The following is a 144,179-nucleotide window of genomic DNA, read 5'->3' as shown; positions in this document are numbered from 1 at the left end:
ATACTACTCTACTCAGTCATAAAATAGAAGGAAATCCTGTCATTTGCAACAACATGGATGGACCTTGAGGGCACTGTGCTAGCTGAAATAAATCAGACAAATAAAGACAGATATTGTGTGATCTCATTTATGTGTGAAATCAGAAAAAAAAAACAACCCAACAGATTCACGGAAACAGAGATCAGATTTCTGTTTGCCAAAAGTGGAAGATTGGATGGGGAAACTGGGTTAAGGTAACTAAAAGGTGCAAACTTCCAGTTACAATATAAATAAGTTATGGGGCCATAAGGCCCAGCATAGTAACTCTAATGAACAATATTGAACTGTGCATTTGAAATGACTAAGAGAGTAGATCTTAAAAGTTCTCATCACAAGGAAAAAATTTGTAACTATGTGATGAGGTGAGGGATGTTTTTTTGTTTGTTTTTTTGTTTGTTTGTTTTTAATTTTTTTTTTTTTTCTGAAGCTGGAAACGGGGAGAGACAGTCAGACAGACTCCCGCATGCGCCCGACCGGGATCCACCCGGCACGCCCACCTGGGTCGACGCTCTGCCCACCCGGGGGCGATGCTCTGCCCCTCCGGGGCGTCGCTCTGCCGCGACCAGAGCCACTCCAGCGCCTGGGACAGAGGCCAAGGAGCCATCCCCAGCACCCGGGCCATCTTTGCTCCAATGGAGCCTTGGCTGCGGGAGGGGAAGAGAGAGACAGAGAGGAAGGACGGGGTGGGGGGTGGAGAAGCAAATGGGTGCTTCTCCTATGTGCCCTGGCCGGGAATCGAACCCGGGTCCCCCGCACGCCAGGCCGACGCTCTACCGCTGAGCCAACCGGCCAGGGTCGAGGTGAGGGATGTTAACTTAACTTACTGTAGTGATCATTTTCAGAATATAAGCATATAGCAAATCCCTGTGTTGTACATCTAAAATGAATGCAATGTTATATGTAAGTTATATTTCAATAAAATTGGAAAAAATGTGACTTTCACAATGTATATGTATATCAAATCACCACAATGTATACTTTATATATCTTATAATTTTTACTTCTTAATTATACATCAATGCTGGAAAATATATGAATGAATAAAATATGACTTCCAAGATTGGTTACTACATACCTAGTTTGTTTTTCTTATTCTTCTGCTTCAACTCTAGTAGAAAAGATAAAGATGACATAAATGAGAAGGGAAGGTTTATGTAGTAAAATATGCTTTGTGTTCAGAAAATCTTGATGCATTTCATGAAAGCACTGAGGGCATAGTCTCTTTCTTGACAGCACGCAGAATGGGGCAAGAGGTACATGTTGGGAGCTGATGGGAGATATTCCAACAATCTGAGACTAGCCCTGGCGTTAAGAGAAGACAAGGGGAGGAAAGTGAACAGCGGCTGCCTCAGTGGTTTTTATAGGCTTATGCTTCCCCCACCTGTCTTCCATATTTCCCCCTCGTGTTTCCATAGAATCTACATTAAAAGCTAGGGAAGGAGCAATATATGAGATGATTTTGAAAAACAAGGAAAAGAAAGACACAGGGTGAAAAGATCCTAGGCTGAAGTAGATAGAACAGAAAGGGGCAGCCTGAGCCGAGGATTATATCTGTGCGGCCACTCTGATGAATGTTTGGGCCAAAGTCCATTACGGCCAAGGTCAGCCAAGCAAATCTCTCATGATCTCTCACCTATATTCATACTAGACACTCTATAAACATCATAGCTATGATGTGAATTCCAAAAAAAGCATTTCCAAAAAATAAAAAATCCATGGTTAGTCACTATTTTAGCAATGATTTCTTCCTATTTCCTAACTTAATAGCATGGTTTCAGTTTTCATATAATTCTAGACTCAAGCAACTGAGAATAACATTTGAAATATTCACTTGGTTCCAAACACAGGAGTGAATGTGTGTGAATGTGTATGTCTATATGTATGTGTTCTGGCTGTTTTATGTTACTGAAGTCTAGGAGAAACCATTAACTAAAAGGCAAAAACGCTATTAACCAATGAACAAATGGATCCAAAGAAACAAGAAAAAGAGAGCGCAGCAGTTGTTTTGTAGTATCATTTTTGTGAAATGAACCAAAATATATCCAGTGGAACCTGTGACCTTCACTATTTCAACAGGGAAAAAGGAAGTCAACATCTCAGATTGACAATTTTGCTTGGAAGCCTCTCTGAGAAATTTTTAACTTGGTTGGTACAAATGTTTTCTGCCTCTTAAAATTGTGCAATATTCTCACAAATTAAAATATTCTTGGCAACTACATCTATTTGGAAAAAAATAAAATTAAGAGTTGGGTTTTCTCAGTGCTTAATTTATGAACATCTTAAGTAGGTCTGACCACTAATTATTCATTTTTAAATCATTATAAACATTCTAAATTATTATTTGGAGTGTTAGGTATAAATACCCAGAAATATTTTCATTACCAAAACAAAATATACAAAATAGTTCCTAATAGTTTGGTACATAATCATTTTACAAGTCTGAGAATATCTAAAAATTATTAAAGCTATTTCCTGTTGATGTACAAGTTGGTCTTTAGACCAACTGCTACCAAGTTCAAAGCATTGGAAGTACAATCCAGAAGCATCAGTCTGGTTTAGGTAATAAAATTTAACCATCAAGTGGCTATGTAATTAAAACAAAGGACAAAGCATACAAAAAAATAGACTATATACATAAGAAGAAATCCAGTTGGACAATAAACATATGAAATTATGGTAGCATAACTCATTATGAAGAATATGAGGCTCTAGACTCAAACTATCTACATTCAAGTCTTGGCTATCACTTCCTAGCTGTGTGACCTTGGACAAGTCACTGATCTCTTTATGCCTTTTCATCTATAAGTGAAGATGATCAGATATGCTACCTCATAGGAATACTTTCAGGAGTGAGGAAGCAATCAGTTTAAGAAAGAGAGCAAATAAATGCCATGGTATATGCAGTCAATAAATTTATTATATTATTATATTATTACTATTATATTACATTATACTATTACTATAATATAATATTAATATTATATTGTTACTATTATAAAAAAACAGGCACAACCTCATTAGCAATCAGGAAGCTGTAAATTAAAATAAGATTTTATTTTACCATATTAAAATGAAAAAAATTTATAAAAGGATTGATAGCAGCCAGTGTAGTGTTGGCAAGAGAGTAAAGAAAGTAGTACACACATATATAAATATAATTAATGGGAATATATATATATATTGGTTCTGCCCCCTCTGAATGGCAATTAAGGGTGAAGGAGGGGTGTGGTTTGTAGGAGAGAAGCAAGGCAAAATATACATATGCAGTGTTCCCAAACTCATCTTACTAGAGGACACTGTTTTCATCATCATCATCATCATCACTGTTATCAGCTATACTCTATTCCTTGAAAGGCCTTTACAGAAAGTTGTTAATTTAGCTATTGTATTTGACAAAACAAGATTAAAAGAAACTAAGTACACAAAGATATCCCACATTTGTGTGAGTGCTCTTTTCTAACCAAATTATAAACAACACTTTTATTTCATTTAGTCTCTATATATCTTTTAATTGAATTTATACTTACTTAAAGAACTATGTGGTATCTATTGGTTCTTTATTGTAAATAGTCTTTGTTATATACTTAATCTATATTTTTTCTTCCTCTTTATTCTTTTTCCATTGGGAAATGTTCCCAAGAATTTATTATTCTAACCTGAATCAGACTAACTTCATATATTATGGTGGGAAAATTCCCTTGGGTACAACACTTAAAATATAAAACTAGAATAATAAGCTGTTAAGAAGTAGCTGTGGTATAATGGAAAGAAAACTAATCTAGTCAAGAAGGCTGAGTTATAGCATTTTGAGACCTCAGGCAATAATCTTCACCTAGCTAAGACTCAATCTTCTCATCTATAAAGAATAAGAATACTCTGATTTGCTGAAATCATAATATGAGAAAAAAAGTCACCCAAATTTGTTTTGTTAATTTTTTAAACAACTACCTCTTCTCGGTAGCTATGGCAATAGAGCTATGACCTTGTAGAGGCCTCCCTTGATACCACCCAAGGCTAAGAAGGACAAGAATTTCACTGGATCAGGAGAGAAAAGAGATCCTCCAGGAGTCAGTATCATTATCATGTGGAGGAGGGTTAGGAAGGAAGAGAGGGTTGAGAGAGGGGAAAGGGTATGATTTTTATGGAGAATCTAAGTTCTTCCCCCCATGCCCATTGGATCTTATAGGGAGAAACAAAGGGATTATAAATCAAGCCACAGGAACCAGTTCTCTCTTCACAGCCCCCGCAAGAATAAAGTCAAGAACAATCTAAGAGGAACAATAGAATGCAAGAAGCCTAGGAGAGCAAGACGGAAGGAAGCTCGGGTATAAATTTACTTTAGATCTTAATCTAGCATAAATACAAATCCTCAGATCTTGGAAATGGGAAAACAGGAATGAAGCATGAACAGGAGAAGTAGTTGAGAATTTCTTGTGTCTTATTTGTGATGTTGTAAGCATGGTTCTAAGTGACTCTAAGGGCAGTTGAACTTTTGAGATTGAGGATTTGGTTTCAACTTGCCCAATAAAAAGGTTCAAGTTTTGAAGTCACACAAGCTCTGGAATTGCCTTTTACTTGCTTCTTCCTTCCAATACACACTCTCTCTCTCCTCACAATACATTTTCTTGTACAATCTTTACATGCTCAGTCTTAATATTGGTTAGGACTCTGGAGGCAGTGCCCAGAGGCTTGGTCTTTCATTACTTGAGGCCTCTACATGTAGGACAACATGTTCTAGAGTTTGAGGTCTTAGGGACAGAGCTTTGGGTATTATTTTTACCTCTATCATCAATATCACCTCTCTGGTGAGTCTGCGTGTATTAGAGTCCCCAAAAGGACACTCCCTATTAGAATTATTGATTCTTTGGGGGATATTAAATGTGTCTATAAGGATTGCTAACTTTCTAAAGGCTTATTGCTCAAACTAGGAAGTCCTACAAGCAACACAAAGTGAGTGGTCCCAAAGCTCTGCATTCCTAGGACTTTTTCTGGTGACCCTGGGGAACAGGATGGAAAGTGCACATTTGGACATTTATCACTTCTAATGATCCAAAAATGCACTAGGAGTGCACATTTGGATCATTAAAAGTGATAAATGTCCACCATTACTTGCTGTCATGGGTTGATGCAATCTGAGGAAGTGTCACAAAACTATAAATGGTGTTATTTAAAAATTAGTTAGCTAATATGTAACACCATGATTTTTACAGAAGTGGCGATGCCCAGTTTGATGTCAGCAGGGCAGTTAGATGTAGGCAAATTAATGAAAAGTCAAAAGTCTTCTTTGGCGCCCTCCAAATATCATTTACTCTACACTCTGCCTCTTTGACCTCTCAGCACTCAAATTCCTTTTAATACCTCTTGAGCTGGATACTCCTGTGTAGTGTCCTCTGACTGGCCCATCTCAAACAAGGCTCATTACCTAGCTCCTTACTTCACATGAACTTCTCACCAAAGCTTAGCTTGTCATGTATTCCACTTTCAATAGACTCTTTTCTTTTAGCTTAAGAATTGTTTATTATTAAAAAGTTGATGTCTGTTAAGCATTATTACTCATTGGTTCATTATATTATTAAACTCTAACATATTAAATTCATAAGATCCACAATAGTTTTCCATAAGACCCTTTGCCAGAGTCGGTGACAAAGCAATCTTCAGCAGCACCCCTTCATCAAAGGCCTCAAGGAAAGGTTGTGTCAGGTATCAAGGCACAATGCCATGTAGAGGGCACACAGTGAAGCCACAGTGAAATGATGCCTAGAAGTCACTCTTTTCCCCAGTATAAGCAAATAGAATGTTTTCAGGATGGATAAAAGGATCACAGAACTATGCCATCCCTTCCTGCATTTTTTTTCTCTCCCAGTAAACCTTTGTTGATCCAGCCTTTTGTTTCAAGACAGCGGTGGCTACAGTTAGCAAAGGGGACCAGAGAACTACCCCAGAGAAAAAGTAGATTCATCTGGATGACCAGACCTTGGTTTTATGGTAATTTTAAGGGATGGTCATAAAAGAATTATCCATGACTAAGTCATTTGGGAAAGAAAGTGGAAAGTCATTCAGGATAAAAGCACCATTTAGGAATAAAAAGTGCATTCGAACAGGAATGTTTTCATTATCATATCTCTGTGACTAGAAGGTGTGTGGTTTGATGGAAGCAAATAAGGTTTTTGAGTGAACTGCTCAGTATTTTTTTTTTACTAACAATAAATTATATTGTTCTATAATGATCTCTTGTTCCTTTCTTGTTTTGTTGCTTCTGCACACAAAATTAGTCTCTTTTAACCCTCCAGTTCACAAATTGAATTTCTTCTTGTATTTAACATTTAGTAAGTTAAAAAACAAAACAAAACTTTTTTCTTCTTGTAACCAGAATTCTGGGCTCCTATTTGATCACTGGAAATTAGATCACTAGAAATACAGAGATTTCTGTGCAAATAATCTTCACAAAATAAGTTCATATCTATATAAATATTCAGAACTTATTAGTGGAAAATTTTTAGCTTGCGCCATTTTCCCTCTGGGGACCATAAGCACAGTGATCTTAACCTGTAATATTTGAGAGCTTTTAAAACGAGTTATTTACTGAAATATATGAAAATAAAACGACAATTCAATAATAATGTTGGAGACTTCTGTGCACAACTTTGAATAATGGATAGAACTATGCAGAAGATTAACAAGACAATAGAATACTGGGGAAAAAAAAAACACTATAAATCAGCTAGTTTTAACATACATTTATATAATATTCCACCCAAAAATAACAGAATATACATTCCTCTCAAGTGCATAGGGAATAGTCTCCAGGATGAATCATATGCTAGTACATAAAATGAATACCAAAATAAATATTTAATAGGGTAGATATAATACAAATATATTCTCTAATCAAAATGGAATAAAAATAGAAATCAGTAACAGAAAAAAAATAAGAAAAAAACCCATGAAATTAAACACTCAGCTAAATAACCAACGGATTAAAGAAGAAATCAAAAGAGAAAACAGAATATATTTTTAAATGAGTGAAAAATAAAGAAAAAATATACCAAAACTTATTGGATAATAAATGAGCCGAGAAAAAAGAAAAATACTCAAGTGACTAGAATTAGTAATGAGAGAGGGCATGAGTACCAACCTTAGTGAAATAAAAAGCAATACAAAAAAAATACTCAAAGAAAAGCCAAGACCCAGATGGCTTCACTGATGAATTACACCAAACACTTAAAAAATACCTATTCTTCACAAACTCTTCCAAAAATTGAAAGAGGAAGAAACACTTCCAAACTTATCACCGGTATTATCTTGCTACAAAAAGCAAATGAAGACCTCATGAGAAAACAAAAAACAAAAAAACCCTAAAGACCAATATCTGCTACAAATACGAATGCAAACATCCTCAACAAAATACAAGCAAATTGAATCCAATAACATAAAAGTATTATACACTATGACCAAGTGGGAGTTACCCGAAAAATGCCAGGTTGGTTTCACATATGAATATCAATTAATGTAATACATCATACTTATAGAATAAAAAACAAAAATCACAACTTCTTGGATTTTGACGAACTCCAAGCTCTTTTTATGATAAAGACACATGGCAAACAAAGAATACATGGAAACTTCCTCAACCTGAGGAGGAAGGGCATCAATGAAAAACATATAGCTAATATCATACATAAAAACAGAGACTAGATGCCTTCCCCCTAAGATCAGGAAAAAGACAAAAATTCCTCTTTTACTACTTACATTCAATATTGTACTGGAGGATCAGGCCAGGCAAATTCAGCAAAATAAATAAATAAATAACATTCAGATTGGAAAGGAGGAAGTAATACTCTACTTCAGGAGTCGGGAACCTTTTGGGCTGAGAAAGCCATGAACGCCACATATTTTAAAATGTAGTTCTGTGAGAGCCATACAACGACCCGTGTATGTTATGCATTATCCAATAAAAATTTGGTGTTGTCCCGGAGGACAGCTGTGATTGGCTCCAGCCATCTGCAACCATGAACATGAGCAGTAGGAAATGAATGGATTTTAATACATGAGAATGTTTTATATTTTTAACGTTGTTATTTTTTTTATTAAAGATTTGTCTATGATCCAGATACAGCCATCAAAAGAGCCACATCTGGCTCGCGAGCCATAGGTTCCTGACCCCTGCTCTACTTAAAGATAACGTGATATTGTTCTTAGAAAACCCTAAGGAATTTGGACCTGGCCGATAGCTCAGCGAATAAAGCGTCAGTCAGGTATATGGACATTGGGTTTAATATTAAGGTCTACCAGAAAGTTCTGTCCATTTTTGGAATAAAACAAAATACAAATTTTTCTTACCGTCAATAAACTTTATTAAATAATATAATTGCCATTATTATTAATGATTTCTTGCCAGCGTGAGGGCAATTTGTATATCCCATTTTTGAAAATGTTTTATCTTTTGATGCGAAAAATTGAACCAGTGCTTGTTTGATATCTTCTTCATTTTTGAATTTTTTGCCCTTCAAAAAATTTTGTAAGGACAAAAACAAGTGATAGTCAGAGGGTGCTAAGTCTGGGGAATATGGTGGATGCAACAGACATGCTTCTGTAGCATTTCTTCCTTGTTGAAATTCGTAAAAATTACAGTGGCGTAAATGAACTTTATCAGTAGCCATGGGTACACTATTGCTTCACACATAAGACTAATGTGAATCAACTTTGTTTTAGTTAATTTGCTACATCAGTATGTATACATTAAGTGATAAAAATAGAGAGGCACACATGCGCCAAATAAACATGTGCTTACGTGTCAAAACTTGTTGTGATAGAAACGGACAGAACTTTCCGGTAGACCTTTATACGTGGTCAGGTCACACAGGAGAAGTGACAATCTTCTTCTGTCTCCCTCTCTCTCCCCTTTCTCTCCCTCTTCCCCTTTCATAGCCAGTGGTTCGACTAGTCTGAGCATTGCCCTGGGCACTTATGATAGCTTGGTTGGTCTGAGTGTGTCAGCCTCAGGCTCGAAAAATAGCTCGGTTCTCGAGCATCAGCCCAGATGGGATTGCCGGGTACATCTAGGTCAAGGCATATGTGGTAGTCTGCCTTACTATCTCCACTCCTCTCATCTAAAAATAAAAAATCCTAAGGAATTTAGTAAAATGCTATTAGAACAAAAAATGAATTCAGCAAGGTTGCAGAATACAAAGTTAATATACAAAACTCAATTGTATTTTTGTACACTAACAATACACAATCTGAAAATAATAATAAAATAATCCATTCATAAAAGCATCAAACAATAAAATATTTAGTAATAAATTTAACAAAATAAGTACAAAAGTTATACTTGGAAATCTACAAAACTTTGAAAGAAATTTAAAAAGATCTAAAGAAATGGGGAAAAATCCAGGATCATGGATTGGATGACTTAGTATTGATAAGATGACAAGACTTTCCAAAATGATCTACAGCTTCCAGGTAATGCAATGAGAATATCAATAAATTTCTTTGTAGAAAATGACAGACTGATTCTAAAATCAAATGAACTTACATGAGACCCAAGATAGACAAAATAATCTTTAAAAAGAACAAAGTAGGAGAACTTACACTTCCTGACTTCAAAACTTACTACAAAGCAATGGTAATCAAGGCTGTGTGGTACTACTGCCAAAAGGACAGACAGATACATGAATTAGAACAGAATTTAGAGTCAGGAAATAAAATCATGTGTCACAGCCAACTGATTTTCAATAAGGGTGCCAAGGCCATCTAATGGTGCTAAAATTACTAAATAGCCACAAAAGATTGAAGCTGGACCCTTTCCCCATACCACAGAACAAAGATTAACTCAAAATGGGTCAAAGACATAATTGTAAGAGCTAAAACTACGAAACTTGTAGAAGAAACCAAAGAGTAAGCCCCATTACCTCAGATTTGGCAAAAGATTCTTGGATTTGACATCAAAAGAACAAGCCAACAAAAGAAAAAACAGATCAGTTTAACTTCATCAAAATCAGAAATGTTTGTGCTTCAAAGGATACCACTGAGAAGGTGAAAATAAAAATACCTTCAAAATGGGGAACATATTTGCAAATCATATGTCTAATTGGGAACTTGTATACCAGATACAAAAAGAACTTTTATAATTCAATAATAATAAAACAACTCAATTTTTAAAATAGGCAAACATTTTGAATAGACATTTCTCCAAGGAAGATATACAAATGTCTAATAAATGCATAAAAAGATACTTAACACTGTTACTCATCAGGAAAATGCTAAGAGGTTATAATCAAAAGCCAGATAATAACAAGTGTTGATAATAATGTGAAGAAATCAGAATCCTCATATACTGCTGTTAGGAATGTATAATAAAATAGTGTCTAGCAATTCTTCAAACATTTTAACATGGAGTTACCATATGGTCCAGCAATTCTATCCCTTGTATACCCAAAAGAATTGAAAATAGGTATTCAAATAGTTGTCTATAAATGCTTAAGCAATACTGTTCACCACAGGGAAAAGGCAGAAATGAATCACATGTCCATCAACTGGTGAACAGATAAACAAAATGTGAACTATCCATATTATAGAAGTATTATTCAACCATAATAAGTAATGAACTGATAATAAATGCTATAACATGAAAGAACCTGAATCTTTATTATATGCGGCTTAAGTGTCTGTCGCCGATAGCTTATTGGTTGCTTGCGTAACTGTACTAGCCAATGGGGTGAAGTTGCCACGGCATTCAAATAGTCCCGCCTTCTGGCATGCCACTTCACAAATTGAGGTTAAAGATTGGAGCAATTATTATGCTGTTAAGAAATCTTAACACCAGAAGGGGTCTTTGCAATGGTACAAGACTAGAGGTTCTCCAATTGAAAAATAATGTCATAATAGTTAAGTCTTTGACTGGCTCCTCTAAAGGTGAAATACATGTCATTCCAAGAATTGATTTGGCTCCATCTCAAACAGGGTTGCCATTTCAATTGAGACGTAGACAATTTCCTGTAAAACTTGCCTTTGCTATGACCATCAATAAGTCTCAGGGCCAAACGCTTAAGCGTGTTGGCATTTTTTTACCTGAGCCTGCATTTGGACACGGTCAACTTTATGTTGCCTGTTCAAGAGTTCGTGAAAGAATGGATGTAAAGTTAAAAATAATTGATGGTCCTCTGCAAGGCGAGCTTAAAAATGATGGAAAGATCTACACAAGAAATGTTGTGTAGGCCCTGGCCGGTTGGCTCAGCGGTAGAGTGTCGGCCTAGCGTGTGGAGGACCCGGGTTCGATTCCCGGCCAGGGCACACAGGAGAAGCACCCATTTGCTTCTCCACCCCTCCGCCGCGCTTTCCTCTCTGTCTCTCTCTTCCCCTCCCGCAGCCAAGGCTCCATTGGAGCAAAGATGGCCCGGGCGCTGGGGATGGTTCTGTGGCCTCTGCCTCAGGCGCTAGAGTGGCTCTGGTTGCAACATGGCGACGCCCAGGATGGGCAGAGCATCGCCCCCTGGTGGGCAGAGCGTCGCCCCATGGTGGGCGTGCCGGGTGGATCCCAGTCGGGCGCATGCGAGAGTCTGTCTGACTGTCTCTCCCCGTTTCCAGCTTCAGAAAAATGAAGAAAAAATAAATAAATAAAATAAATAAAAAAAGAAATGTGTACAAAGAGATCTTTGACATGTGAATTAACATTTTATTATTTAAATCACCTTTATTTATTGAGCTAGCGGTGGCTCTTAAGAAATGTACCGCCAGTGGTTTCCTTCATTGCACTCTAAGCAATTAAGCAAATAGAAGGGGGAAACCCCGTGGGGTAGTAAGCAAAGGGGCGTCCTCGCTGCCTGCCCTGGGTAATTCAGTTTGAATTAGCAGACACCTTTGCACAAATCATTTTAATTACAATTTATAATATCTAGAACAGCAGTCATTTTGTATGACCGCCGGGCTTTCTAGTATATTATAAGTAAAAGAAGCCAGTCACAAAAGACTACATATTATCCATTCATGTGAAGAACCCAGAACTGAAAAATCTATAAAGGCAAAAAGTAGATTAGTAGTTGTCTAGGGCTGGAGAGAAAGAGAAAGGAATGAGTAGGGAGGGTAATAGCTAAAGTGTATGGTGTGTTGTTTTGTTTTATTTTTGAGATTATGAAATGTTCTAAAATTGATCATTGTGATCATGGCATATATTTGTGTACATTTTAATATGTGAATAACATCTCAATAAAGTATTTTAAAAAGCATTTCTCTAGTTCGAAAAACAAAACAAAAGTCACTGGCTCCAAACACAAAAGAAAATAATATCTATAAAGAAATTTATGTTTATGCCATTGATCATAAAATTTAATGTTAATAACAATTTAATTATCCTGGATAGCAATTTGTAGATTAGATTGTCTCACTGCAAAATAATTTTCTAGTAAGTATGCTCATTCTTTAGAGAGCAGAGCTAAACATAAATTAAATAATTTCAAAAGCAAACCTATAAAAAACATTTATATTCTGCTCACTGCACAGAAATTACATTTAATGTGACATGTGGGTACATTTAAGTGTGTCTGATATGATGTAAGACAGTATTTCCCAAAGTAAGTGTCGGAGGCTAAGTTTTACAATGTCCCTGCGTTTACCATGTCTTTCCCCACAGGCACATACCCAGACGCTGTGTTTGTCAGTAAAAAAGCCTTGCTAATTTCAATTTCCTTCCTCTTGACTCAACACATTTTGGTTTCCAGGGACTGTTAGCTCCAGCTTTCTCCTCCAAGTTTTCAACATTAATTATTTGTCATCTTTCACACACTTGGGTTTATACTTTCGCATAAGGAATAAGGAAAATGTTAACAGACACACTACTAAGAAATTAGCTCATTTTCATTCTCTTTATGAAGAGAAAATGTTTTTGTCAGGAAAGAAGATCTAAAGAGTCAGTGTAAGAATGCCTGAAATGAAATTGGTATAGAATATAAAATAATCTGCCTTGAATAAAATTGTAGCTAGTATTTTAAATTCTGCTAATTGTTAAGATAAGAAGAAGAGGAGAGATATTTTGGAAACAGAATATCCTGGGTCTTTCATTTGGATCTCTTGTCTTTCACTTACTGGTTGTATAATAGTGAACAAGGTGCCCAAGTTCTCTCATCTGTATAAAAGAGGATCATAAATTATACACACATCCTAACATTAAAGGGGAAAAGGACTATGCCTAGAAGCAGTAGGTGCTCAAAAAACTTCTTTACCTTAATAATCTAGAATCTAAATGTAAAATGCCACAATCAGTAATGGCACCAGTGAGTCATTTAAGAAATGTCACTTGATCACTAGTAACTAAGAAAATTTATTCTGTTTGTTCGAAATACCAGCGGTAGATCAGACATTACTGATAAACTAAAATGACACCTTCTCTATTCTTTCCTACTCTTTAATCTTTTATGATATTCAATGAAATAATTTCAATATAGTTCCCTGAGAAAATTGAGAAGAACAAACTTGAGAGCAGGATAATCACTGGAGTACATGCAAATGGCCCTCAAGTTTGCTGACAGAATAACTGGTTATTCCTTCCTCTCTGGTGTAGCATCGTATCTACAAACTGCCTTATGTCACAGGGACGTTGTGAAGAATTAAAGACCTAGTAAACTCGTAAAATCATTGCAGGCACCCAATGTTTACTGAATAAATGAATGAATAAATAAATCCAGAAAAGAACTAAAGGAAGACACAACAACATAGAGATGAAGTTATCGTCAGCCGTAGGTTTAAAAAGCATCTTGAGTAAGGTCGAGAAACGTAAATAGAATGGTTAAGAGAAAGATAAATGTCTCCATATGTCTGATGTAATTTTTTCTCTCAACATACATTTTTTTTCTATTCTCACTTTCCTTCACAAATCAACTCTTGCAAAACTGTACTGTACCTATAATGTAGGGGCACATGCTTAGTGATAAAAATTTTCTAATAGGGTGTGGTGAGGAAGATAGATTCTGACCTTTTCATACACTTTTTCTGGGGCCATTAAATGTTAAGCTTGAGGCCCTGGCCGGTTGGCTTAGCGGTAGAGCGTCGGCCTGGCGTGCAGAAATCCCGGGTTTGATTCCCGGCCAGGGCACACAGGAGAAGTGCCCATCTGCTTCTCCACCTCTCCCCATCTCCTTCCTCTCTGTCTCTCTCTTCCCCTCCTGCAGCTGAGGCTCCATTGGAGCAAAGATGGCCCAGGCACTGAGGATAGCTCTGTGGCCTCTGCCTCAGGTGCTGGAATGGCTCTGGATGCAACAGAGCGACGCCCCAGAGGGGCAGAACATCGCCCCCTGATGGGCATGCCGGGTGTTCTGGTCGGGCACATGTGGGAGTCTGTCTGACTGCCTCTCCGTTTCCAGCTTCGGAAAAATGAAAAAAAAAAAAAAAAAAAAAAAGTTAAGCTTGAAAGAAATGGAGTCAGGAAAAGCTGGGGCTTGATTTAATTTCAATTTCTAAAGCAGTCTGGGATTGAACCACGTGGAAAAGAAAGTGATTTGCCTGTCTGCTTACTTTTGTTTATATTTTCCCACTATAAGGTTTATATACTTCCTACTAGTAGAAGAAGAAATCAGATCAAATTTTGAAGGTGTCTTTAAAAAGAATTTTTTAAATCCTGCCCATACATCCAGAAAACCTCCTAAAAGCTTTTGGTATAATGTTGACACCTTTACATACAAACACCATTAATTTAGAAATTGTGCAGAGATTATAAGGAGGATTTTTTTGTATTTTTCTGAAGTTGGAAACAGGGAGGCAGTCAGACAGACTCCCGCATGCGCCCGACCTAGATCCACCCAGCACACCCACCAGGGGGCAATGCTCTGCCCATCTGGGGCGTCACTCTGTTGCAACTAGGACCATTCTAGTGTCTGAGGCAGAGGCCACAGAGCCATCCTCAGCACCTGGGCCAACTTTGCTCCAATGGAGCCTTGGTTGCAGGAGGGGAAGAGAGAGACAGAGAGGAAGGGGAGGGGGAGGGGTGGAGAAGCAGATGGGTGCTTCTCCTGTGTGGCCTGGCCGGGAACTGAACTCGGGACTCCTGCACGCCAGGCCGATGCTCTACCACTGAGCCAACTGGCCAGGGCTATAAGGAGGTTTTTTTAAATGGAGTTTGGTGTAGAATGATATATGTGCCTATTGTTCTAGGGACAGCATAAAATTTATTATCAGGAAAAAATACATTTTTATGGGCTGTTAGGTTATGTGAAGCAAAGGAGAAAGTGGGAATTGATATACTTGAGAGAATGAGAAATAAATCTGCTCTATTTTTCTTGTTGGTATGTGTTATCTCTGCAGAGATGATAATGATGTTGGCTAGGTTTTGTTTTTCCTTGAGAAAGCTGGAGACAGAACAGGTGGGGTCCCTGGACGCTAAAGGAAAGTAAGAGTAAAGGGACATCCATCTAGGGAAACTGAGTCAAGCCCAGGACCGTGGTGGCAAGGCAGAGGAAAGAGTGGAAATGACCTTTTAAAGAGCCCCTTTGCAAGGGTATGACTAATGGGCTCTAGAATTGGCACCTATGACTTCATCTTAGGCTTTCTTTTTCTGAATTATCATTTTGTGTATGCTTCAGAGAAGTTTTATAAAATACCACAGCTATGCTTTGGGCAATTAAGGGTTAGAAGTCATGTCTGTCTTTGGGGCATAACTAAAATGGGACAAAAACAGCAACTAGATGAAGTGCTTATAAGGCGGCAATGAACAGAAAAGCCTAAACCAGTTATTCTGTGGTGGGGGGAAAGCGAGCAACAACCAGCTGGCAGCAATGCACTTATATTTATTGAACCAGACATGTTTGAACTGAAAAGTTCTAAGTTTTTCACTGATTATCTCATTTCATTTTCACAATAGCCACATGCTCTAATATTATTATTCCTGCTTTATAGGTAGAAAGACTGTGATACAGAGATGTGAAATAACTTGTTCATGATCAAACAGCTACTCAGTGGCAGAGTCAAGGTATAAATTCTGGCGATCACCTTTGCCTCAGACTCAGTCACCGTAGCCATTACTATAGCATGCTTCTTGGGACAGGTTTGTGGAACAAGGACCTCTTCCCTGTGGATCTTCAGAAATCAGGAGGAAAACCTGATGAAAGACACTATATCAAAGCAGGCCTTTCACAGATTTCAACTAACATTGTCAACCCATGGTCGGAGACAGTTCAACGCCAACAGGAATCTCCAGTTTGGAGGGCAATGAACAAGGAAACTTTATTCAGTGCAAAAGGCTCAACTATGATACATACAGCACAGCTGTGAAAATAGCATAGCTGTGAGGCAGTCCTGGGGCCAGATGGCCCTGAGGACAGGCCCCTCTCTGGCTTGAAAGCTCTGTTCTGCTCTGTGCCAGTCTGCTCTGGCTGTGCCAGGTCTCTTCCTCTCCACTCTGGTGAAACGTTTTTGATGTTGCAGATCAATCAGGAAAAAGGCAGTCTTTGGTGGAATGGAAAAGTACACTCCTGGCACCACAAGGAAGCTGGCTTATATGGAGAGACGTTTTCACCCTTGGTCTCTGATTGGTTTGTCCTCATGCAAATAGAAACTCCAAATTCCCACAGTTTGATTGATCCAAAAGGCACTGTTCTGATTGGTAAAAATAGAGCTGCTCTGATTGGCTGGAGCTGCACAGCTCTGATTGGATGGAAAAAACTTCGGTCCTATTGGTTGAAATAGGATTCCAGGAACTCCTTTATATGGGCTGGTTCATATGGCGGAAACACAGTGCAGACAGGCAGTTCAGTGCAGAGGCAGGAATTTCAGTGCATGTGAAGTGCTGTTTGCATAAGCAACCCCTATGTAGAAATGGCTGCTAGACTCTGTGTTTTAAAATTTGAGCCCCAGCCTGTGCAGGGTAGCTCAGTTGGTTAGAGAGTCATCTCAACATGCTGAGGTTGCATGTTTGATCCTGGGTCAGGGCACATAAAAGAATAACAGATGATGGCAGGAGTAAGTGGAACAAAGAATCAATGTTTCTCTCTGTGTGTCTACAGCTCTCTCTTTTGTTCTCTCTCTAAAAAAAAAATCAATATATTAAAGTTAAAAAAATAAAATTAGAGCCCAGTTAGCCACTAGGAGCTCCTCTTAATAAGTATTTCTTTCTCAGGGTCCACAATAGAAAAAAAAAAATTAGCTTTCACAAAACTATCAACTAGATAGAAACTTTGGAAGGAAAAAAGAATTCATGTTCCTCACGGTGACTCTTACTGTGTGACCTATACTTAGTAATAATTTCTAGCTGCTGATCAAACACACAAATATGAGAAATGTCCTTTATTTATTATTTATTCCTAAATGCTCCAATATATTGTACACTAACTTTTAAGCTATCCAAACAGTCACCATTTTTCCTAGAACAGCTTTAAGTGTATGACAAAGTATTTGTTGTATGCTAAGACAGTGTTAACTAATTTTCTGACTACAGATATATAACTTTTAAAAAACTACAAGTGGCATTAAATTTTAACTCAACATAAACCTAAACTTCAGGCAGTGAAATCCCCATTATTGCTTTTTCAGGGTACTTTCATTTGACTTAATCCAAGGATTACAGAACACATGCTCTAGAAATGAATGAGATTATAAAGACCTTCCCTCTTCATTATATACTAGGGCTATTTTCCCTCACTGAATTACATATTCAAATGTCCATAATTTTCACCAAATTGTTTATTCAAAATAATTAGAAAACAGAAATCTTTTAAATCTTTTTCAATCATGCCTGATTTATGCAAAAGATAATTTAGCCCTCAATCCACTCTTCCTTCCTAGGACCTGCTCTTTTCCTTCCTCTTTTTTCTCATATATTTGGTCTCTATTTCAAATGTTCAGTTTCTATAAGAATCTTGGCTTTTGGAAACCAAACCAGGAAGACTAGCAGGCCTTCAGCTTCCTACTCCACCATATCTCTTTCCTGAGGAATGAGCCAAGGAAACCATGGAGGAAAGAGAAAAAAAATCCCTAGGAGCAAAAACTAGTCATTTTCAAAATATTATTCTGTGTAAGGCACTATGTTCATCATTTTACTTAATTCATCCTTAAACAACTCTAATGTTGTGTATTGTATTGTTAAATGTTGTAAAGGGTATTATTTATCTTCATTTTAGAATGAAGGAAACTGAGGCTTGGTAGGTTAGCTTATCATAAAACAGCCTCTAGGATAACCTCCTGATAGTCACTCTCTTGGGCCATTCCCTCCCTGGTCCCCAACTCCCAAAGTGTGGGATGACCCTAGCAATTCAGTTCTAAAAAAAGAAATACAGCAAAAATAATGAGATGTCACTTTTGAAATTAGGCTGTACTTTCTCTTACCTGTTCACTCTGATGAAAGCCAGCCGCCATTTTGTGGGCTGTACCAAGGAGAGGTCTCCCATCAGTGGCAGGGAACAGCTAATAACAACCTGAGGTCTAATAACAACCACTGAGTGTGCCTGGAAGGGACCCTCGCCAGTTGAGCCTCCAAATGACTGAAACCCTGGCAAACACTTTGATTATGGCCTTGTGAGAGACCCCGAGTCACCGGGCTGGGCTAAGCTACACCAGATTCATGACTCAGAAAATGTGAGATAATCAATATTGCTTTAAGCACTAAGCTTTAGAGTAGTTAACCAACATATTTAAACTTAGGTGATTTGGCTCTGGACATGCACTACTGCTCCCTAGCACTTGGGACTGGCTCTCTAAGCTTCCCTCGTAGAGGCCACCACTTGTGGCCAAGCCTACGATGCTCCCTCCTCCGATGCTACCCAACGGCCTGGGTAGTGCTGAGATTCTAGCACACAGCACACACCATAATCAACTCCTTCTGCAGTCCCAAAAAGATTCCTTGTTTTTTTCTACTTGCACTACAAGGTCATTATTGATCATTGCTGTTGGATTATGACTCAGAAATATCCATTTTTATCACCACTTCATTTATTTCTCTTGGTTTCTCTGCTTTCTCTTCTTTCACTGCTTCCAAGCTCTTTTGTTGTTCTTCTTTACTCTTAGACTCCATTTTCCTCTTCATCTCCACTTTCTCCTTAAACTATTTTCTCCTTCTGTTTTCACTTACAAAAAATAAAAAGGCACTATTTGCCTTCTGGAAACTTAATATGTGTCTGAAAAGAACAGATTTCTGGAAACAGCATCAGAAAGAAAAACACAGGTGGGGGTGGTGCAAGATCCCTTCTTCCGTGGGTTTCTTGTTTTTGTTCCACCCACCTCCCGTATCAAAACATCCCCTGTGGCACTTAAAAGCTGTTGGCTACCCCAATTAAAGTGTTTTCACAGAAGCTGTCAGAAATAGTTCCAAGAGCACTTTTAAGTTATTACATGTGGGTTACATAAGCACTGGAGACTCGTTAAAACATTCAAAATATAATACGAATTGAGTCACACAACAGTGGGTCAATGCTTCAGCTTTTTAGTGTGACTAACATGGTCAGCTGAGAGTTAGGCACCCTGGACAAAAACACATCTTAAAGAAAATCAATTAAAGCATATTCTTTGTTCATTCCAGAAATCTATAGTCCTAGCTTTAAATATATATATATATATATATATATATATATATATATATGACTAAAATTACTTTGTATTTGGGTTCACTATGCCTTTAGGTATAGCCAGAACAGAATCAATCACGTTAGAAATTGGATATAGGATCCAAAGGTAGTTCTTTATTTGATGTAAATTAATCTTAACTTCCTCAAGGGACCTACACACTGGGTTGTGTGAAAGGGGAAAAAACAACAAGAATAAAAACTGTCAAGGCACTTTTCTAAACCCAAATGGATGGTATGTCTTAACCTCCTTCTGAATTCCTCATGATAACTAATGTGGCATGCTAGGTGGGACAGTTCTTCCTAGAGCTCTGCAGACACGTAGCATCCTGTGCCCCTTCCTCATCCATACCTTCTCCTTCTAAAAATGCCAGTAGCATGGCATGATGAAAAGACCACCTTAACCACCCTTACACATTTCCAAGCATCCCATTTCAGTTTATTACTGCCTTCCCCCTAAAAAAATACCCTAAGTAGTGCTTAGGTATTCTAGTATGCCAGATCCATCCTCACCCACCTCCTCTGTAAGAAGGCTTTATGGGAAAAGAGATGAGGGAGGATCCTTAGGTCAGTGCAGTGTTCCCAGGCCCTCTGGTCTCCTAGAAAACGGTCATTACTCAGCTCACTGCCCTTCACAGCTCAAGTCAACAGCTAGTGTCATACATGAGCTGATCATCATATATTGATATAAAATCAACCCTTGTTAATACATGATTAAATGAGAAGTTTCTCAAATGCGACACTTTGAAAATAACCTTGTTGCACAACTGATTTACCCAATTATACCCTGGTAAAAGGAAAGGATGTTCTTTTTGATAAAAAGTTATATGGCTATGAGAGTAATAAGAAGATTCAGTAAAATAATGTGTTTCTATACTCTGATGTATCAGTGAGCATTAGATACCAAAGGAAGAGTCTACTAAATTAAAGATTTGGAATAGTTTCAGAAGAAAGAAAAAGGGGGGGACTCTCATATATCTACAAAGAAAAAAACATTAAAATACCAAAAATATTCTGAAAAAATCACCACATTAAATATTCCCTCAATAGTTTATATTAAGTTCACTGTAATTATTTTTATCTCACTGGATCATAGACGAAGAAGTTACCTTTGATGAGGTATGTTTGATTTTGCACAGAAAAGAGTCCTGGAAATTCTGACTTTTCCACTAGTCCAGCCTAAAAGTTTCCTAAGCAATGTTATCCTAGAAGATTATAACCAAGACTGTTCTTTTTTTAAAAGAAATCTAATAAAGTAGATTTGACATGCAATATTATATTAGTTGTGAGTGTACAACATAGTGATTTGACATTTATCTATCTTACCATGTAATCTTAAGTCTAGTAGCCATGACCATGGAAAGTTATTATGATATTATTGACTACATTCCCTGTGCTATACACCAGTGTTTTTCAACCGCTGGTCCACCAAAAATTTCATGCCGGTCCGCAAAAGAGAAAAGAGATTATGGAACCAATAATTATAGGCTCTATAATCTTCACACAACAACATCAGGGTTGTTAACTCTTTCATGGACTAACTCTTTCTGGTGGACCAACATGAAGTTTGTACCCTTTCTTCTTCTTCACCTTTTCACTTACCCCCCACCCCCAACCTCCCCTCTGGCAACCGTCAGTTTGTTTTCTGTCTCTATGCAAACAGGACTGTATTAAACAAATAGCTTTTTTACAGTGAAAGAAACAATAATCAAAATGAAGAGACAACCCTACTGAACAGGAGAAGATATTTGCAAAGGGTATAACCAATAGGGGTTAATATGAAAAATATATAAAGCGCTCTACTGTTCAAAATCAAGAAACAAATACTCTAATTTAAAAAATAGGCAGAGGCCCTGGCCGGTAGGCTCAGTGGTAGAGCGTCGGCCTGGCGTGCAGGAGTCCCAGGTTCGATTCCTGACCAGAGCACACAGGAGAAGCGCCCATCTGCTTCTCCACCCCTCCCCCTTTCCTTCCTCTCTGTCTCTCTCTTCTCCTCCTGCAGCTAAGGCTCCATTGGAGCAAAGTTGGCCCGGACGCTGAGGATGGCTCCATGGCTTCTGCCTCAGACGCTAGAATGGCTCTGGTTGCGACAGAGCAACGCTCCAGATGGGCGGAGTGTCACCCCCTGGTAGGCGTGCCGGGTGGATCCCGGTCAGGCGCATGCAGGAGTCTGTTTGACTGCCTCCCCGTTTCCGACACAAAAAAATAATAAATAAAGGAAAAAAATAAAAAATAAAAAATAGGCAGAGGACCTGAATAGACATTTCTCCATAGAGGACATACAGATATATAAACAGATGATCAACATCACTAATCATCAGAGAAATACACACAAAACTACAATGAGCTGTCACATCACACCTGTCAGAATGGCTACTACCAAAAAAATCAATAAATAACAAGTGTTGGCAAGGATGTGAAAAAGGAAACACTTCTGCACTGTTGGTGAGATGTAAATTAGTACACCACTGTGGGAAACAATATGGAGCTCCTCAAAATATTAAAAATATAACTACAATTTGACCCAGCAATTTCACTTTTGGTATTTCCTGAAAAAAATGAAAATACTAATTAGAAAAGATATATATGCAGCCCTATGTTTATTGCACCATTATTTATAATAACCAAGATATGGAAGCAACCTATGTGTCCATCCATAGATGAATCGATAAATATGTGGTATATATGTACAATGGAATATTATTTCAAAAGAAAAAAAAGACTGTTCTTTGAAATACTCATAGTTCAGAGCCTCTAGTGCAGTCTTTTCCATGGTACTCTGGGACCATTTTTTGTTAAAGATGCAATCACTAGCCTGTTATCTATACTAGTGTCTCAGGCAGGCTTCAGAGGGAAGCAGAAACCTGCTTAATAATGAGACTGGCCTGACCAGATGGTGGCACAGTGGATAGAGCGTCGGACTGGGATGCGGAGGACCCAGGTTCGAGACCCCAAGGTCTCCAGATTGAGCATGGGCTCATCTGTTTTGAGCATAGCTCACCAGCTTGGACCCAAAGTTGCTGGCTTGATCAAGGCATTACTCCATCTGCTGAAGGCCCACGGTCAAGGCACATATGAGAAAGCAATCAATGAACAACTAAGGTATCGCAACGAAAAACTGATGATTGATGCTTTTCATCTCTCTCCATTCTTATCTGTCTGTCTCTATCTATCCCTCTCTCTGACTCTCTCTCTCTGTCCCTGTAAAAAATAATAATAATAATAAGATTGAATTACTGTGGTAAATTTATTACAGTGCCAATAATATCACAATGAAAAAATTCCCTGTTAGATATTTCATAATGATTTAATCAGTGTTTCTCAGGAACTAAGAACCTATTATGGGCAGTGATGGCAATGACAAATTTCCAGGGCCTTCTTTTAAAATCTATAATTTATTAAATGAACTTAATCTAGGGAAGGCTCTGATCTGAATTTTTCTTGTGGAATTCTTACCATAGCGGTGAGGTAATTAAAAAATATTCAGCATACCAAATAAGCCTAACTTTTTCTAGCATCTATCTAGTGCTAATACCTATTGTGGCAGATATAGAAATACACCCTTCAAATATTCACTTTTCTCAAGAAAGGGTGACCTTCAACCAGTGGTAGTCAACCTGGTCCCTACTGCCCACTAGTGGGCATTCCAGTTTTCATGGTGGGCGGTAGCGGAGCAACCAAAGTATTGATATGAATAAAAAGATAGATTTAACTATAGTAAGTTGTTTTATAAAGATTTATTCTGCCAAACTTAGCGAAAATCCGACATAAAATGCTTGGTAAGTCATTATTATTATATGCTTTAATTTGCTGTAACTCTGCTTTATAAATTTTATAAAGTAAAATTACTTCCCTACTTTATAAATCACCATTACTGTGGAACCAGTGGGCGGTTAGAAAATTTTACTACTAACAGAGATACAAAAGTGGGCGGTAGGTATAAAAAGGTTGACTACCCCTGCCTTCAACTATTAATTCCTTCAGATGGATCTCAGTTTTTGAACTCCAGTTATGTTCTTGTTGGGATGGCCTCAGCTAACCAAGCAAGATATGCTACGAGGGCCGAAACTGTCATCTAATGCAAGACTCTTCTAAATATTTTTTTAAAGTTTATTTATTCATTTTAGAGAAGAGAGAGAGAGAGAGAGAGAGAGAAGGAGGAGGAGAGCAGTTAACACCAACTTCTTTATGTGCCTTGACCAGGCAAGCTCAGGGTTTCAAACCAGCGACCTCAGTGTTCCAGGTTGACGCTGGATCCACTGCGCCACCACAGGTCAGGCCGCAAGACTCTTCTTACAGGTAATCCTCACTCGGGGTCTTTCTGTTGGGCTTTCAGAGATTCTGCCCGATCTGCATTGTTGTCTGTTGATTATTCCTGCTCCATCTGGCTTCCTGTCTTTTCCTTCCACAGGTGTTACTCCCCAGTAAACTTTCATACTCTTGTTTCATCTTTTTCACTTCTCAGAGGACCCAAGTGGCACAACGGAACCAGGAATGACACAAAACGGTAAGCTGGGATTTTGAGACTGGATTCCTCACTGCCCGAGGCCCCATTACAGGCAATATATGGGGAACAATTAGTCCTTGGAACAATATGGTAGTGCAACTGCTAAAACCTTTTACTGGCAGATAGCACTGGAACATAATACTACATAGGCAGAGTTTATTGACTTTGGGGAGCTCTCTTTGAATATAGGATTAAACACTCTGGAAAGGACCCAAGAGGGTGGAGAAAATTCTCTGCCAGGGTAACTTCTAGACACCTGGACAAAGCAATGGCTCACTCTGAGGAAAATGGAATGCCTGAATTACCATGGCCAACCCTGGTGAAAGGAAATAAAAAGCCTAGAAAAGAGGATATCCTAGAGTGAACAGATCATTTTAAGGCCAGAAAATGACTTTCCACAGGACAGCCAGAGGACGTATTTCCCAAGACCAACACGAATGTACTAGTAAAAGGGGCACTAGCATCACAGAGGCATCCAGTGCTGGCTCTACTTTACAGGTCAGGCCTGATCTTAGAAGGGCTGCTACAAAACTTGGTTCGCTAGGAGCAGTGAGGATACTGAGGACCTGAAGCAATAGAGGCTTAGGCAACACTTAACCTTTAGAAACTGGGGGGGGGGGGGGGGTCACAATTATAGTGACTAGAATGTTGGAGCATCAGTCAAAAGTTGTGAAAATGATTAACAGAACAGTGTAACTGAGAACAAAATATATGAACAGCCAATGAGAGTTGTTTAATATCCATAAGAAAGAATGAATGGGTAGAAGGCTGATGTTCATAACCCCAATAAAAAGTCACAATCTCCTGCCTAGTTCCTGGACCTGTACCAGTTTTTACACAATTGACTGAACACGCACCATGCAATACCACGTCAAGTATATATTTTAATGATTCCTGTGAACCTCCCCCAAAGGTACCACTTGCACTTATTTCAGTGACTATTCACTGGGGAAAGAGCAATACTTCCACATATTTTGAGGACTATTGGATACAATGTCAGCATTGATATTGGTACCTAAATAACTGAAGCAACATTATAACTCTCCTATTGGAATGGAGGGATACGGAGGTCAGGAAATAAATGGAGTTATGGCCAGAATTTCATTCACAGATCAGATCAGTGGTCCCATATGTTTAACTGAGATTGATACACTTAACACTTGCAATAAGTTCCATGTATTGTCCTTGACTTTAAGAGTAAGAGCTGCCCTGGCCAGTTGGCTCAGTGGTAGAGCGTCGGCCTAGCGTGCAGAGGACCCAGGTTCGATTCCCGGCCAGGGCACACAGGAGAAGCGCCCATTTGCTTCTCCACCCCTCCGCCGCGCTTTCCTCTCTGTCTCTCTCTTCCCCTCCCGCAGCCAAGGCTCCATTGGAGCAAAAGTTGGCCTGGGCACTGGGGATGGCTCTGTGGCCTCTGCCTCAGGTGCTAGAGTGGCTCTGGTCGCAACATGGCGACGCCCAGGATGGGCAGAGCATCGCCCCCTGGTGGGCAGAGCATTGCCCCTGGTGGGCGTGCCGGGTGGATCCCGGTCGGGCGCATGCGGGAGTCTGTCTGACTGTCTCTCCCTGTTTCCAGCTTCAGAAAAATGAAAAAAAAAAAAAAAAGAGTAAGAGCTATTCCGTCCTGGCCAGTTGGCTCAGTGGTAGAGTGTCAACCCGGCGTTTGGAAGTCCCAGGTTCAATTCCCAACCAGGGCACACAGGAGAAGCGCCCATCTGCTTCTCCACCCTTCACTCTCTCCTCTCTCTCTATCTCTCTCTTCTCTCCCGCAGCCAAGGCTCCATTGGAGCAAAGTTGGCTCGGGCACTGAGGATGACTCCATGGCCTCACCTCATGTTCTAGAATGGCTCCAGTTGTAACAGAGCAATGCCTCAGATGGGCAGAGCATCACCCGCTAGTGAGCTTGCCAAGTGGATCCCTGTCAGGCACATGCCAGAGTCTGTCTGTCTGCCTCCGTGCTTCTCATTTCAGAAAAAATACAAAGAAAAAAAAGAGTAAGAGCTATCTCAGTGCAGAAGGCCAAGCAGAAGTCTTTGAAACTGTCTCTTCTGACTAAGAAAGTAAATCTGAAACAATATCATAATGTCATAGGAATGATGAAGCAATGATATCCTGAAATATACAAAGGATGTAGGAATAATAGTTTCCATACCTTCTCCAGAGACGGGATGAATTAACAGAATGACTGTAAACTACCAGAAGCTCAATCAAGTAGCAGCCCTAATTACAGCTGCCATTCCAAGCAACATCACTGCTAACACAGAAGAGTACAGCTCATGTACAAGTTATGTGGTCATTTATTTCAAGAATGTATTCCTTGCTTTCTCAATCAAGAAACACAATCAGAAATGTCCACATGAAATAAACATATAACAACAATCTGTATTGACACTTTTGCCCCAGGGCTATGTTACTTTGTCTCTCTCTCTCACACAATATGATCCAAACATATCTGAATCAAGTGAAAATCCTATGGAGTATCGCAATGATTCTTTATGTCCATGGCATCATAATGATCAAACAGGTTGACAAAAAGGTGGGTAGCATGCTGGAGCTTTGTGCTCTAGAGTGTGGGAAATCTACCTTATGAAGAGTCAGGAACCTGTCTCTTCTTTAAAGGTTTTAAGGGGACAGTAGTCAGGACAATGCTAGAATATCCCCTTCAAAGTAAAATAAATAAACGAACAAACAAACAAACAAACAAAAAAAACCCAAATTGCAGCCTCCTGCATCCCCTGCAAGAAAATAGAAAGCACAAAGCCCAGGAGGCTGCTTTGGGTTCTGTAAGCAACATACTCCACACCGAGGAATAGTTTTCTGGCCCATACACCAGGTGACATAAAAAGCCTCAGTTTTACGTCCCCACAAAAGGGCTCTGCAGAAAGTCTGAGCAGTGGCATAAGAACCCTTTTCTTTTTTTTAATTCAGTGAGAGGAGGGAAGGCAGAAATGGACTCCCACATGTACCCTGACTGAGATCCACCCAGCACGTCCACTAGGGGGCGATGTTCTGCCCATCTGGGGTGATGTTCTGCCCATCTGGAGCTCAGCAACCAAGCTCTTCTTAGTGCCTGAGGTGGAGGCCATGACGCCATCCTCAGCTCCCAGTGCCAACTCACTCCAATTGGGCCATGGCTGCAGGAGTGGCAGAGAGAGAAAAGTCCTGGCCAGTTGGCTCAGCAGTGGACCGTTGGTCCAGCACGTGGAAGTCCCAGGTTCAATTCCTGGTTTGAGAACACAGAAGAGGCAACCATCTGTTTCTCCACCCCTCTCCTTCCTCTTCTCTCTCTCTCTCTTCCTCTCCCGCAGCCATGGTTTAAACAGTTTGCACAAGTTATCCTGGGTGCTGAGGATAGCTCCATGGCCTTGCCTCAGGCACTGAAATAGCTCAGTAGCCAAGCAACAAAGCAGCGGCAAGATGGACAGAGCATCACCCTGTAGGGGGCTTGCCAGATGAATCCTGGTTGGGGCGCATGTGGGAGTTTGTCTCTCTGCCTCCCTGCCTCTCACTTAACAACAACAACAAAAAAGGATCTGACAGATCCTATGATGTTAGAGTTGTTTTGGGAAATCTGCAATATAAAGTTTATGGAAATCTTAGTAGGAAAATCCCAGTTCAGGTCCCTGGGGTTCTTTTAAAAATTAGCTCTTGGCATGCTACTGGTCAAGAGGGAATGTTTGACCATGGGACATTGAGTGACAAAAAAATGAAATGTCTTGTTGTACCCACTTTGTCATAAATTTGGCGATGGGGGCAAGTGCAGTCCATCATAAGATAAAAGTATTACACCGATAAAGCACAAAGACCAGAAGGCACAATCTACATAAGCATATGACAGACCTTGATGTCACCAACACAGTTGCATCAAAACCCCTCTTTCAACTCACACTGTTGGTCACTGAGGTTAGGAGTGGTGTCTTGAACACCAAGCTGAAGAAATAAAAAATGGTTGAGTTCAGTTTACAGAGGAGTTGGCTAAGTATACTGCTCACAAAAATTAGGGGATATATCAAAATGAATATGAAGTGATAAAAAAAAGTATTTGATTTTTTTCTTAAACAAGAATATCAGAAAAGCAAATGACAAGTCAAAGGTGTTTGATTATGCTAATGAATGCAAAACCAACATTTATTTCATTCGTGAAAATTGACTTATACAAAAGGCTGAAAATACTGAAGTATCTGCACGTCCCCTGATCCCCTAATTTCTGTGAGCAGTGTATATGGATGAAAGTTGAAAATGAATAGCAGCTACTTTACAGCCCACTCGGCGATGGCCTTGAGGAATAAAGGAAAGGGACAATCTGCTAACAAGCAGAGCTTCAGGAGGTATACCTGGTCATCCACCTGTACAGAATGAAAAGGGCCTGCTGTTAGAACACAAATAGACTAGTAGGCAGTGGCAAATAGCTTGGCTGGCTAGTCAGCAGTCTAAAAAGAAAGAAGTTTAAAGGATTAGACCAAGAGGTTTTAGAGGAATAGAGGTATATGGATAAACTACATATTGGTGTGCAAAGTGGGTAAGAAGCATGAAGATCTCTTTATCACATATCAATGTCCACCTGAAAGAATACATTATGGAAGAAGCGCTAACAGCTAAGTAGACAAAATTAGTCAGCTAGCTCATATTAACCTGTCTTTGCCAGTGGTCATCTCATTGCTGGCACAAAGGCCATTTAAATGAAATGGCCATGGTGGCAAGTATAGAGTCTAAATATGGGTCTATCATTGTAAGGCCAGTAGTCGCGGCCAGCATCACAGCCTCCTGGCTTGTGCAGGTTCCCATTAGATTCAGATATATGTTAATGAAACAACGGAGGCAAGAACTGGTGGACCATTACCTTTTATTCTAGCTCGTACCCAGCAAGCGAGTAAACACAAACACACTGTGCTCCCATTCATTCAGCACTCACAAAGCTACTGACACATCCAAGTTTTCCTAGAATCAACGGCCCTCAGTAGTTCAGTGGAGCTCACAAAACCCCTCATTTTTGTTCCCCTTCAGCTCCCCGCCATCTTGACTGCTTTCTCTCTAACCACCACATGGCCTCTTCCAAAATGGTCTCCTAGCTCCTCTTTTAACATTTTTCTGTGTGAAAGCCCTCCTCCAGCACACATTAGCATAACTAAGCCCCTTCCCAAGCAGGAAAATAATTAGCTGTATCACCTGAGTGACGGCCATTCACATGGCAGTGCCATTTTTAACAATAAAAGTGAGCAAAATCAGAAAATACAGATTTTACAAGCTTATTTGCCCAACAATCATCATGAAGCCCACTTACCACACGTGACCTGTCTACTGCCTCATCTGAAAGCTCAATTTGACAGCTAAAGAGACCAATATTGAGCTCCTAATATGTCATCATTCCTTTAGAAAATCAAGGAGCTACTTGGAGGCAAGTTAACTATTTTGGGAACCTTCCGATCCAGAAAGGGGCAGCAGTCCCTTTGCATGGAAATAGATTACTTATCTTGGGTATCCATTTGCATTTCCTACCTACATCACTATCTGGGGACTTACAAAATGCCTAATTCACACACATGGAATATAATACAATATAACATCCAGCCAGGTAAAACACTTCACAGCAAAGGTGGTATGGGAGGTTACCTGTGACCATGGGTTCCACTGGTTGTATTATATGCTGCATGTTCCAGAAGCTGCTGGCCTAATAAAGCACTAAAATGGCCTTCTAAGGGTGAAGTTCAATAACTTGGTAAGAAATAATAAACAAGAATGAGGTGCTGTTCCCCAGGATGCAGCAGATCTTGATAAGGGCTCATTACATGGGTTCAAGAAACAAGGAATTAAAACAGGAATAGCCCAATTTATCATCATTTTCAATGACCTATTGGGGGACACAGTGTTTCCAGTTCCCACAACTCTGAGCTTTGTGGAAGTCGAGTTCCTAGACCCCAAAGGTGGTGTAGGCTTGCTAGGGTACACAGCAAGAGTCCCTCTGAAGTAAGCTTCATCTGCTGTCTAGCACTTGAACTTCTTGAATTCAGGGACAAGTATGCAGGAGTTAACACGTTGGCAGGATATGCTAATTCCCATCAACAGGAGAAGGTAGGCTTGATGTTATACAATTGGGCCAAATAAGCATATGTGTGCACCAAGTATATCAACTAATTCAATTCTTAAAACTATTCTGTGGAGTGGGTACTATTACTCCTATCTAACAGATCAGGAAATGGGCACAGCAGTGTGAAATAACGTGCCCGCAGATCAATCGTCCATAAGTATATTAATAGATTCATAACTTAAACATAAGTTGTCCAGTTCCAATGTCTTTTCCCATAATCATCACACTCTCCTGCCTCTAGGAAAGGTTGGTAGCACCAGCACACTAAAACTGTAATAAAGACGTGTTTGGAAAAACCAGATCTGGTTTATAAAGGGTTGGAAAACATAAAAATATAGTTGTTTTAAGGAAAGATGGATGTCAAAACAGTAACAAGTAGATGGACTTTTTAGGTTTTGTTATTTTCGAAAAATAAAGCTTAAGCAAACACTTTGATTACCTCTGATCTCTGCACAGACCTCTATTTCCAAGTCGGTCAGGCGCTCTTCTTAACCTCACCACGTCTCATGAACTGGTACCTTGAGCTAAAATTGAGGCATCATCTTCTCTACAGAATTAGCTTCTCCTCATTACTTCACTTTGTTTACGGTCCAATATTCTCCCATTCACTTGGGCTCGATATCTTTGAATTTAGTATGCATGTAAAAGTAGTATTTTTGCTTAGATTCTTGGTCTAATTACGGTAAACAGTCTGGGAAAAGGTGCCTGCTTTTTTTTTTTTTTTAAGATTTTCGTGGGAAATAACGACTACAGTGTACTTTCTGCAACTGCGAAGTAGCTTTAAAGTACATTTTGCTACCTCCTAGTAGCAATGAGGTTTCCAACCCACTGCCTGAACTACTCTCTGGCGCTTATCCAGAAGAACTACAATTCCCGTTGTACACTGCGGCATTCTCAGCCTGAAAACCGCAATTGCTTAGGTCATTTCCATCCTCAGCAGTGGTGCATGCTGGACTTTGTAGTCTGTGTCTTCTTCTCTTTTGTCCTGTCTTGCGAAGGGAGAAGCGTGGCCGGATCGACTGCTCTGAATCTGGTATTACTGTATGGTTTTTAAAGTAAATTACTAGGATAATGTATTAAAGCCAATGTAGTGTCAGGTTTTTCTGTATTTCATGTCCCGCCTGCCTCCTACTGCCGGGAAGGGGAAGTGACGTATATCCGGTGTAATGGCGGCGCGGTGGAGTTCCAGGTAATTACTTAACTCCGTAGACTCTCCACAGGCAGCGAACCAGAGTGGGGGTGGTGGGTTGCTGGACCGGATGGGAAGTTAAAGGGGCCCAGAAGTGAGTGCAGGTTCGCTGGTTCGGCCGCAAGCGGCGCCGAAGTGCGCGTGGCTCTGCCCGCCGCGCGCCGGCCCTCCAGGCTGCAGTGTGAGGACCGCTCTGGCGGAGGAGTCTGGGCGGGTGGGGAAGGGGCGGCGGTGAGCTCCTGCGGGTTTGTGCGGGGGGCCGAGCTTCCCAGTGCGCTCCTGATGCTGTCTCCCCGCAGCGTCTTTGTTGCTGAAATCCAGCACTCGCGTCGATTCTCTCTCCTTCCGTCTGGTGTGTTCCGGGCTGGGATCATTTAGAGGTTCTCGAGTCGTTTGGCCTCGAGGCCTCTCTGTCGGGCCGCAGGCCGTGGGAGGGGAATCAATGAACTGTAATTAATTAAAAAATAGTGAAAGTTACGCTCCTTTGATTCACTCCATCGTAATCCCCCAATAACTGCTTCCCTAAAATGCCATTAGGCGTTTCTTTTTCATACATTTGCCCCGTAAGTAATGGCTCTCCCTAGTGTTTGGCCTTGGAGACCCTTTGTTCCTTAGTATGTGTTGCTCTTCGTCCGTCATCCTTTACGTTCCGTGAGTTGATCAACCTCCAGTAACACGATAGCTCCCAACGTGGCTCCCCAGTCGCCAACCACCTCTCCATCTACCCAGGATCCTACAATAATCCACTTGCATATAACGGTCATGTAATAGTTCATTTCGCTGAGTCTAACTGCAACTCCACTTTACCTATTTTCATTTAATCCTCACGACAGTTCTTTGAGATAATGGCAAAGAACAAAGGGGAAAAGCTATTCCCGGTGCAAGACTTTGGTGACTGAAAGTGTAGTAAGAGTCCTCCTTGTTTTTAGATATCCAGAGCTGAAGTAGCAGACGGAGGAAGCAAACTTGAGCTGGAGTGGACCAGTTCACCGGCTCCTCTTAACTGTCTTGCTATAGGATTGTCTGTGAACTCAGGAGTTAACCTCAATTACTATCCTACAGTGGAAAAGCAGATTTAGAATTGGCATTAAAAGTGTAATTTTGCCCTGGCTGATTGTCTCAGCAGGTAGAGGTGGAAATCCCCCATTCCATTCCTGGTCAGAGCACACAGGGGAGGTGACCATCTCCATCTGCTTCACCACCCTCCTCCCTCCCTTCTCTCTCTCTCTCTCTCTCTCTCTCTCTCTCTCTTCCCCTCTCCTTCTCTCCCCCTCCCCCTCCCTCCCTTCTCCTCCTCATCCCACAGCCATGGCTCAATTGATTTGAGCACATTGCCCTGGGTACCCTGTCTCTCTATCCCCCTTCCTCTTACTTAAAAAAAAAAAAAAATGATTTTGATCAAAGGAAGCATTCTTACAGACCTGCTTGTGTTGGTGCTGGGAAATGGAGCAGTAAGCCAAAGATTTCTGTCCTGGTTCAGCACTTAGTCTGTCTTTTGCAGCAGGTTACCTAACATCTTTCGTCTTAGCAGCTCATCTGAAAAATGGGGATAATAGAACTGCCTACTGGTCCATGGGCCATTTGGTACCGGTCCACAGAGAAAGAATAACTTACATTATTTCCATTTTATTTATATTTAAGTCTGAACGATGTTTTATTTTTTAAAAATGACCAGATTTCCTCTGTTACATCCGTCTAAGACTCACTTTTGACGCTTGTCTCGTAAGTTCAACAATTATATTTAAAAATACCACAGTTTTTATGTTGGTTGCATAATTTTATTTTGTGCATTTATCCTTCCCACCCTAAAGGCCAGTCCGTGAAAATATTTTCTGACATTAAACTGGTCCTTGGCCCAAAATAGGTTGGGGACCACTGATGTAAATTATTTGGCTTCATCCCAGTCCTGTTGAATCAGAACCTGGGAAGTGGGGGGCCCTTCAATCCATTTTTTACCAAACCATCGGTGTGATTCTCATGCCAGTTAGAGAGCCACTGTCCTAGCCCATCTCCTAAGGATCTGTTATGGTCCAGCCCCACCCTCAGAATCAGGTTTGCTGCCTTCCTCGCCTCAAAATCTTTGCTCTGTGGCCAGCCAGTATGCCCGTGCTATACCGCCTGTACTTCCCCACTTTAGATAGTTTAATTCCTATCACTTTGGAATTCTGACACTTCCTAGACTATTTAACTGTCTTTCCTAAACCAGTCAACTCTGTCAGTTTTTCCAGCTTTTAAATTGTTAGAATTTAGCTCCTTCCTGATGAATGTGCATTGCCAAGTGGTCTAAGTGGCTCTTGAACCTGAGACTACCTAAGAGAGTACACAGTGACCCATTGTGTATTTACAAAGACTATGTCTTAATTCGAACATTATTCTCTGTTTATTGCTCACTTATTTTTAGTCTGAATTTTGTACTACTACCTAGTGTGTCCCTAACTTGGTATATACGTCATGGCTAGTCTAGAGCTAGTTTTTGTCTTGTTTTGTTTTATTTTGTTTTAAGTGATTATTGATAATACAGCTAATCCCCTGATAACTTTGGGGGCTTCTTTGTTGCATTCCTCTACTTTTCTGTTCGAGTCTGAGAATCCTAGCATGGGAGGGTGGTGGAACAAAAAGATCTCTGGCATAGTAGTTTCAGACAATTTCAAGATTTAGCTAACCCTGTAACTTAAATAGGTTATCTCATCATATACAGTTGCTATGTGGACATTGGAAGAGACATTTCAGTGCCTACAACAAAGTGAAAACTTGCAGAGCATTTTCTTCAAAAAGAACAAATCAGGAGGAAGCAGTGGGTTAAAACAAGCACTTTGCCATTTGTAGCCAAATGTAGCCAACCTAATAACTTTTTCCCAGTGAAGAAATACCAGGAAGATGGTGTGAGCAGTTTTGGCCTGGAACGTACCAGCTTCTGGCTTCTGTCTTAGTGAATAGCTTAGCTAATAGGAAGGAGGGATCCTGTGGAGATTTATGTGTAACTTGTCTTGGTGCCTAACTCATAAGTGGATTGGGGCTAGACAGTTCAGCACTTCACCTGAAAAGTTACCTTGAGTATCCTTCCCTAAATTAGTTTATTCGAACAGTTTTTTATCAGAGTAGCCAATGACAGGAGCCTCTGTAGTTGAACATAGTGCTGTGTGTCTAGGGGCTACTTCATAAATCTCTGGAGGCCACCACCTTCTGCTTTCTTGAAAGCTTAGAATGTGGTTTACTAAATGGCTCGAGTTAAATACTTAGAAAGCCCACCTTCAAAGCTGTGTTTTTAGAGTTGGCAGAACATATCCAGCCCATATAATTACACTTAATTGGACAAGCTGTGGAACATAATTTTCGGGAGGTGGAACAAAGTTGTATGAATGTGTGAAGACATATGGCATACTGCATAATTAGACTTGTTTCTGTAAGTTGAAGTAACAGCACCTTGAGCGTTCAGATTCCTCTTGCAGTGCCATCAAAGGAAGTGTGGCATGTGACGGTGCTGAGTTGATGTAGCTGATGACAGCTGGGGTTCCTAGAAGTAGGAGTTGATAGGTGGGACAAGGTTGCTGTGGTATTCCTTGGTAAAGAAGTTGTCAAAATATCATTATAGGGAGTTTGGTATAGGAAGAAATAGTAATAATCACCAAAAGTCCACACACTGCTTTTATAATTAATTTTGGAATTAGAACCTATTAAGTGACAGGCACTGGTCTAGGTTCTGGATATATAGCCGTGACCACAACTTCAACTGGCGGGTATTCTCATACAAGGTCTTCTGTGCTTTAGCTTCATGAATCTCTCATGTTCCATCTCGTTTCTGCTGTCTTCTGTACATACTCAGTACTCTACTCAAACAATGGGGATCCCCTATGTTCTTCTATGTCTGGGTCTTTATGCATGCTCGGCTCATTCCCTTAATGACCTTTCCCCCCTTTTCTACTTGTTTGTTAAGATTCAGGTTCAAGACCCACTTTTTTTCTCTATGCCCCAGGCCCACTTACTTGGTTGCACTTCCTCTTTCCAATGGTATTACGTTCCTAACATTGCTGTAACACATTGACCTCCCAGACCTCACAGTGCCTTGTGTGCAGCTTAAGGTATACATCACATTATATACACAGACACCGCCTTTAACCCTCTATGCTTAATTTGTTTCCAAAGAATAGGGAGTAAAGTAAAAAAAGAAAAAGACCATGACCATACTGCTCTTTCTCTTAAGCTTGTGCTTTCTCATTTTCTCTGTAAGTGCTTTTCTTAAGCAATTCTTAATGGAAAGACCAGTTATGGCTCAAGGCTGATTTTTTTTTTTTTTTTAGTTTCATTTTCCTGTTAGTCCTGAACAAAATTTTTCAATTTTTGTGACCTCCCAAAGGAGGTCTGCACAAATAAAAACCTTAATACACAATGATGAAAAAGAAAGTATTCGGTGGGTGATTAGAAGCACTAAGAGCTATTTCTTTACCACAGGGCAAATATATATATATATATTTTTAATGTTTTATTTATTGACTTTTAGAGAGAGGAGAGAGAGAGAAGGAGAGAGAGGAAGGGGGTAGTGGAGGAGCCAAAAGCATCAACTCATTGTATCAGTTGCTACTCGTATTTGCCTTGACTGAGTAAGCCCGGGGATTTGAACCAGTGATCCCAGCATTCCGAGTCGATGCTTTATCCCCTGTGCCACCACAGGTCAGGCACCACAAGGCAAATATTAAGTAAAGTAGTGTGAGTTATGGCATAGGTTTGAAATTTAAGGTTTTGCCTCTTCCTTGATAGGCAAATGGGTATACATTTGACTGAATCACTAGACCAAGAAAACTCATATAGATAATATTTGTTCACTGAATGAGATGCTAAGGCTAGTGAGGAAAGCTAAGTCTTTTTGCCACATAGTTGAGCTGTGAACCAAGGGATGGATGGGGAAACTAAGGCAAGACAAGGTGAGTTTAGGAGATATAAATACAAGTGAGTGAGGGTCTCATAGAGTGGGGATGACTCATAGGATTTGTCTTTATTCAGTAACTAAAGGGACTGCTACTGACAAACTCTTCTCTAAAAGAATAATATATGGAGATAGATTTTTGATACAGTAGACATTAAGATGAAATTTCTATTTTAAAACCTTAGAAGGAAATTTGGAAAGTATGGAAAAAATAATACTGCATATATCATAGTGGAATGTGCTTTTAATGTAAGCTCTGGGTTTCCCTGGGGGGCAACTTTGCAGATATTTAAAAGATCCTTTTGCTCTGTATGGGTAGAATACAATTGCAAAGGTTCTTGTAGCATAGAGATAAGGAATACCTTGTGATAAATCTTGTTAGAGATCTCAAAAACAATTTGCCTTCTTCTAAAATGAAATGAAGACTGTCTTATGGGATCTTTCCAAACAGGCTTCCCCCTACATCTCTCCTATTAATTGAGAAGGTAAAATCAGTAGGATTTGGAAACTGACTGGAAGTGAGGAAAAGGAAATTGTCACTTGGCTAGCTTTATAGGCAATACAGTAGAGGAAGAACTAGTTGAAAAGAGGAAGAAATGATGAGTTTCAGTTTGGGCCTCACTAGCTCAGAGGGCCTTTGGGACATCCACGTGGAGCTTTCCTGTTGCCATTGGATGAAGATTTGGAACTCTGATGAGAAGATTGGCCTGGAGTGATAGCCATTCTTATTAATGTTAGTTGAAGGTATCAGGGTAGGGATGGTCTTCCAGAGGGAATATGGAGAAAAGATAGGGACTGTTATAACAAATATGTATTGAGAGCTTTCTGTATTGATAATATGGCAATTTATAAAACAAATCCATGAGCAAAGATTAACCTCTACAGAATAGTGATGTCAGGCAGAAAGACAGACAGAAGAGTAGACAGTAGGAATACCAGATGAACCTGGTGCCCTGTAAGTTGAGAAGCGAGACTTCAAGAAGAGGTGCTTGGTACCAAATTCTAGAGCAGTGTCAGATAAAAGAAAGAAATGGTCCTGGATTTAGCAACAAAAAGATTGTGATAAGTAGGAATAGTGGGAGTGGAAAACCAGATTTTGGTGGGAGGTTAAGAATTGGAGGCATCAACTGTACATGTATCAAAAAATACTTGGCCATTTAAGGAAAGAGAAAGAAAGGAGCTGGAGAGGGGACAAGATAAAGGAAATTTGCCTCATAAATGTCATTTTATATTTAAATGTATCAATAAAGAAGTTCATCATATAGAATTTTTTCAAAACTCAATGGGAAATCAACACTAAATTAAAAATAGCTCACCCTGGCAGATTAAATTAGTCGGTTAGAGTGTAGTCTGGAAATGACAAGGTTGCAGGTTTGATCCCCGGGATCTCTGGTCAGGGCGCAAGTGAGGAGCAACCAGTGAATGCACAACTGAGTGGAACAACAAATGAATGCTTCCCTTCCCCTCTCCTCTCTATCCCTTCCTCTCTCTATCTCTCTAAAAGAGTCAATCAATAAATTTAAAAAAAAAAGTTAAGTTCTGGCCAGGTAGCTTAGTTGGTTAGACTAGAGCACTATCCTGAAGCACAGAGGTTGCCGGTTCAATCCCCTGTCTGGGCACCCACAGGAGCAGCTCGCAGCTCCATGTTCCTGTTTCTTTGTCTCTCTTAGAAAAGAGAAGAGAAGAGGGGATGGGAGGGAAGGAGGAAGGAAGGAAGAAAGACTAATAGAAGTTTTGAAACAAAAACCCTGCTCTCATAGAGCCTATATTCTGGTAAAAAGGATCACCGTAGTGGATCTTCCGATGTAACAGCAAAAGAGATTAAATTTAGATAGTATATCCAAATGACCATATCACTAACTCTCTGATTTCTTTGGTTACTTTAATACTAACTGAAAGGCAGAAACCATGGGCCGAACCAAAAACATGAGGCTAGTATCAAACACATGGCTAGCCAAAAACATGAGGCTCCTGTGTTCCAAAAGGAAATTTTATTTTAAAAGCACCTGGGTGCAGGTAGGTTGAGACCAGCAAAGGGTGTCAGTCTTGAGAGAGGGATAGGGCAGGGTTTATATCAGGGGTAGTCAACCTTTTTATACCTACCACCCACTTTTGTATCTCTGTTAGTAAAATTTTCTAACCACCCACCAGTTCCACAGTAGTGGTAATTTATAAAATTGGGAAGTAACTTTACTTTATAAAATTTATAAAGCAGAGTTACAGCAAGTTAAAGCATATAATAATAATTACTTACCAAGTACTTTATGTCGGATTTTCACTAAGTTTGCAGGATAAATCTTTTTTTTTTTTTAATAATTTTATTTTTTTAATGGGGCGACATCAATAAATCAGGATACATATATTCAAAGATAACATGTCCAGGTTATCTTGTCATTCAATTATGTTGCATACCCATCACCCAAAGTCAGATTGTCCTCTGTCACCTTCTATCTAGTTTTCTTTGTGCCCCTCCCCCTCCCCCTTTCCCTCTCCCTCTCCTCCCTCCCCCCGTAACCACCACACTCTTATCAATGTCTCTTAGTCTCACTTTTATGTCCCACCTACGTATGGAATAATGAAGTTCCTGTTTTTTTTTGATTTACTTATTTCACTTCATATCATGTTATCAAGATCCCACCATTTTGCTGTAAATGTTCCGATGTCATCATTTCTTATGGCTGAGTAGTATTCCAGAGTGTATATGTGCCACATCTTCTTTATCCAGTCATCTATTGATGGGCTTTTTGGTTGTTTCCATGTCCTGGCCACTGTGAACAATGCTGCAATGAACATGGGGCTGCATGTGTCTTTACGTATCAATGTTTCTGAGTTTTTGGGGTATATACCCAGTAGAGGCATTGCTGGGTCATAAGGTAGTTCTATTTTCAGTTTTTTGAGGAACCACCATACTTTCTTCCATAATGGTTGTACTACTTTACATTCCCACCAACAGTGGATGAGGGTTCCTTTTTCTCCACAGCCTCTCCAACATTTGCTATTACCTGTCTTGCTAATAATAATAGCTAACAGATGTAAGATGGTATCTCATTGCAGTTTTGATTTGCATTTCTCTAATAGCTAAAGAAGATGAGCATCTTTTCATATATCTGTTGGCCATTTGTACTTCCTCCTGGGAGAAGTGTCTGTTCATGTCCTCTTCCCATTTTTTTATTGGATTGTTTGTTTGTTTGTTGTTGAGTTTATGAGTTCTTTGTATATTTTGGATATTAGGCCCTTATCTGAGCTGTTGTTTGAAAATACCATTTCCCATTTAGTTGGCTGTCTGTTTATTTTGTTATCAGTTTCTCTTGCTGAGCAAAAACTTCTTAGTCTGATGTAGTCCCATTCATTAATTTTTGCCTTCACTTCTCTTGCCTTTGGAGTCAAATTCATAAAATGCTCTTTAAAACCCAGGTCCATGAGTTGAGTACCTATGTCTTCTTCTATGTACTTAATTGTTTCAGGTCTTATGTTTAGATCTTTGATCCATTTTGAGTTAATTTTATTACACGGGGACAAACTGTAGTCCAGTTTCATTCTTTTGCATGTGGCTTTCCAGTTTTCCCAGCACCATTTATTGAAGAGGCTTTCTTTTCTCCATTGTGTGTTGTTGGCCCCTTTATCAAAAATTATTTGAGTATATATATGTGGTTTTATTTCTGGGTTTTCTATTCTGTTCCATTGGTCTGAGTGTCTATTTTTCTGCCAATACCATGCTGTTTTGATTATCGTGGCCCTATAATATAGTTTGAAGTCAGGTATTGTGATGCCCCCAGCTTCATTCTTTTTCTTTAGGATTGCTTTGGCTATTCGGGGTTTTTTATAGTTCCATATAAATCTGATGATTTTTTGCTCCATTTCTTTAAAAAATGTCATTGGAATTTTGATGGGAATTGCATTAAATTTGTATATTTCTTTGGGTAATATGGCCATCTTGATTATATTTATTCTTCCTAACCAAGAACAAGGAATATTCTTCCATCTCATTGTATCTTTTTCGATTTCCCTTAACAATGGTTTATAGCAGAGGTCCCCAAACTACGGCCTGCGGGCTGCATGCGGCCCCCTGAGGCCATTTATCCGGCCCCCGCTGCACTTCCAGAAGGCGCACCTCTTTCATTGGTGGTCAGTGAGAGGAGCACATTGACCATCTCATTAGCCAAAAGCAGGCCCATAGTTCCCATTTGAAATACTGGTCTGTTTGTTGATTTAAATTTACTTGTTCTTTATCTTAAAATTGTATTTGTTCCCATTTTGTGTTTTTACTTTAAAATAAGATATGTGCAGTGTGCATAGGGATTTGTTCATAGTTTTTTTATAGTCCAGCCCTCCAACAGTCTGAGGGACAGTAAACTGGCCCCCTGTGTAAAAAGTTTGGGGACCTCTGGTTTATAGTGTTCATTAAATAAGTCCTTTACATTCTTTGTTATGTTTATTCCTAGGTATTTTTGTTGTTGTTGTTGTTGCAATCATGAAGGGGATTATTTTTTTGAGTTCGTTCTCAAATGTTTCATTGTTGGCGTATAGAAAGGCTATTGACTTCTGTATGTTAATTTTGTATCCTGCGACCTTACTGTATTGGCTTAATGTTTCTAGTAGTCTTTTTGTGGATTCTTTGGGGTTTTCGATGTATAGGATCATATCATCTGCAAAAAGTGATACCTTTACTTCGTCTTTTCCGATATGGATGCCTTTTATTTCTTTGTCTTGTCTGATTGCTCTGGCTAGAACCTCTAGTACCACATTAAATAAGAGTGGAGAGAGTGGACAACCCTGTCTTGTTCCTGATTTAAGGGGGAAAGCCTTCAGTTTTGTGCCATTTAATATGATGTTAACTGATGGTTTATCATATATGGCCTTTATCATGTTGAGATATTTTCCTTCTATACCCATTTTGTTGAGAATCTTAAACATAAAATTGTGTTGTATTTTATCGAAAGCCTTTTATGCGTCTATTGATAAGATCATGTGGTTTTTGTTCTTTGTTTTGTTGATATGGTGTATTACGTTAACTGTTTTACGTATGTTGAACCATCCTTGAGTTTCTAGGATGAATCCCACTTGATCATGATGTATTATTTTTTCAAATATGTTGTTGTATTAGATTTGCTAGTATTTTGTTTAGTATTTTAGCATCTGTATTCATTAGAGATACCGGTCTGTAGTTTTCTTTTTTTGTGCCATCCTTGCCTGGTTTTGGTATGAGGGTTATGTTGACGTCATAAAATGTGTTTGGAAGTATTGCTTCTTCAATTTTTGGAAGACTTTCAGTAGAATAGGAACCAAGTCTTTGAATATTTGATAAAATTCGGTGGTGTAGCCGATTGGCCTGGACTTATTTTTGGAGAGGTTTTTAATGGTTTTTTCTATTTCTTCCCTACTAATCGGTCCGTTTAGGCTTTCTGCTTCTTCTTGACTCAGTCTAGGAAGGTTGTATTGTTCTAGGAATTTATCCATTTCTTCTAGGTTATTGAATTTAGTGGCATAAAGTTTTTCATAGTATTCTAAAATAATTCTTTGTATATCTACGGTGTCTGTGGTGATTTCTCCTCTTTCATTTTGGATTTTGTTTATATGAGTTCTTTCTCTTTTTTTCTTGGTAAGTCTTGCCAAGGGTTTGTCAATTTTGTTAATCTTTTCAAAGAACCAGCTCCTTGTTCTATTAATTTTTTCTATAGTTTTTTTGTTCTCTATTTCATTTAGTTCTGCTCTGATTTTTATTATCTCCTTTCTTTGGCTGGTTTTGGGTTGTCTTTGTTCTTCTTTTTCTAGTTCCTTAAGGTATGAAGTTAAGTGGTTCACTTGGGCTCTCTCTTGTTTGTTCATATATGCCTGAAGTGATATGAACTTCCCTCTTATCATTGCTTTTGCTGCATCCCATAGATTCTGATATATTGTATTGTCATTTTCATTTGTCTGTATATATCTTTTGATCTCTGCACTTATTCTTTGACCCATTCATTTTAAAAAATGAATGGGTCAGTTTGTTTAGTTTCCACATTTTTGTGGGATTTTTTTCCTCTTTTTTGCAGTTGAATTCTAGTTTCAAGGCTTTATGATCAGAAAATATGCTTGGTACAACTTCGAATTTTCTGAATTTGCTGATGTTTTTGTGGCCCAACATATGGTTAATTCTTGAGAATGATCCATGTACACTGGAGAAAAATGTATACTCTGTCACTTTGGGATGAAATGTCCTGTAGATGTCCATCATATCCAGGTTCTCTAGTGTTTTGTTTAAGGCCACTATATCTTTGTTCATTCTCTGTTTGGATGACCGATCTAGAGCCGTCAGCAGTGTATTGAGGTCTCCAAGTATGATTGTATTTTTGTCAGTTTTTGTTTTAAGGTCAATAAGTAGCTGTCTTATATATTTTGGTGCTCCTTGGTTTGGTGCATATATATTAAGAATTGTTATGTCTTCTTGATTCAGTGTCCCCTTAGCCATTATGAAATGGCCATTTTTGTCTCTGAATACTTTTGCTGTCTTGTAGTCAGCATTATCCGATATGAGTATTGCTACGCCCGCTTTTTTTTTTTTGGATTTTATTTGCTTGGAGTATTGTTTTCTAGCCTTTCACTTTGAATTTGTTTTTATCATTGTTACTTAGATGAGTTTCTTGTAGGCAGTATACAGTTGGATTTCCTTTTTTAATCCATTCTGCTACTCAGTGCCTTTTTATTGATGAGTTTAATCCATTTACATTTAGTGTAATTATTGACACTTGTGAGTTCCCTATTGCCATTTTATACATTGCTTTCTGTTAGTTTTGTGTCTTGTTTGATCCTTCTCTTTTGTTTTTCTATCTTTTGTTTTTATTTGGTTGTATTCCATACATCTTTCCTCTGTTGCTATCTTTTTTAAATCATGTGCTTCTGTGGTGGTTTTTTCAATGGTGGTTACCTTTAAGTAATGAAAAGGGTTCCTACCCTGTGCATTGTAGTGCACTATTTTGCAAGTACTTTTGCACTCCATCGTCCTTTGCTACTGTTAATCTCCATCCTCTCCCCCCCTTTCTTTTTGTTGTCACAGTTTAAATTTGGTTTTATTGTGTTCATCTTGGAGCTTTTACTTGTGGCTTTGTTTTTTTTGTGTGTTTTGATCTGATTGGAGAACCCCTTTAGTAATTCCTGGAGTGGGGGTTTTCTGATGATAAATTCCCTCATCTTTTCTGTATCTGTGAATGTTTTTATTTCTCCTTCATATTTGAAGGATAGCTTTGATGGGTATAATATTCATGGCTGAAAGTTCCTCTCTTTCCGGACTTTAAATATTGGGGTCCACTCTCTTCTAGCTTGTATATAGTTTCTGTTGAGAAATCTGATGATAATCTAATGGGCCTTCCTTTATATGTTGTATTCTTCTTTTTTCTGGCTGCCTTGAGAATTTTTTCTTTGCTGTTGGTTTGTGCCAATTTCATTATGATGTGCCTTGGAGTAGGTTTGTTGGGGTTAAGAAAACTCGGAGTTCTGTTTGATTCTTGAATTTGAGGCCTTAGTTCTTTCCACAGTCTTGGGAAGTTCTCATCTATTATTTGTTTGAGTATGTTCTCCATTCCATTTTCTCTCTCTTCTCCCTCTGATATACCTATTATTCTTATGTTATTCTTTTTGATGGAGTCAGATAATTCCTGTAGAGCTATCTCATTTTTTTAAATTTTTGGGTCTCTTTCTTCTTCTCTCTGTTGTGCTTCAAGTTGCTTGTCTTCTGTTTCACTAATCCTACCTTCTATCTGGCCTGTTCTATTAGCTAAGCTTGTTACCTCGTTTTTCAGCTCATGAATTGAGTTTTTCATCTCTGTTGGATTTGTTTTTATAGTTTCAATTTCCTTGGAAATATATTCTTTGTGTTCATTGAGTTGTTTTTTGAGCTCCCTAAATTGCCTTTCTGTGTTTTCTTGTATATCTCTGAGTATTTTTAGGATTTCTATTTTAAATTCTCTGTCGTTTAACTCCAAGATTTCCAATATATTAAATTTTTTCTCCATAGATTTTTCCTCATCTATCTGTGTTACCTCTCTTTCTTTTCTATCCATGATATTCGATTTTCTCTTCCTTAATGGCATCTGTGGGTGGTTTTGTTGATAGTATTAATGAGATTTAATAAAGGATAAAAAGTTAAATAAATAAAAATAAAAAATCGAAAAGTTTTTTTAAAAAAATTGATAATTAAGTAAATAAAAATAAAATAATAAGAAAAGAAAAGGAAATTATTCCCCTTCTTCTTTTTTCCTCTCCTCTCCCCTCTTTCTTGAGAAAATGTTGTGGTGAACTGTGAATTATATTGTACTAAATAGCCCACACAGAGGCCTCTGACTCTGCCCCTCTGTGGGATAACACGGGCGCCCACTCCTGAGGTGCTTGGAGGAATCTCTTGCCCACTCTCCGTGCGCGCAGACCAGGATATCAGGCCGGCAGTCTCACCGTCTGAGTGAAACCCCTGCCCGCACGGAAAAGTTCCAGTGTTGGAATTGGCTCTCGCTCCCTCCCCGTGCGCGGCTTTTTCATGGCGCTGGGGTGGCCTGAGATTCCGCTTTTGGCCCACACAAAGGCCCCTGACTCTGCCTCTCTGTGGGGTAACACGAGCGCCCACTGCTGAGGCACTCGGAGGAATCTCTCGCCCACTATTTGCACGCGCTGACCAGGAGATCGGGGGAAATGGCTGCCCCACTTGTCTTTCTTTGTTTTGGTTTCGTGCGAGTGTTAGCTTGTGTTGACTGGGTTGCCACAGGCACAGTTTTTCCTCAGCTTGGATCTCCGTGCCACAGCCTGGTTCGGCCGTTTGTGCCGCGGCCTGGATCTATTCACCCCCTTTGCCCACCTGAGTTTCTATACTCTCAGTTCCCAGTGAAAGCAGCCCTGTTTAGGTTAGGGAGGAAGGCGGAGCATTTCTTACTCCCTATTTCCTTCAGGGTTTGATTATATATTTAGCCAATTTTTCGCTCGACCATACTTTCGGGTGTTTTGCAAAACATCTGGATGCTCCAAGGATAGGTTTTTCTGTTTCTGGTTGAAGATCTTGTTGAGTTTTGGGGGAGATTTATCGGTATTGCTTCCTACCACGCCATTACTCTAACGTCATCTCTCGATAAATCTTTATAAAACAACTTACTATAGTTAATCTATCTTTTTATTTATACTTTGGTTGCTCCGCTACCGCCCACCATGAAAACTGGAACACCCACTAGTGGGCAGTAGGGACCAGGTTGACTTCCACTGTCTTAGAAAATATGTATATATAAGAACATAAGTAATTCTGAGACTCTAAACCTCACCCTATTCTTATTCTTCCACACAGAAAACCATGATGTGAATATGATAATACCATGTTTTCCCATGAATAAAACACACCCTTTCTCAAAAAATTTGGGGTCTAAAACTGGGTGCATCTTATACAGTGGTTATAGATTTTTTTTACTTGCATTTTCCACGTGAGGAGTTGTATGAATTTTATGATGAATAAAACTTGAGTTTAATAACTCTGTAATACTTTTTTTTCCTCAAATTTCGGGCCCCAAAATTAAGGTGCATCTTATACATGGTAGCGTCATAGACATGGGGAAATACAGTAATTGTTGGTCAGTTTATAATCTTACCGGATTAGAAAGTGTACTCTTCCATTATTATGTCCCCAATGCAGAGTGAAGAACTTCAACCTACCTTCTTTTTAGAAAAAAGGCTGGATAGGGAATATTAATCTATTTTAGTGTTGAATTCAAGTTAACATGAGTTCTTTTTTTTTTTTTTTTTTACAGAGAGGGATAGATAAGGACAGATAGACAGGAACGGAGAGAGATGAGAAGCATCAATCATCAGTTTTTCGTTGCGACACCTTAGTTGTTCATTGATTGCTTTCTCTTATGTGCCTTGACCATGGGGCTACAGCAGAATGAGTAACCCCTTGCTCAAGCCAGCGACCTTGGGTCCAAGCTGGTGAGCCTTGCTCAAACCGGATGAGCCCGCGCTCAAGCTGGCGACCTCGGGGTCTTGAACCTGGGTCCTCTGCATCCCAGTCTGACACTGTATCCACTGCGCTACTGCCTGGTCAGGCATCATGGGCTCTTACTATATAAAAAATTCCATTTTAGTGTAGGGCAAATTGTTCAATTCAGACGAGGTGGTGGCACAGTGGATAGAGCATCGGACTGGGATGCTGAGGACCCAGGTTCGAGACCTCGAGGTCGCCAGCTTGAGCACTGGCTCATCTAGTTCGAGCAAAAAGCTCACCAGCTTGGACCCAAGGTCGCTGGCTCGAGCAAGGGGTTACTTGGTCTGCTGAAGGCCCGCGGTCAAGGCACATATGAGAAAGCAATCAATGAACAACTAAGGTCTTGCAACAAATTGTTCAATTCTGGGTCCACACATTATATTTGTTAAGTTTACTCTCTTTTATTCTATAACAGGGTTTGGGAACCTGTGGCTCGCAAGCCAGATGTGGCTCTTTTGATGGCTGCATCTGGCTCACAGACAAATCTTTAATAAAAAAAAACATTAAAAATATAAAACATTCTCATGTATTACAGTCCATTCATTTCCTATTGCTCATGTTCATGGTTGCGGGTGGCTGGAGCCAATCACAGCTGTCTTCCGGGACACCAAATTTTTATTGGATAATGCATAACATACACGGGTCATTGTATGGCTCTCACAGAATTACATTTTAAAATATGTGGTGTTCATGGCTCTCTCAGCGAAAAAGGTTCCCGACCCCTGTTCTATAACAACTACCGTCTTTGTTTTTTTTGTTTTTTTTTTTGTCTCCCAGGTTGTTGAATTGTTGAAGAAACTGGTTCATTTGTTTTGTGTGTTAAAGCCCACCAATAAAAACTACCAGTAAGATACCCTAATTAGTAGTCAAAGTTAAATGATTAATTTGCTGCAGCAAGGGAGAAAGTATACTATAGGGAATCATGTGGTGCCTCAAAACTGGTTGGTGGTTAAGAAAGGTACTGAAAGAGTTTGTGAGACTGGAGGTAGTCTTTCAGATGGTCTTAATAGGAATTGGGCAAGATACATAAACCAGAGAATTGCTGGAACAGTAAATGGTTCTTTCTTTAGAATACATACACTATAACTTATGGAAACCTATGTATTTTAGATAAAAGAAAAAGTAGTCTTTTATATTTCTTGAGAAAGTTCCCATTTCTAGTGTTCTTCATTTCTTCCTGCAGATCTGAATTGCACCTGGTATTGTTTCTCTCCAGCCTGAGGAACTTCCTTTAGCATTTCTTACAGTGCAGGTCAGATGCTGATTTAGACTCCTATAGTTGATTTTGTTTGTTTAATCAGCAGATGTTTTTTCATCTTCATTTTAAGATTATTTTTGCCAGACCTGTGGTGGCGCAGTAGATAGAGTGTTGAGCTGGAACGCTGAGGTCGCTGGTTCGTAACCCTGCAGTTCGAAACCTTGTCCAGTCAAGACACATATGGGAGTTGATGCTTCCTGCTCCTTCTCTCTGTCTCTCTCTCTCTCTCTCTTCTCTAAAATGAATAAAATTAAAAAAAATAAAGATTATTTTTGCTGTAATTCTAGGTTAATGGTTTTTTAGCTTTCAGTATTTTAAAGATTATTCTACTATCTTTTGGTTTCCTTAGTTCTAATGAGAAGTTAGCAGTAATTTCAGTTGTTTTTTACCTCTATGGAATGTTTGTTTTATTTTCTAACTGCTCTCAAGATTTTCTCTTTATCTTTGTTTTTTTTGGTGGTTTGACTGAGAGTCTCTGAGCTTCATGAATAAATTTATGCCTTTCACCAAACTTGAGGTAATTTTGGTTGTTAATTTAAAAATATTTTTTGTATCTCATTTTTTCTTTTTTCTTGGACTTGAATTACGCCTGTTAGATCTTTTGATATTGTTCTACATGTCCATGATACTGTTCATTAACATTTTTTGTCATTCTGTTATCTAATAATTTCTATTGCTTTTACTTCAAGTTCACTGACTTCCCTTTATCTCCATTGTTTTTTTAAAAAAATATTTTTATTAAGTGAGAGGACGGGAGGCAGACAGACAGACTCCTGTATGCTTCTAGACTGAGATCCACCTAGCAAGCCCCCTTTTGGGGAATGCTTTGCCCACCTGAGATTGTTGCTGCTCGGCAACCAAGCTATTTTTAGCACCTTAGGTGGAGGCCAGAGACCCATCCTCAGTGTCCAGGGCCACCATGCTCCAACCAAGCCATGGCTGCTGGAGGAGAAGGGAGAGGGGGAAAGTGGAGAAACAGGTGGTCGCTTCTTTTGTGTGCCTTGACCAGGAATCAAACCCAGGACACCCACACACCAGGCTGACACAGCCACTGAGCCAACTGGCCAGTGCCCTTTATCTCTATTGTGCTGTTAAGTCAATCCAGGAAATTTTTCACTTAATACATTTTTTAGTTCTAGACTTTCATTTTGGCTCCCTTATATTGTTTGTGTTATTATTTAGGGTGGGGGGCTGCTGAATGTTTTATATTTTTATTGCAAGCATTTTTCCTTGGTATTTTTGAATATATGTTAAAATTTGTTGTGCTAATTCTAACATCTGGGTCATTTCAGTGTTGGTGACTTTGTCTTTTATAGTAAGATTAGGACACAGTTTTCTGATAAGTTGAAGGATATTTCAGTTACTGTTATATGAAGGCTATATTCTATTACATGTTGATGACTAGGTTTATTCTGAACAAAATACTTGTTTCTCATAAATGTGAAGCCTTGTGCCTTTGATAGATAGCTTTAGTACTTCATTATGCTATAGCTCCTTGTATTTCCAGAGAGTGTATTTATCTCTGCTCATTATCATAAGAACATTAGATATTTTCTTCTTACTTATATAGAAACATTGGATATTTTATTTATACAGAATTTCTTTTATAATTATCTCCTTTGTTCACCTGGTTTTTTTTATGTCACAGTACTGTTTTATGATGTAGATATAGGTCTCCCTCACTGAGAACAAGTTAATAAAGTTTTCTTACATCAGTTATTAAGTTAACTTTTGTTCCTCTCAGTCATTAGAATAAAATACTTTATTGTGCTTAACATGCCCTTTTTATTATTTGTTCTCTTGTTTATAATATTTTCTATGAACATTGTTCATAACAATGTTTTTCATACATTGTTATGTGGAACTATTTAATTTTTTTTTAGATTTTTTAAAAAAATTATTATATCTGTGCATACTAAGAAAAATAAGGTGGTCAAAGTTAACAAAGCCTTCTTTGGTATGTTTTATAGGTGACCCTTGCAGACAGAAAAAGTAAACTGTCAAAGAATTCATGCCATTTGGTTCTTATTTGGACCAGCTTAAGGAGTCTGATTTATAGGATCAACTGGCAACAGAAAATGAAAAGTAGTGTGGCCCAGATAAAAGTAAGTGTTTGAAACTTAAAAAAGGAAACTTGTCATTTACCTATCCTTTAAACAAAAATGCATTTATATAATTGGGATCTTAGAACCAGCCAGTAGGGTGACATCATACACACATCTGAATTACACAGCTTCAAATGCAGGTACTAGATCAGATGGGAGTAATAATGTTCAAAAGGACAGTTGAGAGAACATACAGGATGTGTGTGTGTGTGTGTATACACATGTGCCTGCACAAATTAAGAAAGTGCATATGAGTGAGCACATGAAAAAGAAAAATGGTAACGGCAGGCAAATCCACTGTTTTTCTTAAAGAACATGCTTTCTTTAATGAGCATGAAATGAACTGTGACCTCATTTTATCAGGGTTCCTGCATATCTGTCTACAAGTAAGCCTTTTGTTGCAAATTTCATTTGTATAAAGGAGCTCTTTCTCCTGTGCTGTCCTTTAGACACATTCATCAATAAATATTCACTGAATTCTCCCTGTGTCTCAGTGACTGGTCTAAGTACTTTGCTTAAAACGGTGAACAAAACAGAAATCCTTGCTCTCGGGGTGTTTGTATTCTAGTGGAGACAGAAAATAAACCGTAACTTAAAACATAATTACATAGTACGTTAGAATGTTAAGTGCTAGACTTGTGCTATGAAGAAAAGAAATAGGGTAAAGTTGATCAGTAGCATTGGTGGTTGCAGTTTTTAATAGGGAAGACCCATTGAAAAGGTGGCCGTTTGAGTAGAGACTTGAAGAATATGAGGAAGGTAACCATGCAGATGTCTGGGGAAAGCGTGCGCCAGGCAGAGAACAGCAAGTGCAAACACGGAGTCTAGAGTGACTGGAGCAGGTTATGAAAAAGGAAACATAGGAGGAGACAGGTGAGAGCAGTAGCAGGGCTAGTCACCAGCTGCTGCAGAACTGTTCCTCTGCCGCGGGTGGACTTGGTGGGAGAGCTGACCGTGCCACTTCCTCTTCAACTGCACTGATCTGCAAGCAGGCACATCACTTCCTGGGTCTCCGAGTCACTAAAGGGGAAGGGATACTTTTATTTACCTTATTTTTCTCCCCATAAGACACACCTGGCCATAAGATGCCCTAGGGTTTTAAGGAGGAAAATAAGAAAAAAAAATATTCTGAACCAAATGGTGTTTTAAAGTATTTAATAAAATATATCACAATAATATTTCAACAATGTAAACTCAACCGCAGTATTAACAACCATTAGCACTGTTATTAACAAATGACAAGAGACTTTAATGTTCAAATACTCTAGTTGTCCAGGAACCCACAGCAGGTAAAAAAAGATTAAACAACTGCTCCATAAGATGCACAGGCATTTTCCCCTCCACTTTTGGGGGGGGGAAAGTGCGTCTTATGGGGCAAAAAGTACAGTAATTATAAAACTAGGCACTTATTCCTTCCTCTCCTTCACGAGCACTGTACCCCTAAACCTCTTTCTTTACAGAGAACCAGTGGCCTGTGAGCTCCTTATCAGCAGGCAGCGGCTATACGCCCTGGTGCTTAATTAACTGAATTGATAGATTTACAGACTAGGGCAGGCTCCGTTGCCATCATTTCTAAATTCTGTCAATGGTGAGAAAGACACATTCTCCAGCCTCCCTGCTTGGTAGACATCCAGCCTGTGTTTTTACATACCTCCTTTGGCAGAAAGCTCACCATCTCCAAAGCTTGTCCTATCTGCCAATAGATACCTTTGTATATTGTTCTTTGGGACTTGTACTCATTGGTCCAATGGCACTTTAATCAATTATGGGTTGAGTAAGCAGCAGATTGTGATGGGAAGTGAGGACCTAAGAAGAAAGACCTTGTGTGGATCTGACTCTTGACTGAGCCATGTTAGGTTAGAGCACTCACACTTAGACTGGTACCTTTTATACAGAGGGAGAAGTGCTTAGTCTCATAGAACTTTCTTCCTGCTCCTCTTGGACTATGCTTCTCCACCTTTCCCTGTTGTGCTCCTTGATATTCTGAGGACTCATCTGTTAGGTTCCGGAAACTTGAGGATCCCTTCTTCTTCCATTGAGCCTCCCTATAGCTTCCTTAGGTAGCTAGAAGCAAGCTCACTACCTCCTTCAGCCCCTCCCCTCCCTTGCTCTTGAGGTCTTGCTCCCTGAGCCTGGACTCAGTCTCCCTGCCTCATTCATCTCCTTGTACTGTTCCCTCTATCTTGTTAGAGACTAAAAGTGACTGCAGGGTGTACCATATTTGTTTTGCTAAATGGACAATTTAGAGAATTTTTAAAGTTTCTTTTGACAATATGTTATTTTTTTTGTTTGTTTTTTGTGGGTTTTTTTGTATTTTTCTGAAGTTGGAAACGGGGAGGCAGTCAGACAGACTCCCGCATGCGCCCGACCAGGATCCACCTGGCATGCCCACCAGGGGGCGATGCTCTGTTGCAACCAGGGCCATTCTAGCGCCTGAGGCAGAGGCCATGGAGCCATCCTCAGTGCCCAGGCCAACTTTTCTCCAATGAAGCCTTGGCTGCAGGAGGGGAAGAGAGAGATAGAGAGGAAGGAGAGGGGGAGGGGTGGAGAAGCAGATGGGTGCTTCTCCTGTGTGCCCTGGCCGGGAATCGAACCCGGGACTCTTGCACTCCAGGCCGACGCTCTACCACTGAGCCAGCCGGCCAGGGCGACAATATGTTATTTTCAACTACTGCTCTAACTTATCTAAACTCGATGATAAGGAAAATTGTGAGAGTCTGATTATTATTATTTGGAACACATCTCAAAATGATTTTTTACTTCTAAATGATTTACTCAGTGAAATCCTATTCCTCTACTAGAGCCCAGTTCAGGTGCCCCTTACTCTACTGTCATCGCTCAGTACTCTGCCGTAGTGATTGTGCCCTACTCAAGGTGTCTTGTCAGCACTTACTATGTGTGCCAGTCATCCCGTAACTACATCATATATGGAAAATACTGATTCACGACATCAGTATTTTTGGTTTCTCCCTCTTGTTCACAACAGATGTTGCAGAGATGTATTACAAACCATTAGCACAGAATTGAGGCCATCTCCCTAATGTAATCTAAATAATTGCATTGCGTTGTAAAAGAAAAACTAGCCTTTGCAGTTTTATTGTCTCTTTCTTTCTCTTTTTCTTTTCTTCCTCCTCCTCCTTCTACTAGCAATAATCCGCCTTGATAAACCTACTTGGCTATGATACTGCCACTGCTGAGAGCTCTCCTCTTCTTTCTCTCTTTCTCTCTTTGTCTCTCTCTCTGTTTCACAGGAACGTATAATCTGATATGAGTCATTGGGGAATTCTTCATAACCAACTCTCCTACAAGATTATAAATTCCTTGAGGGTTTTTTCTATATTTTGTATCCTCCAAAGTTTACACAGCAAGGGCTATGTTTTATTATAAATCGTCAGTAAATACTATGTTTGATGTTACCTTGAATTGAATTAATCCTGAGCTCTATATTTGGCTTAAGATCTTGATGGCAGGTTTTATGGAAACCTATGTTACATATTGAACATCTCTACTTCATTGTGTTGCTAAGTGAAATAATTTTAAATCTTTCTTGTACTCAGGGGTTTTAAGATGGTTGTACTGAATATAAAATAACAGCATAACTATGGCTATTATTTATCATAAATTTGACAACATGCTTATTCATTTACGTAGATTAGGCTGGTTTGTGTATACTGTTTAAAAATTCAATAGTTAAATAGGAATTTACTTGTGATAATGTTAGACCCAAACTTCCGTTAATTACATAATCATAAAATAGGAAGTTTGAACAATTGTTTACAATTCTATACAGGGCAATGTTTTATTTTAAGTGTATATTTTTTCCCATTAAGGTGTCAAACATGTTAGTATGCAGAACAAGTTGCTCACTATTTGATTTACTTATTCTTTGATTTCAAAATTAAGATATTTTTAAAATATACTATTTTTTATAGTTAGGTTAAATAAAATTATTTTATTTCTTTTTTAAAAAGCTTATCAATATGAATGTTGACCAAATGTATAAAATATTTTGGCTTCTTAAATATATTTAGATTTTTAAATTTAAAAAATAGGATATGTTCTCAAACTGATGGTTCATATCTCTGTCTCATGTGACACGTGTCTCTTCATCTCTTCAATCTCATGTTAGATGGAACTTATTTGTATGTCTGTTATTTTTCAAAGGATTTGACATAGGAGCTATATCTCTGAAGTCATTCATGTCTTTCAAATCCTTAGAGCCTAATGTAGTGCCATGCATATCAGACCACTCAAATAATGTTTGCTGAAAACCAAAATGAATGAGTTTAATAAGTATATTAGATTTCGTTTTTTCTAACCACTTATTTTATATAGATTTATTAACCTGGACTAAAACTGTGATTATTATAAGCCAAAGGAAACAAGGAGGTAAGTTCAAGTATTAAGACTTGGCATAACCACCTGACCAGGCGGTGGCGCAGTGGATAGAGTGTCAGATTGGGATGCGGAGGACCCAGGTTCAAAACCCCGAGGTTGCCTGCTTGAGCATGGCCGCATCCAACTTAAGCATGGCATGGAATCATAGACGTGACCCCATGGTCACTGGGTTGAGCCCAAAAGTCACTAGCTTGAACAGGGGGTTACTAGCTCTGCTGTAGCACCCCTGCCATCAAGGCTCATGTGAGAAAGCAATCAAGGAACAACTAAGGAGCTACAATGCAGAATTGATGCTTCTCATCTCTCTCCCTTCCTGTCTGTCTGTCCCTCTTTCTCTCTCTGTCTCTGTCACCAAAAAAAAAAAAAAAGACTTGGCATAACCACAACAGTCATATTTTTCACCAAAAGAAAGCTTTGATCTTATTTTTCACCAAGAGAAGCCTTTATAAAAACGGTGTTCTATAAATTTATAACTTACTATATAGAAATAAAATATCAACTAAGTGCCATTGAAAACTTAAGAAATATTTTCATCTACTCAGAATTCTTTTGGTTATAAAAGGGTATTTGTTCCATAGTGAAATTAGAGTTTTAAAAAATATTTTGAGGCCCTGGCCGGTTGGCTCAGTGGTAGAGCGTCGGCCTGGCATGCAGAGGTCCCGGGTTCGATTCCCGGCCAGGGAACACAGGAGAAGCGCCTATCTGCTTCTCCACCCCTCCCCCTCTCCTTCCTCTCTGTCTCTCTCTTCCCCTCCCGCAGCCGAGGCTCCATTGGAGCAAAGATGGCCCGGGCGCTGGGGATGGCTCTGGTCGCGACAGAGCGACACCCCGGAGGGGCAGAGCATCGCCCCCTGGTGGGCAGAGCGTCGCCCCCTGGTAGGCGTGCCAGGTGGATCCCGGTCGGGCGCATGCGGGAGTCTGTCTGACTGTTTCTCCCCATTTCTAGCTTGGGAAAAAATACAAAAAAAAAAATATTTTGAAGTAATTTCTAAAGCACTTCCAACTTTCTGAAGTATGTATTTTATTATCTGTGTTCTTTAATATATATATTTTAAATGCTTCCTCCCCTCTTTTTATTCCCTTTAAAAGCATTCTTCAGGTCATGACAGAAGGGAGAACTATAATTCGTATCAGAGGGCCTTCTCTCCAGAAGACAGGTAAGCAGTTTTATGTGTTCTGAGTTCAATTTAAATATTTTATAGGAAGTTTAAGAAATTTCTTAGGTTCTTAGTGTGAACAGCTTCTTTTTGATGATTTTATAAAGAATATTACTTGAGTGGGCTTGAGGAAAATCATTCTTGACTGTTCTAGGACTTTCTAATAAATAATTCTGTTTTAAGTAACTTTTAGGTGAGAGGGAAGAACTTTAATATCTCTAATACTAAATAGAGTGAGTTTATAAAGTGGAAAACTGAGTGGAAATCACATTATTTTGAGGTGCTATTTTTACAGTTACTACTACCCTTATATTTGCATATCTCTTTATAGTGTTTAAAATATTACTTATATATGTTATGGTCATGTTAAGATCAAAGATCCAGCAATATTATCATTATATTCATCATGCATTTATATGGGACTTTAATTATTTCACTTAGTAAACTGTGACAAAAATAATTTATGAAGGGAAAAATACCCTATAAACTTTTATTTTTCTAATCTCTTCCTCACTTCTTATTTCATTTTCTATTTCTAAAAACCTTTGCTTCATGGACAAGTTAATTACCATGGTTTGCTTTATTTACTATCTTTCTTCAGTCACCTACTTTATATTTAAAAAAGAAATCTGTACACACAGAAACACATACAGGTCTATGTATGTGTATAAATCAATTGTATATAGATATGTATATAAAATATGGATTATGTTACTATGTATATTATGTGGGTATGTATTTAACTTTAAAGGTTCTCTGATTATTGACTTTTAAGATTCAAATAGCAAATCTTACATCCTTGTTTGCTAGTAATTTTAATCCATTTTTACTGACATCTAAAAATATGATTTTAAGAATATGTAATAGCTAATAAAGTCTTTTGGAGTGGAGTTAAACTGGTCTTAATAGAGACCAACTGATGACATTGGTCTCATGTGTTCAGTGTTTTGATAAAATGAGTACGAGTACAGACTAAGCAAAAGAAGTCATTTCTAAGATAGTCTTTTCATGCTAACTATATACAATATCCAGATACATATTTTTTACTAAGGACAGTGAATCAGAATGAAAAGTTTGTTTAGGTCAATTCCAAAAGTTGTTTTGTTGTGCACAAACTGAAAGCTTTTTAATTAAGACTGAATGAATGGATGTCAAAAACTGAGTTGTTAAAATCAGTTTGATAAGGCGTATTTTAGTCACAGAATTGCTTTACATTACCAATATAAACTTTCTTCAGTCGGTCTTGTTTAACTTGGGTTTCCTTATTTCCTGTGTCAGATATGCAGAACAAGAGAGATCCCCTCAGGATAGAGATTACATAGATTACAGCCGGTCAGATTATGAGCGATCAAGAAGAGGACGTTCTTATGATGTTAATATGGAATCACGGTTAGTATTGGAAATTGTAACTAAAGAAAAAATATATTTGTTTAAATTTTTTATGCTCTATAATGAAAATAATAACTAGCATCAATTGGATGATATAAGGGCTCCATGTGAATTAACTCTATTGCAGTGAATAGATGAAGAAAGATATTGTTATGTCTGTTTAAAGAGCAAAAATCTAAGGCTCAGAGAAGTTAAGTCATTTGTGATGTAGAAGCATATACGTCTCACATCTTTCTGACTCTAGAGCCCATTATGCTCTACTGCATGAGGAGTAGGCTTATGTATGTTTCTGAGAGCCTTTACTGAATGAAAGTTAGTAATTTATATTAAATAACATGATCTAAATTAACTTTTCTGCATAATGGCAAATGGACATTGAAATGAAGTTACCAATCTGTGGTTTTAATCTAAATATTTATATAAATTATTCTTAGTCTTGGAGAACTCGAGTACCCTCCTTATTAGTCATCTAGTTTCAAAAACTTGCTACCATGTTCTGTTACTCACTAAGCTCTGTATCCTTTTTGATGTCCCTAGTTATCCACTTTATGACTAACAAGACCATATCCCTACTAGAATTTTGATCAGATACCTCTTCGATTTGGAGCTAAACACGTTGATGTCTGCAACCAAAATTTTCTTCTCACTTACTTTCCAGTATATACCTAGTCCTAAAATGTCAGAATAAATGAACCTCCAAAAGCCAGGCTCACCTGCTGTCACCTTAATGACACCTTAATAAGAACTACTACCACCGTAGTGAGCTAGGCATTTTGAATACTTTCTCAGTTATAAACTAGACACTATTTTTCACAATTTACAAATGAGGATTGAGTTTGAAGTGATTAAGTACTTGAGGTTGCAGTTACCTATCTGGTAAATCAGGGGTAGTCAACCTTTTTATACCTACCGCCCACTTCTGTATCTCTGTTAGTAGTAAAATTTTCTAACCACCCCACCCATTTCACAGTAATGGTGATTTATAAAGTAGGGAAGTAACTTTACTTTATAAAGCAGAGTTACAGCAAGTTAAAGCATATAATAATAATTACTTACCAAGTACTTTATGTTGGATTTTCACTAAGTTTGGCAGAATAAATCTTTATAAAACAACTTACTATATTTAAATCTATCTTTTTATTTATACTTTGGTTGCTCCGCTACTGCCCACCATGAAAGCTGGAACGCCCACTAGTGGGCGGTAGGGACCAAGTTGACTACCACTGTGGTAGATGATGAAATTAGCTGATGATGAAATCAACTCTGGTTCTATAGCCCATGTTTTCTCCATTATTCCTGACTGTATTGCTTCACTGTAAGACTGTGCTTGGTCCACTTTATGTATATCCACACAGTCACATTGTGAAGTAAGCAGGCTGTGTATTATGTAGAATTTAAGGCTAACAGTCCAAAAGCATTTGAAGAGAAATATCTCTTCTTAGACTCAAAGTGTATATTGCTCATGCACTCTAAAGTAGCAAGCACTATAATTTTAAGGCCATGATTTTATTAGCCAGCTAGTAGTTTCACTTGGTGGTTCTCAGAAGAATCATAAGGAAAGTCAGTAAATCACTGCTCTAGCCACCGTCTTTGAACATGTTGCTTCATAATAAGAAGCAACACAATTGTAAATTGGTGCCTAGATTTCAGAGCACCTGCCTTTGTGACTAACTGGAGTTTCCACTTAAAACTTCATTTCCCCCTCTCTGTTTACTTTTAGTATATACAGGTGCATGGGAAGTCACTCAGAACTCTTTATTTTCTTTATTAACTTATTTTTTTCTTGTGAAGACTTTGCGTATTTTACATTCATCTTTTCATATTTGTTTCAAAACTATTTTTCTCTGTCTGTAGTTGCATTACTGTGTGTTGAGGTAGACCATCTCAATCATACTGTCTAGATTTAGCTAAAATCTATCCAGCAGTATTCTTTTAGTGCAGCATCTACATTAGCATAATGATAACATGAAACTTCTTATTGACTGTATTCATATAACTCACAATTGCACAAAGCAGAAGCAGAGCAATCTTGAGTTTCCAAGGCAATATATGCAAAAAATAGCCAAGTGGACAGACTCTTCTCTGGAGAAAGACAACGAAAAGCAAGAATTTACCCTTTCCTGTTAATTCTTTATGGTTCCAGAGAACAGGATATCCTGATTAATTTTAAAGTGTTAGCTTAAGAAAGGATACTAACCTGCTATAGTAGAGAAGAGTAATTGTAGCTAGAAAATGGTTAATTTTCTTTAGAATTTGTCTCAAATAAACAGAAACTTTTTATATTTTGAGATTTCTAATAAAAATACTAGTGTCAAGAAACAGTATCAAATACTGCATTTTTTTACAATAATCTTACTTCTAAATTGCCATTAATAAACATAAATTGTTTCTCCTTTATATAATTTATTATGTATATCACAGGCCAGTTTATTTTTATAAAACACTATTTTTATGTCTCTGTCCCATTCAAAAACTGTTAATGACTCCTCCAGTATAAAACAGTGCGTTTCTTTTAAGATTTCAGTCTGACTTGAATTCATCTATCCAACTGCTCTTCTGCGTAATTCTGTATTGTTTCCTGACTGTTCTTTTCATTCTGGCCTGAACACCCTGGCTCAGTTTTTCGGTAGTCATCTGTCTTCTGCTACTTGCAGAAAGCCATTCTCTTTTCCCTCTCACGTCTCCCCTTCTTGCCCTCAATATAAATTGTCAAGCCTTGAAGACCTAATTTAAGTTACATTTTCTTTATGAGGCACTCTCTCACCATTCCAAACCAGTTTTCCTTGTCTGAATTTATGAGGCCCACTTATGGTCTAACTCATTTGGTATGTAGAAATACATTTAAAAATTATTTTATATTGTCTTTTCTCCATTTTCCAAAATTTAATGTTACAGAAGTAGGGACCGGGAAAAACGCCGAGAAAGAGAAAGAGATGTGGATCGGAAAAGGTCCCGGAGGTCCCCATCTCCTGGGAGAAAAAGCCCAGAACCATCGGTAACCCAGAGTTCCTCTGCTCAGGATGAACCCACTGTGAAGAAGAAGAAAGATGAGTTGGATCCTCTCCTTACTCGTACTGGTGGAGCATATATTCCTCCTGCGAAGCTCAGAATGATGCAAGAACAGATTACAGATAAAAACAGGCATGTTGATCTCCTCACTGAAAAAACAAATCAACTATGGCCTAATTAGCCTTGGCTGTTGAGAATTTACGTTAGTCCACAATACCTTCAAATTAGACTTCTTTTCTTCTTTATAAGCTCCATTGGAGCTCTGTATGTGTTTGCCCTGGCATTAGCTCATAACTTATTTTTGTATGTGTGAATTTAGAAGTTGGAGGGAAGATCACTTATCTATTTTTACATTATTTCTTTTATAATTGCATGCTTTCCTATTAGAGGTGCCTTTTTCCTGGACAATCAAGAATGTTGATATTTTTTACTTAAAATGAATCTTTTCATTTTTACCAAACCAGGAGTTGGCATGCTTCTGGAAAAGGCCAGATAGTAAACTATTTAAGGCTTTGTTCATAGTTCTGTCTCTGTTGCAGCTACTCAACTCTGTTGGGAATATAGCCATAGATGATATATAAACAGATAAGTAGCTTTGTTCCAATGAAGCTTTATTTGCAAAAACAGGTTGTAGGCTGCATTTGGCTCATGGGTGTAGTTTGCCAACCCCTATACTAATCCATGAAACTAAGTCAATTTCTTTATTCTCTCCTTTTCTTTTTTTCTTCTTTTTTCTTTCTTAAGTGAGAGGAGGAGAGGCAGAGAGAGAGAGTCCTGTGTGCACCTGGACTGGAATCCACCTAGCAAGCCCCCTACTGGGGATAATCTGCCTATCTAGGGCCATTGCTCAGCAACTGAGCTATTTTTAGCCTCAGAGGTGGAGGCTTCATGGAGCCAACTCTCTGGAACCAATCCAGCCATGGCTGCAAGAAGGGAAGAGAGAGTGGGAAGGAGGGTGGAGAAGAAGAGGGTTGCCTCTCTTGTGTGCCCTAACTGGGAATTGAACCTAGGACTTCCACACACTGGGCTGACACTCTACCACTGACCAAACCGGCCACAGCCCTCTCCTTTTTTTAGACCATAACATCTCAGACTATAATGTTTTGTTACACTAAGGCAAAAATTATAATTCATAAATGAGTATTCACACTCAAAATACCTTTTCTTCCCTTTATCAAAATACATAGTTGAGATGTTGAGAAGCTATTGTATATAGGAAAGTGCAGCTAAGTTTTAAAGACCTTTTTCTAATGGAATGAGATAATGTCTGGGAAAAGTATGGTCCAAGACAAATGGTCACTCATTTGTCAGATAGTTTGTAAAAATATTGAGCTGGAAGATAGCTGTGCTTTAAGAAAAACAGATTCTGGGTGAGCCAAGGAAAAGTGTTCCTACATCTTTAGTGAGTATTTTAATGGCAACTTGAAAGTACTTGAGAACATTATATAAATGCAATCTAAATTTGTTTCAAGAATGAGCTTGAAGTGGAAATGTCACTTATGTAAAATAAAGTGTAAAGGTTTGAAGTAAATTAAAATTTTAAAATTTGTGTGCTAGAAAAGGACATTTAATGACATTATATTTATTTATTTATTTTTTTTTTTTCTGTATTTTTCTGAAGCCGGAAACGGGGAGAGACAGACAGACTCCCGCATGCGCCCGACCAGGATCCACCCGCACGACACACCCACCAGGGGGCGACGCTCTGCCCACCAGGGGGCGATGCTCTGCTCCTCCGGGGCGTCGCTCTGTTGCGACCAGAGCCACTCGAGCGCCTGGGGCAGAGGCCGAGGAGCCATCCCCAGCGCCCGGGCCATCTCTGCTCCAGTGGAGCCTCGGCTGAGAAGCAGATGGGCGCTTCTCCTGTGTGCCCTGGCCGGGAATCGAACCCGGGACTTCTGCAAGCCAGGCCGACGCTCTACCGCTGAGCCAACCGGCCAGGGCTGATGACATTATATTTAAAACTGATAAATTGTCCCTGGCCGGTTGCCTCAGTGGTAGAGCGTCAGCCAGGTATGTGGAAGTCCCGGGTTTGATTTCTGCCCACGCTTCCCCTTCTCTCTCCTCTCTTCCTCTTTCCCCCCCACCCCTGCAGCCATGGCTGATTCCAGTGAGTTGGCCCCGGGTGCTGAGGATGGCTCTATAGCTTCTGCCTTAGGTGCTAAGAAGAGCTCAGTTGCTGAGCAGGGAAGCACCACACCAGATAGGCAGAGCATTGCCCCCTAGTGGGCTTGCTGGGTGGATCCTGGTTGAGGCGCATGTGGGAGTCTATCTCTGCCTCCCCAATCTCACTGAATAAAAAAAGAACAGAAAAAACCTGTTAAATACGTTTCTCTGTATATATCATATCCTAACACTTGCTAGGGATTCTTGGAGTGTTATGTTGAGAAGGAATTTGGAGATGGCTTCTGTGGTTCGTGGGAGCTTCAGGATCATGCAGGCATTTAACTCTTTAAAAGGGAGCGGTGGCAGTGGTAGTGAGAAGTATCTACTGTCTCCAATCCAGCTCCGAGCAGTCCTAACTGGTAATCCAAGTCTTTCTTATGAATAAAGTAGGCAGAGTCAGTGGTATATGAAATTTTAAGTAGATTCCTGAAAGATGATTTTATATACAGTTGAAGTCTGTTCATAGACTGTAAAGCAGACAAAGAGAAATGAAAGTCTCTAAACAAAATTCAGTCTTGGCTTTTTGTAGATACTTAATTAGATGAATTGTAATTAGGAAGTACTATATAATTGTACTTGGTAGTCTTTTAATCAAAGTTTAATAGAAGTTGTGATTATCAATGATATTTTATTGGTCCGGTTTGTTATTAAGTAGTACTGTACTAGACTTTTTCTTTAGAGATAATGGCATACCAAAAGATCAGAGTTGGGGGCAATGGCAGTGTTCTACCTCAGACACAGATAGTGGCAGGGTACATGATCTATAGTGAATAAAATAACAGTAGTTTATTCTGCTTTTTATCCTCAGTTTTTGCTAAGGAAACCATCCAGCGATAAAATACTTTTTCCCACCAAGACAGACTGCTCCTAACACCACTCCTCCTTAATGTCACTGTGGAATAGGGAATCTTAACCAATAGACTTTCAAGATGCCCAATGATAGAATTCAGGCAACCCATGAACATAAATGGAGGAGAATGCATTTTTATTTCTGCTATCCTCTAACTGAAATTTATCATGTCTTTCTGCAGGAATGTAGGCTACAGGTCATAGTAATTACAGACTATTTGTTGCAAATACAAAATTCTTTATGGCCATAGTATAGTTGGAAAATAAAAGTTATTAGGCCTACTGCCCTTCTTGTTATTTAATGTGTTAAGAAACACAGAGATTACGCTATCAAACTTTTGTTCTTTTTATGTTTTAAAAACTAAATTTCAGTATGATTACTATCCTTTGTAATTCTGTTATTTGTATATATCATTCCAAGAAATCTTATCAGCTTCAGAGAGGTATATATAAGAAAAATAAATTAAAATTTCATTTGAAATCATATTTCATAGAGAAATAATTACAAAAACTATAGAATTTTAGAGCTTTAAAATGCTTTAGGCATTATCACATTCAACCAAATAAACCAAATAAGTCTAAAGAATTTACCTAAAATCTTAGTGAAAAAAGAGTTTGCTATCTAGTATTCAGCTGGTTTAGCTTTGGAATTACTGCATAAATGTAGAGATGTTCTTTAAAATATTTAGAACAGTCTTTCAGCCTTATTGTTTCGTATGACTTTCCCTTTTTCTATAATTACTTATGTATAGTTTCAAATATTTCATTTTATTTTCTGTCATGCTTTTATGAGAAGGTACATAATAAAAATTTCCTTTTTATGACTTATATGTGGATATTTCAGATTATGCTTTAAAATAAAAAATGTCCCTGGCCAGGTAGCTCAGTGGTAGAGCATCGGTCTGGCATGTGGCTGTCCTGGGTTCGATTCCCAGTCAGGGCACACAGAAGAAGTGACCATCTGCTTCCTCCCCCTCCCCCCTTTTCCTTCTCTCTCTCTCTTTCTCTCTCTCTCTCTCTCTCTTTCTCTTTATTTCTCTTATTTTTCTCCTGCAGCCGTGGCTCAATTGGTACGAGTACATCATCCCGGGCTCTGAGTATGGCTCCGAGGAGCCTCTGCCTCAGGCACTAAAATAGTTCGGTTGGGAGCATGACCCCAGGTGGGAAGAGCATTGGCCCCAGACAGGGGTTGCCAGGTGGATCCCCATCAGCGTGCATGCAGGAGTCTGTCTATCTCCCCTCCTCTCACTTGGAAAAAAGAAATTCTTTTAAATAAAAAAATTATAGGCCTGACCTGTCGTTAACTGGTTTAGAGCATCATCCATAAATGACAGGGTTGTGGGTTCTAACCCTGATCAGTGCACACACACGAAGCAACCAGTGAATGCACAACTGCATGGAACAACAAGTAAATGCTTCCCTACCCTTCCTCTCCTCTCTCTCTCTCTTCTTCCCTCTCTGTTTCTTAAAATAATAACTTAATAAAAATTAAGCCCTGACAGGATAGCTTGGTTGGTTGGAGCATCATCCTGAAGTGCAGAGGTTGCCAGTTTGATTCCCCTGTCCAGACACATACAGGAGTAGTTTGATGTTCTTTTCTCTCTCTCTCTTCATGCCTCTCTTAAAAAAAAGAGAAAAGAAAAAGAAATACAGCTTTTATTTAAAAAAAAATTTTTAAGACAAGTTTGAATAAAGTGTTAAAATGTAAAATATGCATGTATTGACTCTGACTAATGAATTAAATGTTGTAGATTGCAATGCCATGGAGATAACAGCAAAAGATTATCCTTCCATATCCTATTAATTGTATGTTATTAAAGGGAAGCAGTCTGTATATAAGCTTTATATGTAGAGAAAAATCAAATAGCTTAAGATATATTCTGTGTTCAATAATTTACTGCATTTTGGGGTCATTTTCTGAAAATGATGTTAAAAAGAAAGGAAATTAGAATTTTTTTATGTTCTTACTATAACCTCTTGTTATTGTGATTGTTGACTAAGTTTTAACATTTACTAAAATATATTCCTTTTAGCTTAGCATACCAGAGGATGAGCTGGGAAGCCTTAAAGAAGTCAATCAATGGTCTTATCAACAAAGTCAACATTTCTAATATAGGAATTATTATTCAAGAAATTCTTCAAGAAAATATAGTTAGAGGAAGGTAAGCATCAGTTACTTTATTTGTAGTATTTTATAGCTGTTTTTCAAAGGAACATAATACAGGGGGTCCTCGGATTACGACAGTGATGTAACCTGAATTTTGGTCTAAGTCAAAACATATCCTAGTCTAAGTCACGTACTGGTCCTAACACAGTTGTAAAATCATAGAACATAAAAATACAACTAAGCCACAGAAAAAGGAAAAAGACATAAATATACTATACTGGACACTGTATTATAGTAACAGAAAATATGACAAAAAATGGTTGTAAAAAATAATTCCTTACCTTTATTCCTGTGGTTGGCTTGCACACTGGAAGGGGCATTGCAAGGTGGGAGAGAGTGACCTGTTGGGAGGAGGGAGCTGGAGAGGCAGGAGAACCTGCAGAAGGTGCTGGAGATACTGGGTCAGGTGGGTCAGGATTGCCTAAGGAACATGCAGGAGACGCTGGAGATGATGCTACCTGTACTACAGGTGTTTCATCTCGAGAAGCAGCTGATGTAGAGGGAACAGGATCTGTGCAGGCCTCTCTACCTTCTTAAAGAATTGTTCCAGGCTAGTCTGGAAAGTTGATGACTATTTCTCTTCCAAAATCTGCATATAGCATTGCAAGGCATCCATTACAGTTCTGTAGACCTTACTGAATCTTACTGAGGACCTTACTGAGTCCTCAGCCTGAAATTTTGCCAACCCGTCCTCTACCATAGAAACACCTTCTTCCAAACCTTTGGTAGTAAATGTCTTGGATTCTGGGGTGTCTATCTCTTTCCCTTCAATCAGCTGCTTCTCCAGCTGAATGAGGTCCTCAGCAGACAGCTCCTCTCCATGTGATGCCTGTAGCTCTGACGTTCTCAGCCTCCACCTCCAAATGAAGCTGTTTACCCATGACAACAGCCTTCTCTGTTACAGCCTCCACTGACTCCTCAAAGCCGTGGAAGTCATACACAAACTAGGGACACGGTTTTTTCCACACACCATTTAAGTTTGTTTGCTTCACTTCATCCCAGGCAAAAGCAATGTTTTGTACAGTATTGTAAATGTTTTAAGACTTCCAAAAGTCTTTGAGTGTCAGGTTCTTGTGCTTCTCAGGTGCATTAAGGGCCATAGCAACCAAACTAGTACGTCCACGTAGTCTGTAACTACTACACTAAAGGCGTAAGCCAAAACATGTCTCAATTTTTTTAAGTTTTAAGTGAAAGTCAAACTCAAAACATGTTGAGACTGTCAGAACCCAAGGATTCTCTGTACTTACCCAAACTGTAATCACTGGTTTATTTTGCTACTTTATTTCAAAGGTAGTTGAGACTATTTAAAATGTAGTTTTTATAAAAAATGTAAGCTATTAACAGATAGCCTGTACTCCACTATTAGAGGTTGTATGGAGTTTTTGCTTTTTGAGAAGCTTTGATGTGATATAATGATTTTGGCAGACATTTATTTACTGAATACTTTAAATAATTTAAACTCATGAGGAACTGTGAATATTTTAAAAATATACATGTGTGTGTGTGTGTGTGTGTGCACCAGTTTAATTTCTAATGAAAGCAAAGTGAGAATGAAGAAGATCAGTAATAAATTTTAGAAAAACAGAAAGAAATGACTTAGCATTTTCTATGTGGTTTTAAGTAGTTGGTGATGTTAAAAGGGTCTGGAAGTGGAGGTATCTTATATTCACTTTATTTATTATTATTAAACCTGAGCCTATTTATTATTATTAAACCCAAAGGCCATTTTCCCATGCCATTTTGTAAGGCCTGATTTTTTGTCTCAGAAAACATTGTGGATATATAGGTGTAGCATGCTGTGAGGGTACAGAACTGTGAGCAAGAGGCAGCCGCTGTTCTCAGAGATAGTAGAGCTCTTACATTGTACTCAGGAAGAAGCAGACACAGATCCTGGCCTGTGGTGGCACAGTGGATAAATTCCGAACTGGCGACCAGGAACCCTGAGGTCGCCAGTTCAGAACCCTGAGCTTTCTCAGTCAAGGCACGTACAAGAAACAGCTACAATGAGATGAGGCTTCCCACTCTTCTACTTCCCCTTTCTCTGTCTCTCTCTCTCTAAAAATCAATAAATCTAAAAAAAAAGAAACAGACTCAGAGAAGTTATATGGATCACTTAGATCTTTCAATTTATTAGCTGAGTTCTCTTTTCTCATTTTCTACTCTAATGATTTAGTTGTCATATCTAAACCTGACAACTATTAAGACAATGTTTTCCTGCCTTTTGGCAGTCAAATAATCATTTGTCATTATATTGCTAAAAATAACTAGTTAGCCTACTTTGCATCCCTTTCCTTATCAAATGCATATAGAAGCACGCTTATCTCAAAATGAGTTAAAATATAACCTTTTATTTTCCTAACATTGTTTCAGCATTATTTTTGCAGTGCTTTAATTGTATCTTTATCTTTCATATTTGAGTATTCTAAATTTTCATTTATAACTTTCTGAAAAAAGGCTTAAAAGATGTGAACCACCCAAATTTCTCTTCAATCACATAATTTAAAAAAAAAATTTTTTTTTAAAGCAAGAGAGAGGGACAGACAGGAATACATAGGAAGGGAGAAAGATGAGAAGCATCAACTCATAGTTGCAGCACCTTAGTTGTTCATTGATTGCTTTCTTATATGTGCCTTGACTGGGGGGACTACAGCAGAACCAGGGACCCTTTGCTCAAGCCAGAAGGCAACCATGGGGTCATGTTTGTGAGCCCATGCTCATGCTGGTGACCCAGCACTCAAGCTAGTGAGCCTGTTCTCAAGCTGACAACCTTGAGGTTTCAAAGCTGGGTCCTTAGCATCCCAGGTTGATGCTCTATCCACTGCACCACTGCCTTGTCAGGCTCACATAATTTTATATAACATAATGGAACAGTAGTGGAAAACTTACATTGTCTAAATTTAGTACTTTTGAAGCAGGCCCATTTTTCTTCAACTGTTTTAAAAATGTTAAATTATTTCTAAGAAGTTTTAAAAACTCAAATTTATGACTATATATAACAAACTAGAAGGGAGAAATTATATTTGGAGAAAAAATTTTTGAAGAAAGAATTATAGTAAAATCTGTTTTATAAAAACAAATTAAACTTTATTTTTTCAAAAGCAGTTTGTATTTATTAATAATAAAGCTTCTTCCCCCAGATCAGGGGTCGGGAACCTTTTTGGCTGAGAGAGCCATGAACGCCACATATTTTAAAATGTAATTCCGTGAGAGCCATACAACGACCTGTGTACGTTATGCATTATCCAATAAAAATTTGGTGTTGTCCCGGAGGACAGCTGTGATTGGCTCCAGCCACCCACAACCATGAACATGAGCAGTAGGAAATGAATGGATTGTAATATATGAGAATGTTTTATATTTTTAACGTTATTATTTTTTTTTATTAAAGATTTGTCTGTGAGCCAGATGCAGCCATCAAAAGAGCCACATCTGGCTCGCGAGCCATAGGTTCCCGACTCCTGCCCTAGATGAAGTGGTGAATGTAAATTTAGTCCTGATTTAACATTGTGACTATTTACCGAGGAGTAATATTATTGGATTATAAATGGGGTTTTTATTCTCCTAATTAAATTAGTGATTATTGTTGATGCTTTTTTTTTTTTAAACAGAGGCCTGCTGTCCAGATCTGTTTTGCAAGCACAGAGTGCTTCTCCAATCTTCACCCATGTTTATGCAGCATTAGTGGCAATTATCAACTCAAAATTTCCACAGATTGGAGAATTAATCCTCAAGAGATTAATTCTTAATTTTCGAAAAGGCTATCGAAGAAATGATAAGGTATATATGATGGGCTTATAAGTAGACTGCCACATAAGGACAGACTTACAAACCAGCATTAACAATAGTGAGCAATGTTGGTTTCTACATAGGAATTCTTTTTTAAAACTATATTTTGTGAGAACTATTTTTGTTTTATTAAATATCCCTGACCATTAATGATAAGCCACAAAATGATGGCTATAGCTATAAAGCAATAACTATTTTGCCAGAACTGATGCTTTTTTACATGTGTTTGTTCTTTTAACTTTAAACATTATCGTGTGTGTTACATATTTTAAATACAGTGTGTAAGCTGTAGATTCTGTAGTTAAATGAAAATTGGTTTTAGTGGCCCTGGCTGGTTGGCTCAGTGATAGAATGTCGGCCCAGCATGCAGAAGTCCTAGGTTTGATTCATGGTCAGGGCACAAAGGAAAAGTGACCATCTGTTTCTCCACCCCTTTCCTCCCCCTTTTCTTTTTCTCTTTCTCTCTTTTTCTTCCTCTCCCCGCAGCCATGGCTCGAATGGCTTGAGTAGGTTGGCCCCGGGCGCTGAGGATGGCTTCATGGCCTCGCCTCACATGCTAGCTCATTTGCCGAGCAATGGAGCAGGGAAGCCTCAGATGGGCAGAGCATCACCCTAACTTACAGGGCTTGCAGGGTGGATATCTGTCGGGGCGCACGCAGGAGTCTGTCTCTCTGCCTCCCTGCTTCCCACTTAATTAAAAAAAAATATTCGTTTTAGTTTATAGATTAACTTTTTCTCTTACCTTCACTTTTTAGCAACTTTGTCTGACTGCTTCAAAATTTGTGGCGCATCTTATTAACCAAAATGTGGTAAGTAAATCATCTTCAAAATTTGATGCCTTTTAGTGACATTAGACCACAGGCTTGATGCACATCAGTGACACATCTCTGTTTTTGTTTTGATTTTATAGTCCTTGAGAAAAGTTTCTTGGATGATATTTCAGTTTTAGAAGTATAATAAATACCTTTAATATTCTTTAATATGAAGAAGAACCAGACAGTGTTTTATCAAATTGATCTCTTACTTCTGTACATGATTACTTAAGTACATTTTTTTCAGAGAAAGTAATTTAATTTGTTTTTATAAAGCAATGAAGTTGCTATCTTCTTCACTCCTTTTCCTGTACATTGAATTCATGAGAACCTGATAATATCTGATTAAGGAGAAAAAAAAAACCTCATCCCTGCAACTACATAATATATGTAGTCAGATATTTATAGAATCAGTTTATAAAATATAATAGATTGAATAATTTTACAGGTTTAGATACAAATAATTGTGTCTTTTTATTAAGTTTTGTGTTTTTCAAAACTTTTGATTCAGCTTTTTTTACTTGAAAATAGTAAAATTGTTTTTGTTCACATTCAAAGGTTTCTTTCACTATATTATCATGTTTAATTATAGTGATAAGAGGAAAAGTTTTGAAGGCACACTTAATTCTCTAGCATTAAATATTATTTTAATTTTTTTCTGCATGAAATTCTTTCCCATTTACTCTTAGAATCCTTTTAGATTTTAGCCTAATTAGCCATATTATAACAATGATAACTTGCTGCTTAATACTAGAAAACTTCATATACCTGTATCAGCACAGCTGTATGTTTCAGTTTTTGATTTGTATTTGACTTATATTGTTGATACCTTTGGCATTGCTGCAAAACAGTTAAAATAATAAATATTTTAGATCTTCCCAACTGTGGAACAGGGCAATATTTTCTTCTCACTTGTAAGACTGTTTGTCCCTCCCCAAAAAGTAGTATGTATTTTTTATCTTGTGCTCAGTATAAAAAAGTTAATTTTCTGAGTTATGATGTAGACTTTTTCATTCCCCATCTTGCATAAATTTCTGACTTTAGAAAGTCCGTGTGTGGTGTTCTTGAACATGCTTCCTAGGGTTTTTTTTTTCATTCATAGCAAAGCTTACCAATAGAATTTTATTTTCACTCTACCTGGCATTGTTTGTAATTGTTAATTTGTGAATATGGATAGTGTAAAGTTTGATTTAGTTATAAATAAATAAATAAATGAAGATATATTCAAAACTGTCGTTACATACCAGAAACTAAGAAACTAAGATATATTTTGATAAAATAATTATTAATGTAATTTAAGAACTGTTTTTTATCTAACTTGCTGATAGAATGAGTTGGAAAATGGATACAAAGATTGTGGTCATGGAGAATTACTATTCTTCATATAGTGACTGAAAATATCTCAGATTAAAAATTAGTTATGTGGTCCTGGCCAATTGGCTCAGTGGATAGAGCGTCTGCCAGTATGCTGACATCCTGGGCTCAATCCCTGGTCAGGGCACACATGAGAAGCGACCATGAGCTTCTCTACTCCTCCCTCTCTCCATCCCCTCTTGCAGCCAGCTCAGTTGGTCTGCAAGCCACCTTGAGCTCTAAAGATGGCTTGTTTTACTCGAGCATTAGCTCCAGAAGGGAGCTGCTGGGTAGATCCCAGTTGGGGTGCATTCAGGGAGTCTATCTCCCCTGCTCTCACATAAAAAAAAAATTATTCACGATTTTTTAACTTATATTTTGAGGTTAATTATTGTTATTTTTTATATAATGTAGAAGAAGAATATTTCTTCTGGATAAGTCAAATAGTTTTATTAAGTGTAATAAATTTAGATTTTTGGAATAATCATTTGGAAATTCTTAACAAATATTCTTAAGTGAAAGAATAATTAAATCTCATATTTGGAGTATTTTTATATACATTATAAAACTTTGCTAATCATATATATATATATAACATTACTGCCAAAATCAGATTTACTAACTTTTAAAATTACTATCAATAGTAGATTTATATATGAAAAAGTATTTTCTCGTTTGTCTTTATTCTGTTTAAGGCACATGAAGTTTTATGCTTAGAGATGCTCACTTTGCTCCTAGAAAGACCGACTGATGATAGTGTTGAAGTAGCTATTGGTTTTCTTAAGGAGTGTGGCCTCAAATTAACGCAAGTGTCACCAAGAGGAATCAATGGTAAGTGTATATCCTTGTTTTGATACTGAGCTTTTGTTTCTTATACTTATTGCTTATTTTATTGTCTTTTCTTTCTGTTTAACGTTAGCTATATTTGAACGCCTTCGAAACATTCTCCATGAGTCTGAAATTGACAAAAGAGTTCAGTATATGATTGAAGTGATGTTTGCTGTCAGAAAAGATGGATTCAAGGACCACCCTGTTATCCTAGAAGGACTTGACTTAGTGGAAGAAGATGATCAGTTCACCCACATGCTCCCTCTGGAAGATGACTATAACCCAGAAGATGTTCTTAGTAAATCAGGGGTGATGGTTGGGAAGTGGGGCACCAACAAATGTAAACATAAGAAATAAACATTTACTTATAGTTTTAATTTATTTTTTAAGATGTTTTCAAGATGGATCCTAATTTTATGGAGAATGAAGAGAAGTACAAAGCTATTAAAAAGGGTATGTAGAAGTTTATTAAAGAATTTATTTTGGATAAGTAGAAGCAATTTTTATAGTTTATAATACCGACAGATACAGCTCACTGACAGCACCTAATGAAATATCTGCTCTTACTGAAGCTGCATTCCTCACGAATTTTGCATGCATTATTTTTTGGTGTAGTGCTTGTCCATAGTATTACTTCATTTAAAATAATTACATAATTTTTCTTCTTTTCCTGTATTTCAATTATGCACCCCTTAGGTTTTATCCCTCTTAAAGATTATTTATGTATTACTTATGGGCTTTATTTGACTTCACTATCACCTAAGAATTACTTGACATTCAATTTAATATTCAGTTTTGTGCTATACTTTATTATTTCTTGAGAGCAGGTTGATAGCCTTCTGATAATATCAGTAAATTGCTAGACATCAGTGCTTAATAAACATAATTGTTATTTGTATACCATTAATATATTTCAAGCATTAACTTTGGACAGATATTGGTTGTATTTTGCCTTTGCCATTACTAGCTGAGTGACCTGTTGGTAATGTAAGAAGAGTAAAATGTTCCTTGTTTGTGTAAAGATACAGTGGTACCTTGAGATACAAAGAGACCACCAACATACGAATTTTTCAAGATAAGAGCTGCGACTCAGTCTGTGTTTTTGTTCGAGGTCTGAGCAAAATTCCAAGATACGAGTCGTAATTCGGGAAGCTGCCGCTAGTTGGCGCGTTGGCGCACAGGTCCAGTATCAGCAATTTGATATACAAGTTAGTTGACTGACTTACAAGCTCGGTTACAGAACGAATTAAATTCGTATCTCAAGGTCCCACTGTACAGTGTTTTGTATTGCCACAGAGCAAGTATTTAGGCAATGATACAATTTCTTTTTCACATTTGTATTATTTTATTTTCTGAAGCTAATATTCAGGGCTACTTAAATAATTATATTTCTATGATAATTATATCCTTACATGTTATAATTATATTATTACTTTATGGATTTATTTTCCTGAATTGTGTTTTTACCTGAGAAGTACAGCTCTGAAAGCTCCTAGGAGGAGGGAACAAAGACCTGGAACTTTGTCACTCCCTACACTCCATACATTAAACATTCTTAGGGTGGAATATAGAAGTGAAAGTAAAGGTGTGAGATGCTCTTCACTTCTATGTATCATCCTGAAAATCTGGTACAGTAAATGGTTTCCTCAGGGCATTTCAATCCAGTAGCTAGAAACTATGTTTCCAAACATGGAGAACTCCTTAAACCCATTTACCCATTTTCTTTTTTGTCTTTTTTTTTTTTTAATAAACTTTTTCTGGCCTCAAAATACGCTAAATGGTTTTATGAATTATTTATTATAACTTGTCTGATTTTTTTTTTTTTTTTTTTTTGAGAAAGAGAGAGAGGGACTGACAGGAAGGGAGAGAGATTCGAGAAGCATCAACTCGTAGTTGTAGTACCTTAGTTGTTCAGTGATTGCGTTCTCGTATGCGCCTTTACCAGTGGGCTTCAGCTGAGCCAGTGACGCCTTGCTGAAGCCAGCGCATGAGCCTGTGCTCAACCTGGTGACCTTGGAGTTTCGAACTTGGGTCCTCAGCGTCCCAGGCCAGCACTCTATTCACCGTACCACTGCCTGGTCAGGCATGATTTTTTAAAAAAACTTGGAAGTTCCTCATTTGTTCCTTTAGGGTTTTGGCAGTTGGCCAGTGCCAGGAAAGAAGCACCTTCTCTGAGTATTGCCCTTCTTAATCTCTTTGGTCTGAAGATTGCTTTCAACTATTCAAAATTATTGAAGACTCCAGCAGGCTTTTGTTTATAAGATTATCAATTAACATTTACTTCATTAGAAACTAAAACTGAGAATATAAAATATGTTATAATAATCTAGTGCATGTTAACATTTTACATATATTTATGAAAATTACACAAAGACATTTAATATGAAGAATGGCATGTTTTTATATTTTGTACTGTTTAATGTCTGGGTTAATAGGAAACAGTTGGATACTCATTGTTTCTGATTTCAGTCTGTTGCAGTAGGTTGTTTTGATTGGAATATATGGAAAAAAAAATTAGCCTCACACAGATATGTAGTTCAAAAAGAAAGGAGTATTTTAACAGCCATTTCAGATAATGGTGTGTACTCCTCCTAAACACTATGCCAATATTTAATAGCTAGTAGTATCTTAAAGATAAATTATGTGAAATCTTAAACAACACATATGAATTTTCATATTCTGTTAATTTAAAATCATTTGACCTGTCACTTTGAATAGATATTTTATCAATGCATGATTTTGTAACGTTGTGTTGGTCATTTGAAAGATACCATTTAACTAGGTTATGCACATTTTCCAAGTGTTAAACACCTTAACATTATCAAAATTAAATTAACAAGTTAATATCAAGAAGTCACATGTATTACTATTATCACCTGTCTTGTCAGAAGAGTTTTAAGTTTTGGGAAGCTACCAAGCTCACACAGACAAACACAGGTTTTCCAAAATTCTAATTTTCTCTGGAAAACTCTTAATTTTATCATGGTGGCAGAGTCAATTCTAGTTCTTTTCCTTGAAGTGACAGTCTCACTTTGAGTAAATGTTTGCCAAATACCGAACAACTATACGTTGTGAGCCGTTCTTTGAAGCAAAAATGAAGAAGAGCTGATTCACCTTGCAATGCAAATGATCATATAAGTATTTTTCCTTGAGAGGACCATCTTCTTACATCTATTTTTAACAGCAGTTCTATATTTGAGCTTCATGTTTTGTTACTCAGATTATTATCTATAAAGGCCTATATTCAAGGGCTGAGATTTAATAAAATCAGTAATTTTCTACTTCTTCAGGGGCATTGTGAAGTGAAGCTGTTTTCTCCCCTACTACAAGAGTGGCAGCCGTAGAGAGCGCCACTGCGAATGCAGTGTGATGCTTGGATTTGTGCTCAGTTGCAGCAGTTTTAACCCCCATTGCTTTTGGACCATATCGTTGTGGGTGTCAGCCACAGTGTAAGGCAGATAGTGTCTTGGTATTATCGTGAAAATAGTTTTAACCTCGCAGACCACTGGACAGGTGTCAGGGATTCCCCCCTGGGACTCACAGACCATACTTTGAAACCACTGCTTTTATTTGGTTGATGAAATCCAATTGTCATTATGTGATTTCAGTAAGTTGATTCTAAAGTGAAAGATGAGGAGAGGATGAGGTACATGACTAGACAATTCATTTGACCTTCATTTTTTCATAAAATATTCTTGTAGAGCTGGCATAAAAAATTGGCCACAGCAGGAAGTGGGTACAGCTTTAGTAATTAGCACCTTGAGTGACTCAAGTGTACTTGTGTTTTAGTTCTTAGAGCATTTGGGAAAACAGCAGGAGTGCCTTTCTTCCTACTATTGAATACTAAATAGTTTCCTCTGTTAAAAGTCTGTCTAAACCATGTTATATAATAATAAACTAGATACTTTGGATTATTTCTTAAGTCACATTTGCTAGAATATTCTTGAGATTTGTTTGTCAGCTAAGGGCTGAATGACAACTGCATATTTGTAAAATGATTTCTTCCTGATAGTATGAAGTGCTCTGCTAACATGAAATATTACATGTGGTTCCTGATTTACACTGCTTACTAATTAGAGAGACATTAAAATTTTTCTTAAAATGACCTGGCTCCAAACTTTTTATTAAAAATTCTCTGAGTAAAATAGAAATGAAAAAAATGAAGTGTTGGCCAGGTTTGCAAATCTTTTATCAGGCACACACCATTGGACAAAATATAATTTTAGTTTTTGTTATTTGTTTACTCTTAATATCATGACTGTCCTTGTTTAGTCTCTTATTTACATCACTGTTTTCACCCAGTTCTGAATGTGAGTTATATTTTAAGAAGTAGTAGTCTAGGCCCTGGCCGGTTGGCTCAGCGGTAGAGCGTCGGCCTAGCGTGCGGAGGACCCGGGTTCGATTCCCGGCCAGGGCACACAGGAGAAGCGCCCATTTGCTTCTCCACCCCTCCGCCGCACTTTCCTCTCTGTCTCTCTCTTCCCCTCCCGCAGCCAAGGCTCCATTGGAGCAAAGATGGCCCGGGCGCTGGGGATGGCTCTGTGGCCTCTGCCCCAGGCGCTAGAGTGGCTCTGGTCGCAATATGGCGACGCCCAGGATGGGCAGAGCATCGCCCCCTGGTGGGCAGAGCGTCGCCCCATGGTGGGCGTGCCGGGTGGATCCCGGTCGGGCGCATGCGGGAGTCTGTCTGACTGTCTCTCCCCGTTTCCAGCTTCAGAAAAATGAAAAAAAAAGAAAAGAAAAGAAAAGAAAATAAAAAAAAAGAAGTAGTAGTCTAATAAAGTGTTCATCTTACCAGTTTTCATAAAGGCTTTTAAACTTGTAACTTTTGTTTTACATATAGAAAGTCTTTAGATTGAGTGTAGTGTTCTATTTAATATGTATACATTTTAATAAAAATCACATTGGTGTTTATTTAAAATGAATGCTAAGTTATACAATTGTTTCTTCTCTCTTTTTTGTCTTTCAAAAAACATTCTTAGCCTACATTCTTGTTTTTTATGTCAAACCTTAGCTTTTTGTAATAGACTATCTTCTTTCTGATGGTGAACTAAGAATTTTTTGACTATAATATGCTCTTGCTCTTTTTCACCCCTTTCTTGTTTTGTAGTTACTTTCTGCCTGTGAGAAGAATGACAAGCGGCTCTCTCTAGTTAAAATAGTTTTAATGCTTCCTGATGACCTACACAAAAACAGGAGGCCTGTATGATTGTTTTATTGGTTGATAAACTTACACCATTGATAAACTTACACCATTATGGATTTCAGTGAACTGAGAATTATCTTCACAGAATGAAATGCATGAGTATCACTTGCTCTTTAATATTTTCCTAAATTTACTTTGTTCTTTTAGAAATTCTTGACGAAGGAGATAGTGACTCAAACACTGACCAAGATGCTGGAAGTAGTGAAGAAGAGGAGGAAGATGAGGAAGAGGGAGAAGAAGATGAAGAAGGTTAAGTATAGTTTATTTAAATAATACTGTAAAATACTCTGAAATTAAATTAATTTTAATGTAATTCTCTAAAACAATGGTTTTCGATCTGTGGGAGTTAGGAAAATTGCTACTGGCATCTAGTAGGTAAAGGCTAAGAATGCTGTTAAACATCCTCAAGTCACAAGACTGTCCCCCAAAAGTGTTTTCAGCTCTGACTGTCAGTATTGCCAGGGTTGAAAACCCTTGCTCTAAAAGTAGTAAATCAGGAAGTTCATTTTTAACATCAGCTTAATTTTAATTTGACATTTTATGTTTTTGATTATAAACTGTGAAAAGGTGTATTCATGTTGAGTGCATATAATTTATGTTACCCTGGAATTAATGTGACAGATGAGAATGACTAGATATTTGCTGTTCATTTTGGCAAAATAGAGTGGGGAGGCCAAAATCTATATTTATACAAAAGCAGGCATGATGTTCTTCCTATTCAGCTTTGACTACATTATATTTCACAGCAAAATAAGTTCACTACTTTGCTAGAGTCTCAGTTAAAACATCATAACATGCCTACCCTGGTTACTGTTTACTTGTATTACATATTAGAAAATGTTCAAAGTTTATCTTTCTCTTTTAGAGCATAATGTATTTTAGTTCTGTCTTAGAGCATAATTGCTCTTCTATAATTATATTTTATAAAAATAAGTTTAATTTTTTTATTTTCTTATTTAAAACATCTTGCTATTCATGTACTACATTTTACTTTTTAATTTCTTTGTTTTATGTGAAAATACTATTCAAATAAAACTGATTAGATATTTAACAGGAAATTTTTGAAGTTTGACAAATATATATTTATATTGGACCAGTCCAACTTGTCATGATAATCCCAGTGTTGTCTGAAAGTGGTAACTAATGGTTAGAAATACATTCTCCCAAATTATGAAGCTACTACTATTTAGAACTCTAGAAATAATGTTTTACCAAACTACATTGTGAGTGCAGCCTTTAATAGTGTCTAAATGAACTAGTGACACAGAAAAATAGTTTTCCTGTCTTGGTTCTGGACTTTGATCTAACAAAACTGTAATTAAAGTACTTTAAGATACAGCAAAACAGAGTTGAAATAGTTGGTTTGAGTTCTACAAATGCTAATTCACACTGTAGAAAAGAATATTGTTGCCCTAGCAGCTAGGATAGCTCAGTTGGTTGGAGCATTGTCCTGAAGTGTAGAGGTTGCCAGTTGGATCCCTGGTCAGGCACATATAGGAACAGATAAATGTTTTTCTCTCTCTCTCTCTCTCTCTCTCTCTCTCTCTCTCTCCCCCCTTCTCTCTCCCTTTCTCCCTCCCTCCCTCTCCCTCCCTCTCCCTCCCTCCCTCTCTCTCCCTCTCTCCCTTTCCCTTCCTAACTTGTTGACATCAATAAATTTTTAAAAATTAAAAAAAAGAATATTATTATTAAACTCATAGACTCTGAATGCATCCAGAAACATTATACAGAAATACATTTTCAGTTCTTTACATTTATTTTTGTAGCTGCATAATCTTCTTATGTTTCTTTTAGGACAAAAGGTGACTATTCATGACAAGACAGAAATTAACCTTGTCTCATTTCGTCGTACAATTTATCTTGCTATTCAGTCAAGGTAAGATAACTGTAGCTCGGTAGATTCTTATTTCTGAAAGCAAATAAACAAGGAGATGTGTTTTTGGGGATCTGATGACAGAAAACGATACTATTTGAGAAATTCTCAAATTACCTACCTCTCTGCCCCTATCCCAAGCCCAAGCTGATAGATCCCTACTGTTGGTTCTTTGCTTCAAAAGCAAATTGTATTTATTTATTTGGAAGGTCTAACTGTGTTGCATAATTAAATATTTTTTAGCTGTCATTCCTTATAGTTAGATATCTCTAATAAGAATCTAAAAACAAGTATATTACAGAACTAGTACAGTATTTAATTATGGAGTAAAAATTTTAAAATTTTTATTTTCTTTTTTTCTTTTTTTTAAAATATTTTTCTTAAGTGAGAAGCAGGGAGGCAGAGAGAATCCCACATGTGCCGGACCAAGATACACCCGGCATGCCCACTAGGGGGCAGTGATCCACTGCAATGTGAGCCATTTTAACACCTGAGACCAGGTCATTGTGCCATCCTCAGTACCCTAGCCAACTTGCTCCAGTGGAGCCTTGGCTGTGGAAGGAGAAGAGATAGAGAGAAGGGAGAGGGGGAAGGGTAGAGAAGCAATTGGTTGCTTCTCCTGTGTGCCCTGACCGGAAATCGAACCCAGGACTTCCACACACCAAGCCAATGCTCTACCACTGAGCCAACCAGCCAGGGCAACATTTTATTTTTTTTCTAGTTTTCCAATTCTGATTCTAAGGAGAGAAGCACTGTTATGTGTTAACTTTTAACCAGTGTTAACTTTTGGACACTGATTTGTTGGGCAGATGGAAATATATATAAATGGAAACAGAAAATAAGCATTGGAAGGTTTTTAGGACCCTTCAGAGCAATGTTAAGTAAGAACTATCATGTTATGAAAACAAACCTATTCCCTTTGAAGGCTATGAGTTTGGTTTCCAAGAGAAGTAAATGAAAATGTTGACTGTCTAGTACATCTGTTGTTTTGTATATGAATCTATTGATTTAGTGGGCACAGTACTTACATTTTACAGGAAAGGAGGAATGTTTTCTCTCTTTTGCTTTGTTTCTAGGTTTTATATATTTCCATTTTGTATGATGTAATAGCAATAATGATTCATCAGTGGAGTCATCTTGTTTTTCAGTCTGTCTGAAAACTTTCTGGCTTAGATTCATCTTCAGAAAGAAAAATTTAACAGCAAACATTGGTTAGAAATTTTTTGGTTTATGCTTACCTATTGCTTTGCCTTTCACATGAAAGAAAATAACTATTAAATATTTTTCATGCTGAATCAAAATGGAAGATGAGAACTTATTGTTATAGATAACTATTCTTACAGTTTGACCTTTATTTGTTTGTCCTTTTTAGAATGCAACAGTAATAAGTTGTAAACAACAGGTTTATTGTTTTAATATTGCTGTTAACATTAACTTTGAAGGGTTATAGTGGTGTCCTTTGAATAATTATTTAAAAGTAACCTTTTTTCTAAAGTTTATCTAACCTTAATAATCTGTGACTCACACAAAATATTTGAAAATTACAGCATTAAGACAATGACGACAGCCCTGGCCGGTCGGCTCAGTGGATAGAGTGTCTGCCCGGCGTGCTGAGTCCTGGATTCAGTCCCCCGTCAGGGCACACATGAAAAGTGACCATCTGCTTCTCTTCTCTCTCCCCCTTCTCTCTCTCTTTCCCTCTTGCAGCCAGTGGCTCTGTTGGTTTGAGCTTCGGCTTCAGACGCTGAGGATAGCTCAGTTGATTTGAACAGGAGCCCAACTCGGATTGCTGAGCTGATCTCCACTGGGGCGTATACAGGAGTCTGTCTCTCTACCTCCCCTCCTCTCACTTAAAAACATACTGACAGAAAATTATATAAAGAATGGATCAGTGCAAAAAAACTTAAAAAAGAGACAATCTTCTTGTTCAACACAAATAATCAAAATACCCTGTTCATGCCAGAATTGCATATCAGGCTGATGAAGCCTTGTTATTGATATGGGGAAGAGGTCTGACATAATGTCAGAGGCACAAAAACTAGAGAATATATAGTATCATGCCTGTAGCATTATCTTTATTGGACAAATTGGTAGGCAGATTTTAGAAATAATACTTTAGAAAGGAAAATGTCACATCTTTTTAAATACTCTTTGGTATTGCTATGTTATAAAAGTTTGTCAACTACACTTTTTTTTTTTTTAATTTTTAATGATTTTAATTTATTGTGTTTACATAGATTCAAGTTTTCCACCGAATAGATGACACTTTATATTTTAATCTTTGCTATGTTATTGAAATTTGTCGATTACATTTTATTATTTTAATCTTAGTGCTTAAATATTGTTTAATATTATGTGTTATAAAAGCTCTTTCCTGATACATTTTTCTAAAATAACTATTTTATTTTAGATTTTTTTGTTGTTGTTACATTTTATCATCCTGGGTTATTACCCTTATTGTGCTGATGAGACTCAGAAAGTGACAGAAGCTGAAAAATACAGATAAACTTTTTATAATCGTATTTTAGTGGGTAATTACTTTATACTACTTTTATCAAAGAGTGAAAGTTTGAACATTCTACAAAAAGTGTAAATTATAGTAGCATTATTCCTTCAGCAAGTTCACATTGAGTTTGATTATTCTCTTAAGTGAAGCATGTGGAAGATATTTTAAATGTAATTGATACGAATGTTTTATAAAACCTTTTATTTGTGAGTGATTTTGGTTATTTGCTGTTTTTAGGCTTGATTATTATAAAATGTGGAAGCCCTGTATTTGGGTAAGAATCAGGATAACGAAAAATGTTGATTAAGCACTAGATGTCATGCTGGGATGCTGGAACATCTTTTCCCATTTCTTTCTTTCTTTTTTTTTTTTGTATTTTTCTGAAGCTGGAAACCAGGAGGCAGGCAGACAGACTCCCGCGACCGGGATCCACCCGGCACGCCCACCAGGGGGCGATGCTCTGCCCATCCAGGGCATCGCTCTGTTGCAACCAGAGCCACTCTAGTGCCTGAGGCAGAGGCCATGGAGCCATCCCCAGCGCCCGGGCCATCTTTGCTCCAGTGGAGCCTCGGCTGCAGGAGGGGAAGAGAGAGACAGAGAGGAAGGAGAGGGGGAGGGGTGGAGAAGCAGATGGGCGCTTCTCCTGTGTGCCCTGGCTGGGAATTGAACCTGGGACTTCCGCACGCCAGGCCAACACTCTACCACTGAGCCAACCGGCCAGGGCCTTTTCCCATTTCTTGACGTGGATTAGAGAGAATTGGAAATAAGTTAGGAGTATAATAAAAATTGAAGTCTACCTTTTGTGTCTGTTTTCCTATTCAGGACATGTTATATAAATGGCATTATACTATATGTGGTCTTTTGTGTCTGACCTTTTTCACATAGGATAATTTAAGGTTCCATATTGTAGTATGTTATCACTACTGCCTTTTTTGAGTTAATATACAATATACACAAAATTATAATAAAAAAGTAAAGTAACTTAATGTAAAATTCTTGTATATACTATAAAAAAGTACTACCGTTAAACTATACTGCAGGTTTTTAACCTAACCATCATGAGCATTTTATCTCTACAGTTTAGATTTTGAAGAATGTGCTCACAAACTGCTGAAAATGGAGTTTCCTGAAAGCCAAACGGTAAGTTAATACTTTTTTTCAATTAGGAAATATATTGGTTATAAAAATATTTTGGACAGTTAATAGGTTTCATGAATTGAAACAATAACTTAGTACTAAATATTTATTATTTAAATGTAACCTGACCAGGTGGTGGCACAGTAGATAGAGCATTGCCCTGGGACATAGAGAACCCAGGTTCAAAACCCCCAGGGTTGCCAGCTTGAGTGCGGGCTCATCTGGCTTGAGCACAGGGTTGCTGGCTTGAGCATGGGATCATAGACATGATCCCTTGTTTGTGCTGGCTTGAGCCCAAAGGTCACTGGCTTGAAGTCCTATAAGGTATTTTTCCCCGCCAAGAAGGAAGGAAGGGGCCCGAGCCACAAACTGTGGAATAATAAAAGGCTTTATTGAGTACAGAGCACGCATCCCGCCTGATGAGGTTCCCTGGCCCCGAGAAAAGATGGAAGCCAGGGAAGTCACAAGTGGTGACCCGCGTGGGAGGTATTTAAAGGGTCCCTAGGGTGGTCGAGCTAATATGACGTGGTGAAATCTCACTGGCTGGCAGACAGTCGCTCTTTTCCAAAGGGTTCTTGGGAAGTTTCTTTTGGTGCGCTTGATTGTGGGCGGTCCTAGCCAAAGTTCCTGGGCCTGACCTTTCCCCATTATCCATCGACCTTACAAGTCCAAAGTTGCTGGCTTGAGCAAGGGTTCACTCACTGCTGTAGCCCCCCAGTCAAGGCACATAGGAGAAAGCAATCAGTGAACAACTCAAGTGCCACAACGAAGAATTAATGCTTCTCATCTCTTTCCCTTCCTGTCAGTTCCTATCTGTCCCTCTCTCTATCTCTCTCTGTCTCTGTCAAAAAATATAGAGAGAGATAGATTTTCTAACATTGTCAATAAATCAAAATTTTAAATAACTCGAGAAAATTTTTAATTTAAAAATAACTAAATTTAGGAGACCTGGCATGTTTATATGTGCTATTCCTTCCAGTGAACTAAGTTGCTGCTTGAATACAATGTGGGAAAAGGAGAAGCTCTCTTTGAATCACCACACTGCAGAAATTTTGGAGTGGTTGCCTATAAATCAAATTGTGGCTTAAATACAGTAGGAAATTTGTTCTTTATTAAATTACCTGGTTTATCTACTTTATGTTCTAAAGCATTATTTGGGGGTAAAAATTATAAAGGTCATTATATATGTTGCATAGCTTAAATTAGATATAGAAGAATCTGTCATTTTTCTTTTTTAGTCATTCATTCAACAAAATGTATTCAGCATATGTTATAGGCAGGCACTTTGCCAGATGTCAGGCATTCAACAATCTATAAAATACATAATAGACCCCTTTTAGCCAGAGGACTCATAGTCTTATAACTCAATATATAAGGTCTACCGGAAAGTTCTGTCCATTTTTGGAATAAAAGAAAATTCAAATTTTTCTTACCGTCAATAAACTTTATTAAATAATATAATTGTCATTATTATTAATGATTTCTTGCCAGCATGAGGGCAATTTGTATATCCCATTTTTGAAAAATATTTTATCTTTTGATGCGAAAAATTGAACCAGTGCTTATTTGATATCTTCTTCATTTTTGAATTTTTTGCCCTTTAAAAAATTTTGTAAGGACAAAAACAAGTGATAGTCGGAGGGTGCTAAGTCCAGGGAATATGGTGGATGCGACAGACATGCTTTTGTAGCATTTCTTTCTTGTTGAAATTCGTAAAAATTACAGTGGCGTAAATGAACTTTATCAGTAGCCATGGGTACACTATCGCTTCACACATAAGACTAATGTGAATCAACTTTGTTTGCTACATCAGTATGTATACATTAAGTGGTAAAAATAGGCACACATGCGCCAAATAAACATGTGCTTATGTGTCAAAAACTTGTGATAGAAATTGACAGAACTTTCCAGTAGACCTTATCCTTACTAATCAAATTTTCATAGAACTCTAATGCCAGGGATAATAAAAACTGAATTAAATAGATTATCTTAGGTATGTTTTTAGTTGTGTTCTTGTGTGTATTACTCTTGGTCCATCTAGATCCTTGGGACCTGAGCCAAGGCTTTTGGATTTTGTTTTTCATACCTTGCTTTACATGTGCTAGACCCAGCACAGATGCTGGAGTCTAACAGGCTGTTTTGTTTCTAGTTCATCTAAAAGATCTTGACTCTCTGAGATGAATTTCCATTAGCTGTAAGTAAGTCCTTTGTCTTAAAGCTTTAAGAATGATCTACTACAGAGATCGGCAGACTGTGCTTATAGGTCATTGCCTATTTTTGTAAAAAATAGTTTTATTGGATTATAGCCATGCCCATTGGTTATGCAAGGTTTCTTTTGCCCTGTAGCAGAACTAACTAGTTGCAACAGAGACCAACCATATGGCCTCTAAAACCTAAAATATTTACTATCTGACCATTTACAGAAAAAGTTTGCCAATGTTTGTTATGGAATATAGGTTTATTCTTGAAATGCTGTAGTATAAAATTTGGAGAAGAAATTCTTTTTCTCTTAAAGTTTGTTTACTCACATATTAATTATTGTGTACATGTCTGTACTCCGGTGTACTTGATGTGTTGTCATTGGAAGAGAACACTGTGAATTAACCTTTAAAATTATAATTGAATGATCTTGTCACATTATTTAAGAAATATAATTAAGTCATAATAAATTTTATTAATATTAATTCAGAGGATAATATTAGGACTAACCTCAACATATTTCAATAATATTGGGAAGAGTATCTTAGTGTATCTATAGTTATATAATCAAAAGACTCTCCTAAAACTGTTATACTATTTAACTAAAATGTTAAAATATTTAATTATTATAAGCCACAGGGAATAACTCTTATAATTGCATTTAGTCTAGGGAAGAAAGTAATTTGTTTTATAAGTAGTGTTGACTTTCTTAACAATGCTGATATTACCATTATCAGCATATTACCATGTTACACTGTTTACAACCTGATTAGCTCTTACGTTGTTGTAAAATACAATGTTGGTAGAAAAGCTGAAAATGCCTTTTAATATCTAAAATTAACATAATAAAGCAGAAGTCAGAAAAGCCTCATTTTAAGTTTTGAGTACTGTATTAAATTTTGATAAAGTACATCTTTTCAAAACTTATACATTTATAAACATTTATTTAATTGAGATAACTTGTGACCAGTCTTTAAAATGGTAATAACCTAGTAATATAAAGATATCTAAAATTACCCTATATTGTGAAATGATGCCTTTGAGGAGTTTGTTTTTTAAGTACATTATCAGCTTCTATAATAGCACTGACCAAAAGAACTTTCTTTTGTGATGGAAGTATTCATAGTCTACACTGTCCAGTACAGTAGCCACTATTCACATATGGCTTTTGACTACTTGAAATGTGGTGTGACTAAGGAACTAAAATTTTAACTTTATATAATAAATAATTTAAATTTAAATAGCTACATGTGGTATGGGTTACCCTTCTGGACAGCACAGTTGTAGAGTCTGTTCTGTACTTCTTCAGGCTTCTCTTCCTCTCCCTTGCACATAAATGTATGCAGTAAATATGTATTGACCTGATTCTTTAAATGTTTACAATATTTACTTAGCTTGCATCTTGTGCTTTAAATATGACAAAATGTCAAAATTGCTAATTGAATATATGAAGGTAAATTAAGTAAAAGCCAAAATGAACTGAAAGGGTATACATTTTATAAGCTTGCTTTCTGTTTATAGAAAGCTAATATATGCCTGACCAGGCGGTGGCGCAGTGGATAGAGCATCGGACTGGGATGAGGAGGACCCAGGTTCAAGACCTCAAGCTCGCCAGCTTGAGCGCGGGCTCATCTGGCTTGAGCAAAAAGCTCACCAGCTTGGACCCAAGGTCGCTGGCTCGAGCAAGGGGTTACTCAGTCTGCTGAAGGCCCGCAGTCAAGGCACATATGAGAAAGCAATCAATGAACAACTAAGGTGCTGCAACGAAAAACTGATGATTGATGCTTCTCATCTCTCTCTCCATTCCTGTATGTCTATCCCTATCTATCCCTCTCCCTGATTCTCTCTCTGACTCTCTGTCCCTGTAGGAAAAAAAAAAAAAAAAAAGCTAATATATTGCAATTAGTATATTTGGGAAAAATAATTTTAAACTTTTTAATTTTTGTCTCCATTTATTTGTCCATGTTGCCTGAGTTTCTTTATCTATGATATTGCTGTAATCATTACATATTTCATTAGGATTATTTTAGGAATTAATAAATAATATTTGTTAATTATTAATCATTTGTGATAATATTTTTTGATCCTGGATTTATTCTTGGATTTATTAGTTTAACAGAATTTTCACAGAGGAGTTTTCAAGGTATATAAGTAGCTAATTGGACAATATACAGTGTGTCCGTAAAGTCATGGTGCACTTTTAACCGGTCGAATCCATGACCAAAGTGCAACGTGAACATCGGCGCGTTTATAACAAAGCGCCATCACATAGGAATAACATTACTTGGTGGGATAAGCAGTTGAAGGAATCCGGCAGTTTGGTGGAGAAACCCGTTCTGGTAGGCCATCAGTCAGTGATGAGTCTGTAGAGGCTATACGGGATAGCTACCTAAGGAGCCCTAAAAAATCTGTGCGTGAACCCACATCGAACTGCACTGAATAGGTATGAAACTGGGAGAGTTTTCCTTTTATTTGGTGCAGATTTCACATTTCTATCGTCTTTTGTTGCTTTCCTGGGACCGGTCAAAAGTGCACCATAACTTTATGGACACACTGTATTATTCCACAGTTAAGAAGTGATTTCATCTATAAGTATAGATTAAGCTGTAGACAGATCTGTATGCATAACATTTATTTTGAAGCTAGAAAATTCAGCCGCAGATATCTTTTTTTTTTTCTATGTTTTTTTAGTATATTTTCTTTTAACAACCAGAAAGTCATTTAAATTATTATTGAAGCTTGTGCCTATTTTTGCTCCTATAAAGATTTATTATGTTCTGCCTTTTCCATACTAACTAAATAAACATTCTAATAATTAAGTTTAGATCTTTGAAAAGTATATAACTGAATTGTTAGATGTACTGGTGATATGTCATATTGGTGACCTATATTTAAAAGAATTCTGTATTGAATCTTTCTAGAAAACAGTTTATTCAGTCTCTTTATGTGTTTCACATGCTAGGTGCTCTAAAAGTAGTTCCTATTTATATAAGTTGAGAATTTTACAGTCAGTCTAATTAGCATGAATGATATGTGGAAACTGTCAGACTGAAGGCTTTTAAAAACTATTTTTAACAGATTACCATATTTTTCGCTCCATAAGACACACCTGACCATAAGGCGCGCTTAGGGTTTTAAGGAGGAAAATAAAAAAAATATTCTTAACCAAATGTTGTGTTGAAATATTTAATAAAATATACCACAATAATATTTCAACAATGTAAACTCAACAGCAGTATTAACAGCCATTAGCGCTGTTATTAACAAATGAGAAGAGACTTTAATGTTCAAATTCTCTTCTAGTTGTCCGGGAGCCCCAGAAACTCATCATCGCTAGTGTCAGAATTTAAGAAGCTCAGTTGCTCACAATCACTGGTATCACTTTCTTCGCTATTTTCATATATGATACCATCTTCAGTGCCATCTCAGGCATTGCTAATGCCACAGTTTTTGAATGACCATACCATGGTTTCATTCTTCACTGACTGCCATGGTGTTTTCACCCATTCACAAACCTGAGTGATAGTGGGTCTCTTCATTCGTCCAGTTGGTGTCAGATCATGATTACCAGCAGCCATCCATTCGTTCCACTCTTCTCGCATACAGACTTTAAACGGTTTGTTGATGGAAATGTCGAGAGGTTGCAACTGGCTGGTAAGACCCCCAGGAATTACAGCTAGATGAGTCTTCACTTCTTTAAAGTTTTTTTGTGGTTTCGCTAATATGTGCTCTAAACTGGTCACGGAGATGCCGGGGTTCTGCACACGGCCTTCGCGGGTATGATTACGCTCCCGCTGGAGCTCATTCTACATGTGTTTACCGGTGCAGTGCCCCTCAGCAGCTAAGAAAATGAACATTTGCTCCGTAAGACACACAGGCATTTTCCCCTCCATTTTTGTGGCAGTGAAAGTGTGTCTTATGGAGCGAAAAATGCCGTAATTTCTGTTTTATTTTGTCTTACTCACTAAAGTTCACAAAGTCTTAGAAGTTTTGTGTTTTAAAACCTTAAAATCTTAGGCTATCTCTGTCATATTGGTCAATTATCATACAACATGAATTAATTGTGTTTTGAATAGTTATTTTTTTTTTCCAAATAGAAAGAACTCTGCAACATGATACTGGACTGCTGTGCTCAGCAAAGGACGTATGAGAAATTTTTTGGCTTATTAGCTGGGGTGAGTTCCAGCCTCGTTTTTCTTGTTGGAATTTAATGGAGTCACTAAGGGAATTCTGAAGACAACAGTGTGGTGTTAGCCAGGGAGAGAGCGGGTAAGGGGCATGGGGGAGACACAGATAGGGGCGTAGGTGGGGGTGGGCAAAGGAGGGGAAAATGGGGACAGAAGAAGACTTTGCTTGGGGCAGTGGACACACAATGCAGTGGGCAGATGGTGTTTTATTGAGTTGGTCTCTGGAAACCTGTATGGGTTTGCAATCCAATGTCACCCCAATAAATCCAATTTAAAAGACGAATGAAAAAGAAAGAATATTGTGAATTAACGTGTTTGCTTAGTGGTCTGGTCTAATATAGTAACATAACTGCTAAAAGCGAATTGTTCTTCCCTTCCTACAGTGTCCCACCCGCACTGTCCTTCGTTCCCACTTCATTATTGTAGTCCCTTACCATTGCCTATCACTCTTTCAGAACTATTAGAAATTCCACATGGCTTTGTAAAAATTTCCCAGAGAGGACAATTAAATACTGTCTTTTCAAAATCTGTAAGCAGCTTCTTAAATCGGCTTCATATTAGGCAGCACATACGGAGCATGAACTAAAATAAATTTTTAAATCCAAACGCTACCTACAGAGAAACTTTTCTGTATAGTATACAAATGTGTGTGTCTATGATTTGTATAGTTTTGTATAATTTGTATAATTATGCTCTATAATTTTGTTGTTGCATATAAATCATAGGTAGATAAGGATAATATATTAACTTTTTTGAGCACCCCATCATAAAAGCAAAATAATATGATATACAAAAAATATGATATAGAGTAATTTGATTCAGTAAATTTAAGAGGACTTAATATGTTCATAATGTTAGTGACATTTAGTTTTTTTATTTAATAGCGATTTTGCATGCTGAAAAAAGAGTACATGGAATCTTTTGAAAGTATATTCAAAGAACAATATGATACTATCCATCGCTTGGAAACAAACAAATTGAGAAATGTTGCTAAGATGTTTGCTCATCTTCTATACACTGATTCACTTCCATGGAGTGTAAGTAGATGGAGGTCAATGTTTATACTTCCTTCTTAAGCCCATTATTCTCAAATTTGTATTAGATATAATACAGCCATACTTTTCCTATGTAGGAAATGGAATTTAAAATGAAATATGTAGCAAGCTTTTACTATAATAGCTGTCTTTGAGATTATGTTTATATAACATGGTATCAAAAAGCTAAGTGCATAAATATATGAGTGTAAGAAATACCAGTCTGGATGATATTAACAGTTTAAATGTCAAGTGCTCTTTAATAGTGATGGCTATGAATATTTTCATGGAAATTATTAGAGATTTTTCTCTTTGTACACATGCAGTTGTGCACACATTAATATACACTAAGGTCTGGTAGTAATGCATTGCTGAGTTACTGCTTGTTTCCTGGGGAACTGTCAGTGCCTCTAGTTAGGACATGAGAGAAATGTTGAATTTGGTAAGCAAATAGGGAGGAGTTCTTATGGTCATAGTGATAACAAAGAAAGGTATTCTTAATAAGGAAATGTACACTGGGTTAGAATTTGAAATGCATTCATTAAGCTGCCATTTATTACACAACTACTGTGCGTTCAGTATATATTTAGCCACCAATAAAAAGAAATTGCATCCAGGAGGAAAGAAAGAAGAGGATCCCACTGTAGAATACCAGAATCTAATGGAAGACTAAAGCAGTATCATTGAGCTTATACACATAGGCTAGATTTTTGTGCTATTTTAAGTACTATGTATGTCCAGCTGCATTAATAGGCATTTTATAAGGTAACCTAGGAGCCAAATCATAATAATTATTTTACTTTTTTCCTTTGTGAGGGAACAAAATTAAAGTTTTAAACAGTTGAAGCAAAGGGGCTCCTGGACACATAACTCAACAAACTGGAGGCTCCTTCTATTTTTATTTGTGGCGAAACATCTCTCCATGAGCCTCAGTGTTTAAGCCTCAGCCTTAGTATTGAGGACAAGCCATCACTCTCTATCTTCACCTCCTTGTTAATTGTATGTGCTTTATAAAACCAGCCTAGTGGGTCTAAGGGGCATTTTGCCTCAGACCCTCATTTTGATGAGTGAGGTTTAGGTGCTAGTAATCTCTGCTTCACCGTTATATACTCAAGAGAATGTATGCCTGCTATAAAAAGCACAGTACTTAGGAGAATGAACTCTATTTCTGTAGCATCTTACATTTTAAAAATTAGCACAGAGCAGTAAGTCTTAAACTTTGCAAAGAAGTAATGCATATCAGCACAAGGTAAGATATTAAGAAATAATTATGATTGAAGATGAGACTAAATCATAATTTCAAGAGAAACCTTGAGCTATAAATGTCATTTTTGTCTTATTTTTTGAACAAAAGTAAATTGTCTTTTTTTTTATTTTAATTTTCAGGTTCTTGAATGTATAAAGCTGAGTGAAGAAACCACTACATCCTCTAGTAGAATTTTTGTTAAAATATTTTTCCAGGAACTGTGTGAATACATGGGTCTTCCTAAACTTAATGCAAGATTAAAAGATGAGTAAGTTTGTCATTAAGCTCTTTTTCTTCCTTCTGCCCTCAGGTTTCTCCTTCACTTCAGTGAAATGTCCACTCTTGGTTGTGGAGCAGGAGTGAAGCCCCAGGGCTTTTCCTCATTGGTTACTACGCTGAATCTCATGGTCTATGGCCCAGGACAAACGGCAGTTTTTAATAATGCTTTTTATTTTAGTAGAGAATGTGTGAAATTAATGCCTCCTTTAATTTATTTAAAGCATAATTATTTTTTGTATGCTCACTGGAATTCTTCAATGATGAATATTTATAGTTTCATTTTTATCCTAATTTTAGCCTTAGAGTAATTAAGTTATCATGGTCAATTGTGCATATATACAGATGAATATGTAATATGATTATTCAGATCATTACACTGAACTAGGGTCTTGTCCTAGGACTATTATGTAATCTCCATTCCAGCTTTATTTATTAAGCATTAGGGTTGCCCATTGCCACTTACATTTGCTTCTACTCCGTTCACACTATAGAAATCGTCCTTTCAGATCTCCTACTGACTGCTCAATCATGTAATCTTTCTCAGTCCTCATGCCCCTCGACTTCTCAGCCTCACTTACACAGTTGACCACTTGTTCCCTGTGGCTCCTCAGCCTTCCTCTCCGGTGTCCACCAAGGGTCTATCCTGGGTCTGCATGCTCTCTGCTATTCCATCCCCTTCCCTTGACTTTGTATCTTCATTTATTGGACTCTGCCTACTGTATCAGGCTCACCTAGTAAAGCCCTCTCCAGCAAGCTGTGCTCCGCCACGCCAACACTGCCCAGCTTGGTAAGGCCCCTTTACCTCTGTTTCCAGGGCTAGGGATCCCTCTCTTGTTCTAAATAGCAAACTCCTAATCATTCTTGTCACCTTTTTAAATTTTTTTTTATTTTTTTGCAGTATTTTTATTTTCAGAGGTATTCTTTTTTTTTATTTTAATAATTTTATTTTTAATGGGGCGACATCAATAAATCAGGATACATATATTCAAAGATAACAACTCCAGGTTATCTTGTCGTTCACTTATGTTGCATACCCGTCACCCAAAGTTAGATTGTCCTTTGTCACCTTCTATCTAGTTTTCTTTGTGCCCCTCCCCCTCCCCCTTTCCCTCTCCCTCTCCCCTCTCCCCCCATAACCACCACACTTTTATCAATGTCTTTTAGTTTCACTTTTATGTCCCACCTACGTATGGAATAATGCAGTTCCTGGTTTTTTCTGATTTACTTATTTCAGTTCGTATAATGTTATCAAGATCCCACCATTTTGTTGTAAATGATCCGATGTCATCATTTCTTATGGCTGAGTAGTATTCCATAGTGTATATGTGCCACATCTTCTTTATCCAGTCATCTATTGTCACCTTTTTTTATGAAGCAGTTTTTCCTGACTCTGCTGGTTAGGCACTCAACCACATTTCCAAAACCACAAAACATTATATTGTTGATGTTTTTGTTTGTTCCCCTCCCTCGATATAATATGTTGGTTTATGTTACATACATACCGTATTTCCCATGTATAAGAAGCACATTTTATCAAAAAATTAGGGGTCTAAAAACGGTGCATCTTATACAGTGGTTATAGATTTTTTTACTTCATTTCCCACTTTTTTGTGCTTGTTTTTGCACTCATTGTCGAAGACAATGATTCGTCATCAGACACAGATGAGGACAAGCTAATGGATGGGAGTTGTGACAGTGATGAGAAGTTGTATGAATTTTATGATGAGTAAAACTTGAGTTCAATAACTTTATGTAATACATTTTCAAATTTTGTGCCCCAAAATTAAGGTGCGTCTTATACATGGGAAAATATGGTATGCCGTGTGTGTATGTGTGTATATAAAATTTTTTAAAAACCTCTGTTGTATAATTATACAAATCAAAGTTAGCAAATTATGAATGGATCCTACTCATTTCATTTAGATACCATATTGCCTAACTTAATAAATTATATAAATAATTTACTTGGTTGTATTTTATTACTAATTTAATATCATACATAGAAAATCTAAAAAATGACTGAGAACTTTGACCTTAAACAAAGAACTTCAAGAAATCTGTTCTTTTTTGTTCATTTTCTTTCTTTTTTTTTTTTTTTCAGAACCCTACAGCTATTCTTTGAAGGGTTATTACCCCGTGATAATCCCAGGAACACTCGGTTTGCCATCAATTTTTTTACTTCTATAGGTCTTGGAGGTTTAACGTAAGGATTATTTTCAGGATTTTATTTTCAATTACAAAATTACAGTTGCCTTCTAAGCAAAATCTAACAGGTCATATTTTTAATTAGGGATGAATTGCGGGAGCATCTTAAAAATACACCAAAGGTCATCGTGGCACAGAAACCAGAAGTTGAGCCAAATAACTCCTCCCCCTCTTCTTCCTCCTCCGTGTCCTCGGCAGAGTCGGACTCCTCGGCTTCTGGCTCAGACAGCAGTGACAGCAGTTCCGAGTCTTCCAGCGAGGAAAGCGAGTCTTCATCCGCCAGTGGTCAGAGTTCTGCCTCAGGTATTGAAACGCATTATCGATCGTGCTCTTTCTAGCAGTGTTCACATTGAGGGAAGTAAATAATTTGACTTTGTATTTATTTTTGAATTCAGTTGTTTAAAAGCTACAATCAACAGCATAAGTGATCATCTGTCACTGTTACAGTCTATAGTAAATTATAACATTTACAGTGATAGGATTACCTTTGGAAACGTTTTCATAGAAATGAAGATATTTTATTGGCAAGTATTTATTTGAGTAGTGACTGAAATACCATTCATAATGCCTGTAATCGAATTTATAGGAGCTTTTCTGATGTTTGCATTTTAAGAAATTTTAGTTTTTACTTTTAATAGTGATGCCTTTATAGTAGTTATTAACATGTATCACCTTTAGCACATGTCTCATAAGTGTACAGCTATGTAAGAGGACACGTCTGTGCAAGAGTTACCAGTACCTCGGAAGACCTCCTTATTCCCTTAGTTATTAGCACTCCTCTCGTTCCTTCATGGCAGCTACCATTCTGATTGGTAATTCCATAAGGCAGTTAACTTTAGAATTATGTATTATGAACTTTATATCTGGCTTATCTTTTAAAATTAATTTTGTGATATTCATCCATATTATTGTATTTATAGTTTATTCTTCCTGAATAGTTTTCCACTATATGAATATACCTCAGTATATTTAACATCCTTTTTACTTAATGGAAATTTAGATTTATAATTCATGTTTTCGTGAATACTCTTGTGCATATCTTTTGGTGATTAGATATGTATGCACTTGTGCTGGGTATACCTGGCGGTAAAGTCACTGAGTTTCAGGTGGTATGTATAGTACATTTGCGCCGCCATCAGCCACAGATGAGAGTTCCCATGGAGCCTATCCTCACTGCCACTGTCCTTGACCATCTTTTTCATTATAGCCATTCTTATTGATATGTAAAGGCATTGCATTGTGGTTTTAATTTTTATTTCCTTGATCACTAATGAAGTTGATCATCATTTAATATATTATTGGTTATTTAGAAGTTGTTTTTTCTTAAGTGGCTGTTCACGTCATTGCCCATTTTTTATTGTTTTTTTCTATTGATTTATAGGAGTTTTCTGTGTATTCTGGATTGTATCTTTTGTCGTATATATTCTTGTGTCTCCGCGGCTGCCAGAGCTCCGCTGGTCTCTCCTTCAGCAGCAGCCCTTAATCAGCGGCTGCCCGCAGGGAGAAAGTAGCTGTAGAATACAGCTTACCTCTCTGGTTCTGCCTTTTCACAAGTCTTGACTCTTCTAGTCCTTATTCTTTGTGCCAGCTCTCTGATGCCTTTATTTATTTTTATTTTTTATTTTGAACTAATTTTCAATTTATAAGAAAATTTCAAGAACAGTACAGAGAATTCCCAAATAGCCCTCACCCAACTTTCCCTAATGTTAATATTTTACATAACTATAGTTTACTTAGCAAAATCTGGAAATTAACACCGGAACAATACAATTAGCCAAACAGCAGATTCTTGATAATTTTGCATTTCATCAGTTTTTCCACTACGTTCCTCTTTCTTTTTCTAGGATCCTACTCAGCATTTAATTCATATTTCTCCTTAGTTTTCTACAACCTGTGATAGTTCCTCATAGACCTTCCTTGTTTTTAATGGCTTTAATGCTTTTGCAATTTTATGGTCACTTATTTTGTAAAATGACCAGTAGGGTGACATGTCTGATATTTTCTTGTGTTTAGAATGAGGTTATGCATTTTTGGCTGGGGTACTATAGAAATGATATCTTTTTTGTGCATCTCATCAAGGAGTTTATAATATTGGTATAACTTATAGTGACATTAACTTTGATAACTTGGTTAAGGTAATGTTTGCTGGGTTTCTTCATGGGAAGATTTTTCTCTATAAATTAGATCTTGTAGGAAGATAATTTGATGCTATGCAAATCTCTTCTCAAACTTTCACTTTCCAATTTTAGCATCCATCTTTGGATCGTGTCGGGAACACTTATTACTGTGGTGTTTGCAAAATAATGGTTTATCTGTTTGTCTCTTTTCTTCTACATTTAGTAACTGAATTTCTTCTAAAGAAAGAGTTGTCCCTTTCCCCCATTTATTTATAATTTTACTATGTATTCTATCAGTGTGGATTCATGGATGTTCATCTTATTCTGTGGGTTAAAGCCCACTACTATCATTTATTTTGCTGTTCACATCACTTCAGCTTTGTCAATTAGGAGTTCCTTCAAGTTGCCTCCTTGTTCTTTGGACATTCTCCTGTTCTTTTCTTGAGCACTGCCTTTCTTTGTAGCACCTCAGGTTGTTCAAGATCTTCATTGCCTTTAAGCAGAAGATTTTAAATTTATTTCTAGTTGTTTTTCAATGAGAGCACTGGTCTTCCACAGACTTCTCCATTGTACTTGGAACTGGAAGTGCTATGGTAAAGGATTTTCATTTAAATACACCATTTTCTTAAAAGGTCTGTGTTGTTTTCTGCAGGGTGAGCTCTGCTTTCTTCCATCATAGCAGTTTAATCTGAATTAGAGATAGTCTAATTGTATAAAATGCATATTATTTCTTCTCTTTTAATGCATATTTCAGAGAGGGAGCACCTTTCCTTGTAGCCTTGAAAGGTTGGAAGCCTGGTCTTTTTATTCCTAGTCCCTGGTTTGTTACACTTTAAAGTATACATACTATGTGGCAGACAGAATTGTGGGACTCTCAGTGTTTTATATTATTAGAGCAAGATTCCATTTGCTCCCAGGAAGTCTTCTTCTTGAATTGAAATATGTTAATGTTCATTTAACATTCACCTCTTTTAATTCTAAAGAATTTGTATTTCATGAGGTTTGTTTTGAGAACAGATGATAACACAGCATGAATTACTGCATTAAGGAAGCTTGCTGATTCAAAACTAATTTGTTCTCATCATACAATTTCAGTAGAGAGCTTTCATTTTTATTAATAAAATATTAAATAGTCTAAAAGCAGTATGAACTGCCCCAAAATTGTAAAATTGTAAAGCAGACACCCAAGAGAGAGGAGATTACATTTTATTATATGGCTTGGGTTTAGTGTCAAAGCACTGAGGGTGACATAGAGTAGGGTCAAAAAGACATTCATTTAGCACAGAGCCAGATGGTTTCTGCTTGAGAAGCTACAGCTCAGAAGAGCTGCTTGATAGGAACCAGAGAAATAAGTCCTTAGTGGCAAACCAACTGGATGTCAAGGGTAGGCATTTGGCAAGGGAAATACAGGTTAGTACAGTAGGATTTCAGTGGAAGGAAGATGAGAGTAGGTGGTTAAACTATTTTCTTCTCTCTGTACACATTTGAATGCCACAGAAATTTTGGTCATCTCAACACCTTTGATTCATGTACCCAAACTAAGTAACACAGATACAGCTGTGTTACTTTTTTTTTTTTTTTTTTTGTATTTTTTTTTTTTTTTCTTAAGCTGGAAACCGGGAGAGACCGTCAGACAGACTCCCGCATGCGCCGGACCGGGATCCACCCAGCACGCCCACCAGGGGCGACACTCTGCCCACCAGGGGGCGATGCTCTGCCCCTCTGGGGCGTCGCTCTGCCGCGACCAGAGCCACTCTAGCGCCTGGGGCAGAGGCCAAGGAGCCATCCCCAGCGCCCGGGCCATCTTTGCTCCAATGGAGCCTTGGCTGCGGGAGGGGAAGAGAGAGACAGAGAGGAAGGGGGGGGGGGGGGTGGAGAAGCAAATAGGCTCTTCTCCTATGTGCCCTGGCCGGGAATCGAACCCGGGTCCCCCACACGCCAGGCCGACACTCTGCCGCTGAGCCAACTGGCCAGGGCCGTTACTTTTATTTTATAGCTTAAAATAGTAAATTATTTTACTGTAATTATTTAATTATATTTGTGATTATATTGGTATAGTTAAATTGTACAAGGCCTTTTTATAGCATTTTCTCAGAAATCAAGCTGTAGTGGCTCTTGTAAAGCCTATGACTACATATCTTAACATACAATAGTTACTCCAACTGGTACAGTTAGTACTTCTCTAATAGCACTAGAGAGCAAAACTATTTTTTTTCTAGGAATAGGTTTTTATTTGAAATATATCTATTTATGCTGTTAAGCAACCCCAGTCATCCCATTTCTTCTCACCTTTAGGAAGTGATATTGCTGCTGGCATTTGTGATCAGTGTATTTTGATTATGTGCCAGTTTTGACATAATATTTCATGCCATAATACACATGGACTGGAATATCTGGTTTTAAATAAAATTTGTAAGGGGAAATGTACTATTTTGGTCACTTAATAAAAAATTTTACATTTGCTGTAGTTATAAGCCCATTCACTGTTTTTAATCTAAGGATCAAAACAGTACTTTGGTAACTAATGTTGACATATTGTATACTCTCTAATATTTTCTGAGCCCTGGCCAGTTGGCTCAGCGGTAGAACATCAGCCGGCATATGGAAGTCCTGGGTTCAATTCACTGTTAGGGCACACAGGAAAAGTGACCATCTGCTGCTTCTCCACCCCTCCCCTCCCCCCCTTTTCTTTCTCTCTCTCTCTTTCTCTTCCCCTACTGCAGCCATTGCTTGAATGGTTTGAGTGAGTTGGCCCCAGGCACTGAGAATGGCTCCATGGCCTCACTTCAGGCACTGAAATAGCTTAGTTGCCTAGCAACAGAGCAGGTGCCCCAGATGGGCAGAGCATCGCCCTGTAGGTGGCTTGCTGGATGGATCCCAGTCAGGGCACATGTGGGAGCCTGTCTCTGCCTCCCTGCCTCCCCGCCTCTCAATTAATAATAAAAAAAAATTGAAAGAAAATGTTTTGTGAAATGTTCTGTCATTAGGCTTCCAATTCAGTCAACTTAGCTTTGCATCCAGTTTATCTGAATTAGGAAACCTACATTATATTAATAACTGTGATTGCTAAATTATTAAATTAAGGTTAAGATGAAAGCTAACTATATTTCATTTTACATGTGCAGCTAAAGGTACAAGAAAGAAGAGACAAGGGAATACCAGAAGTAAAGAAGGAGATAAACTGACCAGGAAACGACAAACAAATGACAGGAAGCAAGAAGAAGGAAGATCAGAGCAAAGACGCCAAGAAACAAGGACTGAAAGAGAAAGAAGGTCAGAAAAACTCAGAGATAGAAATTCAAGGGACCCACATTGGAGAGATTCCATAACAAAGTACACTTCAGACAGAGGTGTTCCTTCTGAAAGAAATAGTTACAGTAGAGTCATGAATGACAGAGACCAAGAAATGCATGTAGATTTGGAAAATAAGTATGATGATCCTAAAAAGAAGAGAGGAGACAGAAGAAATTCTTTTTCTGAAAATGAGCATAGACACCGAAGTAAGGATAGTGAAAATTTTAGAAGAAAGGACAGATCAAAGTCAAGAGAAAAGAATAGAAAACATTCAGGCTCTAGAAGCGATGAAGATAGGTATCAGAATGGCGCTGAGAGACGATGGGAAAAATCTAGCAGATACTCTGAACAATCCAGAGAATCAAAGAAAAATCAGGACCGGCAGAGAAAAAAGTCTCCAACAAAGCAAAAAAAATAATTCTACAAAGTTACAGAAACTGAACCTGCCTTATATTGAGTTGAAATAAATTTCTTTTTATTTTGACTAATGAACTTTATAGAGAATTCTTGTATAAAGTACTGGTTTGTATTGTACATTTAAAAGAAGTGTTTTCATTTAATGTGGTTTATATAATTGATACATCTCAAGGCCCTCCACCTAAAATTATTTCAAAGGTTTCACCCGAGAGGGATGTAATTCTTGCATATATTTTGTAAATAAAATGATTAAATACTTATTGAATCAGTGATTTTTTTTTCATTGACAAAATTTTTTTTGTTTTTTCCAATTGCCATAGAACTATTATAATTAATTATTACTGACTTTTTATTTGTAACTGAAGACCAAAATAAGTGAACATTTCAGTTTAACATTTTTGTTTTGTTAATAAGTTGCTTTTTGAACCTTCTTTAGGAGTCACCTTTGTTTTCTAATAGTATTATCAAGTTTCATGTTTCGTCATGAACAAAAGGTATATATATAATTTTTTTTCACAAGTGTTTGGTGAAGCTTGGTGTTTATTAGTCTTTGAACAGTTACACGGCTATATGTTTATAATTAGGACTTCTCTCCTTGATAACATTTCTTCCTGGACTGCTAGATTAACATTTAATTGAAATTCTTTGTGACTAGTGCTTTTTCTCAGCCTTGAACTTATGTCATTGGTGAATTAATGTTTTTAATTTTTAATTTGTTTTAATATGTCATTGGAAAACATAGTCATGAAAAATGTGAACAGCCTATTTATAGGAATTTTAAGAGTTTCCATCATTGTAACTCTCACCAGTTATTATATGAGCATATTATTTATTACTTTTGAAATAAAATGTTGCCTCTGAAATTTTAGATTTGTTGACAGACATTTAACTCTACTTACTAAATAGACTACTTGTGCGTGTTCACTTTTAAAGTTTATAAAAATCCATTTTAGTTCATGGTTGCATTCAAGAATAATGGGACCACCATCTTAATGTTTGGCTTTCAGGCATACTCTGATTCAAGGTAATTTCTATTTTTGTGGTTTAAAAGCCTGAGAATGAATAAAAATAAAATTCATGTAAATAAATATTATCATCTCCTCCTCCAGTCCTCCATCCCCTCCCTCCATTGTACTTTTTGGGATTTTTTGCTCCTCTCTATTTTAGTTATTTTAACAAGAGCAGTTAACTGAACCCCTAACTACCTTGAAGGAGAAGTACTTGAGTGTCAGTGACTCACGTCAGGATGCAGTGAGTGGGAGGCAGCGTGCAGAACGGGGCTGTTCTGCCTTCGTGCTGCATTTCTGCACCATCAAATACAATGTTTACGAGCACTGTCTCTCAGTCTGGCAGATTTCTCACTTTAATCCTTTTAATATGCAGACAAATATGTTGCTTATATTTCTACATTTCTAAAGAACAGCTGCTAAGTTCTAGATATTTTGCATATAGTCATTGTTTTTCAGTTTCTCAGCTCCTTGTCTCCAAGGTTCCTCTATCTCTGCTCCATTCCTAGCTGCCCACTCCCGTGGTCATCCCCTTTATGCTGACTTCACAATCGAAACCTCTTCTCAAAACTCTTGTGTCACATTTTGACCACTGCCCATCCTAGCTCACCTGCTTTACTATTGCTATTCCCAGAATTTTTTTCATTCCATCCAAACTTGAGATCTACTGACTTTGTTTTAATTAGTTACTCTCTCTCCCTTCATTTTTTTACTTCCCTTGCTCTTTGGTCCATCATTCGACAGGATGAATGAATAAATGAACAAATTTAATTTTTACAAAATAACCCTGTGAAATTTGGCAAAACCTTCTCACAGTACAGAAGAGACTAGAGTCCAGCACAGTGAGCTTTGCTCAGACCACAAAGCTGGTAAGAAGTCGGAGGGCGCAGTTTTCCCAGATAGTATCTATCTCTGCAGAAAACAACTGCAGGATGGAAAGAAGCTGAACAGGATTTGAGTACCAGCCCTGCCACCAGGCAGTTGTGTGGACTTGGGCAAGTTCTTTTCCTCTTTGACCTTCACATTCATCTTTAAGGGATGCACAAAAGCAGGTTTCAGTTATTCATATGGAAAATAAAAAATGATACAAGAATAAACTGTTCCTCATACAACTGAGTATTATTATTTTCCATACGAACAACTGTGAACCTACTCTTGCCCAAGTGGCCACCTTACACAGTGGCAGTAGTAATTAAATGAAGGAATGCAGTCAAAGGCCCAGAGTACTATGGAACAAAAAATGGGCATTCAATGAATATTAGTTTTTATTTTTTCCCACCATGCAGCAAAGACTTAGAAGAAAATTTAGCTCATTAACTGACTCATGATTGCTTTGTTTCATCCCATCTGAAACAGCACTTTACTTAAAAAAAAAACCAAACAAACAAAAAAACATGTTAAAATAGCTACACAGAAAATGAGTGGATTTTTTCTGGAATCGCAGTGTGAAAGAAATTCTCCATCACTTTTGTCCTATTATAGTACTTCTTTCCCAGATGAATTTTTTTTAGCTCAAGCAAAGTGCTTCTTATACCCATGATTTCACATTTCCCAAGTGTGTGATCAGAAAAGGAGAAGAAAATCTTGGTTATCTGTGAGAGTTATGAGTGCACTTTTGATTCTTTAAGACTTTGTTTATGCCATTTTCATCTTGATTGAACTGAGGTATTTTTTTCCTAGTTCATGTCTGCCTCATGCTTTCACGCATTAACATTTTTAGAACCCAGATGCTTTTTCCCCCATCTCACTTTTTCTAAGGTAGTCAAATATCCTTTCTGAGTTTTTCATAATCTCTCATTCTGTTCTATGTATATTTCACTGAATGTGTCTCCAGTTTAGCAAACCCACTGATATACTTTAAGTGAGCGAGTTTCCGGTGTGACCTTCAAGACACCTGTTTATTTATCATGCACGTCTTCACATGAACGCTTTACCAGTGGCCTTCCTGGCTCTTATTCTGATCTCTTGTGCCCCTTCAGACTTGGCTGTGTTCTACAACTTCCGTTTATACCCACCCATGTTTCTAAATCTCCTTAAAAACCTTTGAGTACATTGCATTTCCAATTAGAATATACATTTTTTAACGTTAGTACTATCTATGCATTTCATGTTTTCTGCAGAGAAAAGTGAGGACTAGTCTCTACCACTGCCACATGCACTCCCCGTCATCCAAAGGCCATGCCTTCTGGAGAGTTCACTTTGGGCCACCTATGCACAGATAGAAAGACGATAGTTACTCAAAGTCACAAAGGGGTGTGACTGTGTACATTGTCTGTGTACATTGCCAAAGAGCATGTCTTTGTGGCTGAAGTAGAGGTGCTTGCTTTTAGAAAAAGACTCAAGTTTATATAGAATAATTTATTACCATTTGAGTACTTTTCGTGTGATTGCACACTTAACAGTTTTTATCTCACCTATCCCACTTGCTGACTGTTGACTTGGGCAGGTCCTCTAACTGCTGTCTCAGTTTTCTCATTTGTAAAATGGTATAATAAGAGTAGCTCTGAAACAGTGACTGAGTGCTCCCTGTGCTATTATTATTACTCTTTTATTGTTGTTGTCATTAAAGCAGACGTGGTACCACAAGACCAGGAGTTGCAAGCTCAAATACCTAGTGGGGCCAGGTGGGTAACACGAATGAGACAAACCAAATTGGGTAGTGAGCTGGAGTCGTTCAAAGCCAGCAGCAGTTGCTCAGCTCCATTCGGTTGTGCCTGTAGAAAAGAAGGCTAAAGGTTGATAAATCTGCCTGGTTTTCAAGAGAATTAAAGAATCAGAATTTGAAGTATATTCTGGTTTTTAAATGTTGATAATGATTTGTTGTTGTTTAAAACAGCCCAAAATTATGCATTCTACACAAAATGATCTCTACAGATAAATTAACTTTTGAGAAACTAGTTTGTGAATACTCTACACCTTCAAAAAACTTACTGATTTTGAAGTGAGACTATTTGTTATACAAAGATCATTGTTTTAGTTTCTGTTCTTCATTGTAGTGGGAGGGTAAGACTATCTTGGGAAAACTTACTTTGCTAACCTCATCAATCTTCTAGCTAAATGACTGTAAAGTTTTTGCCAAGTCTTAGTTTTGCACTTAAAGTATCCAAAATTGCCTGACCTGTGGTGGCGCAGTGGGATAAAGCATCGACCTGGAAATGCTGAGGTCGCCGGTTCGAAACCCTGGCTTGCCTGGTCAAGGCACATATGGGAGTTGATGCTTCAAGCTCCTCCCCCCTTCTCTCTCTCTATCTCTCCTCTCTCTCTCTCTTTCTCCCTCTCCTCTCTAAAATTAATAAATTTTAAAAAAAAGTATCCAAAATACAGTTTATTTTCCTCCACATCTACATGTTTTCTAACTTAACTGCAACTGAGTCCACCAATCTCCCATCACTTTTGAGTTTTCAAATCTGTCCCCTATCCCCAAATCACCAAATTCTGTCAGTATTGCTTCTGGAAATCTTAGCTATATATTCCTATCTTCCTACCCAAACTGCCACCATCATGGTTCTGGCCCTTTTTACTTTTGTGGCTGGACTCTTGACAATTGTTTATTGATCATCTACTGTGAGCCAGGTACTGTTCTTAGGATATAACAAAGATCACATAGGGAACTTGTTTTCCATGGAGCTTAAATTCTTGTGGGGGAAAGCAAAAAATAAAGTTTTAAAGATAAAAAGTTAGTTCTATCTATTTAGAAATGCCAAAAGAATAGTGCACTGACCACCTGTGTACTATCCACCCAGATTCAGATTAACCTGAAGCTTTATTTTTATCTTGTGACTCCATTATTCATTGAAGGCAATGACTTTTCTAGCGTATAGAAGAAATGTAAATTCCCCAGCCTGTTTAGTTTTTTTAAAGTTCAAAATCAACTTGTCTCTCTTAATATTTGTTCTTGCAACTGCCATCCTTTGAACACTACTATGTAGCAGACTTTTAGATTACCTAATTTTTACAGCAACAACTGTTAAGGTAAGAGAGATCCTAGTTTTACAGATCTCATGCAACCATCTACCCAGCTTACATGTGGCAAAGTCAGGATCCCACTGACCATATTATCCCCAGTGACTGGTGAAAGCATTTTCTTCTTAAGAGTTGCTCACTACACATCCTGTAGTAGCTAGGCTGGTTATTTGTCCTTAAAACATACTGCTGTTTTTCATCTCTGGATTTCTGCCTTCTTACCCTCTACATGGAATATTCTTTTCTGGTTGCTTGTCCAAATCTTTCACACCCACCTTGCTACTAACATGAAGGATGCACTAATACAGTAGAACCCAACAATGGACTTTCCTTCCATAGCACTGATGCCATTCAAGGCACATACAGTAAAGGCTTTGTTATTAGCACTTACATATTTTACAGTGAGCTCATTTGTTTTTTCTTATCCCCTAAGTAGATTATATATTTATCAGGGGCAGGAGTTGTGTCTTAAACATTGCCTTTCTGCCTGTGCCTTGCTATAGACCAGGATTTCTTAATTTCAGCACCACTGACATTGGGTCAGTTAATTCTCGATGGGGGGTGGGGGGCAGTCACATGCATTATAGAGTGTTTAGTAGAATCTCTGGCCTTGCATGCTAGATGCCAGTAGCCCCAGTCTCTCAGTCCTGACCATCTAAATTGTCTCATACATTGCCAAACTTGCCCTCAGAGGCAAAATTGTTCCTAGTTACTACCACTGCCATAGACCTAGCACTTAGAAAATACTCTTTAACGGACCACAGCGATAGTGCTTGTTCTGGGAACGTGAATGTGTCCAATCTTGTGTTTGTGAGGGCAAGATTTTTTATTTTTAATCAAGAGCCCATCATTTAATAGAATGCTGGACAGCACTATTCCAGCGCTATTTGGCAAAATATTTTGATATCCTAGGGAAGACATTCTGGTTGACATTTTAAGAGGTAAGTTTATTTCAAATGGATGCACGATTGGCCTATTAATATCATTGGCCCATATAGGTTCTGGTTTCTCACTGTTGCTGTTTATTATATTACAACCAACTCATTTTAGAACTGGAAAACAACCAGCTGAGATTATCGTATTTTTTTTAATCTTATATTAGATAATTAGATTACTCCATATCCCAACACAGTTTTGATCATACACTTTAGGGACAGTCAAGTAGTTAAAGTGAGTAAACTAGCCATTTAGCGACTAATTTCATGCATTACAAAACCTAAAAGATTGAGCAAATGGATTTCAATCCACTGTAAATTCACTCCATCCTGGAAAAAATCCGGGAACACATATCTCTGGCATGAATTAGGAGTCTATATTATGAGTCCTGTGCTTTATACAATGCCTTTTTTTTTTTTTTTTTTTTTTGCTTACCCAGAGAATTTCCCTTTCCTAACACTACTTTTGTGACCAATGCATGTGAAGCACCTGTGAGGGCTGTGCCGAATATTTGCTGTTTCTGTCTGAAGTTTATTCCTTCTCTCTGATCAGGTCATTCTGATGAACTTGCCAGTGGAAGAACTCCCTGGGCTGGCCATTCATAGTACCTGATCCCTCTGAGCAAGGTAATTGGTTCAGGAGTGTGCATGTGACCTATTCTGGGCCACTCACAGTCCTTCCCCAATAGTTTTTCAATCTAGAAAATGAAACACAGGGCCATGTCTGAGGGCACCCAAGGCCTGCCACCATTGGGAGGGACCGCTTTTTGCTATCGATTGCCGGGGATGGTGTTTTTGCCCCAGCCTGTTTTGCTTGTGAGTCTACTAAAGCTGGAGCACGCACTCTGGGAAAAGCTAATCTGCGGTGGAGAGAAACAGTGTAACCCAAAAGGAAACGGAGCCCAGTTGGAGAAGGAGAGTCCTAAATTGAATTCACTGAAGCTAGACTCCTCAGTTTGGTGACCTTTTTCTACTTACACTACTTTGATTTGGATTTGTACCACTTGAATAAAAAGCGTTCATATTAATTTAGGGTGATTCCTGTTGATGGAGAGGGTTGGAATCACTTGGGTGGTAAGGACAGCTACTCCCAACTTACTATACTTTCACTGACATACTTTTTCCTGCAGCCCTTCCTTTAGATGATAGATGGAAATAAATGTGGACCTCCATAAAGATGGCCTGTGGGGAAAAAAGGCAACAAAGGACCTCCTGTGGCTCTTAATTGTAGAGACATCTAAGTCAATGATATTAATTTTATTACTACTGATTTTAAATGAGGTTAATTTTATTTTAAGTGGGGTAAATTTTATTATTAATGCTTCATTTTCTAAAATAACAAAAGAACCTAATTTTTCCTAAAGCATTCTTCTCAGAGTTTGAAATGTAGTGCGCAGATGCAACAATTCATTTCACAAACAAAAACTGGTTTCATACTATCAGAGAAAAGGACTAACTGAAGCTATTTTGGGAGCAGTAATAACTTCTTAAAACAACAAAGATACTTAAGCACATTACCTTAACAACTAATATGTTCTCCTGCTCATTCACAATATGAAATACTGAACAGTAAGAACACTGTGAACCTTTTTAATATTCTTACACAAAATTTATTCTGAAAATCCCATTGTACACAAATATATGCAGAGCCTCATCCTTGAAATACAGAAAAAAAAAAGGAAGAGTAAATTGTTGGGCAAACAAGTGTGTTAGGCTTGCTCACCTGTACTTTGCCTGATTGCTCCATGAGCACGGGGCAGTACCATGTGTGTATAGTCTATGTAAGGCTGCAGGTGCTTGCCCTCAGGGCGGCGGATTGCAAATTGCAGACTGCCTGCCGCCATTGGAAGGGTCCATTTTCTATTGTTTGCCAGGGAAGGTGTTTTTCCCCAGCCTGTTTTGCTTGTGAGCCCTGAGAGAGAGAGAGAAGCACTTGTCCCTGCCTGCTTGCTCGTCTGCCATTGTAAGACTAATAAACGGAATGGCCAAAAGCTTTCTCGCTCCACATTTCCTCTACCGCCTGTTTGAATTCAATGTGAATCTGCTTGGCTACAGCTACTGGCATTACAGTGGTCCTGCCTCTATCGCAGGGGTTAGGTTCCAGAGCCCGCTGAGACAGGTGAAAACCCGCAAAGCAGCAAACTTATATTTATTTTACTATTTATATATTTTAAGACTTTATTTCTATTTATATTCCTTTAATGTGTTTTAATATTTTTTATATTTTTTATATTGTTTTAAATTTCTTAGGCTAGAAAGTGCTTATTTTACCACAACCATAATTAAAATAATAAATATTTTTAAATATCTATATACTGCAAAATCCCATGATATAGCGAAAAATCCATGATACAAAATTAGATATATACAATTTAAAAATCTGTGATACAGTGAGACCATGAAAAAGTGAACATGCGATATGATGAGGGAAACTGAACATACATACATATTGCCACAATTCCTTAGGTTTTGAGAATAATATTGCTCTTGTCCTTAATGTTATCTTTGTCCAACAAAGGAGGAGGGGAAAAGCTCTTATAGGTAGTTATCCAACAGAGGGAAAATAGAGGAGGGAAAATTGTATTTGCAGTTAGTGAGACGCAGTGGCTAGCCTAAGCTGAAAGCCAGTATTGGTAAAGGGATTGGAGAGGTGGGGGCACCAGAGAGGAGCATCCAGTTACTGATGAGTAACTTACTACCACAGTTACTTCCTGGAGGTCAGAAGATCAGTGTTACATTCCTTTGTATCCCCAGGTTCAGATCTAAAATATCTTGTAGGTGTTTCATCAGCATTTGATGAATGAATAGGGAAACATAATTTTAGCTTATTGCAAGGCAGAATAATTTGATATACTTTGGGGTTTAGGGGGTTTTATGAAATTTTAAATGCAGGATCAAGTACTGTTAACCCTGTTGAAGTTTAAATATAAGTATTTTATGGTAGAGTAAGAGATAAGAAGGTAAGAGTGGATTAGCTTAAAGCCTAGGACAACAAAGTGAAGATAAACTACATTTATAACTGTGCTAAAGGGGAAAAAAATGTGTGGAAGTAGTGGGTGTATAAAGGAATAAAGGCAGGTTAGAAAGTTGTTTGACAGTATCAGCTGAGGTTGAACAGACATGTTCCCTGTGAGCTAGCAATTCCACTCCTAGGGGCCAGCACAAGATTGGAACACCACACGTGGAATAGGAGATGTGGGTAAAAGGGCACAACCTTCCAGTTCTGAGATGAATAAAGTCTGAGGATCTAATGTATAACATGGTGACCATTATTGATAACACTGTATTCTGTAATGGAAATTTGCTAAGAGAAAAGAACTTAAATGCTCTCTCAAAAAAAGGGTAAATATGATATGTGAGGTGATACACGTGTTAATCAATTTGTTGGGAAATCCTATCACAATGTATACCTACATATATTAAATCATCACTTTGTACACTTTAAATATCTTACAATTTTGTCAATTATACCTCAGCAAAACCGAACAAACAAAAGGATATACTGCATATTGGTACGTACGTACCGGAACAGTAAGAACAAGAACACTGCGAACATTTTCAATCTTTTTCCTTCCCAACAGAAATATTACAAATGTGCACCAGAGACATATACAAGAATTTTCAGGATAGCTTTACTCTTAATAGCCAAAAATTGAAAGCAATCCAAATGTGCATCACTAGTAGAATGGATAAATAAATTTGTTTTTTTATCCATGCAATGAAATATATACAGAAAATAAATGATAAAACCACGGCTATATTCAGCAATATGAGTACATCTAAAGAGCATATGTGGAACAAAAGAAGTCAGACTCAAAGGAACACACACCATGTGAGACCAACTACATGAAGTGGAAAACAGGCAGAACTAACGTAGTCAGAATAACGGTTATGTTTGGGAAGGAGAGTGAGATGCTGTTGCGAGAAGGGAGAAACGGGACTACTGGGGTGCTGGTATTGTTCTGTTTCCAGACACAGGTATTAGTTGCACACGTTGTAAATCCTTAGGACTTGTGTGTTGAGTCGCAAGATCAAGTTAAAAGAAGAAAGAGATAAATGTCTAAAATCTCCTATGGTAAGCTGTGCTTTTGTGATAAGGTGCCAAAAGCTGTAAAACTTAGTATTGCCAACGCCATTTTAAAGAGGAAAAGTCAGGCTTTCTGTCTCGTCCTTTCTTTGGAAAATGAAGGGACTTACAAGGACAACTGGGTCATTTAGTTTTAGTTCTCTGAAAGGATTAGGGTTATCTGAAGAACTTCCTTTCCCTTTCAATAAGAGACAGAATTTACATACCACCCTACACTGATTTTAATTCACATTAATATAATCATGCCCATCCCAAGCAAGAAGGGCAACTAATATTATCACCTGGGCAATGGGCTTCCACATGGGCGGCGCCATTTTTAACAAAGTGAGCATGATATATTTTATCTGCCCAGCATTTACTATACAACAAAAGTTAATTAATATACATAAAAATGATCTCTGAACTTTTTTCAAAGACAACTCCACATACTATTACACACTTAATAAATACTTTATATAAAAAAGGAAAAATAATAAATGCTTTTTAATAATGAGGGAGATTTTTTCTTCTAGTCTTTACTCCTAAGTAGTCAGTCTTACAACATAAATCCCAAAATTTAGCTTCACAAATGTTAAACTGTTTTAACTCTTGCATTGTTTTGTCAAAACATTTTGTTTTGTCTTACTTTAACTTCCTCTTTGGAAGCTCCTAGAATGACCTTCAAATATATTAAGGTTTTCCCCACAAACCATGCTGATCACTGTTTTCTGTTTATCTGCTTAGAAAATAATCTCTACAATAGTACATGAAACTTCTACTATAGTGAAAGAAACTTAATCAAAAAAAGATTGAGAACCCCTGAGATCAAAGCCAAGTCAAGGTAATCAATGTCCTCCCTGGAGACAGTAGTAGTAACAAACTTAGCTGAAGAACTTAATATTGTATAAGATTTAAGAGAGTCTTATGGTATGTAAGTACTTCTTCTGGCTCTCCTGTGTCTAGTACGTAGTAGTATATAGGTCACAAGAAAGCATTGCTTTTTTCTTAACAAGAACAATCTGGATAACTTAAAAATTTGTAGCTTTTTTTTCCCTTTTGAGGCACAAAAGAGAGTTGAGGAGGCAAAGAAACTTAATCATTTACAATGTGGAAAGTGAGAAGAAGAGACCAACGGATGCTCCATCCTTGGTGGAACAGCTGAAGGAAGAAGAAGCTGCCACACAAGCAGGTAAGAAGAAAATGGCTGAGCTTTTAACATATTTATTTTAAAGATTTTATTTATAGACTTTACAGAAAGAGGGCAGTGGGGGACGAGAAGTAGTTTCTTCGCTCAAGTTGTTCATTGGTCGCTTCTCGTATGTGCCTTGATCAGGCAAGCCCAGGGTTTCAAACTAGTGATCTCAGTATTCCAAGTCAGAGCTCTATCCACTGCGCCACCACAGGTCAGGCTTTTAACACATTTTTAAAGGTTAAGTAAAGGCTGGTGTTATGATTCAGAAACTGTAACATCACCATACTCTATCTTCTGTCACACATCAAATCTTTTTCATAGGCCTTTGCTGAGTCATTACTAGAAAGATTGGGGGAAGGGCAGGAAAGTGGAGAGATTTAACCCCCACTTTTAAAGGTTATCTATATAAGTGTTTGGGTTACACAGATGTATGCATTTGTTAAATTTGATTGAACTTGACACTTGATGTCTGTGTGTTTCATTGTATATGATTATACCTCAGTAAATATGGCTGGAAACCAAAAGAATACTTATGATGATTTAGGCCACTTAAAAATTGCAAGCTAAGCTATACTTTTAAAATAGGAAACAGTTTTTACCCTTAGTTTATTCTTTTAATATTAGAAAAACTGAAGCAACTTCCAATGAGATTTTTTTTAATGTTATCTCATTGTTTCCCTAAAATGATTTTGTGAACTATAATTTTATAGTAAGTTGAATACAGGACCTTAAACAAGTATTTTTCTTTTCCTTTCAGGATATTATTATTCAACTAGTTATTGAAAGTATGTTGAAGCCTAGGTAAATTATCTAAAAACTCATCATAGTCAGTGCTTTCCTTACCGATGGGCCCTATTCTAACCCCGTCTTTCTGTGAACACATTAAGTCAAAAATTAAATCTTATCTTTGCCACAGACTCTGTTTGAAACCTGTTTAAATATCAGCAGTCTTATCCTTTTACCAGTCTCAGATCTCTAATTAATTTGTCATTAAATATAATTAAGAAACAGAATTAATTCCATGTAAGAACCTAAGTTCCAAAGAGTAATTAAAAAGCTTTCTTACTTCATTGAAAACTTGACATTATGTTTTTACCCACCAGAGGTAAAACAGAACCCAGAGGCGCCTCTCCCCTTTGGTATACAGCATTTTAAAAGTTTGTCCATCAGACGGCCCCCTCAGCACTGCCAGTGCCTTCCCCATCTTTGCCAACCACAGAGCCAAGGAGGTCATCTTAGTCAACCATGTCGCCAAGGAGAACAACAAGGTTGCGGGGGGGGGGGGGGGGGGGGGGGGGGGGGGGGGGGGGGGACTGACCGACAAAGATGCGAAGATGATCACCTGCCTCGCTGAGGACCAGCAGGTCAGAGAGATCTTTGCCACTCTTGCTGCCTCCATTTTCAGGCACACACACATCCAGGGTATCCTGGTGCAGAAATCCTGGCACAACCAAGTCTCAGTTCCTCAGATACATTGAGAAAGTGTCTAGCCAGCGATTCTCACCACCGGCCTGGGGCATTAGCTGTGGGCCTCAAGGCGTATGTTCTGCGGCAGCCTGTTAGCTAGGAGTGGACCTTAGAAGCTGGAGCCTTAGTTCTAACTGACTGAAGAGTATGTCTTGAATTTGGCAAAAAGAATACCAGGGCAGAAGCCGCGTCCATAAAACCACGGAACAGCAGGGTATCTCCATCTCGAAGGCCGGCATTGTCACCTCCCTGCAGTCTCGGGGAGCTGTTCGGACCCCTCACTGACCTTCTCAGAAAACGTGGACCTCACAGAGGTCCCATTATTTCCCACTTGGACATCCTGTGTGTAGTGAGGGACACAGCAGACCCAGTCCAGGAGGAGACGCGGGCCCATTTCGTGGTCGGCAGCCACATCACACACCACCTTAACAGCAAGGAGGGGAGGCTGGGCAGCCCCTCATGCCCAACGTGTTCAGTGTGGCGCTCCTGCCACAGAAGGGCCGAGAGAAGTATATCATCTCTGCCAAGGAGAAGGTCTATCCAAAGCTCAATCAGATGGACCAGGACAAGGTGGCCTTGCAGTACAGCACCCTGAGGAAAGGATCCATGGTCAAAGGCAGCATCTCTACCATGGTGCGGTACATTGAGTCCATGATCTACGTGGCAGAGGCCCGCGCATGTATCCACCTGAGGGGCTAGGTGGCAGAGGACTCTGTGATAGAGGACCTTGTCAGCATGGCTATCCGTGTGATGCTGGACAGCTTCATCGGCATGCAGAAGTTCAGTGTCACGTGCAGCATGCAGAAGACCTTCGCTGCTAACCTGTCACTCTGGCATGGTAACAATTAGCTGTTGCTCTTCATATTAAAGCAGTTAGTGGCAGAGCAGGTAACTTATCAATGCAAGTGTTTAGGGCCCAGCAATCACTACTGAATTGCCCTAGGGACTTGGTGGATAAGACCTGTTAGATCCACATCCACAACCACTCTGCCTTTTATAACAGGGAGCTCTTCTGGATGAAGAACTTCAGCCATGACCTGAAGCTGAAGCTGATCCTCCAGCAGCTCAGAGACTCCACAGCAGTTTCCTTGTTCTGACTGGGAAGCCATTCCAGTGCTCACTTCACTCCTTGTTTCAGGGACGCAAAACCGAACCTCCAGGGGGGTGAGAGGACAGTGTGGTGGGGCCAGGGGCGGCAGCCAAGCCGTCTGGCTCCCCTCATCTGCTGGGCTCGGGCTCAGCTTGAGAACGTTGCCGTTTATGTCTTAGGCTACCTTTCTGCTTCTCTCACCATCTTAGGTGGACAGGTTTTGCCATTTTTTTTTTTCTTTCTACTGCTCAGTAACCCACGATTTACCGGAGGTCTGCCTCCACTTCGTGCTGGATTGAGTTTGGTATGCTCAAGATACCCGCAGTGTTTTAGGTGACTGAGCATATAAGGGTGTTATGAGAACTATCGCCTTCAGGATTTGAGTTCTATATCCTGGCTGCTTTGGCCACTTTGGCTGAAGAGCAATCTCAAGGTATTGGTAGTGTTTCTCTAAACCAGGGGTCCCCAAACTTTTTACACAGTGGGCCAGTTCACTGTCCCTCAGACCATTGGAGGGCCGGACTATAAAAAATACCTATGAACAAATTCCTATGCACACTACACATATCTTATTTTAAAGTAAAAAACCAAAACGGGAACAAATACAATATTTAAAATAAAGAACAAATAAATTTAAATCAACAAACTGACCAGTATTTCAATGGGAACTATGGGCCTGCTTTTGGCTAATGAGATGGTGGTGCCCCTTCCGGAAGTGCGGCGGGGCGGATAAATGGCCTCAGGGGGCCGCATGTGGCCCGCGGGCCATAGTTTGGGGACCCCTGCTCTAAACTCTGCCCTGCAAGTATATCTAGACTTTTGAGTGGAGAAATTATGGGGGCAGAAAAGGGCACAACCCCTCACTTTTGTAATGATACAGCTTGATTTCCTGTAGGAGGAATTATGGGAGGGGTTGATATGGTAATGAGAACTACTGCTCATCCTCGCTGTGTTAATCATTTTTCTTTTTTTTTTTTTTTTTTTTTTTTTTTTTTTTTTTTTTTTTTTAATTTTTTTTCAAATTTTATTTTATTTATTCATTTTAGAAAGGAGAGAGAGAGTAGAGAGAGAGAGAGACAGAGAGAGAGAAGGGGGGGAGGAGCAGGAAGCATCAACTCCCATATGTGCCTTGACCAGGCAAGCCTAGGGTTTTGAACCGGCGACCTCAGCATTTCCAGGTCGACGTTTTGCCACTGCGCCACCACAGGTCAGGCTATCATTTTTCTCCTTCCTAATCACTTCCCCATTTTCTCATTGTTTGTATATTAAATTTTTGTTTCTATGGTTTAATTTTTAAATAAAATTAAAATCTAAATAAAAATGTGTCCATTGTAAGTAAAAGACAAAATTTTAGATAATAGGATCGTCTGCATTTGCTATTTTATTCAAAGACATTTATCATGTTGGGAAAACATATGCTTCCCTTTTTAAAGTATGTATTTATTATATTTTTATTGAAAAATTAATAGTCTTTTGAAAGAAATTTTCAAGTATCAGAAAAGATGGGAAAATAAAAATACTCATAGTCTCATGACTCAAATACAGCTACAGTTGACACTGTGGAGCGTTCTTTTAGGCTACCATTAAAATGGTTTTCATCAAATATTGACAACATAAATTTTTATAATATTTTAAAAGCATATAGAACAACAGTAATAAGAAAGAACACCTGTATACCCATCTCCAATCTTAATAGTAGATGTTACCAGTATATTTAAAGGCCTATATGCCCACATGATCCAATTCTTCACTCCATCCCACAGGTAACTAATATCCTAGAGTTAATATTTATCATTTCCGCCTGACCAGGTGGTGGCGCAGTGGATAGAGTGTCACCTGGGATGCTGAGGACCCAGGTCCAAAACTCCAAAGCCTCTGGCTTGAGCAAAGGATCTCTGGCTTGAGCCCAAGGTGACTGGCTTGAGCAAAGGATCACTGGCTTTAGCTGGAGCCCCCTGGGTCAAGGCACATAAAAGAAAGCAATCAATGAACAACTAAGGTGCCGCCATGAAGAATTGATGCTTCTCATCTCTCTCCCTTCATGTCTGTCTGTTCCTGGTTGTCTGTCTCTGTCTGTCTTCTTGCTTAAAAGAAAAAATATATATAATTTCCATGCTTTTATTTATGGATTTACCACCTGCGCCCCCCCCCCCCCCCCCCCTCCCAATCATTCTGTCATATCTTATCCTCTCTTTACTACTTACTATTTCTGACTCTGCAGCATTCTGGATACTTCCTTTAACTTTCCTTCTGATTTTTCTGATTCTCTCTTACTCTGTGTCTAATATTCTGTTTAATGTTACTTAATTTCCTTTTGGTATTTAATTTCTTATTTCTAGAAGTTCCATTTGTTTCTTTCAAGTATGTTTTTTTATTTTAATAGTCTGTAACTCTGTTCTCATATTTATAGTCCTCTCTCTTATTTAAAAAATATATATAACTTGTTTTCTCTTTTGTGCCTAGCTTTAATATATAAAATTTTGGCAGTTCTGATTTTGCTGTCTGTTGTTTCTTACTGCCTTGTCTTGTGTGTTATTTCGGTTTTTTATATGTGAGCTAATATTGGTTACTTGTGCTCGTTTTTGAGGCCCAGTTATAAGTGTGTTTCTAAAGGCCCTCATGGGTTAGCTCCATCCCGAAATGACAATGTTGTGGATTTGATCCTCAGGGCACATACAGGAGCAGTGTGATGTTCCTGTCTCTTTCTCCCTGCTTCTCCTGCAAAAAAATTAAAAATAAAATGAGTGTGTTTCCACAGAAAGGATTTATATTTGAATCAGTCAGAAGCCTGGGGGTACTATCAACTGGGACCACGTTTTAATTTTGACCACATTTTATGGGCCACAGAGGTAGCATGCATTTCAGATCCTAAAACATTCATGAGGGTAACCTTGTGGTTAAGTTTTCAGGGATGATATTTTGCTGCTCCCACCCACCCCATCGTCAGGATTGTTTCCTTGATGATTCCTTCTGTGGAGTAGGCTTGCTACTAACCTCTTATTCTCAGCATCCCAGCTTTATGGGGCGTCTACAATGAGACTCTCTGGCTTCTATAGACCCTAAACTTTGTGCTTAGAAATATGTTGTTATATGCTTAAGGTCTGGCTCTCCAGAAAAAAAAAAATCCTGATTTGCCAATTTTGTGTTATAAATACACGGCCAATTTCAAGCTCCCAACATAATGACATTGAGCATGAAGTTGAGAAGAGGCATAGACAGCCAGCTCTCAGGGGTGTGGTCGGCAGTTAAATAATTCAGTACCTCCTTGCAGCTCCTCTTTGACTTTGTTTTAGAATGCTCTACATCTCTAGCGGCTTGACAGTAGTGTTTTCAAAGGAGGGGTTTTATTTTTGTTTGTTTGTTTGTTTTGATTTTAGTCCAGGATTTCTTGTTTTTAACAAAGAGGCTGTTTAGGGTAACTTGTCAGCCTTTTTGCCAAAAATAGAAGTTCTTCTCTTTGTTCTCTTCTTTTTAAAAATACAATGTATTGTTTTAATTTTATAATTGTAAGGATGATGATGCATGTTAATGTTAGGAAATTTGAGGAATGTACAAAATACAGAGAAGGATATTAAAATAATTCATAAACTCATAACTCAGGTAAATATGAATAACATTTTGGGGGCATATCTTTCTTCCTATCTTTATATGATGTGTGTGCTTATGAATATCTCTGTGTGTTTTTATCTAGTTTCCATCATGCTGTATCTCTCATTCTGTAATCTCATTTTTATTCCTTTATAATATTTAATGAATTCTTTCATGTCATTAAATATTCCTCTATAACCCATTTTTATGATGTAATAGTGTTCTCTCACATGAGTAAACCATAATGCTGATCATTTATATATTTCTAAGTCTTCACAATTATAAAAAATGCTGAAATGAATATAAAAGGTGTGCTTCTGGTTGGTTCTCAGGGCAGTGAGTTTTTTTTCCCCATCCTGGAATTGAGATAATCTCCCTCCATGTTGTTAGACCATTTTTCTTTCCTCTTACTTCTGCTTTGCTCAGCTGCATCTCATTCGGCAGTGATTCAGTTTTGCCTAGTCTATCTCCAATTCTTCACCAGTAGGGATCCTTTATAGATCTACAGTTTTGCTTTGTCAGCCAAACATATTAACCATTTAAGACATGGTACCCTGAAGGGATAGATATATTTAAATGCAATTTTTTGAAGGGTCAAAAGAAAAGTCTGCCAACTCTTTTTCCCATTTCTGTGTTTTCTAAAATCAGTTTTGCTCCTGGATATTGATGACTCCATTAACTATTGATGTAGCCCCCCTTGTAAACTATCAAAAGTATTGCTTCCCAACCAATAAAGGTATTGTCGGTCCACTGTTGCCATCTTTGGCAAAGGTATAGAGAGATGGCAGAGCAGAAGCACTGAGTGAAGCCTGTGCTGGCAACAGAAGTGAGTCATCATCGGCTTATGAGAAATTACACTGGAGGTCACTGAGCACTCTTCCTCTTTCCTTCTGCCCTGTGACTTGTTTTGACTGAATCTCTTCTTGGGTGAATCATCTATCAGAACAGGACAAAGCAAGAGGAAATATAGGAATGACTGCAAGTTGACCCTTGGGAAAGAATAAGATATTGAATATAATACAAACTTGAGGCAAGAAGAGTAGGTGATGTTTCCCAAGAGATGTGTAGTCAAAAAGAGAGCATTCAAGAGTGTTATTTTAAGAGTCCAATAACTATGGACTATGGATTATCTCATATAATAAAGCTAGTTCATCTCAAAATGTCAGGTTGTAGAAATAAAAGTATTTTACTTTTCCAATAGAGATAGCTGGCAATCCTATATGAAATCAGAGGCTATTTAAATGTTAGGCTTTATTTCTAGAAGGATTACAGATAATACTTTTGACTGAATTCAGTTTTCTCTCCCCCAAGTGACTGAAATATCAAGTTGGACTCTCTCCTACCCAACTCCTTCTCCCTTTTCCACAGTAAGTATCAATATTAAATTATCCATCAGTAAAATCACTAATATCACCGGGGAACAAAATTTTTGTTGCATCCACGAAAATACTTGTTATTACCTAATTCAAGTGTGCTGATCTCAAATCTGACATTAGTTTTTCTCTGTAAGCTACAGTTTTTTTACAATTCAAGATTTTAGGTTTTCATCTTATTGTAAAATTTTCAACATTTAGTTTAACATAATGAAGTAGAATGACTTCTTGGGCATCATCTTTGTGAAAATATAATAATTTATATAATGCAGTAAACACACTAATACACTAAAAGATGATTGCATCAGAATTTGTCTACAATTTCTAAATAAAACATTAAAACACTTATTTTAATCATAAAATTTGCGCAAAACCTATTTAAATTCTATTCAGGCAAAAATTTGTGTTTGTAGCTCTTCCGTTTGTGTACTTGTTGAGGACAATCTCATTTGATGCTACAGCAGTAGTCTGCCATATTTCAGTCCCATTGCCCCTGATAACGCTCTTCCACCATCCTCAGATCTTGATGAAAGCATTCTCCCTGCTCATCACTAACAGCTCCAAGATTTTTGGGAAACTTATGAACGTGACTGTTCAGGAAGTGAATCTCAATGCATAATGAAGTAGGTCTTCTTGGGCATCATCTTTGTGAAAATATAATGATTTGAGGTCCATAGAATACATCTGCTTTTATCTTTTAGAAAGACAAGGCAGGAAAAGCAGAAATAATATGTTGAAAGCATTCACTTTCTCTATTCAAAGCCTGAACAAACTGCTTCATTAAGCCAAGTTTGATGTGAAGTGGGGAAAAAATAATCCTGTCTTGATTAACTACAGGTACATTCACAATATTTTGTATCCCTACTTCCAGAGCTTCACGTTTAGGTCACTCCTTCTGTGTCCAGTGTTTCTTCCGAGCTCAGCTGTCCCACAAACACAGAAAGCAAGGATACTTCGTGAAACCTCTCTGTTGTCCTAGCAGGAAATTTACCATTTTAAGATCCACACAAATGGTCCAGTTATGCTCCTCATACTTCAGAAAGTCGAGGACAATTTTTATGTCATTATAATCTTCTTGCAGATGAGTTGAACAACCAATTAGAACTGCTGCATAAACATTACCGTTTTGTAGGAGACCACATTTCAGACTCTGTTTAGAGATGTCAAGAAATAGCCGCCATTCTGTTGGACTGTAAGTGGTAACACCTAGCTTGCTCAGAAGATTACTGATATGAGAGTAAACAAAGTGTCTTCAGGAAAAAAGTCCACAAAAATTTGTTCACACTTCCTGAAATGGGATACTTTGGCTGACTGGTGAAGTACATTCTTTTCTTGAAGCCTGGAGGCTAATAACTCAGCTGCTTTCTTTGATAGGCCCAAATCTCTTACTAAGTCATTCAATTCGGGTTGGCTCAACTGCTGAGGGGTTAATGACTGCTTGGCATTAGAAGAAGACCCTTAGATTCTACAACCATTTCTTCATGCATCTTATCAAAATACACTAAATCACCATGTTCACTTTCTTCATCCTTAGAAGAAATAAAACCATTGAAAACTGGAACTGGGAGTGTCTCAGAGTGTGCGATAGGTCGTATTGCTGAAGGAATATTAGGATATGTGATCATATGCCGTTTTTTCTTGCTGATGCCCTTTGTATGGATCAGACAGAAATAACAGTCACTGCTGTGGTCCTTAGGTTCACGCCAAACCGTGGGAATACCAAAAGGCATTCCTTTGCGTTTTCCTTTTGTCCAGTCACAAAGCATTTCTTCACAATTATGACACACAATATGAGGAGCCCTATTCTTGTCTTGATTGCCAAGGGGAACTTGAAAATAGGCAACATATGCATGTGTCACAAATGATGAAATATTGCGCCTTTGACGTAGAAGTGTGTAACAGCCACATATATAACAGAAGGTGTCAGGACTATTCTTACATTTATGCCTACTCGAAGAAGCCATGATTCGATCTTAAAACAAAATAAGAGGGCGTTTGGATCAGATAATAATTTTTTACATTTAAAAACCAATACAATTATGTAAAACTGATGTTTTGTTTTTTTTTCCATACAGAAATATTTACTGTTAATATTATGACATTTTCTTTCCATATTCTCTGTGTACCTATTATATTTCTCTATCTATATGTACCCAGGTAGATTGGGTATGTGTACCTCTGTGTGCATAGATATGCATTGCACATGAGCATATCTCTCTGTGTCCATATGTGTCTGTTATTTGTATATATCTGTATATGTATACAAAGGAGTATTTATTCACTCATTTAATAAACACTTATTGTAATTCTGTTATGTGCCGGGCACTGTGCTCAACACTGGTTGTCTATAGTGAATGAGACAGACTCACTTTCTGTCTTCATAAATACTACACTGTCATGGGGTAGACAGAGGGAAAGAAAAATATACATAAATAAAATAATTATAAGTTGTGATAAGCACTGGATTTGGCAGTGCAATGCCTTTGGTCCCAGTTTTTTGTTGTTGTTGTTTGTTTGTTTGTTTTAATAATTTTATTTTTTTAATGGGGTAACATCAATAAATCAGGATACATATATTCAAAGATAACAAGTCCAGGTTATCTTGTCATTCAATTATGTTGCATACCCACCACCCAAAGTCAGATTGTCCTCTGTCACCTTCTATCTTGTTTTCTTTGTGCCCCTCCCCACCCCCTTTCCCTCTCCCATTTCCCCCTCCCCCCCGTAACCACCACACTCTTATCAATGTCTCTTAGTTTCACTATTATGTCCCACCTACGTATGGAATAATACAGTTCCTGGTTTTTTCTGATTTACTTATTTCGCTTCGTATCATGTTATCAAGATCCCACCATTTTGCTGTAAATGTTCTGATGTCATCATTTCTTATGGCTGAGTAGTATTCCATAGTATATATGTGCCACATCTTCTTTATCCAGTCTTCTATTGAAGGGCTTTTTGGTTGTTTCCATGTCCTGGCCACTGTGAACAATGCTGCAATAAACATGGGGCTGCATGTGTCTTTACGTATCAATGTTTCTGAGTTTTTTGGGATATATACCCAGTAGAGGGATTGCTGGGTCATAAGGTAGTTCTATTTTCAGTTTTTTGAGGAACCACCATACTTTCTTCCATAATGGTTGTACTACTTTACATTCCCACCAACAGTGTATGAGGGTTCCTTTTTCTCTACAGCCTCTCCAACATTTGCTATTACCTGTCTTGCTAATAACAGCTAATCGAACAGGTGTGAGGTGGTATGTCATTGCCGTTTTGATTTGCATTTCTCTAATAGCTAAAGAAGATGAGCATCTTTTCATATATCTGTTGGCCATTTGTATTTCTTCCTGGGAGAAGTGTCTATTCATATCCTCTTCCCATTTTTTTATTGGATTGTTTGTTTGTTTGTTGTTGAGTTTTATGAGTTCTTTGTATATTTTGGATATTAGGCCCTTATCTGAGCTTTTGTTTGGAAATATCATTTCACATTTAGTTGGCTTTCTGTTTATTTTGTTACCAGTTTCTCTTGCTGAGCAAAAACTTCTTAGTCTGATGTAGTCCCATTCATTAATTTTTGCCTTCACTTCTCTTGCCTGTGGAGTCAAATTCATAAAATGCTCTTTAAAACCCAGGTCCATGAGTTGAGTACCTATGTCTTCTTCTATGTACTTAATTGTTTCTGGTCTTATCTTTAGACCTTTGATCCATTTTGAGTACAGGGGGAGAGACTGTAGTCCAGTTTCATTCTTTTGCATGTGGCTTTCCAGTTTTCCCAGCACCATTTATTGAAGAGGCTTTCTTTTCTCCATTGTGTGTTGTTGGCCACTTTATCAAAAATTATTTGACTATATATATGTGGTTTTATTTCTGGACTTTCTATTCTGTTCCATTGGTCTGATTGTCTATTTTTCTGCCAATACCATGCTGTTTTGATTGTCGTGGCCCTATAATATAGTTTGAAGTCAGGTATTGTAATGCCCCCAGCTTCATTCTTTTTCTTTAGGATTGCTTTGGCTATTCGGGGTTTTTTATAGTTCCATATAAATCTTATGATTTTTTGTTCCATTTCTTTAAAAAATGTCATAGAAATTTCGATGGGAATTGCATTAAATTTGTATATTGCTTTGGGTAATATAGCCATCTTGATTATATTTATTCTTCCTAGCCAAGAACAAGGTATATTCTTCCATCTCATTATATCTTTTTCGATTTCCCTTAACAATGGTTTATAGTTTTCATTATATAAGTCCTTTACATTCTTTGTTATGTTTATTCCTAAGTATTTTATTTTTTTTGTTGCAATCGTGAAGGGGATTATTCTTTTGAGTTCCTTCTCAGTTGTTTCATTGTTGGCATATAGAAAGGCTATTGACTTCTGTATGTTAATTTTGTATCCTGCGACCTTACTGTATTGGCTTATTGTTTCTAGTAGTCTTTTTGTGGATTCTTTGGGGTTTTCGATGTATAGTATCATATCATCTGCAAAAAGTGATACCTTTACTTCTTCTTTTCCGATATGGATGCCTTTTATTTCTTTGTCTTGTCTGATTGCTCTGGCTAGAACCTCTAGTACCACATTAAATAAGAGTGGAGAGAGTGGACAACCCTGTCTTGTTCCTGATTTAAGAAGGAAAGCCTTCAGTTTAGTGCCATTTAATATGATGTTAGCTGATGGTTTATCATATATGGCCTTTATCATGTTGAGATATTTTCCTTCTATACCCATTTTGTTGAGAGTCTTAAACATAAAATTGTGTTGTATTTTATCGAAAGCCTTTTCTGCGTCTATTGATAAGATCATGTGGTTTTTGTTCTTTGTTTTATTGATATGGTGTATTACGTTAACCGTTTTACGTATGTTGAACCATCCTTGAGATTCTGAGATGAATCCCACATGATCATGATGTATTATTTTTTTAATATGTTGTTGTATTCGATTTGCTAGTATTTTGTTTAGTATTTTAGCATCTGTATTCATTAGAGATATTGGTCTGTAGTTTTCTTTTTTTGTGCCATCCTTGCCTGGTTTTGGTATGAGGGTTATGTTGGCCTCATAAAATGTGTTTGGAAGTATTGCTTCTTCTTCAATTTTTTGGAAGACTTTCAGTAGAATAGGAACCAAGTCTTCTTTGAATGTTTGATAAAATTCACTTGTATAGCTGTCAGGGCCTGGACTTTTATTTTTGGGGAGGTTTTTAATGGTTTTTTCTATTTCTTCTCTACTGATAGGTCTGTTTAGGCTTTCTGCTTCTTCTTGACTCAGTCTAGGAAGGTTGTATTTTTCTAGGAATTTATCCATTTCTTCTAGGTTGTTGAATTTAGTGGCATAAAGTTTTTCATAGTATTCTACAATAATTCTTTGTATATCTACGGTGTCCGTGGTGATTTCTCCTCTTTCATTTTGGATTTTGTTTATATGAGTTCTTTCTTTTTTCCTTGGTAAGTCTTGCCAAGGGTTTGTCAATTTTGTTGATCTTTTCAAAGAACCAGCTCCTTGTTCTATTAATTTTTTCTATAGTTTTTCTGTTCTCTAATTCATTTATTTCTGCTCTGATTTTTATTATCTCCTTTCTTTGGCTGGTTTTGGGTTGTCTTGGTTCTTCTTTTTCTAGTTCCTTAAGGTGGGAAGTTAAGTGGTTCACTTGGGCTCTCTCTTGTTTGTTCATATATGCCTGAAGTGATATGAACTTCCCTCTTATTACTGCTTTTGCTGCATCCCATAGATTCTGATATGTCGTATTGTCATTTTCTTTTCTTTTTTTTTTTTTTTTTTTTTTTTTTTCATTTCTGAAGCTGGAAATGGGGAGAGACAGTCAGACAGACTCCCGCATGCGCCCAACCGGGATCCACCCGGCACGCCCACCAGGGGCGATGCTCTGCCCACCAGGGGGCGATGCTCTGCCCATCCTGGGCGTCGCCATATTGCGACCAGAGCCACTCTAGCGCCTGAGGCAGAGGCCAAGGAGCCATCCCCAGCGCCCGGGCCATCTTTGCTCCAATGGAGCCTTGGCTGCGGGAGGGGAAGAGAGAGACAGAGAGGAAAGCGCGGCGGAGGGGTGGAGAAGCAAATGGACGCTTCTCCTGTGTGCCCTGGCCGGGAATCGAACCCGGGTCCTCCGCACGCTAGGCCGATGCTCTACCGCTGAGCCAACCGACCAGGGCCCGTATTGTCATTTTCATTAGTCTGTATATATCTTTTGATCTCTGCACTTATTTCTTCTTTGACCCATTCATTTTTTAAAAGTATGTTGTTTAGTTTCCACATTTTTGTGGGATTTTTTTTTCCTCTTTTTTGCAGTTGAATTCTAGTTTCAAGGCTTTATGATCAGAAAATATGCTTGGAACAACTTCAATTTTTCTGAATTTGCTGATGTTGTTTTTGTGGCCCAACATATGGTCAATTCTTGAGAATGATCCATGTACACTGGAGAAAAATGTATACTCAGTCACTTTGGGATGAAATGTCCTGTAGATGTCTATCATATCCAGGTGCTCTAGTGTTTTGTTTAAGGCCACTATGTCTTTGTTGATTCTCTGTTTGGATGACCGATCTAGAGCCGTCAGCGGTGTATTGAGGTCTCCAAGTATGATTGTGTTTTTGTCAGTTTTTGTTTTAAGATCAATAAGTAGCTGTCATATATTTTGGTGCTCCTTGGTTTGGTGCATATATATTAAGAATTGTTATGTCTTCTTGATTCAGTGTCCCCTTAGCCATTATGAAATGGCCATTTTTGTCTCTGAGTACTTTTCCTGTCTTGTAGTCAGCATTATCCGATATGAGTATTGCTACACCTGCTCTTTTTTGGATGATATTTGCTTGGAGTATTGTTTTCCAGCCTTTCACTTTGAATTTGTTTTTATCCTTGTTACTTAGATGAGTTTCCTGTAGGCAGCATACAGTTGGATTTTCTTTTTTAATCCATTCTGCTACTCTGTGTCTTTTTATTGGTGAGTTTAATCCGTTTACATTTAGTGTAATTATTGATACTTGTGAGTTCCCTATTGCCATTTTATATCTTGCTTTCTGTTAGTTTTGTGTCTTGTTTGATCCTTCTCTTTCGTTTTTCTATCTTTTGTTTTTATTTGGTTGTATTCCATACATCTTTCCTCTGTTGCTATCTTTTTTATCTCATGTGCTTCTGTGGTGGTTTTTTCAATGGTGGTTACCTTTGAGTAATGAAAAGGGTCCCTACCCTGTTCATTGTAGCGAACTATTTTGTGAGTACTTTTGCACTCCGTCGTCCTTTGCTACTGTTAATCTCCATCTTCTCCCCCTCTTTCTTTTTGTTGTTGTCACAGTTTAAATTTGGTTTTATTGTGTTCTTCTTGGAGCTTTTACTTGTGGCTCTGTTTTTTTTTTTTGTTGTTCTTTGTATCTGATTGGAGAACCCCCTTTAGTAATTCCTGGAGTGGGGGTTTTCTGATGATAAATTCCCTCATCTTTTCTGTATCTGTGAATGTTTTTATTTCTCCTTCATATTTGAAGGATAGCTTTGATGGGTATAGTATTCATGGCTGAAAGTTCCTCTCTTTCAGGACTTTAAATATTGGGGTCCACTCTCTTCTAGCTTGTAGAGTTTCTGCTGAGAAATCTGATGATAATCTAATGGGCCTTCCTTTATATGTTGTATTCTTCTTTTCCCTGGCTGCCTTGAGAACTTTTTCTTTGCTGTTGGTTTGTGTCAATTTCATTATGATATGCCTTGGAGTAGGTTGGGGTTAAGAAAACTCGGAGTTCTGTTTGCTTCTTGAACTTGGGGCTTTAGTTATTTCCACAGGCTTGGGAAGTTCTCATCTATTATTTGTTTGAGTATGTTCTCCATTCCATTTTCTCTCTCTTCTCCCTCTGATATACCTATTATTCTTATGTTATTCTTTTTGATGGAGTCAGATAATTCTTGTAGGGCTATCTCATTTTTTTTAATTTTTGAGTCTCTTTCTTCTTCTCTCTGTTGTGCCTCAAGTTGCTTGTCTTCTATTTCACTAATCCTCTCTTCTATCTGACCTGTTCTATTAGCTAAGCTTGTTACTTCGTTTTTCAGCTCGTGAATTGAGTTTTTCATCTCTGTTTGATTTGTTTTTATAGTTTCAATTTCCTTGGACATATATTCTTTGTGTTCATTGAGTTGTTTTCTGAGCTCCCTAAATTGCCTTTCTGTGTTTTCTTGTATATCTTGGAGGATTTTTAGGATTTCTATCTTGAATTCTCTGTCATTTAGCTCCAAGGTTTCCAATATATTAAATTTTTTCTCCATAGATTTTTCCTCATCTAGCTGTGTTACCTCTTTTTCTTTTGTATCCATGATATTCGATTTTCTCTTCCTTAATGGCATCTGAGGGTGGTTTTGTTGATAGTATTAATGAGATTTAATAAAGAATCAAAAGTTAAAAAAAATAATAAAAAAAATAAAAAATCGAAAAGAGTTGTTTTTTTTTAAAAAAAATTAATAATGAAATAAAGAAAAATAAAATAAAATAAAAATTTTTAAAAAAGGAAATTATTCCCCCCTCCTTTTTCCTCTCCTCTCCTCTCCCCTCTTTCTTGAGAAAATCTTGTGATGAACTGTGAATTATAACAAACAATGCCTGTTGTGGAGGGCCTGAATTGGGGAAAAGTAATTTAGGGGCAAAAAAAAAAAAAAGAAAAAAAAGAAAAACAAAAAAAAAAAAAAGAAAAACAAAAAAAAAAAGCGTATGGACCCACAAAAAGCAAATAAGGAAAAAATTTGGGTCAAGAATAAAATGATTTGTTTTTAGGTGTTGGTTGTCAAAGAGTTATGATGAGAGGAATAAGAGGAAAATGGAAAAATGGGGGGACAAATTAAAAAATTACTATTGTATTTAGTGGAACAAGAACTAGATAAAATGGAGAGCCAGGGATGGGAGCACTGCTAGTGAGTTAAAAAGGTGAAGTAAAAACCCCCCAAAATGCCACAAACATAAGTTTGAGTCCCAGATAAGATAATTTGTTTGTTATTGAGGTTTGAATGAGAGGAGATGTAAAGGAGAAAGGAAAAAACTAATATAGAGGGAGAAAAGAAAGAGAGAGAGAGAAAAAAAGAGGGAACCACTAAAAGAAGAAAAAAGAAAGGAGAGAGAGAGAGAGAGTTAAGGGTTTTGGAGTGCAACCCTCATAGAGAGAAAGGAAGAGAAGAGAAAGATAATGGGAGATGTAACACTTATGGGTAGTGTAGTTCAAGGAGAGGAGAGAGTAAGACCAGCAGAGAGTTAATCGGCCAAATTGGAGGAGGAAAAAAAGTATCAAGAATGAAGATAAGAGAAACAAACGAACAAATATAATAAAATGGGATAGGTTATAAAGTCTGCAGATTATTCTTGATTTTGAGAGGTTATCTTCTTGCTTTTTCTTTTCTCTCCCTCTTCCTGGTCGGTGACTCTGTACCCCGGGTTCTGCCCCTTTGGCACGCTCAGGTAGAGGTTTGCAGTTGATAAGTCTCTATGGCAATGTCATGTATTGTGCTTTAGTCTCGTTGGCAGTCGAGGCTCATTAGCATTTATAGTCTCCGACAGTGAGAGAGTCCGTGTTCCTGGAGCCTTTCTCCTAGTCTTTCCTTCCTCAATTAGTAGCCTTATAATCCAGCTAAGGGGTTGCTGCTGCCTCTGCCTGGATAGTAAGAGGCTATCTCTTTGAAGAGCTGGCAACTCCCCACTCTATTTCCACTCAGCACAGGGCTCTGGGTAAGGCTCAGTCAGTCAGAGCTGCTAGCATAAGCAGGTGGGCTTTCCGCCCACTCAAAGACCTCTGGCTCTGTCTGCCACTCTGTCCGGTAACACAGGCGGGCGCCCACTTCCGGGGCGCTTGGAGGAAACTCTCCCTCACTGGCTGTGCGCGCAGACCAGGATATCCGGCCAGCAGTCTCACGCTCTGAGTGAAACCCCCAACCACATGGAAAAGTTGCAGCGTTGGAATTGAGTCTCACTCCGTCCCCGTGCGCGGCTTTTGCAAGGCGCTGGGGCGGCCCGAGATTCCGCTTTGGCCCACACAAAGGCCCCTGACTCTGCCCCTCTGTGCGATAACACGGGCGTGCACTGCCAAGGCACTCGGAGGAATCTCTCATTCACTATCTGCACACGCAAACCAGGATATGAGGCCGGCCGCGTTTTCCTCTGAGTGAAACCCCCTCCGGCACGGAAAATCTCCACCGTTGGACTTAGTTCTCGCTCCCTCCCGTGTGTGGCTTTCCCAGGGCGCTGGGGCTGCCCAGAGACTCTGCCCTCGGCCCACAGAAAGGCCTCTGACCCTGCCTCTCCGTGGGGCAACACGGGCACCCACTCTCAGGGCCTAGGAAGAAATCTTTCGCCCACTAACTGTGCACCGACCAGGAGACCAGGTAAAATGGCCGCCCCGCTTGTCTTTCATTGTTTGGGTTTGGCGCGAGTGTTAGCTTGTATTGCCCGGGTTGCCACAGGATCAGTTTTTCCTCGGCTTGGATCTCCGTGCCACAGCCTGGTTCGGCCGTTTGTGCCGCGGCCTGGATCTATTCACCCCCTTTGCCTGCCTCAGTTTCTATATTCACAGTTACCAGAGAAAACCGCCCTGTTTAGGTTAGTGAGGAAGGCGGAGCATTTCTTACTCCCTATTTCCTTCGGGGTTTGGTTATATATTTAGCCAATTTTTCACTCGACCATACCTTTGGGTGTATTGCGAAGCATCTAGAGGCTTCAAGTATAGGTTTTTCTGTTTCTGGTTGAAGATCTTGTTGAGTTTTGGGGGAGATTTATCGGAATCGCTTCCTACCCCACCATTACTCTGATGTCATCTGGTCAAAACTGATGTTTTTAAAACATTAATTGCCTTGTGGTTAGGTTCAATCCAAGAGTTGTTGCCCTTTAACTCCAATTTAAAAACCAATGCATGCCATTAACTGTACAAAAAGAAATTAAAATTGCATAAAAATTAGAGCATGCACCAAAGAACAGATTTCAGATTTGGAATCAGCAATGTAGAGGTATATAGAAAAAGTTCTAAAACCTCATGCAACAGAAAATTTAAAAAAAACTGTTCCCCTGTGTATTCAGTCCCATGTACTCAGATATATAGCATAAAACAATGATATATATCCTCTGTTTCATCCATTTTAATTCAGCCTTTACCTAGAAGCAAAAATAATTTTGTTAATATCACTTGCCCATCCAAGTCCTAATGCAAGAGTGTAGTAGATGATAAGAACATATACTTTTTAGACAATTTGGCTTTGAATTCCAGACTATACTAGTATCCGAGTCACCTTAGCCAAATTATTTAATACTTTTTCCATTCCTTTATTTGCAAAATGGGTTCACATGATGTAGTCGACCTCACAGGTTACCTCCAGGATTGAATGAGATAATATATGTAAAGTACTTAGTACACTACTAGGATAAATGGGCTAATACAGTATTAACCATAAACATGTTTTAAATAGTCACATGCAATTAAATTTATCTAGTATTTATTAAATTCTTAAATATGAGATAATGTTCTGGAAAACTGGAAGAGTATATAACATATTTTTAAAATATATATACTTAAAATCTATATTTAAGATATATAACAATGATTTGATATTTATATATGAAATATATATATTTGATATACATATACATAGTGAAATGATTGCTACAATAAAGCTAATGAACATATCATCTCCTCACATAGGTACCCTTTTATTTGTAATAAGAACACCTGAAACCCACACTATTAACAAATTCCCACTAAATACAGTATTGTGAACTATAATCATTACACTGTATCTTAGTTCTCCAGACTTATTCATCCTACAAAACAGGAACTTTGTACCCTTTGACCAGTGTCTCCCATGTACCCCACCTCCTGGCCCCTGGTAACCACTATTCTACTCTGCTTCTATGTATTTGATTTTTTTAGGTTATACGTATTTGTGAGATAATGCAGTGTTTTTCTTTCTATGTCTGGCTTGTTAAACTTAGTATAATGTCTTCTGGTTCATTGCAGCTGACAGGATCATTCTTTTTTAAGACTGACTAATATTTCATCATATCTATCACAATTTATTTATTCATTCATTGACAGACACTTAGGTTGTTTTCATATCTTGACTATTACAAATAATGCTGCAGTGAACAGGGAGGTACAGATTTCTCTTTGAGGCTTTGATTTTGTTTCCTTTGGGTCTGTACCCAGAAGAAGGATTGCTGGATCATCTGGCAGTGCTATTTTTAGTTTTTTGAGGAACCGACAGACTGTTTCCTTAATAGCTATATCCATTTATGGTCCCACCAACAGTGTACAGGGTTCTCTTTTCTCTACATTCTCAGGAACAACTTTTATCTTTTATTAAGTATGGCACTTATGACATATAAGGCTACCTTCATGAAGTTTATAGTCTAGTTGAAGAGCAAGTTTTATATACTTTCAACATGTATGTAATAATAAAAGGTAGTATATAACCAAAACATGATATACATTGAAATCTTTGACTTATAAAACAGAGTGACATTTTATGGGCTGGAAAAGTGGGAAGGTCTTTCAAAGGAGACTTAATACTTTTAATTACTCAGAGTAGAATTAAGCAAGAGCTCCAACTTTGGAGTCAAAAACATACGGTTTGAATTCTGGCTCTGCCACCTCTAACTCTGTGATCTAGGACAAATTATTTAAAATATTTTATGCCTCAGTTTTCAATTTCTCAGTTTCTGCAGCACACTAAGTACCTAGCCACAGGGTTTTCTGGAATGTTTAATAAGGCATTAGAGTGATTAGTGGAGTGCTTGACCATGGTGGGTACTTTATACATGTGGTGGTGGTGGTAGAAAATGCTGTAAATGAACAGGGCTGAGAATTAACATAGAAGCGACAAACAGATTATTTTTAAGGTACCCCCATTTTGTTATTTATGTATTTTATAAAATTTTTATAATTTTAAAGGGAGCAGTCAGGAGCTTAATAAATACGGCTGAAGATTGTGATGATCTTGCTTTATTTGCTATACTTTATTGAACTTCTTAATTAAATACCAAGGATTTTTCAGGCTAAATTATTATATTTTGGTAAGTTTCAGAGCCAAAAGATATTCATGAATCATAATTCTTTGTAGGGTATACAACTTTTTAAAAACCTCTGTACCATAATGTTAATTTTAAAATCAATTTATTTTTAATGTTCTATTAATATTTTTTACTTTATTTCATTTCCTTTAGATATAATTCTACTTTGTATAATTTTGCCCTTCTTTTATAAAATTATATATATTCTCATAATAGCAAATATAAAGTTAAATGTAAGACACAAAGGCCATTAAGAGTAAAGATATTAATTTATCTACAAGATACACATGATTGAATCAGGGACATTTACATCTCTGACAGATAATCCAGAGGCAAATATGTTGAATAATAAAAACCTGCTTTGGCACTGTATTAAATTGTTGAAAATCCAAATGGTAAATGTTAGTATATTATAGAATATTCATTCTTCTACTTTTGTATTTTCTCTCATTTGACAAAAGGATCATTTTTATAACCCTGGCTATACCAAATATCATAAAATAGTATTTTTGAAGAATAATTTTATCATCATATCTCAGGTTGCTTCTTTTAAAAAATCAGTGTATTCCTCTTTTCAAAGTTTTGGTATTATTAGCATATACTCCCCAGTGAATAAAACTCCTACTTTGAAAACTGAGAAATAAATAATTAGTCACAAGTTCATAAGTGGCACTTGAGTGGATAAAAGGAATTCATCCCGGAAACATTAACCAATGAATCAAGGTTAAGGCAGAGCATGGATAAAGGCAAATGAAGAGAAATAAGCCAGTCACAAGCAGGGCTGAGCTAAGGGCTTAGCTTCCTAGAGGGTAAGAGTAACTCCAGGACAGGGAGCTGAGGGCTGCCATCATGAGCAAGCAAGATGCATGGAGCAGAGCAGAGTGAGCACTGGCCACCAGCTCAACTGCAGTTGGATGTTTTAGGTGTTGCCTTGACAGAAGTTCACAGTGGAGACTTCCCCTTTCACGGGGGCAGTTTCGATAGTTCTTACATAGGCTCATCTCTAATACTGACATCTAGGCTCTGACCGTTCTTTGACCTAGGATGGGATATTCACTCTCCTACAAAAAAGTCTTTGATTTCAGGTAGGTGTAGGGGTCAGAAGGAGTCTTTATAGCTAAAGAGTCTATGGACTGACTGCAGGCTGATTTCTTCAGCTCTTCATTATCCTTTAGTAATTATCTTTTTCTGAAGCAGGATCTTTGTGGAGATATCTGTGTCCTTGCATCTGGCATTGACAGTTGTTTCTAAAAGCCTAACTCTAAGACATTACTTGGTAATCCATTAGACACACAAGGAGAAACATTACTCTTTTAAGCCACTGGGACAACATTTATTGAATTTCTGTTCTAAGGTATTAAATGCTTAGTCAGTCAACCTGGCCACGCACTGAGTATCTAGCACTATATTAGATGGTATAGATAGACAGAAAAGATATGATAGATAATGTTTAAGCTACAGGCTAATTTTGATATAAGAAAAATAAATATAAACAACGAAAGAGACCTTGACATGAAACATAAATGTAAAAATTAATATCGCACATTTTATGTATGTACCAGTCTATAATTGATCACTCATATCATTTATTTAACAAACATTTACTGCACACATATGATGTGTAAGACCCTAGGCTAGTGCTTCAGTGTAAACTTTCAATATAGCACAGCCTGCTCTTCGATGGCTTATAATCTAGAAATCGTTGTAACAAATAGACAAGTAATTAAAATACTTGCAATGTGCTAAGTAACTGGTACAGATCTGAGGTTGGTATAACTAAGAGAAGCATTGTTAGATGATATTTGTGTGGTACCTTAAAAGGTGAGAAAGCTCAATGGGAGGACAGATACAGAAGGATTTCAGACAGATGACAAACTCAGAGGAGAAGACAAATCATAGCCTTCCTGTATTGATCATCTAATACTGCATAACAAACCTTCTCCAAAATTAGTTCCTTAAAACCACAACAATCATTAGTTATCTTTTATGGTGTCTGTGGACGAGGAAGTTGGATTGGCTTGGCTGGCCAGCTTGGTTTGGAATTTCTCAGGAGGTTGCAGTCACATCCTGGCCAGGGCTGCATTCATCTGAAACGTTGACTAGAGCTGGATTGTTTGCTTTCATGTTGGCCAAATCATGTGACTGGTAAGTTGGTTCTGGCTATTGCTGGGATCTCAATTTCTTTTCAAGTAGTCTTTCTATGCGCAACTTCAGTGTCCTTATAGTATGTGGGTAATTGGTGAGCAATCCGAGAGACCAACATGAAAGCTGTAATACCATTTATGACTTCAGAAGTCACTTGTTCTGTATGTATTTTATTGGTCATACAAACTAGCACTGATTTAATGTGGGAAAGGACCTTACAAAAGGATAAAGATTAGAAGGTGATGACATTGGAGGTCATCTTTGAGATTGGATACAACACCATCCAAAAAAAGAACGATTTAAAATAATATACAACATAGTTGGTTTGGACATATTTGCAGACCCCTATCAGGGGTTTCTTTGTTTATTGTCCAACTTGAATGTGAGTACCTTCAAAGTAAACATGGTGTCTTTTATCTCTGTTGGGTTCCTCAGTGCCTAGAACACCACTTGGTAAATAATAAACACTTCATACTTTAAGAAGTGAAATAGTAAATATATGAATGGATATGATCTGAGAAGTGAGTTAAAAATACCAAAACCACAGGGTACAGGCTTGATTGCAGAGAATGTGAGAAGCTACATAAATGAGCTGTGGTCTGGATGAAATCGAAAAAGGAAGGTAAGGCACATAATGAGAATTGTAGGAGGGGCCAGTGCTTCATCTGGCAGACATGATCATTTCAGTCACTTAGAACTCTGCCTATGGTGTAGACAGGAGAGTCACTGGATGAAATAGTCCTCAGAACAACCAGAGAGTTCAGATGATCAAGAAAGACCTCTGAATCACATCTCTGAATTAGCTACCAAACAAGCCTCAACTCTAAATGTTGTCCTAGGGGTCACTGCCCTGAGATATTAACTCTGATAAACTGCTACTTCTCACCTCAGAATTTTTCTGGTAAAAATGGTAAAGACATTGGAGTCAGTTAGTTGTTGCATTATTTGTTCTTCACAACCGTGATAGGCTTTGCTCAGGCCATTTGCACTAAGTCCCAAGTAGACCCTATGGCTCAACAAGAAGCAAAGGAGGCCATAGTAGCTGTGATGCCTAAGAAATCCTGAACAATTAGGCCTGAGTAACGCATGCTGCTAGGCCCCTGCAGCCCCCACCTACCTCGTGCCTCTTATAAAAGTATAAAAGGCAGAAAACACATTTATGGCACATCTGACCTGGTGCATTTCTCACTCTGTGCAGCTGGTAGCATTCCAGATTTTGGGAGTGCATCGAAGAACAGAGGAGCCCTGGGAGCCAGGGCCATTCACACCATGTGTATCCTTCACCTTGCACAGCCTGTGTGCTGGTTCCACACTAAAACAAGGATCAAGCAGCATTAACCAGGCCTGGGTCAGCATTTGCTTGTCCCTCAAACCTGGGCCAGCCTCCGTGGTCTGCCCTTGCTCCACCCCTGAGCACAGGATTGATGAAACAAACACCTGTTATGTACAAACAGAAATATAAAGGTACTGAAAACATAACAGGCTGTGTATCATCCTTCCTTTTTCTTTAGGTTATTTGAAGAAAATGTTACAATTGTTCCCAATAGCTCCATTAAATAGGAGAAGTGAAATGCTTTTCCTTCTACTCACGACACGCTGTTGGGAAGCTGGCAGGGGTGGCATTTATCAGGTGAAACCCGCTTCCCACTCACATGCTGCCCTCATGTGGCTTCCTCCTCTCCCAGAAGCATCTCCAGTGAGCAGAGGCAAGGCCAGAGAAAACACGGCATGTCGCTGTCATGCTCAGAGAAACGTGCTCAGGGTAGACTAAATATGTACAGTAGATAAATCTAAAACTCTGTATTTTATAGTAAACATGATTGAAATCTTTGCAACTAAAAGAGCTAAAATTTTGCTTTGAAACTATTCTTGTCACTTTGAAAAAAAGGGAGTCCAAAAACCAGTGGTAGGAGTGTCCACATTCCAAGGAGAGAGCGTATGTTCAAACCTGAGAACAAGGTCAGAAGGTTCCCTCTGAAACTGAAATGAATAGAAGCAGCATCTATTCGCAAACACCCTCACCCTACACCCACGCACCCTTGCTCAACCTTCCCTGCAACCCACTGTGTGCTGGAAATAGATCAATAGACTGCTCTGTCAGACTTCTGCAAGGCTTGCAGGATCTCACACCTCTCTCAGACTGATGTTCAGAGTGGGGCTTTACCCCAGGGGGTTCAGAGTTGAGTTCTCACAGGGTCTCTCTGTACATGAACAAAACCTACAGAGTTGAAAGGTTAGGAAAACAAAACGGATTCTAGACTGTAACAGTCTTTGGGTTCTCTAGTTCCCAAGGCACCTAGGTGAGTTCTCCTACTCCATCCTCCACAGATTCAGCTCTGTCCCATAGTTGGAACCAGTTTTGTCCTATGCACAGTTTTGGAAAAGAATATCATTTAAATAATTCTTGATTCAGAACCACACCAGTGGTTCTATAGCATTATAGTTCCTTCTCTGACTTTGGTGCCAGCCTTGCAGTGACTGCGTCCCTGCCACTGGCTCTCCGCCTCTCAACCTCAGGCCTGAGTCCTTGTCCGTGGTCTCCCCGAGTTTCCCGCCTGGCCGTTGACGAGGTGGTCTCTTCCCCGTCTTGCCTGGCCTGCCTTAGCCTCTTAATCTTGGGCTGCTGATTCCTGTTTCTCAACTCTGTTGAATATCACCATTGCATAGGAAGGGTTTTTTTTGGATTTTTTTCCAGTTTTAATAAAAAAATAGATAAACATTACTGTATAAATTTAAGGTATATAGCATGGTGGTTTGATTTATATATATTGTAAAATGATTACCATGGTAGGTGTAGTTAACATAACTTTTTTATGTCAAAATATATCTAAAAAAACTTACCATTTGGAACACTTTCAAGTATATAATTCAGTGGCATTAAATGCATTGTTGTGCAAAGTCACCACCATCCATATCCAGAATGTTTTCGTCTTCCCAAACTGATATTATGTGCTCTTATCCACTTTCTTCCTTCTTCTCCCCAGCTCCTGGAAATCACCATTCTACTTTTTTTTTCTTTTTTGTATTTTTCTGAAGCTGGAAACCGGGAGGCAGTCAGACAGACTCCCTCATGCACCCGACCAGGATCCACCTGGCATGCCCACCAGGGGGCGATGCTCATCCCCTCGTGGCATTGCTTTACTGCAATCGGAGCCATTCTAGCACCTGAAGTGGAGGCCATGGAGCCATCCTCAGCGCCCCAGCCAACTTTGCTCCAGTGGAGCCTTGGCTGTGGTGAGGAAGAGAGAGACAGAGAGGAAGGAGAGGGGGAGGGGTGGAGAAGCAGATGGGCACTTCTCCTTTGTGTCCTACATGGAAATCAAACCCAGGACTTCCACACGGCAGGCTGATGCTCTACCACTGAACCAACGGCCAGGGCCTCTAGTATATTCTTGGTTTATCTACCTGGTTTCTGTCTCATATTCTTAGACTATCTTCCTGGTATTACACAAAGAGACAAAGTATAGAGACACTTGTCAAGTACACACAGCAGCAACTAAGAAAATGTGTCTGACTCCAAACTCTGCGTTCTGTCTTCTGCACCCTAATTGTGCCCTCATTGGGTGATTTCCACAGGGTTCCCAAAGCAATCTACCAGTACAGAGCACACTAACTCCTTGCATCTGGTTTATGGGGTGTGTTAGTTTTCCAGGGCTGCTTTCACAAATTATCATAAACTGGATGGCATGAGATAACAGAAATTTTGTCTCTCACATTTCTAGAGACCAGAAGTCTGAAATCAGGGCATTTGCTGGGTTGGCTCCTTCTGGAGACTCTGAGACTCCCTTCCATGCCTCTTTCTAACTTCTGGTGACGGTTGCCAACCCTTGGCATTCCTTGGCTTGTAGATGTATCACTCTAATGTCTGCCTCCATCTTCACATGGCCTTTCCCTTTGTGTTGTTGTATCTTCTCTACTTTGTCTCTTATAAGAGCTCTGGTCATTCAATGTAGAGCCTATCTGAATCTAGGATGTTCTCATCTGGAGATCCTTAACTTTATTAAGCTTTGGTAAAGACCCATTTTTCAAATGACATCACATTCACAGGTACCTACAGTTAGGATTGGACATGTTTGGTGGGAGAGGGGGTATATACAACTCACTAAAAGGAGTTTTTGTAGGTCTTCCAAATTTTAATAAGTTCCATTGTGAGTTAAGAGCTTAGCATGTATTAAAGCCCAAATCTGTTAGGATCAAGACAAGAACTGGACTTACACGGGGATCAGAATACCCAAGTGGCCACATAAATCTCCTCAGGCCAAAGAGGCTGCCTGACTTTTTAGTCCCTCTGTGAGAGGCTCTGGAGAAAAGTCTAGTCCCTATAACAGTTTTGAGACTGCGCTGGAGCCGGCAAGGTATACCAAGATCTCAACTCAGGAGGCCACAGAAACGCCTTGACAGGAGCACTCCCTCTGCTTCCTGTCTCACGTTAAAAGGATCAGCTAGAGTACAGGGTGTTGAGGCTACTCTAGGATGGGGCAGTAAGGGCTAGTCATTGGAAGGAACTCTACCTATAGCATTTAACAACTCCCTGATAGAGTTCCAAAGTGACCATGCTTCCACAGTGATCTTTTCCCCTGTCTCCTGCTCTGACCTATTCTATCTAGCCCTCATTATCCACACTGCCCCCTGACAGTTTCAAGGTTTTTAGAACAAAAATAACAGAAACAAAATAAACTCCCTTTTCATGGAAAGGGCCAGACTGCCTGCCCTATGGGAGATGGGAAGGCTCCTTACCAGACTGTCTTGCTCTTCATTTTAATTTTACTGACCTGTACAATCAGAAAGGTTCATCCCTACTGGCCCATCTCCCTGGACCCTGTATAACCTATGGGCAGCTTATGGGGAAAAAAAATTGCATTTTTGTCTCATAAATACTTCCACTGTGTTTGAGAATCAGGGTATCCCTGCTTTCCCAAATGTGCAGACATCTGGGATATTGTCAAATCCTGAACTAAATTATTTTCAGTTCTGGAGCATTTGATAACATGTCTGAAGTGAGAGCATTTTGTTTCTCAGCTTTGCAGAGAATTGCACACATGGTTCTCACTCTCATTTTCTTTTAATATTTGAAATGATTTTATTACAAACTATGACTCCTTTATGAGCAAATACATCTGAGAATCCAAACTTAGTCTGTCAGTAGACTCAGCCATTTGTAAAAACCATCAGAGAATCTACAGGTAGAGGTTCTCAGAAGGTAGAGAGGCAATTCATCAGCTCTTCATGCATATTATTCTGACTGCCAAGGAAATTAAATTTGTTTTTACCTGTTGGAATCTCAGCACATTTTTATTATATAAATCTAATATGTGTTTAGTGCTAACCTGCAATCAACTTTCCATATGGTAAAAACCTAGTTCTATATTATTATTCATACACACACACACACACACACACACACACACACACACAATACATTTGTGTGTGTATTTCTGAAGTGAGAAGTGGGGAGGCAGACAGACAGACTCCAGCATGTGCCTGACCAGGATCCACCCAGCATGTGCTTACTATGGGGCAATGCTCTGCCCATCTGGGGAATCGCTCCATTGCAACCAGAGCCATTTTAGCACCTGAGGTGGACCATGGAGGTGTTCTCAATGCCCTGGCCAACTTTTGCTCCAATGGAGCTTTGGCTGCAGGAGGGGAAGAGAGAGATAGAGAGAAAGGAGGGAAGGAAGGGTGGAGAAGCAGATGAGCACCTCTCCTGTGTGCCCTGGCTGGGAATCAAACCTGGGACTTACACACGCTGGGCCAATGATGGTCAGCTGAGCCAACTAACCAGGGCCTATATTTTTATTCTTATTGGAAGTTTTGTCTTAGTATATCCATTGGTGGTCTAAATTCTGGTTCTGTGTCTTAATGTTATTATGAATTAATAATTTTTTATATAGAGCTGCCAAGCTGATCATTTTTATATTTTAATTTCTCCTGTTAGAATGCCTAGTTAATTATATGGAAACACTACAAATTCAGGGACAGGGTCATATATTAATCTTTGCCTCCAAGGGCTTTGGAGGAATGCCTTATTTACAGTAAACATCCCATAATTGTTGATTGAAATGCAGATATGAGAAGTGGTTTATACCTTACATACAACACAGCTTAATCTCCTCAAATGTTTCATTTTATCCATTTCAATTGTTCTAAATGTGTTCTATAATAAGTCCTCTCAAATTTCAGTATTTTTGTTATACATACGTTAAACAACATGAATATAAACTTGTAATGTTACAAATGGTCAATAGATATATGTAAAGATGTTCTATCTCATTAATAATTAAGTAAGTGCAAATTAAAACTGCAAAATAATTTTGTCTATCAGTTAGGCACAAATGTAAAAGTATGATAACATTTTGAGCTGATGAGAGTAATGCCATACATTGTTGGGGGAAATTCAAATAGGTATATAAATTCAGGAATAAAAGTGTTCATTTTGCTTAAGAGAGCCTTTTCAATATTAGAAATCTAGTATATAAAAGTAATATACAAAAATAAGTTCACATGTCTGTAAATACACATGTACAAAGGACTTTGACGCAACAAGTTATTTGAAACATGGTTAATGCGACCTCTGAGGCATGAATAAAGAAACAGTGGTTCGTACTATGGAATATAATGCAACCTTTAAAAGAACAACATAGAGCTTAGCCTGACCTGTGGTGGCGCAGTGATTAAAGCGTCGACCTGGAAATGCTGAGGTCACCGGTTCAAAACCCTGGGCTTGCCTGGTCAAGGCACATATGGGAGTTGATGCTTCCAGCTCCTCCCCCCTCCTTTCTCTCTGTCTCTCTCTCCTCTCTCTCTTCCTCTCTCTCTGTCTCTCTCTCTCCCTCTCTCTCACCTCTCTAAAAATGAATAAATAAAAATTAAAAAATTAAAAATTAAAAAAAAAAAAAAAAAGAACAACATAGAGCTTCTAACCCACAAAGAATAGCCAGGGGATATCGCTATGTGACAGAATGAGTTTTGGACTAATATGTATAGAGAACAATCCTGTTTTTTGTTAGAAAAAAGTGTTTATATATATGAATCCGTGTGTATGTATGTATATGTGTAAGTGTATAAGTATAAAGAAGAAGGGTAGTGGAAAATTGAATAGTACAACTTCTTTCCTGTTTTGTTAGAAATACTGTATTTCCCACTTTTCGGTGTCAGTGTTAGAGAACTAAAAATAATTCAGAGCACATGGTTAATAGTGATTATTAGATGATCATATGTTTTCTTATACTTTTAATGCTAGCTTCAAGTCACTTACTCCTTAAATCAGTATGTTTCAACCTCCAGTCCGTAGACCAGTGTGCCATATAGATCACAAGTTTGGAGAAAATTAGGTGAAGATAGAAGTTTGTTGTGGGGGTTTTTTGACAGACACAGAGAGAGAGTCAGAGAGAGAGACAGATAGGGACAGACAGACAGGAAGTGAGAGAGATGAGAAGCATCAGTTCTTTATTATAGCTCCTTAATTGTTCAGTGATTGCTTTCTCATATGTGCCTTGACCAGGGGGCTACAGCAGAGCAAGTGACCCCTTGCTCAAGTGAGTGAACTGGGTGTTCAAGCCAGCAACCTTTGGGCTCAAGCCAGTGACCAGGTGGTCATGTCTATAGTCCCATGCTCAAGCCAGTGACACCTCGCTCAAGCTCATGAGCCTGTGCTCAAGCCAGTGACCTTGGAATTTCGAACCTGGGTCCTTCATATCCCAGTCTGATGCTCTATCCATTACACCACTGCCTGGTCAGGCAATGGATGGGTTATTAAGTTACAATTCAAAGATGCATTTACTCATTCATTCATTTAGTTAACAATTTTTTATTTAGTACCTATTGCTCTTAGAACTGTTTTAGGTACTAGAGCTCAGATGACCAAAAGTGGCAGTCCTACTGTTAAGTGTTTCACCACTTCCTTCAAAGCATTTCCTGTTCCAGACCCTGGGCATGTTGGGAGAAAAGATTATGTGAGGCCTCCACCTCTGTGAAGCTGGTAGAAGTATTTGAGGAACTAATAAATGTGTGATATTTTGAGTAGTAATAAGAATTATGAAGAAAATGAATCTTGGATAATGATAGCAGTAACTGGAGTTAACCAGATGTATATGGCTCCTTTAGACAGGGTGATCAGGAAAGGACTTTCCGGGAAGGGACATTTGTCCTGAGATCTGAATGTTAAAAAGGATATATCCCTGAGAAGATTGGAGTGAAGAACATTCTAACCGGAGGAAAAAAGTAAAAGCTTTGAATTGTTGTGTTCAGTTGCCACGAGATGAATTGTACCCACCCCCAAATCCATATTTGAAGCCCTAACCCTCAATGGGACTGTATTTGAAGATAGGGCCTACAAGGTGGTCATTAAAGTTCAATGGAGTTATAAGAGTGAGCCCTTAATACACTAGGATTAATATCCTCATAAATTGTCTCTCTCTCCTAGCTATGTGAGGACACAGTGAGAAGGTGGTCTTCTATAAACCAGAAAGATGCTGTCACCATAAATCAAATTGTCAGGCACATTGATCTTGGACTTCTCAGCCTACAGAAGTATGAGAAAATAAAATTCTGTCATTTAAGTCACCAAGTCAATGGCATTTTGTTATGGCAGCCTAACCTAAGACATCAGGTGTAGGACATATTTAAATTAGAGCTTACATGACTTCCTGACAGATTGAATGTGTACAGTGGGGAAAAAAGGATCAAAAATAACTGAATCCTTTTACCTCAATGACTGGGGAAATGGTGATGCATTAATAAATATGGGAAGATGGGGTAAGGGAGGGGAGTGTGCAAAGGGGAGGAGGCAGGGTCAGGAGTTTCATTGTACACTTACTAATTTGATGACCTCTTCCAGTTAGACATTTTGATGGAGTTGGACATACAAGTTGGACTCAGGGAGGGGGATGTCAAGTTAGGTGTTGTCAGCATTTAGATTGCGTTTAAAACTGTGGAACTGAGTCAGATGACCTGGCAAGATGTGTCTATAGGAAGCCTGGAGGCATTCCAACAGTATGAGGGAAATCAAAGATGTTTTTAAACTGGTGAAATTAGAAGAAGCTTGTGAGACTGGGAGAGAAGCAGAAATCAAAATGGTCAAATTGCTGTCACATGCTGCTAAGAGAGTGAGTGAGATAAGTTGGATTTGGAAAATGGTGGTTACAGGGACTCTAGATGACAAGAGTTTCAGGGCAGTCGTGGGAAACAGAAGGCCTGGTTGGAATCAGTGAGAATGGGAGGTGAAGCAGACACGAGTCTTACATGGAATTTTGCTCCAATGAAGAGCAGAGAGGGGAAGGAGGCTGTACATAAAAACAGATGCAGGTTTAAGAATTAAAGAAAATACTTTTTATGATGGAAAATTTCAAACGTATAAACAAGTAGAGCCATTAGTACAATGGAATCATCAACAACTTTAAGAATTAATAATTTTGTTAATCTGTTCTATGCATGCACTTACTCCTGTATTCTTTTAAAACCAACTTTAGATATTATTTCATCTATAATATTTGAGTGTATCTCTAAGAGATAAGGACTCTCTCTCTCTCTCTCTCTGAGACTGGTACTCTCTCTCCTCTCCCCACCAGAGTCCCTGCTCCCTACATTCCTAGTCCAACGGAATGGGCAAACAATTTGGAAGAGAGAGGATGATTTTGTTTTAGTTATCTTGAATCCTGAATAATACATCTTTAATGCCATTGAATCACCTGACCAGGTGGTGGCGCAGTGGATAGAGCGTCGGACTGGGATGCGGAGGACCCAGGTTCTAGTCTCCAAGGTCACCAGCTTGAGTGCAGGCTCATCTGGTTTAAGCAAAGCTCGCCACCTTGGACCCAAGGTCACTGGCTCGAGCAAGGGGTTATTCGGTCTGCTGAAGGCCCATGGTCAAGGCACATATGAGAAAGCAATCAATGAACAATTAAGGTGTTGCAACAAAAAACTAATGATTGATACTTCTCGTCTCTCTGTGTTCCTGTCTGTCTGTCCCTATCTATCCCTCTCTCTGACTCTCTGTAAAAAAAAAAAAAAAAAAAAAGTCAATTAGTATACTCAAAAAAAAAATGCCACTGAATCAACAGAAAACAAAAGGAGAAACTTAGAGCAAGACTCTGAGGATGGAAGTGGATAGGAAAGATAAAGAGAAATGTAAGAAGAGTATTGATAGAAAATCTTGCAGTTTTGAAGTATATATTATTTAGAACCACCCAGCAAGGACTAAAAGAGGAAACTATTCTCTCCATTCAAGACTCTGGTCCCAGGATCCTAAAATTGATCTACTCTGCAATGGTGCTAATGCACTACAAGTCACCAGCATTGGAGTTAAAAAGTAGCATTTTAAGGAACCTGACTAAAATGATATGGGTGGAAAAATGTTATTCCACTTTTTTTTAGTAACCAAGTTTCAAACTATCTTTTGAACCAAATGTAATCATAAATCACAAGTATATATATGCACTGTTTATGCAAAACTGAATTTTCAAAGTACAAATCAGAATTTAATCACTCAGTTTGCAAAAGTATTTACATTAGGATTCCTTTAAAACAGGAATGTCTTTAGTGTTTGTTTCCAGACCATTAACTACTTGACAGAGACTCTATGGGTGGGTTAGCAGTCTAATGTACAGAAGTCAGAAATTGTTAGACAAAGGTGGATGAGAAATGAATGTTAAAGAAATTATAGGGAGATAAGAAAATGGAATTGATTTATTGATCTATACGTTTTAGGAATAAATTTCTTTTTGAAAGTTAGATAAACCTTAATTGCTGCTCACCAGGCACAGTATAATTTTGTTAAAGTTGTTACTGGTGTAATCAAGTATTTTCTTTTTAAAACATAAAATACCAATATTTTCTTATCCCATTCTTCTTTTTTATTATTATTCAGTGAGTGGAGGGGAGGCAGAGACAGACTCCCATATGCACCATGACCAGGATCCACCTGGCAAGCCCACTAGAAGGAAATACTCTGCCCATCTGGGGTATTGCTCCATTGCTCAGCAACCAAGCTTTTCTTAGCACCTGAGGCCAAGGCCATGGAGCCATCTTCAGTGCCCAGAGCCAACTTGCTCCAATTGAGCCATGGCTGCAGGAGCAAAAGAAA

At 38.1% G+C, this 144,179-nt stretch overlaps 1 protein-coding gene and 1 pseudogene across 2 annotated transcripts; both read left to right on the top strand.

Moving 5' to 3' along the window:
- The first annotated feature begins 31,299 nt into the window (after nt 1-31,299).
- CWC22 (CWC22 spliceosome associated protein homolog) lies at nt 31,300-100,112 on the top strand. Of its 2 annotated transcripts, none has more exons than XM_066345742.1 (20): nt 31,300-31,358; nt 49,496-49,630; nt 55,118-55,185; nt 56,464-56,574; nt 59,470-59,715; nt 64,632-64,760; nt 68,374-68,542; nt 69,307-69,360; nt 71,412-71,547; nt 71,636-71,842; nt 71,935-71,997; nt 76,898-76,999; nt 78,545-78,626; nt 82,209-82,269; nt 88,563-88,640; nt 89,537-89,689; nt 91,073-91,200; nt 93,313-93,414; nt 93,502-93,719; nt 98,659-100,112. In XM_066345742.1, the coding sequence occupies exons 2-20, from the start codon at nt 49,604-49,606 to the stop codon at nt 99,243-99,245; spliced, it is 2,721 nt and encodes a 906-aa protein (XP_066201839.1). In that variant the 5' UTR covers nt 31,300-31,358; nt 49,496-49,603; the 3' UTR covers nt 99,246-100,112. The 2 variants fall into 2 exon arrangements, with proteins under 2 accessions (XP_066201839.1, XP_066201840.1); XM_066345743.1 differs by lacking the exon at nt 31,300-31,358 and adding an exon at nt 47,448-47,519.
- A 5,757-nt stretch (nt 100,113-105,869) lies between these two features.
- Nucleotides 105,870-112,971, top strand: LOC136379004 (DNA replication licensing factor MCM2 pseudogene; annotated as a pseudogene).
- The last annotated feature ends 31,208 nt before the right edge of the window (nt 112,972-144,179 follow it).

This window comes from Saccopteryx leptura, chromosome 7 (assembly GCF_036850995.1).
Source record: "Saccopteryx leptura isolate mSacLep1 chromosome 7, mSacLep1_pri_phased_curated, whole genome shotgun sequence".
In the NCBI taxonomy this organism is placed as follows: domain Eukaryota; kingdom Metazoa; phylum Chordata; class Mammalia; order Chiroptera; family Emballonuridae; genus Saccopteryx; species Saccopteryx leptura.
Note: the sequence above shows the minus strand (reverse complement) of the source record. Positions and strands in the feature narration are given on the sequence as shown.

What these genes read in the sequence shown, in the direction of transcription:
- CWC22 (XM_066345742.1), top strand. Translation starts at nt 49,604, where the DNA reads ATGAAAAGTAGTGTGGCCCAGATAAAA. An exon ending in ATCTTATTAACCAAAATGTG is followed by an intron (nt 69,361 to 71,411) that starts GTAAGTAAATCA and finishes ATTCTGTTTAAG; the next exon opens with GCACATGAAGTTTTATGCTT. An exon ending in GTACAAAGCTATTAAAAAGG is followed by an intron (nt 71,998 to 76,897) that starts GTATGTAGAAGT and finishes TTGTTCTTTTAG; the next exon opens with AAATTCTTGACGAAGGAGAT.